At 39.8% G+C, this 115900-nt stretch overlaps 1 protein-coding gene across 6 annotated transcripts; it reads left to right on the forward strand.

The window, feature by feature from the left end:
* The first annotated feature begins 2899 nt into the window (after positions 1 to 2899).
* GAB1 (GRB2 associated binding protein 1) lies at positions 2900 to 106286 on the forward strand. 6 transcript variants are annotated; one of them, XM_082051101.1, is made up of 12 exons: positions 2900 to 3748; positions 62902 to 63196; positions 75038 to 75251; positions 78417 to 78497; positions 82596 to 83200; positions 85346 to 85431; positions 85660 to 85963; positions 98445 to 98534; positions 100654 to 100747; positions 103357 to 103432; positions 104038 to 104160; positions 104414 to 106286. In XM_082051101.1, exons 1-12 carry the CDS (start codon positions 3677 to 3679, stop codon positions 104570 to 104572), a joined length of 2199 nt encoding a protein of 732 aa, XP_081907227.1. In that variant the 5' UTR covers positions 2900 to 3676; the 3' UTR covers positions 104573 to 106286. The 6 variants fall into 6 exon arrangements, with proteins under 6 accessions (XP_081907227.1, XP_081907230.1, XP_081907226.1 ...); XM_082051104.1 differs by lacking the exon at positions 103357 to 103432 and adding an exon at positions 101103 to 101226 and having other exon boundaries at positions 2904 to 3748; positions 85753 to 85963; XM_082051100.1 differs by lacking the exon at positions 103357 to 103432 and adding an exon at positions 101103 to 101226 and having other exon boundaries at positions 2905 to 3748.
* Positions 106287 to 115900: the final 9614 nt, after the last annotated feature.

The raw sequence follows: 115900 nt of genomic DNA on the forward strand, positions 1-115900 counted from the left end.
TTTGGTTTACCCTAATACAGGATGTCTGAATTATGAACTGTGGAGCATTGCTGGTTATGCACAGAAACCCAATGTATTAATATTCCTGGGTTTTCTAGCTGTTCACTTACTTGGGGAGAGAGGTAGAGCTATGTGCAGCCCTCTCTCAGGGTGATTAGTGAGAGCCCTGGTGGAACTGCAAATGGGTGACTCAAATGGCTGAGAGCAGGAAGGGAAATTCATCGTCACGACTAGAAAGGGAGCAGTCCATCAAACATCATCTTAACTAGTCACTTGGAAATCTCTCTTTGCTATATTGCATTTTCTCCAATTCAACAATCCAATAAATCATTTTTATGTCCAGTGTTTGGGCTTGTCACTAGACTCAACAAAAAGGTAAGGTCTAAAAGGCAGTTTTTATTATTTATTGCTATTTTTGACATTAACGCCTTTTCCCTAACCTATGATTTATCGTTATACGGCACATATGAAACCCACACACAAAATTTGTCTCTGGATAGCTATTTTCAAGAAAGTGAATTGACAAACTAATATATGGCAAATATATGACAAACTAATGCTGGACTCCAGGCTAATGCTGTTTTCAACATGTTTCAAACCAGAAATGTGATGTTTTGAAATCTGAACTCAGGAACAATTTTGTGTCTTTGGACCAGATAACTTGTTTGGTTGGTGCCTCCACAGAGTCTGCTTAAGTCAAAAGACTTGTAGTTTCTTTGATTAACCCTCAAGACACGAGTTAATTAATGAGATTTAAACAAGCCATTGGATCATGCTACAACATCCTAATGCCAATGGCATTTTTCGTAAGTTCATACTGATTCCACATGTTGTTGCTCTGATGATACTAAATTTTCTCCAGGATTCTAACGGAAGCTCGAAAATTTTGTGGTCTTATCTGACACTTGGAAATAATCTCAAATGTTGAGATTCTTAAACAATGGCATTAGTGGTTTAAACAAAAGAGCTATACTGAAACCAAGCTTGAAATCTAAACCTAACAGTACAAGTTGAGTTCGTGCTTACCAACTGTGCACATCAAATCACTTTTTTACTCTTCCTAATAGCCCCACTGGGGCAGCTGAAATGATGCTGTAGAGAAATGTACGTGAGGATGGTTTGGATGCTAGATCTGTGCACTTTTCACACTGATAAAACCCAACACTCACCACTTTTCTTTTTTCAGATGTTTCTGGTAAAATATTTTGTTCTTTCATTATCTTTTAATATTTTGTAGTGCTTTACCTGCCATAATACACTAAGAATGAAGATTATTTTGAAAATATTTATGGTGAAATTGATGCACCGATTATAATGCCTTCAGGCTTTCACCTTAAATTTTCCTGTTATTTCTACAAATACCCGTGTTAAGACGCTACAGCCGCTGCTTTATAACGTTTTAATGCAACATACCTTGGTGAACCACAGCAAGTATCGCAGCGCTCCCTTCAACAACGGCACACTAGGGGGACTATATCTCTGCAGTGGAAGAGCACCAGCGCTCACAACCACCACAGCGGTCCCATGCCAGAAGCCTGCAGTTAAATAATCTGTAAAAATAAATATATATGTTTAAAAAATTTGGAGATCTTTTTTGGACGAGTGTAAGAGGCAGAAAGAACCAACAGTGGAATGACTTCTGTCTTTCCTTGGTAATTGAATAGTGTTAAGGGTTGCCCTGCAAATCACTTTCCTTTTTTTCTTTTTCTTTTTTTTTTTTTTTTTTGGTTTTGTTTTTTGGTTTTTTTTCGGTGTGTGTTTATCTGTGCGCAGACAGACCAGTAAGCCCTGCCCCGAGGGGCTCACCGCCCGGCCCTCAGCCAGGAGGGGAGAGAAAAGGCATCGGGAGCCGCGTACGCCCCAGGTGCCGGCCGAGGGCGATCCCCGCCGCCTCCCGGCAGCAGGAGCCGAGGCGGCGCCCGCCGCGCCCCGGGGAGGTGCTGCCGCCGCCGGTGGGGCCCGCTCGGGGGCCACCCCGGCACCGGGGGCTGCGGCTCTTTCCCGGGGAAGCCAGATGGGACCATTCTCGCAGCCCGCAGACCCGCCGCTTAAAAATGGTCATATCATAAATGGCGCATATCAATAAGCAGGCACGAACAGTCGAAACTGGATTTTATATATTTATATATATATATATATATATATGTATATATATTTTTCTTTTTCCTTTTTTTTTTAGGGGTTTTGGTAGGGAGCGGTGCTGTGGAGCTCGGGGTGGGTGGGGGGTGCACCCACGCGGGCAGGCGCTGGTGACTGCAGGGGAGACTTAAAATCCTTCTGATGCTCCCACCCTAATGAATCCATCACGGCTGTCACAGGCCGGCTCCTAATTACAGCTTCTTGCCAGGGAAACGCCATCACCCCCCGGTCCCGGGAGATGACCGCACTCGGCGTTTCGCCTTTTTGCGCTGGTACCCCCACTTTTTAACTTTTTTTTTCGAAGGTACTTTTATTCCCGATAAGAGGAGTTTACTCTTGCCAGTTGTTCTAACACGGTTTTTATAGGGCTGTTTTTTTTTTTTACCACCTCAACAATTTTGCCGTGCCTTTCAAAGAATCAGCGTTTACAGCCGTGATTTTAATATTTGTTATTCAAATCGCCACGCGCTCCGCAGCCCCGTCCTTCAGAACCGAAAACAAAGCCAAAACCCGCCACCGTATGGGTTCGGGGCGGGGGGTCGGGCCCGTCCCTCACCCCTTTTCTCTTCCGCCGGCCACCGCCGGGCCCATCCCCCGCGTCCCCCTCACGGCCGCGCCGCCGCAGTCCCCGCGGCCCGCCGGCCGCCGACTACAGCTCCCAGGATCCCTCTGGGAGGCACCGTCCCCTCCCTCTCTTCCCGGCCCTTGTTGTTTGAAAAGGCTCCGGCGGAGAGTTTGGAGGGGAGCCGCCGCGGTTCCTCCGCTGGGGGCGGGAGCAGGCGGGACGGGGCGCGGAGCGGAGCTGCTGCCGCCCTGGAGAAGAGTGGTCGGGGGTCGGCGAAGGGGACGCCGTGAATGCCGAGATAAACCCCTCCCACGCTAGTCGTGAAGGAGCGGACCCGGCCCCAGCCCCGCGGCGAGACCCGGTCTCGGCCGCCCCGCCTCTCTCCCCCCGGAGGAGAAGGCGAAGGAGGCAGGAGCACTGGCCGATCCCCTCCTCCCGGCGCAGGGGGAGGAGGAAGGGGAAGGAGCGAGCCCGGGCAGCCGTGGCGGCCGGCTCTGAGCTCGGCCCGGCGGCGGGGCGAGGGGAGGGGAAGCCCCCCGCGGCCCTTCCCCGGCGGGAGGGTCCCGGCGGCGCGGGGGGCGGCGCCACTGACGCGGGGCGGCGGCTGGATCCTGATCCTGCCCTGGGACGCCGGAGCTGAAGTTGCGGCGGGGCGGCGGCCGCCCCTGTCGTCTCTCCCGATGTTCGTGTGACTCGGCGGCGGCGAGGAGGAGGAGGAGGAAGGGGGAACCTCCCGCCTCAGCCCCGCTGGCTGCTCCGGCCGGTTGTTGTGCGTGAGAGACACACACACACACACACACACCCCCCGCTCCCCCGTCCCTCCCCTTCCCTCGCCCCGCAGCCCCGGGAGGCCGGAGCGGGCGCGGTGCTGCAGCCGCGTCTCGGGGCTCCCTCGGCTCGGCCCGGCCGGGCGCCGCTGCTGCCGCCGGAGGAGGAGAAGAAGGGCTGCCCCGGCGGGCAGGCGGCTCAGCCATGAGCGGCGGCGAGGTGGTCTGCTCGGGCTGGCTCCGAAAGTCCCCACCGGAGAAGAAGTTGAAACGCTACGTGAGTGCCCTCTCCCTCCCGCGGTCCGCGCTCCCCCTCCCTCCCTTCCCCGCTTCTCCCTCTGCGAGGCTTCCCGCTCCCGCCCGGCCCGGCCTCCCCGCGCGGTCCCTCTCGGCCGGGCCCAGCGGCGGCTCCGCGGCCGCGGACGAGCCGCCCTCTCGGCCGCCTCCCGGTTTCGGCCGGGACTTCTGCCCGGTGCGTCCCGCGGGGATCCGCTACCCCTTCTTTTATTTTTTTTTCCTTCCCTTTTTCAAAAATGTCTTTTATTATTTTTTTTTTCCTCAAAAAAGGGGCGCCGAGCGGTCAGATGTTTCTGCCCTGCCTTTTATCGCCGTTCCAAGGGAGTCGGGAGAGGGAGGGGGGCGGAGTTTTTCCGTCTTCCCTTTGGATCCGGGGCTCGGTATATATGTATTTTCAAACGTAAACACTTGCCGTCCCGGTGCTGGTGCCTGATGGAAGGAAAGGGGGGAGGGGGGGCGCCCCGTAACTCCTCTTGGTGCGGCGGCCCGAAAGCCGCTCTGGCGGGGGAGCGGCCGGAGCTGTTGGCCCGGGGACGGCCGGGAGTCGGCGATGTCCCGGGAGCCCTCCCCGCTGGGGCCGGGGGGCCTGTGCCCTCTGCATCGGGAAAGAGGGAGGGAGGGGTGGAGGAAGGAGTTACCAGAAAAGTGCCTTTTTCTACTTGAACTCCAGCCTGCTGTTGCTCAGAAGTAAGTGTTTTAGCAGAGGCTGTAGCGGAGCTGACACTGAGTTCGCAGGAAAATGGAGCGTGTTTGCTGAGAGGGCAGATTTCGGGACAGGGCAGCAGCGGTGCTGTTGGGCGCTGGGCTCCTCGGTGCTGGCTGGGACGCTGTCAAGTCACGTAGGAGCAATGGGTGATGCCAGGAGTCGTCTCTGCTGAGTCCCTTGCCGTTGGCACCCGGGTCGCTTCGTGGGGTCTGTGCAACGGGTACAGCATGTTGGGCCTTTAAAAAAACAAAAAACAAAAGCAACAACAACAAAACCACCCAGACACTTAGTTAGATGGTTTTTGAATAGAAATGGCCTTTGCAGTTACCAGTTTTTGGGGTTTTTTTTAAGCAGCTAAACCCTCACATTAGTTTGAGAATCTGTGAACGTGTGTCTTAATGTGACCATGTTATTTTCATATGTTAGCAATTAGAAATCGCTTCTCAAAGAACTGTCGTTGCTATGGTCAGGTTTTTTTAAATGCCAGGAAGCTGGTGATATGGGACTCTTTTTAAATTAAAAAATAATATTTGGGATACCCCATTCTCTGGTTCCCAGTGCCAAAAATCCTGTTCTTGTGAAGGACACAGGATCAGACTTGCAGAGGGAATGTCCTGGTGGGTCATGGCAGGGCTGTGCTTCCCTGCTGTGTTGGACATGGGCAGTATTTTTGGCTGATCCACTGTCTGTATGTGTGTATTCAGAGGATGTCACTTTACCAATGTGTAGGAATTAAGAGCAGAATTAATGTTTTTAAAGTTTGAGTAAATTTCCTGCCCAAACTCTAAATCACGCACAGTTATGCTGGACGGAGTTGTAAGCAAGAGTTTGCTCTCCTCAATCAAAACCATAAATCAGTCTCTAAATATGCTAGCTTTTTACCACACAACTGGCCTTTCAGTATATTTATAGCTCTGCTTCCATACTGGAATAACATCAGAACCTTTGAGGTGAAAACCCTGGCTGCAGCTTTGGTCAGGTCATTCCCCATTAAAAAAAAAATAAATTAAAAATTCCTTTTTTTCCACTTGCAAGTGGGATCTGCTTTTTAAGGAGGTGATAGTGTGGCAAGCTGATACAAGCATGACTTGGGTTAGCATATGTGTGCACTGTAGGCCATGAGGTCATAATTTTAAATCTTGCGCATTATCTGCTTGTGTAAGAGAAATATACCGTTTAAAGGAGGACTCCTTAAAATTCCTCCTGCTTGTCTGTGGTGCCTGATCAGTTGTAGGCTAAAGGCTCATGCTCACTTCGAAGACATAAAGTGACCTTGATATCACGATCAGCATCTCCAAGCAAACAAGAAGTTGATGCACTTAAAACAATGAACTTTAACTGAGTGCAGCGACCGAAGTGTTGGCTTATGCGCTCTGTAATTCTGTGCTCACGCAGAGGCACAGAAGAGCTGTGTTTTTAAAGCCCTATTTTATACTGGTGACATTTCAAGGGGCTGCACCAGACAAAAAGATGGGAAAGTGATTTCAGTAGGAAACTGCTTTTCTGCAACGCGTGCTTTTCACATATATATATGGAAAATTGTAACTTCACGCCCTGTTAGTTTTTGCAGGCAAGTGTTGGGGCAAATCCAGGTTACCATCTGGGAAGGAAGATAAAAAGTCTGAAATTGCAGTTAAATCTGGTATCAGTTCTTAGGGTGGGTGAAAAGGAGTGCTTTGAAGCTAGTACATAGACATGTGTTTTGCAGAGACTTCAATTTTTAGTCTGAAACAGTTGGACAGGGTATTAAAGCTAGCTTGCAATCATTTTGAGGGTAAAAAAAGGAAAGAAGATGAACACCCAACCAACGCTGTGCTGCAGGTGGAAAAATCAGATTTCCTTGGATATACGTTTTAATGCCATGGGTGTCTTCGCCCCCTCCCCTTAAAGAGAGTCCTCTTTTCAGGTCTTGTTCATGCATTTTTGATATGGAAGTAACTTTCTGATAACCACTGGCACCTGTTGTTGGATCCCTTGGAGCTGGTGTTCAGAACAGTTTGTTTGCTAGAATAGACTGGTTGTTTCCAGCAGTAGATTTCTAGGAAAAATACAAGTAACTTTTGGTGTTGGCTGGGGGGTCCAAGTTGGGGGTGTGGATTTAGTAGAGAAGAAGAAGAATGGAGCTGGGGCTAAATCCTGCACAGTGGTTATATGAGTACATGAAAGAACTTGTTTGTCCATAGGGATGGAGAACTACTAAATTTCACAGCTTCTGATACCTGTTTTATATATATATATATATATATATATATATATATATATATATAAATTTATTTCCACACTTGTTCTGTTGCAAACTTTTTTGCTCTCACCTTTCACTACTGTACTTTTTCTTCTCAGGTCCCTTTATTTTTGAAGTCCCTTTTTCCCCACTCTGTCCTTTAAAAAGTGATAGCAAACCCTGGCTTTGTGGTTTTCTGCTACACTGCAGTTCTGCTGTGCACGTGCCAGTTAAAATAGCCGATTCTTTGTGGTAGCAGCACAGAGGACTTTTTACTGCCATTATGCTAAGAAACCACCAGATATTTAAACACAGCTGTCCTTAGTAAAGTGAGGGAGAAAAGCGTGAGGGAATGGGAACAGTGTTCTCAATTCTCTCCTGAAACTACTGCACTTGTGCCTGGGTAGTGGCTAGTGCTCGGTATGACAACTGGATATGCCTAAAATCAGGATTTTGGGCATTGATGATGGGTTTATGCAACTGGTTTGTAGAAAGTTGACTAATATGAAGAGCAGATTGGTGTTTTTGTAGTTTTAAAATCAAGTTTGCCGTAATTGAAGCTAAACTTTGTCGTAGCAGCTTAGATTTTTAAGTGAGAAGATGATAATTCTCGGTATTCTAATGTGTCCTCCTGACAGTAAAATATATTTTATTTTATAAAAGGTAAAGCTTAATTAAAAACATCTCATGTAAGCTATATTGGGAAAGAACACTTTATTTGACTGTTCCTGTTGATTATACATTTATTTAAAAATGAGAAATAGGCTTGATCTCCCCAGGACCTAAAGGGCAGTGATATAATTCAGACAAGGCTACACAAAGCATTGTCTTATTTTAATGTTCTCAGTTCTCAGATGGTGACTAAAAAAAGTGCCAAACTATTAAGCTAGTTGTTGATGTTTGAACTATAGGCTAAGACGGCATAGGTACAAAAGGAATAAAGTGGAATATTTTACTGTGGTTTTGTTTGGCAGTAGTCACGTAGGTGCTTCTTCAGTCTTGAGTAATACTTAAATGTGCTAAGCTATGTAATGGTGTTAAGAAATGTTTTATTCAGCAGAATAGTTGTAATCTGGTAAAAGCTGTGATGCCTGACAAAAGCCCTTTTTCTGGAAGGTACCCGTTTGCATTAAAGCTTTTTGTGATCTTGCATCAGCATAGTGAGCACATTTAAGAAGCCAGTTGATTTACAGAAGAAAAACCCAGACAACGAGGTGAGCTTGGTTGACATAATTCAGTGCTGTCCCTGTAAAGCTGGGTCAGGTTAACTCAAATTAACTGAAAACAGATGAGTGTAATCAAGTAATGTTATGTGCCAACTTAATATTCTGAACTTGCTTGTGCTTCTCCAGGAGCTGCTGAGGACTTTGCAGGAATCGGTGTTCGTGCAGAAACCTTTCATTCTGGAAGGAAGCTTCCCTTCTGCTGTGCACTGTGCAGGAAGCAGTATTTTGACTTTTGTTATTTTTCAACATGTGTTAGTAAACTCTAAACCATTAATTTGAAAGCATGAATAAACACAATGCTTTTGTTGATTATAGAAGGAAGTGATGTTGTTTTGTGTGCCAGCTGAAGATGCTGAAATGATCTCGGGTGTGACATTGGGGATGTGCCCATCTACTCAGCTTGCTCTTTGGGTGTAAGTCTCGCTTGCGGAGCATGGAACTCATTGTACGAGTGTTTGTCGTCTTTGACAGGACATTAGCAGCTGGTGTTGACTTTGCGGCCAGCGCTTCAGCGCTGTCAGTGCTTGAGCTCTGGTCTATGCTCTGAGTTAATTACCAGGGGATCGTTTCAGAGGGTAAGAGCAGGTGGCAGTATGTAAAAGAGATTGAGATGTCCAAATACATATGCTAAGTAAGATAAGTCTCTTCCGCTAGTTATTCTGATCTTCATGTAGTGTACCACAGTGATTTCCGTTGTTAATTTAAATGTTTCTGAGCTTGGATGTTCAGACAGTACCTGAACTGCTTGAATGCTGCTTTTCTTGGTGTAGATAGGAAAGCTGGAGATTTGAGTAACAGAAATTGTCCCATTCTTCTTGAAGTGCAGGTGAACTGCTGGACATTGGAAGTAAGCCAGATATTCTAAAGATGTTTCTTGATGTGAACAATTTTTCTTAACAGCTGTTTAATAGTACCCCTTAATGTGTGACCATAATAGATGAGGAAATGGTCAAATTCTGACTCTAGTAATGCTGGAGTTAATTCTGAATTGGATTTACAGCAGCATAGTGCTTTCATGTTTTGGTAGGTGTGTTGGTAAGATTTGGTGCAGGTAGTTGCAGGGGATAACAGTTCCACGAAGAACTAAGAGGGAGCAGGAGCGAGGAGGTGGAAAAACAAGTCAGTGCCACAAATCCAGCTTTGTTGATGCTGCATAGTAGCCGCTCTTTCATGTATGCACAAAATCCTGCAACATTGACTAGTCAGTATAAGCAACAAATGCGCTAACCAAAGGAAATAATGAAATAAAATTAATTTAACTTCCAGTTGTATGCAGATGACCTTGTTTTGTGTTTCTTTTGGTGAATCGTATGCCCAAGTGCTAGGGAAGGTAGCTGTGTGAAGTAGATGTGAGTTGGATGTATTGAGAAGAGGAGGAATTTTTCCAGCATCTTTTTCTTTCTCCTTGAATTTTAAAAATATTGGAATGACGGTTTGGACACTTCTGAGACATGGATTTTTTAATTGTTTTTCTTTAGCCTTTTTTTGACATAACTTTTGGATCAGATGATTAGAATCAACTGTAATATCTTTCAGACATTTAGAACACATGTATTTCTCATTAAATTTGGCTCATGGCTTTGAGAAAAGTCTTGGCAAAATGTGAAAGGAACATCAGTGGTTCAAAATGTAATTTTAAGGGAGAAGGTAATTTTGTGTATTGTAGATAGCCTTGGCGTGGGTATCTCATACTTGTTTAGTCCTGCTGTCACCTTTTTCTAGTCTAAAAATAGATGTCACCAAACTATTCTGGGTGGAATATTTTCATAAATCAAGGAGAGCACACTTGAGGTGCAGGTTCTGTTTCAATATAGAGCAAAAAAACATAAAGCAAAGACATACCTCCTTATTTTTTTTCATCCCAACTTCTTTTGTAGTGTTGAGGTCATAGTCCTCTTGAGACTTTTTCAAATTGACCTTAAATTTTTCCGTGCTTCAATGACTAATCATTTTATTGCCAATAGAAGCAATTTTAACTGTTGTAATTTAATTGCAGTATTTCATTAGGAGGGACAGAAGTTATGCAAATTACTTGAGCAAGGCAGGCGGGAAGATCAGACAGAAAGGGACAATCTTGTCAAGGCAGGTATGTTTTGTGTGCAGGTGAATATTGTTAGTCAAATATAATTTGCTCATTTAGGGACTCTAATGTGAATTCAGCTTTTCATTATACAAAAACGTATTTCTAATGCAATACTACATTTTGCTTTTTTGAGGGGGGAAGGTGTGGGTGGGATTCTGCCATCTCCAGCCCAAAAATGAAGCATTGTTTTTTCTCTATTCCTGCTTTATCAATTCCTGATCAGGCTATCCTCGTTTCACTTTTATGAACTCTCTGTCTTGTTTACTTTAGGAAAAATGTTCATAGCTGTACAAATAGTGTTAGCTTTGTAAATATTGTTTGGTGCAATATGCTAGTTGTATTTTTGATTTTTTTTTTTTTTTTAAAGAAAACCAACCTGGCCTCCCATAAAAGGTTATGTAGTCTGCTTTTTGTGCTTGTGTTTGGTCTTGCTTCCAGCTGTTGATAAAAGTTTTGTTTCTCATGATTAACTTTTGAGGCCTTTTGGATCATGCCACCTTGCTTTTAGTTTAAAAAAATCTTATGTAGTATTTTTTTTTTAACTGAGGAAAAGGAATATATTTACTTGCATTTTTATGCACCAAAATGACACATTAAATTCCCTGAGGTTATGGTGACACATTTTTTTTTTTCTCTTTTTTCAGGTAAATGGCAGTTATTTGACATAAATGACAGCCTGATAGTTGTCTCTCTTGGAACTGGTGATATAATAACTTGTAATTAAAAAAGTCAGGCAGTTACATCCATATGGCTTGTGTATTATTATACATAATATCTGTATGTAATAATACAAATAAGTATGTGTAAAAACATACCTTTAAAAAGAGGTGACACTTGTGCTAGGAGACAGTGCCAAGTTAGTATACCAGCTTGTTACTGCTGAGTTTAGGCCCCACACCGGGAACTGAATTAACTGAAAAAGCGTTTGCTCATTCTTATTTTATACAGTGACTTATTTGCAGAATGATTTAAAAATATAAAACAAAGAAACAACAACAGCAGAAAGCACAAACCAAACTAAAAGCACACAGAAAACCTGATTGCTTTTTCAGGAGCTTTGCTGCTGCTTTTCTCTGAGAATTTCTAGGAAGCCAGAAGAGAGCTTTGCCTTCTCTACTTGTAAAAAGGAGGTAATTTTTGTGCTGTGCCACCCAGGGGTGACCTTCCCCAGCAGGAGAAAAGCAGCCTTGTGTCTTTGTCCCTTTTCCACGTGAGGGTTTTCCAACCGGCGGGTAGTTTTGGTTGTCCTGCTGCTTGGTAAGTGGAAACGAGGGCAGATAACCCGGCGGTGGCGATGGTGGCTGGCACAAGCTCGGATCTGCTTCTCCACCCACTTTGCAGCACGGGCAGCCCTGGGGCAGGGCGGTAGCAGATCTGCTGCCTTCCTCCGGGGTAAGTCTGTCCCCACCCCACCGTGAACGCTGTGGGTTTCGGTGCAGACCAGCACATTCCTCCTTCTTGCTGGGGTTACAGCAGCCGCCAGGTGCTTCGGCACTTCTGCCTCAGAAGAAGAGTTAAAAAAGAAAAACTGGAACACAAGAGGTTCCACTTAAATTTGAGAAGAAACTTCTCAGTGAGGGTGACAGAGCACTGGAACAGGCTGCCTGGGGGGGTTGTGGAGTCTTCTTCTCTGGAGACATTCAAAACCCACCTGGACACATTCCTGTGTAACCTCATGTAGGTGTTCCTGCTCCTGCAGGGGGATTGGACTGGATGATCTTTTGAGGTCCCTTCCAATCCCTGACATTCTGTGATTCTGTGAAAAATAGAGAGACTTTGGGTTGTGTTGTTTTTGTGTTGTTTTTTTTTTTTTCTGTGTTGTCTGGTGCTTGGGAATGAAAAACAACATAAAGCTTCTGTAGGTGTTTATTGCTGACAGTAGGAGTTCATGGAATTAGTTTTGGGGTATGGAATAAGAATACAGGAAGCTGTTCAAACACAGTTAATACCCTTGCCTTCAAATAGACCTTTGATTCAATCAACACACAAGAATTACAGTCTGTTTGGGAGAGTTATTTAAAGGGTAAATATACACATGATATCAGAGGAAAAATGGATTTTGAATTTTAAGTTTTCAAATGGGATGACAGCCATTTATAAAGAAAGAATCAATTCTGAAAATAGTGTGTCAGTTTTTCATTTTTCCCTTTGTATGAAGAATAACCACACTGAGTCATGTAATGTGCTAGACAAATGTATCCATTCACACTTGATACATGTTTCTTTTACAGCTTTTGGAAATTTGTGTTTCTGTGTAGATTCTTAAGCGGGGTCAGCCGTAGTAGAGAAGCTGCACCTGGTTTTTATGGGAATGGTGCACAGGAGGATGAAGTCAAAAATTCATATACAGAATTTAGCAAACAGTTGTGATGATTTAAAAAAAAAAAAGGCATATAGATATTTGTGATCCTTAAAAACATCTTTGATGCTGATAGCAAGTGTGCCCCTTCCCAGCAAATACTGAGAAGTAAGGAGCATATTAGGAAAGAGGTGGTGAGGATAACTTATGTGATGGATATTTTGAGAATTGATATTGTGTTCTTTTTATCAACAAACTACTAGGAGAGAGGATGTCAGAGTAACTCATGGACTTGAGATGAATTGGCTATTTGTTCTTGCATAGTTTAGTTAAAAAGGGGGGGACAGGGTGTGCAGAAGGAGAGGGCATGGAGTGCAGTGTGAAGCAGAAGAGGCTTGCTTGTCCCAGGTCAGATGAGGCAGTGGAGCGCTCTGCCGTGTAGCACCTGCATCAGGGATGTGGGAGATTCCATGGCTTTGGGGAGAATCATAGAATCGTTTTGGTTGGAAGAGACCCTCAGGATCATCGAGTCCAACCATAACCTAACTCTAGCACTAAACCATGTACCTAAGACCCTCGTCTAAATGCCTTTTAAACTCCTCCAGGGATGGCGGCTCCACCACTTCCCTGGGCAGCCTGTTCCAATGCCTGACAACCCTTTCTGGGAAGAATTTTTTCCTAATATCCAATCTAAACCTCCCCTGGCACAACTTGAGGCCATTTTCTCTTGTCCTGTCACTTGCTACTTGGGAGAAGAGACCGACACCCTCCATGCTTTCAGGTAGCTGTAGACAGCAATAAGGTCTCCCCTCAGCCTCCTTTTCTCCAGGCTGAACAGCCCCAGTTCCCTCAGCTGCTCCTCATCAGACTTGTGCTCCAGGCCCCTCACCAGCTTTGTGGCCTCCTCTGCACTCTCTCTAGTAAATCCCTCAGCTGCAAGCTTGAGCACTTGCGGATCTGGAGTGTGACAAAAAGAGACTTTTAAAACGTTGTGTTGTAACCAGTTCTTTGGTTGGACCTCTGCAATACGGTCTTTTCCTAGTTGTACTGAAATGCTGGAAGTGTCGGGGGCAGGCTATTGACAGTTCTGCTTTTGTAGAATGCAGTGATCTGTATGAATTTGATTTGAGGTGTAAGCTACAAACTGAACAAAACTTATCCCTTTTGAATATATAACTTGTTATATAATTCCCTGATATCTTGTGGTGCTCTTCATTAAAGAAATGTTTCTTCCTTTCAATTAGATGTTACACTAGGTGATGCTCTCATGGTGGCATTAGATAAACTTTTTGTTTAAAAAACGTTTCCTGTTGCTAAGTGAGATTAAGAAGTGTAAGAGTAGGTATAAAGTATAACAATAAGTGTATCTTCCTGAATCTTGCATGTTCTGATGCATTCCCATTTACTGTTTCTACACAATTATTGCTGAAATTATTTGCGTCACGCTATGTGGATAACTTTTGTAGTCTAATGACTTGTTACTCAGTGTGAAATAATGCCCTTAAAGCTCAAAGCTGAAGTCATGTCACGCTCTTAGTAATGACCTATCTGATAGAGTTGTCTGTGTGCACAAATGAAGTCAGATTGCATAAGCTGGTCAGCACTATGAAAAATAAACAAGTTACTCTTCACTACTGAAGGTCTGTCAGCAGACAGAACACTTACATGGACTCAGGGGTCAGTCATTACTAGGTTAAAACCTGTTTTCTCTTTTTTGGAGTTTTAGGGAGGTGAAGGAAGAAATGGGGCAGGGGGAAGATATAAAGAGAAGAGTAGCATTCTAATGTCGCATTAGTGTAAACTGGGAAACGTAACCCTGTTTTCATCCCAGGGTAAATTTGTCCCAGGACAAGTAACTACAAAGTTTTCTGCTATGGTGTGTATGTACTTCAGTGCTAAGTTAATTCACACTCCTGTGCGTTTTTCCTTGACCTGAGAGCTCTGTTTATCTGTGCATCTCTGCAGCTCCAGGGTCAGGGATGGGGGAGGGGGAAAAAGGGTAGGAATTTATTGTCTGATTTATAGAGAGAGTGGCAGAAACATCTTCACTGATTATAAAAGTGAGGCACCATCATCATAATTACATAAATTTGATTATTTTTCTTTGGTGACATTTTGTTACAGTGCAGGCATAACTGCCTGTGACTGAAACCTTTTATTTTACTGTTTTAGTCTTGGAATGGGCAGGTGGTCAAATCGCAGTAAGAGTCTGCATAATTACAACTTAAAATTGTTACTAGATACGTGCTGCTGAGAATCGACCAAACAAACGGTCTAGGGGAGGTGCAACGTTGCAAGCAACACAGCTGAGATGCCCAGTTTGCTTCCAGCAACTGCTGGGAAGGCAGTGCTATTCCCATCGGGGCGCTTCTCCCGCTTGCTGCTTACGGGAAGAGGTTTTCCTATCGGTCTCTGCAACCAGCTCTGTCCAACAGAGCTGAAGTGTGTTCCTGCCTCCCCTAGCTGGCACGGAAAATGAGCCGCTTTTCTGTCCGCCTTATGATCCTTTGCTTCTGGTAGCTGTTGCCTGAAAGGAGGGCGGATGGAGTGCTCCTCTCTGAAATCTCGGTCTGCTTAAACAAGATAGGGAGTAAGGAAGACTCTGATTTGTCTTTTTTCAACTGGGAGACTGAACTGGACAGATGTTTCTTACTCAGTGCGAAGAAGGAAAGTCCCTGGCCAGGGGCTCTAGGATGAGGGTTAAAAGGTGAAGAAATGCTATGGGGGCCTCCTTCTGCTCTGATGGCTTCAGCCCTGCACAAGTGAGAGAGATCCAAAACTTCTGTCTCATGTCCTTTCCTCCTCCTCCTTCCTCTCATTGCAACCATTTTTTTTTTGTTGTTTATTTTCCTACTTTTAAATCACATAATTTAGTCCTTCCTGTCACTTCCTAATATCTGAATCATAGGTACCTCTTCCTGCCTGCAGTAAACAAACATTTTACTTGTGGCACCTCTCCAAAGTTGAAAGTGTATTAATGAAGGTGGGGGGGTCCCTCTGGCAATGTGCTTGGGAAGCTAATACACTTGTGTAGGGGCGGGATAAGCTGCTTACTGCACGCTTCTGTGGCCAGCGGAGTTCCTTGTCGTTCCAATCTCCTAAACTGCTGTAGCTGCTCGGCCAATCAGGACAAGCAGGTGAATGGTAGCGGATGATAAAAACAGTATAAACAATGAGCGAGGAGCTTCTGGAGTTAACAACAGTAGCAGCCAGGTTGCCTCAAGTCTTCCTGCTGGTGGTGTTGCCTCTCCTCTCTCTCATATACTGTATGTATGGATGCTGCTGAGATACACAGGCTCTGCCATTTAATCAGTCACTTCTGATAAGCACTGTCTGGTGTAACACTGAAGCTTTGCTCATTTTTTGGATTCTTTCACCACAAGGCAAGATGATAATGCAAGATACTTTGGGATACATGATCTGCCTCCATCAGCCTGCTGGACCTCTTAGGCCATATTTGTAAAAGAGGCAAAATGATGAGTGTCTTCCTAATTTTTCCTATTATTACTATTTTTTCTAAGCTTTGAAAATCCTTTGTGTGGGGTTTTTTTTTGTTTGTTTTGTTTTAGTTGTGTGGTTTTTGTTTTTTGCTTTTTGTTTTTGTTGTTGTTGTTTTAAATTGTCTGTGACTCCAGTGTGATGCAGAGAAGACACAAGCTTACATCCATGAGGACCCCCATCTCTCCTGATGCACACTCTCTCTGCTGGTTTCTGTCCTTCATGGGGAAAATTCATCTTGAATCATGATAGACCAGTCTCACAGTGTGTTGAACGCTACAGCTCCTACTCCGCAACTACAAGTGGAACTGTTAAATGCATGTAACTTGGTAAATGCAGGGGAAGGGTCCAGTCTTTCTGCTGGTGACTTTGCATTTGTACCTTTCTGCCCAGCTGTGCATCCTCACTTCCCTCTCTGATTCCTGCTACTAAGTTGAGAAAGGCGTGAAAATAAGTCAAATTTGTTTAGTACAGACTAGATGAGGTAAGAACAGCCTGATTGTTATGCTGACTTCTTAATTGTTCTTTCTTGTAAAAGAGAGCCTTCTTTTCAGCAGTTACAACTTACCTTGATTTTTTTGACTGCATTTCATATAACATGAGAAGCATATTCTCCATGCCAATGATTGTTTTGTTTTGTTTTCTAACTGTTTTTAAAAAAAAAAACTTCGGCAGGTTGTGCTGATAAAGCGAGGCAATAGAATATTACTCTAGCCTAGTTTAATACCCATTTCAGAAAAGACAGTTGAAGCAAAAGAGCCCTGCTGTTACATGCCATAGGAACGCCTCATGTTCCAGTTTCTCCTGGCTGAGGTTGCACATGCACAAGGTCACGAGGTTTTCCCTTGTGCAGTTTGTTTTTATCTGGTCAGTAAAGGATGGAGTTTCTCAGACAGATAAGTTTGAGAGATTTTTTTTTACCTGATAGCTCATCCTAAAAGGTTTGAATGAGTTGGACACCTGTTCTGCCGTCATTGCCCACTTACACAGTTTCCTTACATGTAATGAAATAATTTCTTTCCACAAAGATGGCTGGGGTTGAAATGAGTTTTCTCTATTTGGGGTATGAAAGTAATTTCCTTGGGCATGTGACTTGGATAATGAACGATGCTAGGGAATTGGGAAGAAAGAAGCGTGATAGGTGACGGTATTTTGTTTATAATTCCAGTCTAAAATGATGGCAGCTTGTTTCTTGAGAACACTATACCGTGCGGGAATGTGGAAACAACTATATGAAAATATTTTATCTGTTTGTTACGTGCATTTTGGAATTCTTGAAACTAATTAGTACATATTCAAACAAATGCCATGTTAAATAACATAGAAAATACTTTTGTGTCCTTTGTACATTGTATGGTGAAAGTTTTGCTGAATCAGAAGCAAAAATGTAAGGGTTGGGTCCTGTAATTATAGTATTACAAGCCTTTTAATTTAAGCCTGTAATATAAAGTATTTCTGTCTAGAATGAAGATAACGCTGACCAAAGTATAATGAAACCAACTTTTTCAATCCTTTGCATTACTTTAAGTTGTCTTTTAATGTTGTACGGTAATATTTTTTTTATCAGTTCTAGTCAATAAATTTCACATTGGTGTACATATCTTTTCATTTGAACTTGAGGTGATAAAATTATTCTCTTGCACTGAATTTCAGTGATTGCATTACTGTAATTCATCTAAGGAGATGACAATCTTGCCTGCTCGAAGAATGTTGGGCTTTTTGTTTCTTTAAGACGACACAAGTAGCGTCAAAGCCAAATCTGGTAGAGGGTTGTGTTACTTTTTGCAAGTAGTTAAGCAGTGCTTCTGTGAGTTGCTTGTGAAATTCCTGTAAGTCTCAATTTAAAATGCAAATATTTATTTAGGCAATTGAACTACACATCCTGAAGTTGCTATAAAACACCTTCTTAGTGGTATGAAAAAGTCATGCTGGACTTTATACCAAAAGTTTTAAGTCTGAGAGCAGACGTAAGCCAAGAAAATGGTTGAGACTGTAGTAGAAACATGCTTTCCCACGAAATAAAATCCAAGGATGTAGCCACTGTAATTGTGCAATAAATTATCATAAATGTGATGTCATAGTCTCTGCAACTTTTTGAAGGGGTAGTCTGATTTTGAAATCAACGGAGCAGTGAATAACAAGTCTCTGAATTGTCCCAGACAGTGGCAGACACGTCTGCATCATTTGGGGAAAGCAGTTATGTCCTTGGAGAATTGAACCCTTTCAAAACAGAAGTTGTTGACTCAATGTGTTAAACTTGGCTTTTCATGAAAAAGTGCAGCATCGCACACAGATTTTTTTTTTTTTATTATTATTTTTTTTTTAAAGATCCCTGAACTGCTGTCTGTGTAGGTAAAAATAAACTGATGGAAGCAAGTTGGTTGAGGCCATTGAATGTAGTTTCTGTGAACTGCAGTTGTTCCCAAGTACCATTCAGACACTTTTTTACTTGCCTGTGGAAAAAGGTCCCCAGATGCAATTGCGGATTGTAGCTTTTGATGTACAAGGGTAACTTCACAGGTTTACCTATGGTTGGGTTCTGCCTGATGATCTCAATACACCCCGTCTTTAAGGTTTCAGTAGCATAGTTCAGAAAGTTTGTTTTGGGTGATTATTTTGTGTGATAATAAGGGCACATTCCTTGAAACCTAGCTCTGTTGGTCTTGTATTGTCTTAACATAAAGAAACAAAATGAGAAAGTCCTTTGAACTTGCTTCAGTTCTAGATTAAAAATTAAGTATTGTTAACGAAATAATTTGAAGTAACATGTTGAACTTTCCCTGAGTGCAGTAAATCTTCATCTCAGTGTCCAAATAAGTATATATCCCAGATACAGTAAACCACAATGTATATTTTTCAGCTTTTACCATAACCTTTTGGGTTGTGTATATTAGTTAAAACAACCTAAACATCTTAGAAATTAGTGATGTGCCAACAAAAGATAATCCCTTTGCCTTCCTAGTAGGAAAAATCTTCATGCCTATCCCTGTATTCTTCAGGCAAAACCTCGGTAAATAAATAAGCCTTGCAGTATGCCCAGAAGGTCATCTGTAAGGGAGAGGCGGGAGCAAAATTCAGAGCCAACATCCTTCCCAGAAAACTATCTCCTGGTACATTTCCCTGTTTGGGAAGCCTTGGCTTCTGCCTGGTTCTGTCTTTCCTCGTGACTCTTGCAGATGCCTGCCGAGATCAGGGAACCTTTTCCAAGCCGATACTTGTGCCAGTAGTTAGTTCATTCTTCAGATTTTTCCCCTTTCATCTTTATTCACTTTAGAAACAATCAATAACTCCTTGCTTGAGCTCTTGTATTTAGCCTCGTGACACTATATCCTGCTACTCTGGTAACTTGATTAATGTCTCTACTAAAAGGTATCAGTCTTTTGCTTCTCTTATGTTTTTGGGGGGTTGCTTTCCCTTGGGAGTCTCTTTGTTTCTCCTTCTTGCCATTGACCTGTCCATGGATGACTTCCCATGCTCTTTTTATGCACGCTTCACATCAATAGCACGTCCTCCAGTCTCTCTGCTCCTAAATGCTGCCTCTTGTCCTCTGAATTGCCTTCTGTATGCTGCTATCATTAACGTTTCCCTGCCAAATAAAGTATATCTTACCTTTTCTTGGAAGCTACCTTTGCAGTTCACATTCTCTATTCCTCTAAAATATACCCACATTTTCCTTATGATAAAGTCTTTTGAGCCCTAGAGTTGCAGTTCCAGGAACCGGTAGGTGACATGGCCCGTGTTTGTGGTTGGGTGGGCATGGAGACTTTTTCCAGACAGAAAAAAGTATAGTTGGTGCCTTTTTTTGGTCAGGCTTGCTGACCATATTCCATATCTCTAAATGCAACAACTATTTTAATTATTTTCTTCATAATTTGTGACTTTTGGACTACTTGAAGTTTGTATTTAAAGCTTTTCATAACTGCACTGTATCTTTATGGAGACTTAAATCTCATTATTTTCCCTATCTGTTCTAATGGATTTCTCTCTTTGTTTTTAAACTCTGTGCTAAATTTGGGGTGAACTGATTAAATTATTTTCTGAACTATTAGAACTCGAGTATTTTTTTCATTCAGTTCTTAATTAAGGCTAATTTCTTCATTACACGAACAAACGTTTGTAGGTTATTCTGTTCACCTTTGTATTTTTGTGAAATGCTCCTACGTCTATAAAAGTAAGGTTTGATTTTAGCCAAGGAGGATGTTTGCATTGAATATACTTGTTACTCTAGGCATGTTATTTTTTGGCATGTTATTATTTGTCAGGTTTAAAAATGACAGTTATAACTTTTTCCCCCACAAGGATGGTAAAGAACACGAACATCTTAAAGAGCAAAATAACAGAAATAACTGTTTTCCCGATTTCTCTTCTGTCTTTCTGAGATTGAAGGTTACTGAGGGAAGGGACTATGGATGATGTCTTCAGGACAGTTGACCCTGAAAAACTGTCCATCTCTCTGTTTGGAAAGCACGTAGCGGCCTTTAACACAATTACACTTTTTTTTTTAGTCTAATCTGGGTAGAGCAAGAGATTATTTTGTAGCTAGAACTTTGCCTATATGGAGGTCCATAAGGCTGAAATGGCTTGAATTTGTGCATAGGAACAACTGACAGAATACAAACTGGAGAGCATGGGAATTATCTGTGCTCTGTTAGGAGTGCTGCCAAGATAAGCTGCTGTCTTCTGTATCAGCTGCAGAGTTGCTTTGTGGTCATCCTTCAGTAAAGCCCCAAATAGCATACATGATTCAAATTCCACTGAGATTGAAAAGCAAACACAAATATGAAAGCCAGCTCCTAAAAGAAAGCAACTTTAACTACAAAGCCAATTTTCCTTTGGTTTGATGATCTCACTACTCTAGTAATAAAATCAATATGTAAAAACAACAATAACAACAAAACAACAACCAAACAAAACCAAACCAACAAAACCCCAAACCCTGAAGCCAGCAGAATCTGCTCATGTGTGTTCCCTCATCTGAGCAGAGTAAAAAGCCTTGCAGTCTTCAAGTGCTTCCTTCAGCATTGGCATTGTCTTCCCAGGACCCAGCCCCTAGCTGGTCCTCTTCTCCCAGCCTGTGTCAGGCAACTCTGAAGGAACTTGGAGCTGGGAGATACCTTCACAGCGGTGATATGACTGCTGGGGCTACCGCTTTCTGGTTTTCAAAATGATCTGACAATGGTGCGTGGAAAACCAGAGTTAATTACTCTGCGCAAGAGGCAACCTCTGTCGCAAATGCCATACTGTGACCTGAGCCTGTTGGGATGGAAGAGGAGGTCATTGCGTGAACCACCTCACCAGGCTCCTGCATGTAGTTCACGGTACCAAGGCTGCTCCTGATGGAGTGAAAACTCATCAGCCTGGATGTTTGAGTTTTGCTGTGACCATGCTTGGGAGGGAAAAGGTAGAAATGTCCGCTTATGGAGGTGGAAGGAACCTGGAAGGAATCCAGAGCTGTCCGTGAGCTCTCGCAGCTCTTCTGCCACATCTCTCTGTGCAAGGTATTCCTGGAACAGGGGCGATGGAGAAGGAGTGAATGTTATTTTCTGATCTTGCTAACCTGCAGTGTTCTTAATGGGAATAACTGGAAATGAAGAGGCTACTCAGGTGTAATGAGGTTTAACTAATGTAACCAATGTTTCAACTTGTTCTGCTGTGTGTTTGCTCTAAGGCTTGTTTACGTATTGTATAAGCCAAACTCGCCTGTCTTGTTGGGTGAGTGTGGTTAAAGTCTGCAGAGCTAAGTGAAGGTGCTGTAATATCTTACATAGCCTTGACAAAATATGCCTCTGTGGTATGACACATTAATGGTATATGAAATCTCTAGGCTTTTGAGACACACCTCATAATGATGATATCACTTTTTTTTCTTGCAGATTGTGGGAAATCAGACATGCTCAAGACATATTGTAAGCATCCTTATGTATTTAAAAATAAATCCAAGATGGGGGGCAGGGACTTGACTTCCTAAGGAAGGTAAATGGAAGTTCAAGGTTTTCTTATCAGTGGTCTTTGGACTTGTTCTGAAATGAATTGAAAATGTTTGTATTGATGGATATTTGTATCAGGTGAGGTGGCTTTTTTCTTAAATGCACATCCTCCCACCCTGGGACTTCCCAAGGTCTCTGCCTTCTTCGTCTTTTGATGAGCTTTTGGTGTTCATCATAGCAATATTTTTTGGTATTTCATATAATATAGCTACTATGAACAACCTCTCTTACTGAGAAGATCTAGTGTGAAAAGAATGTAATAGTCATGCAGCGTAACACTTTCAATGCTAACAATTTTTTTTTTCTTGGACTAAGCTTAATACTAAGCAAAACTTAGTGTCGAGGGTTAAGATTGCGGGGTGACAATAAAACCCTGACAGACGTATTGTTAACCTCCTCTGCCCCCCACTTCCCCCTTCTGCCCCTCTCTCTCCCCCCTTCCCACTAGGGACAGGTGATCGGGAGGGAAAGAAGGACAGAGAGAAGACAGTTGGGAAAATTAACAATGTTTTACTAATGCTACTAATAAGAATAGAGAAAATAATACAAAATATACAAAACCAATCTTGAAAGTCTCAGCAACTGCAGAGCCGGCACCCAAAGTCCTGGATTGGACTCTGCAGCCAACTGGAGCTGGATTCAGTCTCTCACTAGGCCTCAGTTCGCAGGGACAACTAGCAAGGTCCTCTCCTAATGTCGGCCATAAGCAGAAGGGAAAAGGGAAAGGGAAAAGGGACGAGATCCTCGTGATCTCCCACTTTTATATGAAGTATTCATGTGAATGGAATGTTATACGCAGTTGGTCAGTTTCTTGATCACTTGTTTCTTCTTGTCCCTCTCGCGAGATGTCCATCCATGCTTATCAATAAGTTTGCATTCCGTTGCTAGTTTTACCAAAACATGTGTCTGGTTCTCCAGGAAAATGCAGCTAATATGAAGGCTTTAGCTGACAGGCAAAAATCACTAAAAGAGAAACTTGTTTTTAACAAAACCAGGACACTTAGTAAAGATTTTTTTCAAGTAAATCAGTTATTCAGAGCTCCTGTAAGCTGATTGGTGTTCTGTTAAACAGAATAACATGAAATAAGTCTGGTTTTGAACAAAGTTCTGCAGTTAATATATTTTTTGCCAGTTTTTCTCATGAGAACTGCATCAGCTGTAGAACCTTGTCTGTTGTAAAAGTTCTTTTTACGCTTAGAATTACTTTTTGTTGTCCCTTTTGGATATTGGCATGTAACATCTGCACATCTGTAAAAACCTCAAGTTTCTCAAGGAATAGAATAAGTTATAGTTTCCAACAACAGAGTCCTATCAAAAATGCTATCTAGGTGAACTGAAATATTTCATTATAACCCATTGATTTAAGGACCTTTGTAGAAAACTGTATATTTTGATATTTTATTGTTATTTCTGTCATAGTAAAACCCCAAATATTTTAACATGAAACAACAGTAAAACATTTTCGTAAGACTGAAAGTACAGCTCCACTGAAACAAAATATTTCCAGGTTATTTTTTTCACTTCTAGTGTCCCTACTCTTCCAAGAGGGTGGAAGGAAATGCAGCTTCATCATCTTGGGGTTTCCTATTTTTTCTATTTTGATAGCCTTCCTAATGTGCATGTCACGGTTTGGTTAGGATAGATTGTCCAGTTTGTTGAGGGCAACTTAAAACAGAGGTACTAACCATGTACTCATGTATAGCTACCTTGTGGCTTCTATCTCACTTTTTTTCCATGTAGTTATCTGACCTTCTTAATCTGTGTTACTGGAAGAAAAGTTTGTGCAAAACGCTGGCTTTTATAACAGGAGAGGCCATGACCTGTAGTGATTTTTATCTGGAAATAGTGGCTGGAAGGGAAGATGTTCCCTTGTTTGGAACTTGCCAGTAGTGGTGTGGTTTTTGGTGGGGTTGTGTGTGTGTTGTTGTGGTGGGGTTTTTTTTGTTATTTGTTTTTAAATTTCCATTTTCAGTCCAGTTGTTTTAAGTGTCATGTAAGAAACCACAGTCTCCAGACCACACTGATGTTAGCCCAGTGGACTTCACACTTTTTTATTGCACTGTCCGACATTTCAGTGTGTCTCGGGCAGTGAAAGCTTCAGGCAGAACTTTAGTCTTTAAGTAAAGGAGATTTTGTGACTGGTAAACTTTTCTCTGGAGTGGCATAGATTTGTTTATCTGACAAACTGAAAGCAGTAGAGGGATTCCTTGCTGCTCTTACTGCCTTAAGTGGAGATGATGTGGAGAAGAATCGAATAGTGTGGGCCCGTGTGCACTATGGGTGATTGGATGGCCTTGTATATTTACATTTCACTTATTATAGTATAGTCATTCCTCTTGGTCTTCTAAAATTAGCAAAGCACAGCACAATTATAATACTTTCATGCTTCAGGATAAGCTTTGCATTTCATTAGTTCATTGGTTCTTATTTATGCTACGTCAGTTCAGGAGGAAAAATGTTAAACTGGAATAACTTGTTTTGAAAGTTCAGTACAAGTGTGTGCTTTCTTCATCTCTAATTTTGAATCTCCCATCTCTTCTCTTAATGTGAAAGTCTGTTTGCCTCATCCTCTATGTTAAATTGTAGGCTTTACCACGGAGCAGCATCAAAGTGGTTTATTTGCCTTCAAAAACATGTATGTATTTGATTAGAAGTTTTCAGTTGACACCCCACTAAATCCTCCTGTCTTCCTCCTCCCCCCACGCAAATATTTTTTTAGGGCAAGAATTTACTGTTAAAAATAGTAACAGGTTTGAGGCACTTTGCTTTATCTTAGTGATGCTTTTCGTTAGGAACTGGGGTTTGTGGGTCTCTGTGAGGCGCAGTGCCGCGTGTCCCTCCAGTGCCTGATGCTGGGCCAGCAGCAACGTGCTCCAAGTAGCTGCTGGCCAGCCCCCAGCTACCTTGATTGAGGGGGTTTTCAACCTTTTGGGGAGCACATTTGGTTGGAAATCTGAGGGCAGGCTTTCTATTCCCTAAACTCTGCCTGGTGTAGGGCTGAAGGCTGCTCCCCTCTCCTTCTGTCCCCAGCTAAGGGATCTGTGGGGCCCTGTCTCACGGTGGGTGGCACCTTGTGAAGAGACCACTACATAGCTACTGACTGCAGCTGTCTGTCCAGAGCCCGCTTTGTGCTGGCAAGGCCATTGACTTGTGCACCTTGGTGCGTGTCCCTCACCTGTGCTGGACTCGTGCTTTGCTGGTGGGAATGGCGGGTGCTGAAGATGCCGATGTTCCTCCTGGAAGGCAGGCTTTAGTGTTTTATCTTCCTCGAACGCCACTTGAAAGGCAGCCGGCGAGGAATGCACGCTCTTTAAAGATCACAGCCCTGTCGTATTTTATATGGATGCTTTGAAAGGCAAAAGAGCGTTCAGCTGGGTTAGTGTGCAAACAAATGTACGTGGCCCTGGGGCCTCGCACGCTGTTTGAGGATAGCGCTGACGTGCCTGTCAGACCAAACCAGAAGGATGAGATAGTCACATTCCCTTCCTCCTGTGACTTGTTGCAGAGGCTGGAGTGAAAAATGAAACACTTGTGCTTCAGACCACTCTCTGGAGTGCAGACATGCACTTCATCTAAGCGACTCTCCTCGCAGTTGATGTTAATGGAAGTAAACCTTTTTTGCCATGTATTTTTCTTGTTTGCAGCCTTCTGTGTGACCTTGTAGTGAAGTCATAAAAGCTTGAATCTTTGCTATCGCAATCCTCGCCATAGCAACATGCGTCATAGCTGCATAATTATTTATTTAATGGGTTTAATTATGAAAACTGGGAAAGGCACTTAAGAAAAGTGGATCAGGTAGGAGAAAAAAAGCGCACTGGTTTTCAAGTTAAAAAACAAAACAAAGAAAACAAACGTGCGCCCACCCAACCAACAACAACAAACCACTTTCACAATAACCTGAGACAGGAATAAGTTAAGTTTTGCAGCGTTTGTTTTAAACTACTTTCTTCCCTGTTTGCCTTTTCCTCCTTTTTTGATAGTTGTGGTAGTAGGTTTTTTTTTTTTTGTCTACTGTGCAAGAATCATGCAGCTGCTTCAGTGATTTCCCCCCTCCTGTTTGCAGACCTATAAATATACTTCCTTTGTCATGTTGTTTCCTAAGAGCTTTGCTTCCAGATAGCTTTGCCATTTAAAATTTTTCATCTTTGACTTTCATACTGTCCTATTAAAAGTTAGTAGTAGTCCGAAAACCAAATGCTCTTTATTAGGCCTTACGTTTCATATTGTCTACAGCTTTCTCTCCTCATGTTCAGAAATCAATTTTGCTATTGACAAGCTTTCTCAGAAATAAATGTCTGCAGTAATAAAACTTGAAGTATTTAAGAATATATAGATACTAGCACACTCATAGAACAAACTGTGTGTTTTTTTGTAACTGAGAGTGCTATGCTCTGGAAGATTTCTTCAATTATTATCGTCAATGTATACACCAAATGCTACGTGATCAGCAGTGTCTTGCAGTAGAACACTGGTGGGCCAGTGTCTGATTAATAGTTGAAAGCAATTGTTCCTTTCCCTTAATTCACGAGGGGAGAATGAAATGAAACAAATAACTTCATTGATTTCACTTTAGAGTTACTGACATGTTATGAATCTTTCAATTTAAATCGATAGATACCTCAGCAGCTGTAGCCGAAACAGACCCAGGCTCCTGGCAGAGATGCCCTTTCCTGTGTCTCTGCCTTCAGGCTGTGCCGGAGCCTCCAACAAGGGTGGGAGCAAGTGGAGTTGGTGGCACCAGAGCAGGTCTTGGCAGCTTAGGATTTTATAGATGTTCTTGCTACAAGTACATGAAAGGCTGGTTGCGAAAGATGACTTGGTGACAGCGCTGTGAATTGTTAATCCAGGATGGGGCTAGAATTTCAAATTTGTGAACTTTTGGCATGGAGGGGAGGGTGGGGTTTTGGAAGGAATTTCATTAGTTGGATCACGATATAAAATGCAAAGACTTTTAACTGAATAACTCAAAAACTGACTTGGAAGAACTTTCTGTTGAAGTTATTACTTGACTCAGAAGCCTTCGTTAGTGGATGTTCCTTCTCAGGACTGATGCATGGAAGCAGAATTTCCTTTTTTGTTGGGTTTGTTTGGGTTTTTTTGCAATGCTGAAATGTGAAACCTTTCCTGTTGGCATGCTGGTTGGCTTAACTGCTTCTTTGGTAGCCTCTTTATTGCTGTGTATGAAGAGGAGACGTCCACTCTTCTGCTGTGTGCAGAGAGCTTTGTGGGGCATAAGCTTTTTTTCCTTGGAAAACTACGCTTTTTTCGCTTTTTATTCCACAGATGTGGTGCAAGACTGTGTATAGGACCCACAGACTGATAACAGTATGTTGGGAGAAAAAAGTCTTGTGTTAATTGTTCCATCTGTTTCATTCTGGTTGTGTTTTCTTGGCTGCTGATTAAATTTGGCATTTTTGTAACTGCAGTACTTACACGAGAGTCCCTTAGTCTTGGGAGTTGTCTTGTGACATCACTTTTAATGAGAGGAATCAGCAAAACCCTTTGGGGTTAAAAACAGGCTCACTGGTCCAAATGCTGTGTGAGTGTTGTACTGTTTAATGTATGGGTGCAGGCCACCCAGGGACCACTTTGCTTGTCCCCTGGGCTACAACAGTGCAGCCTCAGAAGTTCAGTTCTGGAGCTTTGTGAGGTTCCCAGGTAGAATTGGTGGTGGTCCAGCAATGCGTGTTTTTATATTTCTGATTAATCTTTACTCTTCCTTGAATCCAAGCATAAATCTAACATTCACAATGTGTCGTGGTTTAACCCGAGCTAGCAATCTAACTGCGATAGCTGTTCCCTCACTGCCCCCTCACCTCCCAAACAGGAGAGAGAATCAAAAGGGAGGAGGCAACTTGGATTGAGATAAACACAGTTTAATAAAATAACAAAATACTAATACAGTACTAGTAAGTCTATATAAAAGATAGAATATAAAATAAAAGTTACTTGATGCAATTCCTTATGAGCTCCATCTGCACCAAGCAGCTGGTCCCAAAGCCAATCCCGGAGAGAGAAAAGAGGGAAAAAGGCAGAAAGGCCCACAGGCCTCAGCAAAACAGCAGGATGGCAAAGGCCAAACTAAATGCCCAGAACAGAACTCCCCTGGAACAGGTCTCTGAGAGCAAAGATAAGGGAGAGAGACTGGAAGATCCTGATACTGCTTAAATATGGAGCGTGATGCTAATGGGATGGAACACTCTTATTGATCAGTCTGGATGTCAGTCAAGCTGCCCTTCCTCGGTGCCTCGCACCTGTGGGCAGAGCGCTCAGAGTGTCCTTGGCTCTCAGACCAGAGCAATTAAGTACATTAACTCTGTCCTGGTGTTTTCTTTCTTGTTCTCAAACTGATTCAAACAATGACTTTGCTAGCTGTGAAAAAGAAAGGTTTCTAACTGTATGAAGAAAATTAACTCGTTTTCAGTCAAACCAGCACATAATATTACTCTGTAAGATTCCCTAGGCCTTCAAAGAAAAAGCCATACCAAGTTAAAAGTACTAACACAAAGGTATGCAGAAGTGTGTACAAACTTGTGACGTGTCTTTCTCTCTTTGCAGCTGTTTGGACTTAAACGAATACTGTCTCCCTTAGTCAAGCATCCAAAACTTGGAGGAAACTTGAGGTGGAAAGTCTTTAATGCAAAATAACAGGAGAGCTCCTGTTTGAAATCACTACGCTATATTGTCAAATGGGCTAAGCAGGACCTGTATAAGGTCTCTGCTGCATGTTGTGGATTTTGTCACTGCTGCTGAGGAATTAATGAGATCTTCTTGGTGGCTAGCTGGCATCTCCTGCATATGCTTCTCTATCAGGTTGAACTTACCAGGGTTCAAAAGCTTGTTGTTTGGGTCTAGTGCAGCCTTTGCATTTGGAAAGGCAGGTGAAGTTCTGGTAGTGTCCTTTCTTCATAAGCTTCTCCTCCCTCTTCTGGAGCAAAGCGGTCACCACCCGACATTTGTGGTTGCTATGGAGGAATGCGTGTGTATTTTTTGTCTGCAGCAGAAGTGTAGCACATCCACAATGGAGCTCTTTGCTGTCTCTGTGAATGACATTTTAAGAAAAGTGGTTTTGTAGAACAAGATATGCTGCCTCTTTGCAGACGGACTTCTTTTTCTGCTGTTGCTTATCTCTGCTGGGTTCCTTCTCTCTTGACTTGATGAATGTTTCTCCTTCAGACAGAAGATTTTGCTTTTTTTTTTTTTAATTTTCATCTCTGCATATAGAAAGTTGGAGAGTAGCCGGCCTGCAACAGCAGAAAGGCTGTGCTTGAGAGGAGAGGTGGTTTACTGGGAGCTTTAGAAGTGAACCTACACCTGGTGAGAAGGGAGTGGCGTGAATAACTAGTACCTAAGAAAACAAACAAAAAATGTCCAAAAGGAACAGGAGAACTTTGTAATGTTACAGTCTCTTCTATCTGCCTAAGGCAAGGTCACTAAATTCACCCTTGGCTTCCATAAAGCTTTCATGTGATATGGGAAGCCTTATAATCCAGAAACGACTGAAGAAAAACTGCTTCTTCCATTGCTGTTTGTTTTATTTTTTTGTTTTCTTGCCTGTATCTTGACAATTAAACCTTATTTCTTCTGGGGAAGATCAGATGTTCTTTGCAGCAAAACTGTACCACTTAACCATGTTTTGATGCATAATGTAATCAGCTTGATTGCTCTTTAATATGTCATTCAGACCTACAGTCACTGTCAGCTGGGCTGAATCTGCTCTCTTGGAGAATTTCAGTAACACTTCCTTGGTAGATCACAGCACCTGGTGGTAACAGGGCTTTTTTTTCAGGGCTGTATCTGTGTCCCTGGGTTAAATGGTGACCTTACAGGGGGGAAAGCTGAAGCAAGTTGTGGAAAAGGTGCTGGGATCTTGGTCTCCCCTACTTCTGCGCTGGAGAGGGATGGGCTGAATGGAGTTAAGGCTCTTTGTGCCTTGTGTGCCGGGTGGCACAGCTACACTGGTGTATGAAGGGTGTCAGCAGTGCTGGGTATGGGCCTTTCAGCTTTTCCCAGGTGGAGAAACTGAAGGGGATGGAGTGGCAACCTGGAAGTTGTGCTACTGGCAAGTCGTCTTCTGCAGATATTAGTTGTGCATGGCTTATTTTGGTTTGATCACTGCAAAACTAGTACTGAGCCTGTAACGGCTTTAAATGCTGTTCTGTTTACTTTGCAAATCAGTGCCAGGTTGCATTAAGAGACAGGATTTTCCTTTTCCAGTGTTTTGTTCTTGAAACGCTTTATTGACAGTATGAGGCGTGAAAATAAGGCATGCATGTGGCTGTGCTTTTTTTTCCTTCCCTATCTGTGTATAGTAGCATATCAGCTTTAATATGAATATGATCTCACTAAAATAGCAGCTGGTTGAATTCGGGACCTTTAATGTAATGCATTCTTGATTAGTTATGAAGGTGACAGGTTTGAGTAGTTAGGATTTTCAATTTTCTTATTGGTATGTGCTGGTCCTAGTAGATACAGGTGCTTCCATTTCTCCTTCATTAGAAGGAAGTGTAAAAAAAAAACCCATGTGAGCTCATTAGAAATCTGCAAGTAACTTAGGTACAAAATTACATTTGGCATTTTCTTGTGTTTACTTGCTTAAACATGGTAGTATAACTTAAGCATTTAGAGATCTTTCTCTTAACAGTAATGTGCCTGGTTCTATACTTCTGTGGAAAGATGCCTTGCTGCAACTTGAATGAGTTAAAAATGGCGAGTAGCTGGTTTATATATACTGTGGAAGAAATATTCTGACATAATGAAGTGCTTGTGAACTGTCCTTAAGGAAAAAAGTTCTTTGTGTGGGAGTATGAGGAAAGATTAAAACTGAGACAGTCAGTAATCCCCCTCCCCTCTTTTTAAGGAAAGAAAGCTTTCCAAGTAACACTGCAAAAAAAGAATAAATATAATTAAGTAGAAAGACTTAGAAGAGCATTGGTTAAAACAAGAATAATAATTCACCTCTTCAGGCTGATTCTGAATTGCGTGTGACTTTTATCTTGCATAAAATATAGTTATTGGTTTTTTATTGCCTTGTCTGCTTCTCTGGGCTTTCCTCCTCCCCTCTTTTCTCTGTAGAAAATTTCTTGGCGAGGCTATCAATGCAAATTTGACCTTTAAGTTTTTGACTGAGCAGCTCATGTATCAGGAAATAGTTGAGCATGTGCAGGATAATTTATTGCAGGAATTTAGTGCATTTTATCACTCTTTGGAACTTTCAAGGCCTTTTTTTTTAAAAAAAAAGAAAATTCCTCTCTTTAACCTTACCTTTTACTGTGCAGAAGTCCTGCTTGTCGAGTGTCCGTGCAAGATGCTCAGTCGTGTGGCTGGTGCACTTTGCTGTGCGTACCTTGGTGAGGCCGGGTCCGCTTGCCTTGTTTAATAAATAGGTTGGTGTTTGAACAATGACAACTACCCAGCAAAGCAGGGTAAAATGTCTGTCTGTCTTGGCATGTGCATGCGTGGGTTTTGTGTGTGTGTGTGTGTGTTTGTTTTGAACCAAATCGTGGCCTGCGTTAGGTGGCACAGCAGGTGCGCTGGTCCCACTGGAGCGAGCCGGTTTCTTGCTCGGCTGCCTCCTGGCAGCTGGGGCGGGGGGGAGCTGAGCGCAGGGTCCAGCCCCCTCCATTTTCTCTTGCCGTCCCCTGCCTGTCGCTTCTGTGGCCGTATTAATATGGAGCAGTTGAAGTCACTGAGTTGGCCACGGGCCAGCTTGTGCTGTGTGTGCTGCAAGGACCGCTCTGATGTGCGGCGGTGGTGATGTGAGACAGAGGCAGCGCCGAGGAGAGGTAGGTCTTGTCTTTCTGTCCTGCCCTCCTCAGCGTTTCCAAATCCTGCTCATGCGCTCGGCGTTTTCCTTTCTTCTCCTCACTAGCCTCCCTTTCCATCCCACTGGGATAATTTTAAATCTTTCTGGTTAGACAAACCGACGCTGCTTTGTGAGCTAATGGTCTGTCTCCATTAAGTCATTAAGCAACCGCGTTTTGTTGGTGAAAGTCTCGTTTGACAGACTTGGCGTTTAAGGGCAGCGCACTATCTCTGTGCGTAACTGCAGGTGTGCAGCTCTAAGCATGTCATGCACGCCACATTTTTAAAAATCATAGCAGGAGCTCCATCGCACATGATAACTACCGGTACAATAAATAGAAGCAGCAATTCAGTTCATCCTCAAGGTTTCTGTATTTACTTTATTTTCTTTTGCAAAATTTCAAACTTTGCCATCGATTTTTTTTTGCCTAAAATATTGTAGGGGCTACTGAAGTGTGCTGAAAACATTGTGTGAAAACTGAAATAATCTTGACAGGAATTTTCGATAAACCTGTTTCACAAGCCTGGATCTTGGTATTTCTCTTTGCTTCTAATCTCAGTGACTTTTTACTTGGGTGTAAAGAGATTTAAATGTGTGGTGAAGCACTAACTGGATTTATGATCGTGTTTAATATGCTTTTCCTTTAAACAGTGTTGGTCAACTTTTAGAGAAAGCAGTTGCTCGTAATCTTTTTATAAGCTCTCCTCAATAACTATAATAATAAAAGGGAGAATGTTTGAAAACATGCCACAAAAGCTAATTAGAACTCCAGTGGGTTATGCTTCCTTAGAACATTTAGCTTGGAGGGAAAAAAATCCTGTTGGGGGATTGCTAACCATTTACATTCTCAAAACTATCTGAAAAAGCCTAAAAACAAATTTAAATATAGTCTTTGCTATTAAAGTAACTTTTAAAAACTTCTGTGATACTGCAGTGGTTTGGTTTGTGTTTACATCTGTGACTACTAGTTTAAAAAGACTTGTAAAACATCTTGTTTCTTCCTAGTGTATTAGGTAGATGTATCTGGCAGGTGAGTCACTCCCTGCTTTTAAGAAAAACCCTGTGATAGGCAAAGAGATGAGAGGAAGGAAGGTGTGTTTTGGAGATGTCCTACATGCTTTGTCTCTCTCCCTGTGAAGAATAGACTTTTTCTTTCCTCACGCAGCACCTATGTTAAAGAAACCACTGTCAGATAATGTATTGTCCAGAGATAGCTGGGGTTCACTCCTCAAGTGAGGAAAGGTAAAACTAACCTTGGCTGCTGTCGTGTTCCAGGAAGGGGTATTCTGATACCGAAAATGAACTTAATTATTGCACTGTTTCTGCTTTTAGAAGTAATTGTATTGGTTTTGCTTTGAGGAACTTTGCTCTGACTATGCCTTCTAATTCAGCCAGCAAACTACATAGCAGTAACACCCCTGTGAAAGGTTGTGTGTGGGGTTTGTTGTATGTATTTTTTTTTTTCCTTTCGTTTTTGTTTTTAATTGTAAACTTTTGGATATGTGCTTCTAAGACTTGGGCCTGAGATACTACTTGATTTCTGTAAATCTGTGTCCTATACATGCAGTTTTACCCTCTGCCTTTCTTCTTATAAAGCTTGAACACTTTCTTTGTGTTTAACTAACCAGTTAAAAGCATAGGAGAGTAATTTGAAAAATACATTTTGAATAGCAGGTCTCTGTAATGGCCCATATGAAATATAATGAGGCTTTCTTACGCAGGTGTCAGGATCTCGTAGTAGTATGAAATGGGAATATCTGTAGAGAGAAGTGAAATAGTTTCCAGTCATATATTTCAATGTGACTTCAGCTTTGTGTGGGACTGGGGAGATGGCAAAGCATTTCACCCTCTTAGTATTTCAAACCAGATAGCATAAAACTAGAGTTTGAGCTCTCTTGTGGTTTTGAATATTTTCTGTGTGCATCCTTCTCCTTGTCTATATGTTTTTGATAGTAGTTCTTAGGAGTACCAGGAGTATCCCTTGTGGTTTATTACAAATAGTCTGTGCACTCTTGGCATAAATACCAACCTAATTGCATCACCCCACTATAGATTTGCCATCAACAAAAATTTCTGTTTATGCTCTGCTCTTATCCATAGTTTTTAGGTAAATTATTTTTAGCGCTCAGATCATAATTTCCTGTTAAGGAAACATTTACATAATTCCTATTGCAGTATTTATTCTCATTCTTTCATGATATAAAGACAAAGGAAAAATGATGCATGACAGGAGCTGGCGCTTTCTGTTCAGGAACTGATTCTTTCTGCTCATATTGACTCTTTTGAATCGTTTGATGCAAGAGTTGGAGTTTGAACTACGTGTGACCTGTTGTCATGACTGTGGATATTCCACATGTGCAAACCCAAAGCCAATATGGTAATTGGAGTTTTGCCTGGTGATTTTTTTTTTTTTTAATTATCTCTGACAGGCTCAGAGCTTTGATTGTTCTTGGAGCTACTGCTGGTTCTGCTGAGCTGCTGAATGTCTAAGAATGGATCAGGTTCATAGTAAAAGCAGTAGCCTATAGCCAAACTATTGGAATTTACAGGTGTGGGCAAGATCTCTTTGAAACTGCCATGCTACTTTTGGGCCTGCAGGTGATAGCACGAATAGTCTCATGTTCAGGGGATATTTCAGGAAAATTCCTTTCATGTGACGCAAAAGGGAAAAAGCAGCGTGTAAAACAGTTGCTTGAACGTTTTTGCATATGTGTTGCCCAATGAGGAGCCATCTACATTTTACCACATGTACAAAACTTGTTCAAATTAGCAGAGCTTCTATTTGGATAATCCATTTGTGGAGCTGCTGGTTATGCAGTGCAGAAGGGAAGAGGGGTTCTAAAAACTCAAAGAGCAAAAATGTCTTTTTTTTTTTTCTTTTTTACTTTAAAAGGGGTTGGATTAACTGTGTTTTGTGTGCTTAGTAAAGAGAGGATCCTTAACTTTATATGTGGCTTAATTTTTAACTCCTTGAACTATTCTTGGTTTTGTCCAGACCAAGATTGTAACTGGAAAAAAGGAACACACTGTCACTAGTGCATACTGTAGTAAGACTCAGCAGTGTTGAATCAGTGTAGTTCTGATTGTTTTGATTAGTTCTTCACCATTTTTAGAGGAAACCCCCCAGAGACTATTTCCTTCATTTAAATTCTTTGCCTGTTATCATTTAGTCTGGGGAAAACAGTCGTCTTTGTTAACATGAAACTGAGATTATTTTTATTTCATTCTTCAGAAAGAATTCAAATTTCTTTCTAACAGGACACTACTGTGGAAACTTGTAAAAACAAAGTACTTTTTTGCATGGCAATCTCAGCTGGGCCTTGAGTCAAAGTTCAGTCTACATCAGCTTTATTCTGTGAAACTTGTTCTCATTTTTTCTGAATAGTTGGGACAGTGTGATTGAGAGATATATATATATTATGTATATATATTTTTCCCCCCCTCCCTATGTCTTAGTGTTCTAATAATAATGGTCATAATGAGGGGATGATGAATTGAGGCAGTTGCCAAAAGTAACAGTTGGTTTCTTCTGTAAATGAGAGTCAGTGCTGAAGTACACCAAGAGCAGTCATAGTCCAGAAGAAACACATCAGTAGCACTTTAAAATCACAGTGTCACATCTTCATGGCATCTTTTGTTTTTTAATGGAAGAAGTGTCGTCAGCATATTATTGGACCAATCTTAGTCCCCCATTTTTTGCATATTGGTAGCAGAAGACATCTAAGGTGCCTTTGTAAGCTCTGAGGTATAGGACACAGCTAATTTGAAAGCTTCTTCATTAGAGATAATGCATAATCATGGTTGATGACAGTGTTTATTATAATAGTGTATAGTCTGGAGCTGCATCAAATAGTGATTTGTTACTCAATTGTACTGGAATAATTAGGGTGTTCCAGTAACCACCTCATCCATGGTTATTCCTTGCAAGAAAATCTTGCATTGAAATACTTCTGTCTGGCTTGCCATACGTGCCACTAATGTAGCTATAACTTGATCCTTTCTTGGGCACACAAAATGCCTAAACGAGACGAACCATCACTCCGCTTCCCAACTCCTCCTCTTCCTTGAAACAATTCAACTGATTAATATTTTCTGAACCACGCCAGAAAACAGGACAATTCCTAACAAGTTCAGCTGTTCTGTCTTACAGGATCTGTAAAGTTAAGGCAACGTTTTTTTCTTTATTTTCCTTTACAGAAAATGCATTTTATCTCCAAGCAAGCCTAACCTTAGGCTTGTGTGACTCTAATGACAAAACTTCACTGTACAGAATTTACCACTTCTCTTTCTACACACACCCAAGCATTATTAGTGTTTTGTTCAGTTTACACAATTATTTCATGTAGATAAAACAAATTACTTCTTATAAGCATAATTTAATAAGCATTTACACAATATGGTTTAGCTTAGATGACCCTTAATCACTTGTGATTCAACTTCTTGCATGAGCAAATTTGACAGTACTTATTTTATGGAAAACACAGAAATGAAATTTTAGAAATAGAGCATGTGCTAGCACAAGTGCATAATTCAGACAACTGTGCGTCATATTGAGCAACGCCGGGAGGACAGTTGATTGCAGGAAGTCTAAAAATACTTTGTATAAGTTCGCTGCCTCATGCACACTTGAAGGGGCTGGAAACTCAAATGTATGCTTGTTAATGTCCTGCAGCTTGCAACTCCAGGACTTGGAACAGAGAGCCCGTATAGAAAAAAAGTAGTGAAGCTTTGAATTTGTGTTTAGAGTAATGTGCTTAGGCAGTCAACTGTTTCATCCTCTGCAAAGCCATTACAGTTTCTCCTTCCCCTTATAAACATCTGGGATTGTGATAATTCTCTAGGCCACCTCGGAAAAACAACAGGACGTGACACTTCCAGGAAATCAATTGTTCTGCCTCTCCTTTCAAAGACATGTTTGCAAGTGTGTGTGCACCCAGGCACAGCTGTTGGGGGAGTCTTGAACGGTGAGCAAAAATGATTTTCTTTCTGATCTTAAGAGGTGCCTCTGATCAAGTATAAATGAGAGCAAAAGAAATACAATTGGCTTTCCTTTTTAAGACAGCATCATGAAGTATCAAAGATATAGCTAAAAAACTGCACCCCAGAAGGATGTCGAGTAGCTGGTAAGGTGTTTGTTGCAGCACGTCTCCCTCCAGAGCGGGAGAGTGCACAAAGCTGGTCCTGGGTAGGCAGGGCTTTGCATAAATGCACGTAGTGTGTTACTGTTTGCTAATGCTTAGTTATTTCATCAGGTCTGTCTTGGGGCCGATCAGTTGGTTTTCCCTCTTCTTGCAGGTCTGCTTCTTCCATGGCGCTTTGCACCTGGACCAGCTTACCAATACAGATGTGTGGTCTCTTGTTTCATGCATTCACATCAGTACTTGCCCCTCTTCCACAAAACCCGCTGTACTTCATGAAATATTTCAAACGTGCTTTTAATCAAGTGAAATCAGTAAGGCTGTTTGGTTTGGCTTTTTGACTGTAAATTTATTGCTGTAAAATATTGTGTAATTTCAATTCGTATGTTAACAAATGACTACTTGGTAGTCTTGGAACAATGGTTGAAATTGCTGTCTTACCAAATGTTGGTAATTTATAATTGTAAAATCATGTTGTTTCTGATGTATGCATACCATATCTCTATGTAATAATGTATAACAGAAATTAGGGGCAAGAGGCAGAGCCCAAAAAAAAGATGTTATCCTTTATTTTCAGACCTGAATCCACACTGCAGAGATCAGAAGATATCACAGATCTCTTGTTAGCAACATCTTGGGTCTCGGGTTCATTCTGCTAGAGCTCTGCTGCCTCTGAAGACTTGTCTAGGCCAGCTTTTTATTTTGAATATTAGTAAGACAACGCCCTGGAGCTTGTTACTCTTCAGATGGTCTGTCCCCTAGTAATGATTGTTCACTGCTCACCTGTCTGGGTCGGCCAGGGAATAATATCACTAGAAGTGATGAGGCTTCCTTGCTCTGAGCTGTTCCTATACAGTGTGTTTATCAAACTATGTATATCTGTTTGTGTATCTTGTCTGGTGCTGTTCGTTTAGGTTTTTCTGAATACTAGACAGGAACTGCAAGGGCAGGCTGAGATACGCCTTTTCACAGACGTGGTCTTGGCGGTGCCGTGCAGCGTATATGTTGAGGTTTGTGGTTCTGAACTAAATCCATTGTAAATCCTGTAGGTGAGGTTTGAAAGCATGCTGGCCTAAGGAGCACCTGCACTTTCCCAGGACAGACTCTTTTAAATATGCAAAACTACAAAAACACCCAAACAACCCCAATCCCATACGTAATGTGGTCAAATGTCCATCTCCAGAAGCATTTTCTCATCTTTAAAGTTTTCTGTGGGTGTAAATTCCAGTACAGCTTCACACTCTGCTTCATCATAATGGAGTCAGAAAGAAATTACTGTGAGGTGGGAAGATATTTCTTAAAACCTTCTTTCAACATTTGCGCCTATTGCAATGCCTTGGTTAAGAGTGTGGAGCAATCTGTACATCCTGACCAACAGAAATGTGTCAGAAATGGCATGTTTTTCTGGCCCAAAATGACTTGTCAGACCTGAAACATTATTGTGGTCTTATATGCCAAGCTTGTGATACTTACTTCTTGTGCAGTGTTAGGGAAGAGGTAACAGCAGTGATTGGAAAATTCTTTTGAATTATTTTTAAAACTGCAATTTACAAATCCCTGTTTCCTGGTGCTCAGGTGCTGCAAATCAGTTTCTTCCTGTCGTTCGCTCTTGTCCATTCACTGGTTGCTTACATGTTTGTGCAATGTTAACACGCTTATAGAATACCTTGCGCTGGGAAATGTATTTTAGGAACTAGGAGATCAAGAAAAATAAATGCTTTCAGGAATCACATGAATCTGTTGCTTCATGTCTGTCAAAAAGACAAATATTTCTTAGTTTAGTCTTAGTCTATTCTGAATGACAGGTCACCTGCATGAGTGAATTCTTCCTGTGCATCATTTCAAATCCTTGAGAGAAATGGTCAGAAAGGTGAATAATGACTCCTCACTTGAATTCAACGATATTTGTCTAATTTTTAACAATATCTACATAAATGTAAACGAACAGGAAGAATTGCTAAAGATGCAGTCTAAATGTTGCATATTTGTAGAAAGTGGCAACTTTCTAATAAATAATAGGAAAAATCCACACCCCTGAACTTGATATGCTCAATAAACTTCTTTCAGGGTGACATATTTTTCTTTCCCTTTTTATCCTCTGAGCACCCTTGGTGATTCACTGGTGCTTTACCATTATGAACAAGTACTTGAATTTCTGTATGATGCTCAGGCTGGGTTTAGTCAGCAATGTAGTGTGCTTGTTTGAGAGTGTGAGCCTTTCTGCTGGGAATAACAAAAACGCTTGTGGGAAAATAATGGTACCACTGATAAATGAGTTACAGAAACCCAGTGAAGTCTGCACTCTACTATTAGAAATGAATTCTTGCATCCTAATGCAGCTGTGCTTCCCGACGCTTTACGTGACTCTCCTACCTGAGTTTAGAATTACTTTGATGTTCCATGAAATTGTCATTTAGATTAAACAGAGACATTAAGCAATCTTGGGATGCATGGTAAAACAAGATTTGTATGAAGTTCATCTTTTTGGTATTTTTTTTTTCTACACCAAGAATGCAACTCATACTTTTTCTGGCTTTTCATTTAATTGGCATTTTGAATCCCTATGGAAACTTACATAATAACATCAGGAATCTTATTACAGATAGACCAACCAATGAATTTAATATTTCTAGGTTGCCTAACATCTCCCATTATAGTATTGTCTTAGTTAAATCATGTTTTAACTGGTTGTGCTAATGACTTCTTGTCCTGGATATCTGTCATAAGTTGACTGTGTGTGAGAAAAAGAGTGAAAATGAGGTAATTTTTGGTTTGTTTAAGGAAGATGGCCTTCCCTGTTCTCTCTACACACCCCACCTCCCAAGCCCCCATTAAATTCGTTCAGTAGCAGGGCTGACAGACTCTGAGAGGCATTTCAGTACTTTTTCAATAGGAATTTTTTATTGGGGGTAGAAAAGAACATCTTGGTTTCAGAAGGCTGTTAGCAGACTTTTGGAATATTGTTCAAATTTGGAAACAATATTAAGTTGCTGGGTGGGACAGAATTAAATATTTATGTCTATTAAAGATCCAGAAGTTAAAGCCAGACACTTGTGCATTGCTGGTGTTCCATGCTTTCAGAGACTACATTGCTCTTTCTAGGTAGTTTTCAGTGCTATTCAGAACAATAATGCTGCTTTTAGTGCCAATATTTGATACTCGAGAGAGAGTAAAACATTATTAGAGATGTATATTTTTTCCAACTCTTTTTTGTTTTTGAAGATAAGTCAAGTGCATCTTTCCTCCTCTCCCCTGTCTTGTCTCCTTTTTATCAGTGCGGTTATTTTGACAGAATAGTGGAATAAGCAGTGCTGGTTTGTAGCTATAGTTTTGATTTTATGCCTTTTTTTTTTTAAACTGTATTAGCAGTTTAATCTCTAAATGTGCAGGGATCAGGTTGCGCTGTAGTTTGTCTACCTGTCTTGTTGTTTCAATTGTATATTCCCTGTTTGGCACATCTCACAGACTGTTCAAAATTCCTTTGTAAACACCTAAGTGATTTTATTAGTTTCTAGAAGGCTCTTGCTCAGTAGATGTTTCAAATGGCAAAGGATTCAAAGGCCTTTGTTTATGCAGACTGTTCTTCAGCTTGTGCATTTGTGGTAAAAATAAAACTTCAAAACAGTCAACAAATACAATGTTTGACAGTTTCTTGTTTATTTATATTTATATATTCACAGAATTACTGAGATTGGAAGGAACCCCTGGAGATATGCTCCAGCTACCTTGCTCAGAGCAACAGCAGGTTGCTCAGAGCCATGTCCAGGTTTTGAGCCCCTTCAGGAACGGAGACCTCTCTGGGCAAGCTGCTCCAGTGCTCAGTCATTCTCTCAACAAAAAGGCTTTTCTTATGTCTAAATGGAACTTCTCTTAGGTTGAAATGGAATGTCATGTATTTTAGTTTGTGCCCATTGCATCTTGTCCTTTTACTGGGCACAACTGAGAAAAGTCAGACTCCATTGTCTTTACTTCCACCAGGTATTTATACCCATGGATAAGACCCTTCTCTAAACAATCCCAACTCTCTCAGCCTCTCCTCAAATGAAAGATGCTCCAGGCCCTTGATTATCTAACCACCCTTTCCCTGGACCTTGTCCAGCACGTCCATGTCTCTCTTGTAGAGTCCAGAACTGTAGAGTCTCCTCCAGATGTGTCTCACCAGAGTGAGTAGAGAGGAAGGATCATCTCTGTTGACATGCTGCCTAATTCAGCCCAATAAGCTGTTGGCCTGCTTGGCTGTGAGGCCCCATTGGCAGGCTTATGGTCATCTTCTATACTGTGGCCTTCCCTGCAAAGTTGCTGTCCAGCTGGCTGTCTCCAGCCTGCACTGATATCTGGTGGTGTTCCTCCCAGGTGTAGGACTTTGTATTTCCCTCTGTTGAACTTAATGAAATTCTCATTGGCCCATTTTCCCAGCCTGCTGAGGTCCCCCTGAATGTCAGCACAGCCATCTGGTCTATCAATTGCACCTCTCAGTTTTGTGGCACCTGAAAACTTGCTGAGGGTACCTCCTGTCCTGTCACTAATGAAGATACTCAACAGTACGGGCCCCAGTGTTGATGCCTGAGGTACATCACCTTGGCATGGACTTCATGCTGCTGATGGCAAGCCTCTGACACTGGAAGTTCAGCCACTCTTCGGTCTACTTGTCTAGCCCATATTTTACTGGCTTTGTCTATGAGGGTGCCATAGGAGATGTTGCTAAAGCTTTGCTGAAGTCAAGATAATTAAATTTCACTGCTCGCCCGTAATCCCCTCAGCCAGTAACTTTGCCCGGTTGGTCAGGCATGGTTTTCCTTTCATAAATCTGTGGTGACTACTCCCAATTGTAGTCTTGTCCTTCATTTGTTTGGAAAATTGAGAAATCAAAAGTGTTCACTCAGTGTAAAAGTAATCCAGTCTGGGTGAGAGAACCAGCATCACCCAGTTTTATATTTTATTCTGGAGGGTTAGTATCCGTTTGGGTGGCAGGGTAGGTTATTTGTGAGTCTCTATTTGAAATCCAGAGCTATTTGCCTTCACTTGTGATCTGCAAAGATGATATCCTATAAAAATGTGAAGTTATTGAACTGCTTGGATTGAGTATACATGTGGGAAATCAGGAGGAAATGTAGGTGCTTTTTTCACAATATGATGTGTTTTATCTGGAATGTCAAATGCCACAAGGTTGCTTTTTGGTATCTGTTCCCTAAAAAAAAGGATTGCTCAGCAAGGCAGGAGTCCCAGGTCAGATTCTGGTGTCAGTTGAGCCAACTGAGTCAGCGGCTTATGAGGCACTTAATTTTGGATAAGAAGATCAAAATATTTTTTTCCCTGATGTTGCCATGCTGGTTTTCCCTTTTTACGTTCCGATTTCCAATGAGCAGCCTGGCAGTGGGTCGAGATGCTTGCAGAAGCATTTGGGGATGCTTGGTGTCCCAAAATGAGCAGATACGGAATCATAGAATGTCCTGAGTTGGAAGGGACTCACAAGGATCTTTGAATCCAGAAGTCACACCATGTTTCTGAGGGCATCATAAGGCTGCTTCATGGTAGTTGTGCATTCTGGTTTTGTTTTTTGGCCTTTTTGGTTGGGTTTTCTGTCTTGAGATTCTTGCTTTTTACAGGTTGTGTCAAGTCTTAAGTGGTTCTGTGTATTTCCGACCTAAATATTACAAGGTTTTAGCCTTATATACTAATCTGGTCTCCTTTATTTAATTTCCCTTCAATTTCCTTCAAGTTATTGAAAGCAGCTAATGGTAAAAGGATACACTAGAGAAGGTGTTTTGCGTTAGGAAGACCTGTTTTAGAGTCCCAGTCAAGTCTAGATATACATGTAGCCTTTAAAAAAAAATCATATTGTTAACTATGTGCTAATATCTGTGCTTATGCTTGTGTGTTTTTTCTTGCATTGAATGAAAATGTATTGAAATCCTGGTAACACTAATATTTTCAAGTGCTTTGGGGAAAAAAAAAAGGGGTACAGCTAGTGTGATAAGGTAGTGCTAATTTAGCAAGCATGTCTTAGATTTTTGCCCATGAATCCTGTGCTTCTTTGGGCAAGCTGCTTGATCTCTCTTGTGTAAAATGCTGACACTAGAGGGTTTTTTTTTTTTGTCTTTCTTGCGAGTTGTGTAGCGTGGCCAGCTTTTTTTAACCGTGTGTACAACAACTGGATGCCTGTGTTACCTAGAAAGATATCAGGACTCAAGGCTATTTTTTTACTTGCAACTAAAGAGCAAAATATGGGCCAAGAATAGCTTTAATATTTAGATTTTCTCATTAGCCTCATCTGTCAAATAGAACAAGCCTTATTTGTACATGTGTTATGTTACTTTGAGGCTGGGTGCTTCTTGCTTTGGTAAATGAGTAGCATTAATTACTGTAACATTTTTATATTGGTAGCAATAAAACAGCCAGCGTGCTGTGCTTTGTGAGCTCCATTTGATGGTAACTGAGGAAGCTTGTGTTTCAGAAAAGGCAGCTACTGATGTTCTGTGAAGCTTTATGATTTTCCAGTGTGAAATTTATTAACTGTAAACATTTAAATTGTTGTAAGTAAACTTCATGTTCTTCATAAGGGAGCTGTTGTACTTTGTTACGTACCTGTTGGACACAAGTGATGTTAATTTTAGGTCTGGAGCTATCAGTGTTTTCTGTAGTGTGGCAGTACTTAGTTCACAATTTGATTTTCTTCTTTTTTATTTATCCTGTGAGGTAGAAACTCTTCATGGTTTTGGTTTCTGTGTGTAGCAGTCACCCAGCTGTAGGAGTGATAGCGGGATAAGCCGATTAGTGTGATTGATACCGCATGTCAGGGGACTGGCGTAATGGGCTGTCGTTGAGAATGCATTGTGAAACCGCACAGGGATGAGGTAATCTCATTAGATGATTAAAACCTTCATTGAGTCTACCAGAGTGCAGAGCTTTCAGTTGTATTGCTGTTGGGAACGGATGCTAAAGAAGCGTGGTGCTCTCCTCGGAGCGATGCTGAAATGGAGATCTTCCTGGGGTTTTCTCCTGGATAAAAGTCATGGCAGCTGGAGGCTGAGGAGGGATGTTGCATCTTCCTGTGTTTTAAAGTAAGATACTGGATGATGGTGTTATTTTCTTTTAAAGTCAGTGTCAGGCTTGTGCTAGTTTTGGTTTATCATGCTTCTCTGTTCTTTATGAAATTCAGTAGTATCAGTGTTAAAATGATATGTTTTTATGTAACTTCCCCTGTCCCTACAGCAATGGAGAATATCAATGCATATCACAGTTCTGTTTTTATAAACCATGTTTTTTCCAAAGGTTGGCTTTATCTTCACCTAGGATGAGGTGTAACGTAAGTGGCACTGCTTATCTTCTTGTCTGCCCTGTTTGCAAGTAGTATGGCAGGTACCATGCTGGTACCAGAATTGGTGGTATACAGAAATCCTGTTTCACTTGGGCATATGCTACTTGTTTAAGAGCTCACTGGAAAACACTGAATTTCAAATGACAAGTATTATACTTGACTAGTTGTATACTTCAGCTCTGTTTTTCCTAGCAAGCTAAAACGAAAACCAAATGTTTTTAAGTCTGGGACTCCAGTGCTACAATATTTATAATGCAGGGGTTACTAGAACAGAATTTTGGAAGGTCAAGGCTACTATTCTGAGACTGACAGTAATTACTGTCTTTGTATAGTCATCATATTTTTCTGTATTAAAGAATAGCAGAGTTAATGTCTTTGTCGGGGGGAACAAACAGAAGAAACACTCCTGACTTATATTGCATGGTGTGAGTGGTTGGTCCATTTTTGTTCCTTAGGCAAGGTACTGCATGGCATTAATAAGCATATACACATATCCAGTGAGATAAAAACACAGATACTCTCTTGTTTTGGCAAGGAAAGCCCCAGCAGTGTGATTTCTTCTGAACTCTGCTGTCAAATGTGGACTATTTATTCAGCAGTTCTTCAAGGAAGTGATCTTTGTCTAAGAGCTATTTAGGATCTGGTGTGAAAAACAACAACACTCCAGCCCCTCCTCCCCCAACAACAACAACAAACCACACCCAAAACAACAACAAAACAAACAGATGAACAACAACAAAAACCAACCAAACAAAAATAACAAAAGCCCCCACAACCCAAAACCCGCAACAACCTGTTCCAGTGTGTGAAAAAGTGGGGAAATAATGCACACTGTGAGGAGAATGCTCTTACTTATCTATTTGACAAAAAATAAAAATACGAACTTGTGGAAGTTACTAATGAGTTATGGGCAACAATATTCTGTGAAATATGATGACCAGAGCAAGTACACATGAATTTTTCAGGTTTAGTTTTTTAGTTTAGTAAAATGGCATAACTTGATAATAGGAGACAGCACCCCTTGTATGACTGATTTTAGAAATCAAGGTTATACTGGATATTGGTAAATGCAAATAAGAGGCAGGCCAATAATTTATATGCAAAATCAAGTTGAATTTCATCAACGAATAAATGCTTAAGAAACTAAATGAACCGGTGAGTATTACAGATTAGTTTTTTGTGGGTTTTTTTTCTGATTTTAAACAGTGCACAAAGCAGTATTTTTGTGTAGTTAAGTGTATCTTTCTGTATAGTAGACTGAAATTACTTACTTGACTATTACAATATGTTATGAATAGGTAGGGAAATGTGTTCCATTTCAATTTTATCATGCTCTCCAGGTGCTGGCTGACTTGAAGTACGTCAAGATTTCCTACTTGGAGACCTTGGTCAAGTCCTGACATTGCCTGCGATGTCTGGGGGCGCTCAGTTGACGGCACTTCTTTGCAGTTACTTTTTGTTTGGTGGGCAAAGCAAGGCCTTAGTGTGCAGCTGGATTTTGCTGGCTAAGGACCTATTCCTCTGAATAGAATTTAAGATTAGGGAGTATTTCCAGTGAAACAAGGCAAGTGTTTTGATTAGGAAAATAGAAACCTCCTTTGTTGGTATGTCTGCAACCCACCCTACTCTTTCCAGAGAGTCTGCTGTGAACCGAGAAGATAAAATCATAAATGAGCACTCTCACAAGACCCTTTTCAAAGGGAGTGAGTTACTGGCTTTACTACTTAATGCAATTTTCTCCTTTCTGTGTGTCAGCTCCACTTAAAAAATAAACTTGCAGGGATGATGTCTTGGCCCTTTTGGCTGTTGGAACAGTTAAGTGACTTCAGGTTCACCAAGACAGAGTGTAAGCTAGGGAGAGTAATCCATTACTGTATTTGTTATTCTGCCTTTCTTATGTAAAAGTTGTTAGCTTTTTTTCTGATTACATAGGCTGGTTGTAATATCTGAAAAATCCATAAGCTATGTTGGTTCATATATACCTCCTTCAAGTCGGTATCTGTAGACTGTGTGCCCTGGTAAACAACTGTAAAAAAGAAAAAAAAAACAAAACAATTGTCTCAAAAAATCTCTCTTCTGGTTGAAATGAGGAAAAAAAAAAAAAAAAGTATTATGTCATTTTTAAGAGAGAGGTTGGGTAGAAGGGGGACTTCTTGTCAAGTGCCAGAGCTGTTGCAGAAGAGAGAGGGAGTAAGGCTGAGCCCTGATCATTAGAGACAAAGTGGGAGATCTGGACTACCCAGAAAGTATGTTTTGTCTTTATTCTTTGTTCATAATGAAAACATTTTTCTATGCTGAGTAAAATTTTGCTGCTGATGATTTGTGCTTTGAGCACTACCTTTACTTTCACTGTAAGAAATCTATTAATGATAATATATCCAGTGTTTCTTTTGCCTGGAGTTAAGCATGCTGATTGAAATTGCTTGATGCTGTCCTCGTACAAAATGTTCAGGAGTTATTTTGCTGAGTATGAGCCAACTCTTGAGCCTTTTAAAATTTTATTTTTAAGAGATGTAGACTTCTTAAAATAGCGTGTTCACAACATATTTTGCTCCGCTGTTGTTCTGTGCTGTTTTCTTCCTTCCCACCCCCTGCTCCTTCTCCATAACAGCCCCGTGGGTGAACCCCAGCAGCAGCTCATGTTCTACCTCTTCACTGTTTCTTTTGTGATCTGTTTGCTGAGCAGGCTGGCCCGCCTCCAAAAGTGCAGGAGTGTGTTTATACATCTAGCCTAACAATAGTATCATAACACCAATTTGTTTAACCTGAGCTGGAAATAACAATCTAAATATTGTGACTCAAAGAGAAAGCAGTAGTTTGTATGTGCTTCTTTATGGTGTCAGCTCATTTCTGTTGTGTCTGATGAAATTACTGAGAAGCCTCTTAATGTTCTGTGGGATTTTTATCAATTCGGTTGGTGTGATGCAATGCCGCTTTTAAATGCTTAGAGAAGTTCAGATGTAACTTTTCCTCCAAGCAGCATCACATGCTGTCATCACCTTGCTCAGGCAGAAAGTGTTAGTTTATATGTCTAATTCAATCACGTGATATTGCAGAAAATCATCTCTCCCTGCTGCTGTGGGGAGGGCATTCATAGTATACTGATCTGTTAAATTGTTTGCCTGTGCTTTTATTGGTAGCACCTGAGCAGAGTTATGAGGGGTGGAAAGCACACAACTGAGACTGGTTTGCTTAGTTACTGGTTACGAAGTGAGTAACAAATTGATTGATTTGGTGTATTTTGGTTAAGCTGCCAAGACTTTGGTGTAAGTGTTCTTGTTATTTTGAGTCAGTGGCTTTGATCACCAAAATAACTTTCCTCCGGATTGAAACAATTTGGATGGTGTCCATCAAAAGCTGATGTGAGCTGTTCTAGCAATATTTTCACTCTTAAAGTGCCATGGGGCCGCATGTTTTAAAGTTTATTATAGTTTCTAGAAGCAACAAAAAAAAGGCAATGTAAGTTTTTGAACTAAAATAATACTAAAATGTTCTCACTTTATCATCGCATCCTCAAAATCTTCTGATCTTGATAGTGCAGTGATAATTTTGCTTTAGTAAAGTCTGAGTTGGCTTGCCCAATGTGCTGAAGTCTATTTTATTTTCTGTGAAAAAACTGGTAATGGAGCGTAAGAGTGGATGTTCCTGCCACTCCGGCATGTTAGCATGTTATCAAAAGTGAGAGTGTATTTGTTTCCATATCACTCAGTCATTGGCATCCCTGCCTATCAAGAAAAACGAGTGCTTTCAAATCATGTAGTAGCTTCAGTGAAGTGGCACCTGTCTGATAGGGAGCTGGCTGCAGCACTACAGATAATGTGATATTAGTAGGTGTCTTGTCTTTGCAGTCGGTGACAGTGATGATATAATCATACTATATCGGCAGTTTCTAAAATTATGGTTTGACATTGTTGTAATTGGTCTTACCAGTTCTTCTGTCACAATTAATGTCGTGAATAAGCCGCTCCAGCTCTGCAGGTATCTGGAAGAGGCTTGCAGCAGAGGCAACTGCAATGTGTTCAAACATGAAGGTCAGCTGGGTGTTGCTTAGAGTAGCTATTTACTTCTTTTTTTTTCTGTATTTTTGTTAGACTTTCAGGTCTGGGAGGAAGGGGTAGGTGGTTGGCTGTGGGAGTTGGGGAGCCATCCACTTGCAAACCTCAGTATGTGCCTCACATCTGTTCAGCACTGAGGGTGAGAGCTTAGGAAACCCGTGTGAGACATGATGTTGGGTGTAAAAGAAAACTGCGCTCCTCTACCAAACCTCACCTATTTGAAACAGAGCACAGTGGCCTCTCCTGCACCAGGACCGCTTCTGTGTATCTTACTGGGTTATATAGGTGGTGTTGTGATATCTGTTTTAAGAGTTGGAAAATTTTGTGCAAGATATTACATCTTCTTTTTTTTTTTTTCTGATATTGTGCTGTTGTCCCAAAGTTCTTCAGATTTCAAGGATTAAAAAATTGTCATATTTAGAAAAAGAATACACTTTTTCAGTGTCATTATGAGACAGATATTGAAAAATAATTGGTGTTACAGCAAATCTGGCAGTCATTATTGCTGCTAAGTAGCTCCAGAATGAAAAGGGTTAAGTTACGAGTTCAGTCAAGGAACCTGCTGAGGTAGGTTGTTTTGTCCATTTGAGATTACCAGCTATTAAAAATATTTTCAAACTGGTACATGTGTACCTTGTAATTCTGTTAGGTGACAAACAAAATGTAGAAAAACATGTTTTCCCCTTTCCACAGTTACATTGTTCCTGAAGTGCTGGCAGTAGTAAGAGCTTCCAGTCAGTAAACAAAGTAAATGCTGTTTAGATGTATAGAGAGCCCATAAATAAAGTAACCAGGCATCTAGTTTTAGAGTTCCATTGCTGCCTGCAAGTTAAAAATTAAACATTTTTATAGTAAGTGAAACTAGTTATGAAACTCTCACAAAAAGGTGTAAAAAGCGGTTGGATAATGCAGTGCTTGCTTTTCATGTCAAAGAGCAAACCTTAAAAACGTGAAGTACTTTGCGAGCCAGATAAGGTAAAGGGACTGTAACACTTCAATCTGCTCAACACTACAAAATAAATAAAAATCTGATAGGGTTTAAGTTCTCATAGCAGGGTTGGTGGTTTAAAGATTTTGTTGTTGTTTAATCTATTTTTAATGTTTTTTCTATTCTGTGATCTGATACAAATAAAGAAATGACCAATCTCACTGTACTGAGCAAACAGCAGGCTAATAGTTCACTTTATGTAGTGCACAGAGGAAGGGAATTGTTTGTGATGAGGTCAGAAACTCTAGGCAATTTTTATTTTCCGTCATTCTCTCATTGGAAGGACCCTGTTATTACAAAGAGCAACAGGCAAAAAAAAACCCCAAACCTCTCCAAAAGGAGAAATGCTTGTAAGAAGAAATCTTTCTTAGTGCTAAAAGGTGGGGATGAATGGTGATATTTAAAATGTCTTGAGTTTCTGAGTAATTCCTCGATTACAAAGGTGATCTTTTGCCTAATCTTGTTCTTTATCCAAATAAATGCCTGGCATGAGAAATGCATTTTCAGTGCATTTAATGTTGATATGATGCCATTTAAATGATTTTATCCTTAGATGATACCAAAGGCATTTGCATTCAGCTGTCCAGATGCAGAAAGCATGACTTCTTTTATCGTGCTTAGATGAAGCCTTAGATGTGGGATGCTTTTAACTGAGCTAAATGTGAAACACTGGCCATTTGGTAAACTAAATGCCCTTTGTCTATAAGGTGGTGAGATACAGGGGGCTGCTCAGCTGGAAGCTGTGGCACAGCTGTAGTAGCTGGCCTTGGAAATCAGGGCTGAGAAACAAGTTCCTTTGTTCATGATACAGCCACATAAAGATATTTTTTCTGTGTTTACTTGCTTTTCGTCATGTGATGCTTGCGGCAAAAGACTATTAGTCCAAACGACAAGAGCTGTGAAGTAAGACTTCTCCCAGCAATTGTCGAAATAATTGCTTCATTTATAGACAAAAAGACATAAAGCTTCCTATCTTTTCACTTACTTAAACTAAATGTGCAAACTTAATTCAAGGTGAGTCTGGGAAGAAGCATGATTATATCATCATATAATCATACTACATCGGCAGTTCTAAAATTGTGGTTTGACGTTGTTGTACATCTTACAGTTCTTCTGTCACAATTCACGTCGTGAATAAGCCACTCCACGTGATTATATGTGCCACCTTCTAGTTACTTTGTTTTCTTTTTTCCCCCTCAAATATGCAAACTCCTTAATTTTTTTTTTTTTTTTTTTAAGGAAGGATTCATGGACCCTTGGGGTTGGCCATTAATTTTAGGCCATTGTATGAATCTTAGCTACTTAAAAATAGTCATGGAGCCAACCTTGCTTCCTCTCAGGGTTTATCAGTTGGAAGCATCTTCTTTTTATCCGATGTGTAAGCAAAGACCTCTCTGGATTGATGATTTGATCTGTATAATGGAAAATCTAGGCAGGATATCCTTTCTCTGTTATTCCTTGGTGTGATGGCATCAGGTTGTGTCTTAAAACAGGGGAAGGGAAAAGGAGGATCCTATTAACAGACAAAGTGGTTTCAAGGGACTCTTAAAATGCAGCTTTGCGGAGAACCTCGTGTTTGAACTCTCCTTGTTGAACCGTTTGTGTTTCAAGCTGCCATTCTAACATGCCAGTGGTGGCTTCTGCTGAAGTGCTTGGAAACTCGCACATGTGCAATACGGAGGTCTCGCATTTGGAGGTCATTGTGGATACCATAGTGAAATCCATATCATGAGGGACTTCTCTGTAGTTACTTTGAGCACTTGCAGACCTTAATGAAATATGGCATTGATGGTCTAGACCCAGTCTTACACTGGAGAAATGCAATGCATGAGCTTCTGCTGCAAATAAAAGAATATTTCTAGTGTAATTCCATAATTAAAATGCATCTAAAACCAAGCAGTGCTTAATGTGCAATAGAGGTGCAGTGAATGGCTGATAAAGTGTGTGCATAGGGTAGCAAATATATTCAAAATTATGTTGGAACATTATTACAACCTTGCATTTCAGCATACTTGTAACTATTCTACTGCAGAATTTCCTAGCCTGAAATTTCGCTCTATGATTACAAGGCAGAGGATGTTAGCAACTTTTGTGATTGTGGAAGAACCTTTGATTTATTTGCCTTGTGTTCAGGACAAGTCTGTAAAAATGACACTGACTTGTATTCCCCCTGTTCTCCTCTCTAGAAAATACAGTATAGCTCTTATACAAGAGGTGAGTCCGAGTCAGTTCATTCTGCTTTTATCACTGTGAGCCGTATGTGGTGTGGGGTAACCGCAAAGGAGGAACCTGAGGGCTTTGGGGAGGGATGACAGAGACAGGATGCGATTGTGGCTTTGCAAAATAATAATCAGCTCGTACTTGGGGTGCACCCCCAAAAAAACCATTGAAACTAATGAAAATAAATGCTTTAATTGCCTATCTGGACTTTGGAATCTCTAACTCTCAAGTGTTCATGGCAAGATGTTATTACAATTTAAAGCACAAGAATTTTTCACTGGTAATGAAGATATCTACGGGGTTATTGCTTGGGCTGTTACATGAGGACAGAATAAAGATCCCTCTTTCTACACCACAAAGTGCACCTTGGCTATTTAGAATTAGCAAAGGTTGTTTTCATATTAGCAGGTTGTTCTGTGACTTTCCATCACCACATTTGTTTATAGCTTTAACTGCAGTGTTTAAATTAACGGCTGGTTACGTTTCTTATCAGAATGTCATATCATTCTGTGGGATACATACTGATTATTGATTTAAAAGCTCAGGTGATAAAAATATTTGGGAAAAAAAGATAATGCTGTAAGAAACTTCTACTGTTGTTTGCACTGTTGGAAAATTAAGTTCATTGTATATAATAGCCTGGTGACTGACTTAAATGCAGATTCTCAATATATGCAAGAATTTGTACCTCTGCGCTCTTAATAGCGTGTTTCGCAGTTCAGTCTCGTTGATTTAATATCTAAGAAATGTTTTGAGTCTGTGTTGATAACATGCTTTTTAAGCCACTGTTGAAAAACCAAAGCAAGGGAAGTTTTTCAAATCTTAAGCCCACCCCTCATGTATTAAATCATTCGAAATCTTACAATTGCTGTTATTTTCAGTCCATTGTGTCTGCTTCCTGTTGGTCAAAGGTTACGAGGATAGGGTGGTGTAGAGTGAGGTGGGAAGCCGGCAGGAAAAAGAAAGCTTTGCTTATTTTGGGGTAGACACAACTACAGAAATGGCCAGGACATTGCTTAAATTTTCTGGAGACTTGACGAGGTAAACTAGAAAAAAACCCTGTTCTTGATGTTGTTTACTTTTCTGCTTTGTAGCTTAGGTATATGGTGAATGAATTGGACTAAGTAAACAGAGGCTTCCTTAAAGAATGTTTATCTTTTTGCTTGACAGATGTTTTTTATTCAAAAAGAGGTGTAGCTTTTGTTTTGATTTACAAGCTGACTGGGTGAATTCTGTTTCTGAAACGTCAGTCTAAACCTGTACCTGTTTGTTCAGTTGTATTGCTAACTCAAGAAAAAAAAGAAAAAGAAAATAAAATTATGCCACAGAGTGCAAATAGAAACTCTGTGATGTATCGCTTCAGTACGATACAGGCGTATGTGGGCATGCGTGGGTGTGTTGATACGGCCCTGTAAAACACTTCGTTTATCTTAGTATTTGTATCGTTACTCAAGAACCATCTGTAACTTCTTGGCTGTCAAAGCCCTGGTGTGAGCACTGGGGTTGGTGAGCAGGAGCGCGGTGCTGTGAGCAGCCCCGAGCGGGGCCGGGTCCCTGGAATGCGGATTCCGGCAAAGCCCTTTGGAGGATTTGGTTTCAGAGCAAATATGGGTTCGGGAGGTGGTTCTGTGGTGCGGAGGAAAAAAAAATACATTAGTTTGTTGTGATGGTTAAATTCTACAAAGCTGTCGATCTAATAATATGTGACACAACAGTACTGTTACGGTCCAGGAAACAACAGGAAACTCTTTGTTTTGTGTGAGTTGATGAGAGCGAGAGGAGCATTTTGTAAGCTACTCAAAGTAATTATACTGAAGAATTTTAAATAAGTATGTTGGTGTGAAATTAAATTTGCTATTGGCCTGTGATGTAGCTGGTTTTTAAATTTCTTAACTCCTTTGTTCCTACCATTGAGTTATTTGAATCTGAAAGTATATTGTTTGCAGTATTGGAAAAACAATATTTCTGTTACAGTAGAAGCTCAGTTTAATTACCATAGTAAAAACAATTTCTATATCATAATGTCTTGCAAATAATTTTGACTGTGTGCTTCTTTATATTGAAATTAATTTTTTTCTGGAGTTCTTTAGGTCAGTTTTGTTCAGAAAAAAACTCTGCTGAGCTTAATTGCTAATTATTCTCAGTCTTTGAAAGTAAGAATGTATATGTTGGGCGCAATGCTGACTTTTACCATAGCTTTTACTGTTCTTAGCAAATCTTCCTGCTGTGCCTGCACACTTGGTTCATGCATATTGCAGATCTGATGATTTGTAATGGAAAAGCTAATAATTTTTGTTCCAAAATGTAAACGCTGCACATACCCTTCCTAATTCTTCCCCTTCCATGGACTAAGGAATTCCTTGCAATATCTCACAGCATTTAAAAAGGTCAGTGTTGGTTCTCCCTGTAATACCTTGACAGAACAATAGATTGCCTTTAGCTTTCCCTTTGCAATGCCTGAGTAAAGTGGCTTGAGTAAGTGTTGGTCCTTTCGTTGCTGTAATAGTGGCTGGCTCATTTACAAAACAGGCTCAGGCTCCTGCTTTAGTCTACAGATTTGCAAAAATTTCAGCTAGTGCACAGCCTTGCTCTCCCAAAGAATGAGTAAGGATGGAGTGTCAACGTGTCCCATTTCCTTTAGAGATTTCTATATGCGTGTTAATGGGCGTGTAGGAGCTTTTTTCACTATGCATATAACTAGTAGGCTATTTAGTTTGCAGGTAATTTATAGAAATTATGGGGGTATCCTTGCACTGCCCTCCTTAATTCATTGTTAAATCCCCCTTAATTCATCATTCCCTATTGAAGTTGGAGAAATGGCTGCTTCTGTAGCTCAAATCCCCTGTCTTTTGTGGAGGGTACAAAACACGGTATTTAAGCCTATGAACATTTTGCTGAAGAGTTGATACACAGAATGCCTGGCCTCTGTCATCTATGGAAAACTCTGTTTTGTATGCAGCATGAGCATGCTTGAGTGCCCCAAACATGAAGCCGTGAAGCATGTGTTGTGTGTTTGTTAAAACTGCAGTGTACTTTAGAGGACCTGAAATAGCATCAGAAATTGCATGTTTTTACATAGTTCTGGTCTCTTGCTTTTTCCTTGTATATAAGCCTTTCACAGGTGCTGAAGATAGATATCTATGCAGGCAAGGAAGGAGGGGAGGAAAGAAAAAAAAGAAAACTGAATCTGTACAAAATATTACAAAAAGCACTTGGCTTGTGATCTGGAAAAATGGGGATTTTTCATCCCTTATTACAAAATGTCTGTCCTGCTAGGAATTGAGAAATAAATAGACAAAAATATATGCTGAAATATTTCATCCCTGGCTATTAACGAGAAAGCAACTGTTGATATCGATGGAGTGTAGGCTTGACCTTTCAGCTTTAAATTAATTGTGTCATTACAAATCCTCAGTTTTTTTATTTTTCTGTGCATTGCTCTGATGTGACTTGTCACAAGGTACACGGCGCAGGACAGTGGAACTCAAGTCAAACACAGCACGGCTGGTGTCTTCTCTGGCTTTGTCTTCTTAAGGGGGTCTTGCCAGCACTGCAGGAGTCCTTGTGCTAAGTAATGTTCAGACACTTAAAAAATAGAACCTACCCTGAGTGTTTTGCTTTCTTAGATTAAGACTTGCAGGGGGCGAAGTGGCTTTAATTAAGAACTGATGAAAAGGCTAGAGCAACTCTAAAAAAAAAAAACCAACAAACAAACCTTTGTCTGATGAATACACAAAGCTATTACTTTTAAAATAAATCCATGTGATGCAAAGCTAGATTGTAGTTTGGTTGGGTGATGGTAAATACTATGACAGAGGCTAATCTTTAGGAGGAACCTGAAGGAAGGCGATATCCTGCTCTTTCTTGCTGATTTGGGGAGCCTTCAGAAGTTGAAGAAGGATTAGAGATGCCAGAGAGAAAGAAAAATGCACTAAATGTGATATAGAGTGATATAGGTGGTAGAGCAAAGCAATAGGGGGTGAATTGCAAGAAGGAGGAAGTCAAGTAAGTGCATTGACTTTCCTAAGAAGAAAAAGCCTAAAAATAGGAGAAGAGGCTCAAAACTGCAATAAAGCAAGTCAGTAAATGGAGAACTTTAAAATAGGTGATGTGATTGGAATGAGAGAAGAGAGATTGTCCTGGCAGTATTATTTTAAACAGGAGGGATGTGGGAAAGGCCAGAGAAGGGGGGTGATCAGAATATGCTTATGATTAGAGGGGAAAAGGTTGCTTTTTGGGAACGTTCTGAGAAACAAAGCAGCAAACCAAAGACCATGTAGATGTGTGGGTAAGGGACCTGCAAGAGATACATTTCTTATGGCATAAGGAAAAGTCTTAGGCCATGACAAGAGCTGTGTTTTGATTGCTGGTGTAGCAGTGAGAGGATATGTCAAAGCCAGTATCTGTGGTGTTGCTGGCAAAAGCAGAGTTAGGTCTTAGCCACGCAGGGTGGGGGTTGTGAAGCAGAACAACTAGAAGTGAAAAGGTAAGTTTGCAAGTCATTGGAAATGACAGAATATTTATAGGTATGAGAAGTGGATGCAATGATGTGAAAGATGGAGGGATGGTCTGGTCACTGGTCCTAGTTTGGAGATGGTGAAATGAGGGCTCGGGTCCTGGCTCTGCTGCAGATCTGCCTTATTGCTCTGTATATCTCTCTGAATCGGTTCTCCTTTGGTGAAGGAAGATGGTAATTCTCTGGTGTGCAGGAGTATGGCAGAGAGAAATTTGTGTTTGCCGTTGGAAAACGTCTGACAAAGTGCAGAAAAGTAATGATTTATGGAAGTGACTGGTGCTACCAATCATAATAAGGATCAGTTTAATGTGAATTGGATGATAACAGACCTGGCTGCACAATTACACTGGGAATAGGCATAACACTTTGCAAGGGGAGAGAAGCAAGAACCCACATGTAAAATGGAAAGGACTATGAAAATACTCAGTTTTAGATTCACGAAATGAAGCAGCAGTTAGTGCTGCGTTGTCCGAGTTGTATTTTGCCTCATTTTTGATGCTTTAATTAGGGATATAACACTGGGAGATTAGCTCCCACACTGGACCATCAGTTACAAAGCGGTGCTCACAGTTAATCTGTGTGGAAGGATTGTTCTGCTGTATTTTCAGTGTTTTCTTTTGTTTGTTTAACAAGCTAAAGTTAGAATCGGCAGCACAAGGCTAGAAAACGGTGACAATAGTTTGAAAACAGGAAATTTTGGCCTTGTGTGTATTCGGAACAGATGATCAGGATGATGGCCAGGAGAGTGGAAACTTCCACTGAGACTGTTTTTTCCTTATTTTGCTCAGTGAGAAAAGATGGTGCTTCCTGGAAAACAAGTCTTAAGTATTTAAAGAAAGTTAAAATTTATCCAGTGTTTTCCTTGTATCACATTTGTTTGTTTTGCAGCCATCTGTTTACACATCTTGGTATTTAAAACTACTAGAAGTAGAATGTTTGGACTACTGTCAGATCTTGGAAATGTAATTTCTGCTGTTAGAATTAAGATACTAAACATGCTTTTTTGTATTCGGTTGGGTTGTTCTGTCTTATGTTAAAAAAAAAAAAAAAAAGAAAACAGCACCAAAAGGCATTATTTTTGCAGAGGAGAATGGCAGTTGCCAGTAGGTATTATGAGAGTGATTTTTCAGAAGTAGCTAGTAATTGCGTATCCTTCAGTTCTGGTGCTCATGATGTGGCCTTCAAAAAACAATTACAATATTTCCAAAAAATGCTTTCTAAAAAACACCTCTTAATTTATTTCGATGTAGAAATATGGAAGTGTTAATTTATTGGGAAAAATGTCAGCTGGTATTTTGACATTTCACCGAGTTTGAATTAATTCTGCAGGAGTGAAGAGTAGCAGGTGGAAAAAGTAAAGTTCTCTACTTGAAGTGCCATTACCGAATGTGACCTCTTGTAGCTGCCTGCTGGCAGTTCTCCCAAATCTGTGCTTTGTGGGTTGGAGCTCCTCAGTGACAGCTGTCCCTGCTCTATACCCACCACAAACAGGGTTTATAAAGAAGCACACTGTGAAGGAACACTTAGTTTTATTTCATTTGAACTTCTAATAGGATACAGAGCACAGGTCTACTACATGAGTTGGTGAAACTGCCAGAGATGCTCTGGTGATGAATAGAACACCTGGGCACTAGAAATGCGGAGGCAAAAAGGAGCTTCTCTTTGTGATGCTTCTTCACGATATTTGTCAAAGACATGTAGCAATTTCACTGTTGTTTAACCTTCATACTGGGAAAAAAGTAAGTGGAGAGGGATGGATGAAATGGGAGCAAAAAGCATGAAGAAAATGAAATCTTGTTCCCAGCAGACAAGTGAAAAGACCTCAGCAGTAGGTTCAGGACTTAAAAAAATGTGCAGGAGAGCATTTTGAAGTAATTTGTCTTTCCCCCTACTTCTCCCTGGTTCACAGTCTGCATCTCTTCTTCATACTTTGTAAGTTCTCTTAGAGCAAGGAAATGTTTTGTTGTGTATTTGTAAAATATCATCTATTCTTCTGGATCCTTCTCTGTTGACTTGGATAAGTCACTTCTTTATTCCAAGGCTTAGTTGACTCCTCTAGGAAGGGAGGATGCCAAATACTGCCCTTTTAAAGTAATCTGTGGAGTCCAGAGGTGAAAGCCTGAGCATAAATGTCTGCACACTTGAGTGATGAGGAAGAAGGCCCGAAATTTGTAACTTTATTTCTGGGTCTACTGGTTATATATGAGGGAAGGATGTATTGGTGATATTACCGGAGTGGGATGTGGTACCCTCTTCGGCTTAGCCAGTGCTCAACAATTTTGGAGAGTGTTTTTTTGACTGGATGCTACCCAAGAGAAAAAAGGTGGTAATTGTGCTAGAAGAGGAAAAACAGCTTTAAATGACGTGAGGATTATGTGTAATAATACTTAGCAAACCAAAGAAGGACATTTTACCAGTTTGTCAGTAAGCAGAGTTATTTCACCGCATTATAGCAAATACTGTAAAAAAATTGTTCAGAAAAAGTTGTCTCTGATTTAACATTTGTAAGCTTTTATTTAAACATTTCATGTAATTATTTTGGTCCCTTGAGCAACAGCTTGAGGGGATCCAAATGAAAAGTTAAATCCCTTTTGAAACATACATGTAAGTTATCAACTCTTTCCTGCCCCTTCCTCCTTCCTTTCCCTCTCCATTTACACATACATCCCCTATTTCCTATGTCTTTGAACTACGGCCAGCAGCTGAATGAGGTACATTGCAAGTATATGTGACAGGGGAAAAAAAAGAATCCATAAGCGTAAAGACGAAGGGGGGTATAGCTAAAGTGTGGTTGACAAGTTCTTCAACAGATATACCTCTTGTAAGATTATTTTGCAAATCCTCTTCACTGCATATAGGTTTAGCTACAGTCTTTCAAAAAATAAAACAACCAAGACCAAACACTTCTAAATAACGCTTTCTGCTAATTTCTTAGCTGATTCGCTCACTTTAAATCAGCAGTTTGCATATATGTGAGTGGAAGAAGGAATTGTTGCAATTTCTTGGTTTTGCTTTGTAACCTACTCAAAATGCTCTGTGAAAAATACTGATTTCCACTGTTGCTTTGATCATTTGATGCTCTGTGGGTGAGCAGCTTGTCACATTTTAGACTACTTCAAAAACAAGCAAACAAGCTTGTTTCTATAGTTATGATGGTCTCATGATACGATGGTCTCATGATCCAAACGGGACAATGTTTGGCAGGAGCGGTGATGTCCTGTGTTAGACCAGCTGATACGCTTTGCAGCTCAAAGGAGAAAACAAGCTGAGGGACACACAAGGCCTTTCTTACTCTGAAACAAAAGCAGCAAACCTCGTTAAGCCTTGTTTTGTAGTAGATTATTTTAGAAGTCTGCACAAGCTCTTGGTGAACTCGAGTCCCATGGCGTTTGCCATGCCACACTTTTAAAAGGAACTTCTGAATTAAGTATTTGATCTGCATGCAGTGTTTTGTAACTAGGTGTTAGTACATTTATAAAATATTTTTTTAAACTCTTTAAAAAAATCTTCCATTAAAAAAACCACCTTCTCTTTCTTTGCTAAAATAACTTTTTAGAATTAAACTATATTGGTATTGTGACAAAATGTTTAAATCCTATAACCTACTGGCTGGGTTTTTTTATGACTTTTCAAACTTAGTGCAGTTGGCTCTTAGCACAGAAAACCAGTGTTTGATAAGGTATCGCTGATAACAACAGTAACGTGACAGATAATTAGTACCTATAATGTTCCTGTGCTTTAAACCAGTTGCCTTTTTTTGTGTGATTGTGATAAATAGTTGTATGGTCTGTAACATGCTTTATGAAAGAAAATGCAAAATTTTCAAACAAGAATGTCCAAAGGGGTAAAAATAATAAAAAAAAATAATTTAAAAAAATCATATTTGCATAAATATGGATTTGCACGTGTGCACGCTCTCTTTTAGAGATTTCTTTTTGGAAAGCAATTACTGAAGAAGCTCTTTTCTTAACGCACATAGCACAGTATTATGTACGTCAGTGGGGCAGTGTACAGCTTTCGTTACGACGACAAATACTGAAATGTTAAAAATAGATCAAGCTTTAAGAATCCCAGATATTTTCAAATAACAAAGAGTGATTTATGTGGGCTCATTTTGCACTTTGACAAAATATAGAGGCTCTTTTGTACTATGATTAGCAAGGGTGCTGATGTCAGTTCGCTTGTCTAGCTTTAAGCTTTATTCTGCTGGTAAATTGTGCTTTGTACTGTAATCCAGAGAACCTTTGTATCTGCCTTATTAGTGCATAGTTTATGGAATTGCTTTTGTTTTTGAATATAATCTGTGCCAGTTTCAGTGAGTGTGACTCATTATATGACTGAAATAAACATTCACATATGCACTATGTGAAAACTCTTCAAAAATAGTAGCAGGTGCTGGTAGGCTAAATTCAATGTTTGCAGTACTTTATAGCTGCTATTTTGTAGCCTGGAGGGCTGAAAGAAAATTCTATTTAGCTCATTGATTTTTCCAGATTTTTAAGAGTCCTATTTACTGATTAATGCTCAACAGAGATCGTCAGCATTGCTAAGAGTTTTTCACTCCTTGACACAATCCTAGAAATAAACTTCCAGAAAAGTCACGCTTGGGTTGGTACAGATTTTTTGGGTACATGAATTGTGAGCCGAAATGCATCTTGCTTCTCAATAGCTCTTTTCCTTCTAATCTCTTTCCTTCTGACTTCAGCTTTGAAAATTTCATCTGAATGACTGAAGGCTGAGGTTGAAGATAAAACTGATTTCTGAAGCAACAGGGTCTTGGCAGTTCGGTCGGTAACTGTTATCTGTGATCGACCTTGTCTGGAGAGGGAACCTCTGATACTGAAGTTTCCTGTTATCCCAGCATCAAATTTGTCACTTGATTTGGAAACAGGAAACAAAACAAACTTTGCTGGTGTTTTTGGGTCGCTGTTAAACAGTGCTTATCAGCTGCGCTACTAGCAGACAATCACATTTGAAATCTAAATGGATGGAGTTTCATTTGTTATGTCTTTGGTGTTTTACTGTTCATCCAGTTAAACTTATTGCTACTGTGGAAATAGTTGCCTGACACCTTGGCTTGGTTCACACAGTTCAGCATTTGAAGGGAGATGCTGTATTCACAACTACAATAAATATACTTGTTTTGTAAAGTATGAAAGTTATCTTAAGATCAAATAACTTTTAAAGGCTTGGTAGTTGGAAAATGGATCACAAGCCTTAATTAAGCTGTTTGGTGTTTCTCCCTTTCTGCTGTTTTCTGCATTATCTTTTCATAAGAGCTTCCTAAGCCTGATACCCAAGAAAGGCAGAGCCGCAGGACAATGAGGGTTTTGTGAGGCTCTGGAGCAAAGCTGACAGTGCTGGTTCGAAGCTGGAAGATGGGATGGCAGCGCAGTTCTCGCTCTTTGTCCTTTGTGTCTTCCCTCCGCTAGTTTGTTTGTAGGTAACAGCTCCAGAAAAAATGATATGGAAACTTTCTTGTGCCTCAAGAAACTGGGTCTGAATCTTTTCCTAATATGTAGTAAGAAACTCTTGTTTTCAAAGCTAAGTCCCAGTGTGTAGAGGACGTCGCATGTCTTGAGCTCTTCTGGGACCATGCTTGCTGATTTTGTTCCTATTTGGTTAGCATGCAGCCAGAGCTGACCAAAAGAGTTCATCCGCCTGTTTGGTTTGGTGGTGGGTCTTTTTTATTATTATTTTTTCCTGTTGTTTTATGACTTCGAAAGGACTCGCTTGCAACCTTGTTGAAGTATTCTACAGAAGTTTTAAATAGGACACCTTGGGGCGTGGTGTGAGTCTGGGGTGGCACAGGTGGTGGCGACTGCATTGATTTGTCTTCATCTCCAAGTTTGCTAAAAAGTGTAAAGAAAACTCAAATGAACAAACGAGGGATGGCTCTCCACTGCATCCAGGCTTTCTAACTGTGAACACAGCGCACCTCATCTCGTGGGCCATGGCAGAACGTCTGATTTCTTCTACCGTGCCCACTGTACTGGCATTTGTGCATAGAAGAAAGCCTATAGCGTAGGATGCTGTATTGCTGCGAGAGCTGAGGAACCAAAACACGGCCAAGTGGGGCAGTAAGGTTGCTGTTGGTAACACCAGGGCAGTTGTATGCAAGCCTCTTGGTTTGAGTTAGCATCTTGGGAGGGAGTTACGCCAGGTGGTGGAGGCCCATAGGAGTGAAAGGCCATGCGGGGGTTAGTTGGAAGATGAGGCATTTTGATTGTGCTTTTCTCCCTGACCAGCTTTCTGTCTGCAGCGGCGGGAAGGTTGGTGTAACAAACACAGCGTCCGGCTGGGAAATCTGTTTCTTCTGTGGATGTGCTTTTCACAGAGACTGTTTGCATGCAGTAAAACTAAAACATTTGGTCATTCTACCCATCTCTAACGTTCTCCAAAATAGTAGTGCAGTACTACTTCTGTAAGGAGTGCTATTTTAGAAATATTACGAGGTTCTGAGTGCAGAGTTCCCCTAACATCAGGGTGAGCATATGGTATGAACAATGTCTGTCCTTTAAATGCAGGCCGCTATCAATGAGTATCAGTGCAAAAGTCGGAGTTAAAGTGCATGAGCCCAAAGCAGCAGATATTGGAAACAAGACACTATATTAGTTATATTTTATTAGCTTATTATAGTTTACATACATAGTTTATTAGTTATATTTTATTATGCCTATGTCAGCTTCCTCCAGAAGTTTGTTTTGCGTGTGCATGCTTTTTTTCCCCCTCTCCTGGTCCCCTCCACTCCTTTTCTTCTTTGCTGGATATGTCCGTTCTCATTTTGTAAACAGTGACTTAATTATATGTCCCTTCTTAAAAGCAAAGCTCAAATACAGAAGTAATAAACTTTAAAATACAGATTCACTAATCCTCTAGTCTGCTGCTGTAACAACACATAAATAGATTGTGTCAAATATAGGTAACTGGTGTGTAATCTCTTCGAATTACAATTGAACTACTTATTATTACTGAGTTCAACCAAGGTTGAAACCTTACACAAAAGGTAACAGCCTTAAAGTATTTTTTCCTACTTCTAATTTTTCTCCTTTTTTTCTCTCTCCAATTTTCAGGCGTGGAAGAGGAGATGGTTTGTGCTTCGCAGCGGCCGTTTGACAGGGGATCCAGATGTATTGGAATACTACAAAAATGACCATGCCAAGAAACCAATCCGTATTATTGACTTAAATTTGTGTCAACAAGTGGATGCTGGATTAACGTTCAACAAAAAAGAGTTTGAAAACAGCTATATTTTTGATATCAACACTATAGACAGAGTTTTCTATTTGGTAGCAGACAGCGAGGAGGAGATGAATAAGTGGGTTCGATGTATCTGTGATATCTGTGGGTTCAACCCTACAGATGAGGGTAAGTTCTGTTGTATTTTCTGAGAAAGTGCAATGCCTACACACAAAGAATGTTTCAAAGATGAGGTGGCTATCTTTAGCTGGCATTATGTTTTAAAACTTGTATGCATTGGTTGTGAAACTTCTTGCTACTCTAAAAAAAATAAGCAGAACAGAGGGAGATACTAAGAATTTGTTACAAATTAAGTGAGCTGTAGAACTTAGATGATGCTCTTATGTTTGACATGATGTTAGGTCTTGAGAGTATTGGGAAAAATCTTTTAAGTAAAATCATGCAAAACAGAAGTTCATCATAACCATCAAAGGAATCCTATTTGGTGTAGAAACGTATGGTTATGCAAGCAGGAATCAGTGCAAAATGTCAGGTTTCTAGAATTACCATTTCTCTGTCTGCTTTGCAACTTGAAAAAAAAAAAATCAACCCCCCACTGGCCAGAACAAACAAAAAATAACTCATAGTCCTCCACTATCCAGCTCTAATCCTACCAAAGTAGGTGTTGTATGAAAGCAGCTCGTAGGAAACAGGGTGGTGTGTTTAATTCGTACAAATACCTTGTGGGCATTGCTTTTCCTGAATCCATCCTTGTTTATTTACTTATTATTCCTGCATTCCTTGTGGAGATCAGTGGGTTGCATGACTGGCTGTAGCTCTGTGCACAGTCGCAAGAAAAGATTAAATAGGAGCAATAAGAGGGTTATAAATCATGCCTGACTGAAGGGGCTAGAATTAAATCCCTGGGTTTTTTTATGATTGTGGATTTAGAGAGGTGGGGAAAAAAAGGCTTGCTTTGGTTACTCCAGCCAAATTTTCAAAAATGACTGAAAAATACTGTTGCTGCCAGCAAAGGGGCACTTTTCTTTCTCCTTATTCCAGTTTTGAATTAAAATTCTGTCACAAAAAACTTGTCTACGAATTACCACCCTAATAGCAAATTCAGTGAAGAGTGCTTGTTTTGACAGTTCCAGCATGTTTTTGTGACATCTGGAACACAACCGAGACCACCCACAGCACGTTTTCAAGAGCAATTGCCGTGTGATTCAGCAGTGATTCAGTGTCTGCCAGGCACCCTGTATGTATGGCAGAGAGGGAGGCAGGTGGGCAGGAGATGTTCAGAAATCAGGGGTTCTGGGGACAAACTAGGAATCTGGGGAGTGAGGAGGAAACATGTTTACCTGGCAGCTCTTGTGTCTGTGAGAGTGCAAAGGAGCACGTGTTCATTGAACGGAGAGGTAGGGTTACCCCAAAGCCATGAGACCTTTCCTTGCTGAGAGCTGCTGTGTTGCTCATCCGTACTTTTCTGTTGGTGTTGCATCTTCTGTTAAGCTGAGGATGAAACATGCTATGAATGCAGTGACAACTATCAGTGCCCTCACGGGCTGTTCAGGCCAAAACTGGTTTTTGCTTCGGTCAGTTGTATCAGTAACTTATTGCCATTGTGTTCTCATTGCATCTTCTGTCTTTGGCGTTTTAGCTTTGTCTGAATTACCCTAGCGCTTTTACATAGCTGAGAGCTGACCGTACTGCCTGTTTTATGGGTTTAGTAGTGTCCTGCAATGTGGTGATGAAGAATTAAAAAAGGAAAATCAGTTGCTGAGTGTCTGTGTATCGCCAAGTTCTTGTTTTAATGAGGTAAATCTTCATAATAATGGAAAACCGAGTCATAAACGTACTTTATAAAGTCAGTGTTAGCCTGCAGTTTATTTTGAGAATTTAAAGAATAGGTGAAATGCACTGCAAACAACAAAAAGCACTGTTACTGTAATATGGAACTGAACAGAAAGAGACTGTACGGAGAATAACAGAATGTCTCTTGCCAGACTATTACTAGTCTAGTTATGTGAAGGCTGGCTGTCATTGGCACCCTTTACTTGACTAACGACTGGGGGTACCACTTGCCTATGGCTCCTTCTGCTCTTCATTTGGAAGCCCAGTCCAATTGCCTCCTTGGATTTACAAAGAGAAAAATGATGAGGTGGTGGTGGTTAGTACTACTAGAAAATGAATATGCAGTTCTTGGTTTTGGACTGGGAGGAATGAGGGAGAAAGAGTTCGTCATAACTGTGAAGAGACAGAAGAAATAAAGGTCCCTTCAGACCAGCTCTGAGCTGCTGCTTCTGTACTCTGTGAAGACTCAGAAATTCCTGTGATGATAAGTTTGTGTTTTGTTTTACTTAAAAATGAGTATTGGCAGTAATTTCTAATTATCTAATGCTTCATTGTGACCTTCCAATTAGAAACTGTTTTATGCACATGAAATCCATTCATTCTGGACATCTGTAGTGTTACATCTGTATTTTGACAGAGTAGGTAAATTCATGTTCCTTAGTTATTTTTACAAGCCGTTGAGTCTTCTGCTTTCTGATTGCATCATAGTATAGTGTTATCTGTAATGATTACATCACAATTATATTATATGGCTTTATATAGGGACTTTCTTTTAAGGTGGGGCTTATACTGATTTAGGACTCAACTTAGAAGCATGAAAGAAATAATTTTTTAAAATAAGCTAAATAATCCTTCTACCCCTGTAAAGAAATTTATTGGTACATTGTATGCTTTCATAAGCTAATGTTTTGTGTTTTCAAATGGAAGCTGTAAAATGTTTGTTTCTGTAGCATCTTTCTAAAATGCATGTGCAAAGGTGGGGCAGCTGCACATGAGCATGTGTTTTAGGTTGGCCACTGAGTTTCATACTGCACTTTTAATGTTTGTATTTTCTTTGTAAGATCATAATATAATAGGTCATTTAGAGGTGAAAATATAACTATAAGCAAAAATGTATTGCCAGTGTTTTGTGTGCTTTGAACTCCAGTGAGGCTTTGTAGGATGCTGAGGCTAAATGGACATGGGAGATGACTGTTCTGTGCCTGCAGCTGTGGAGACCTCAGCTGTAATACTGTGGCCTGAGCTTCCAGAAGGATGAGGATAAATGTTTAAAGAACAGTAAAAACAGAGAAAATGGATTTCTTAAAAAGAAATCAATGAGGAAAAAGGTTGAGAGATTTGTCTTTCCCAGAAAGAAAATATTGAGGGAAGAGCTGACTTTCAAAATATAAAAAGCTGTGATAAGCAGGACATGGATCAGTTGTTATCAGAAGAGATAAGTAGTTTGTTTATTTTTTCTGTGAGGGATGTAACTATTAAGGAAAAACCTTCTAAGGATATTTAAGCATAGGCTGTGAAAGCCCTTCCCTCGAATTCAGTAGACACCTGTGATGAATGTTTTATACGTGCTCCAGCTACACGTTCCTGTAATTTAATGAATTGCATGCTTGGCAGGGCAGGGGAAGGAGGAAATAATCCTACTATATGCAAACATTTAACTTGCATGTATTCATTTGAATAAAGATAGCAATAACAAAGTAAACCAGAAGAAATAACCAAGTAAAGCAGAAGAAAAAGAAAAGGGAAGAACAAGACGCTGAAATCTACAGTTACATTTACAAAAATAATTAATGTGGTAGTTTCTGTCATCCTAAGGACCGTGCTTTGCGAGAGCTATGGCTTGCTTTACACATAACTCTTTCAAAGTCTGCAGTATTTCTGTTCAGGCAGATGCTATTTGGTATTTGCCTCTCATGCCCTCTGCATTTTGAACAGTGAAGTTACTTTCAAATAACTTTTTAAATCGTATCCTGATCATGCATGCACTGCAGGTTGGTGATAGCTTGGGTGCGGTATCAGTGACTGGCAGGGTGAATGTAACTCCACCTTCTGATCCTTATTCCTTGTGTGTTCCCTCATACTGGATGGTCAGGCATCACTGCTGCTGCGCTGCAGAGAGGATCTCCATTTCAGATCAGGGTACATCTGTGCCACCTGTAACACAGGGGTGGAACAGAAAACAGGCTTTGCCACTCAGAACTTACTACCTGTAATAAGAGGCGTCAACACAGGAGTGGAGGCATGGGAAGGAGTGAAGGCAAGTAAGGCGGTTTTGACCATTGTGACAGTTAAGCGGTCTTACAGCTTCAGCTGTTGGACTGTTGTTGGACTCTGGGTTTATTGAGAATAAATCTTCAAGAGGTCTTTGGTAGAGGAACAGTGGGCATCGGAGGTAGAATCGTACAATGTCCTGAGTTGGAAGGGACTCACAAGAATCATCAAGTCCAACTCATGTCCCTGCATAGGACAACCCCAAAATTCACGCCATCACTGTGTGTTTAGGGTGACCTTCCTGCATGAAGGGTCTGCCTGTAAGAAAGCAAAAATGTTGTCCCTTGACAGCTTTCAACAAGTGGATAATAAAGCCTAGTGCACTTGGCAAATCAAAATTACCATCTCGATAACCTGTGATGAATATTAGGGACTTTGATCATGAAAAGGCTCCAAAGTGAGGAGAAGTAGCCTGGGCTTTTAGATGAAGGAAGGGAGGCTCTGGAGGAACGTAGAGAGAAGTACAATGATAGAGTAACAAGCTTAAAGTCTTTACAGCAAAGTTCTCAGTGGGTATGAATGAGGCAAGAATGGTATAGCAAAATGGGAATTTGTTACCCTTCTTTCAATATGCAGTGAAAACAGTCTGTTTCAGCAGGTGTCAGATTCATTTTCACAGGGCCACATCAGGCTCACAATTGCCTTTAAAGGGCCAAATGTAATTTTAGTACTGTAGGAGTTTAGACACATTTAGGTCTAGAGGGTTGGCTTGTTTTAATGCATGTGATAATAGGAAGGACTGCACAGTAGAGATGACGTACTTAATTACAAACTGAGATTTTTTGGTATCCCTTTTTGTGGAGGCTTTTCGGGTTGCTTGCTTTGAGGAAGCAAAGGTGGAGAATAATGGCCACTGAGATGTATGTACATATGTGTCGATTGTGTGTGTTTTTTTCATTTTTGCTTGGTTTTGTTTTTTCTCCTTTGAGGGTGGTATCCCCAGGAAGAGGGAGTCAGAATTACAATATTTCATCCGGCAAAATTGCAGAGCAATAATAAAATCAGGCGAAACAGGACCAGGGAAGGACCCAAGACTAGGCATGGTAGGTTTGGTAGAGGTGGTAGCTGGTGCCTAAAAACAAAGTAAAGGGAAGCAAATCTGAGATAATTATTGCTTGTTATGTGAAGGAGAAATAGAAGACAGCAGAGACTAAGATACCTTTGACCTCTGATGATGTGGTTAAAGGCTGGGTGGCTACAAGAGATGATGAGTAGAGCAGAAAATCTGCAACAGTTTGTCTTCCCTTACAAATATGTGAGGAAAAAGGGCATATGTTAAAAATATGTAATTTACTATTGGGAGCACAGTCAGAATCTTAATTTTTCGTTTGGGGTTTTTATCTTAAGTCGCCAGCTGCATGTGACAAAAAATCATATGGAAGGTAATTCTACTCTTTCCTTGAGGAAAAGACTGAGTCTAATATACATCAGTGATTAGCTTAATATTCCCTTGGGTTCCTGCTGGACACCTTTTGTGGCCTTACCATCGCCTGGAGAGTTGCCAGGAGAAAGGGCTTGCAAGAGGGCGGGTTGGAAAGCTGTTCTGCAGATTGCTGGTGATCAAGCAGTGAGATGCTGTGGGGCACGATGTGGAGCATTAAAGCCAGAGGTGCCAGTGGTTCTAGACAGTGTGCTGTGCCACAGCCCTGGCTGGGTATGCTCCCCCTGGGGCTATAGCAGCTGGCTGTGCTGAGGAAAGCTCTGGGCTTCGCTAAAATAGTGAAGAAAAAACCCCAAACTTTATTAACGCGGTGCGTTGCACTGTTTCTCTTCACAAGCAGCTGCAGAATTAGTCTCTAACAGGGTTCCTTGATTTTTATTTTTTATTTCCTGTGTTCACCCAGCCTGCAAACCATCTGAAGATGCAGAGAACGGGCTACATATGTTTCCTTCCCCCACCCCCTGCTTTGAGTGAATAGACATCAAAAGAAATTTGCAGGTGGAGTGGGGGAAGAGATTCTGAGTGGAAATGCTTTTGGTATTTTTGAATTTTAAATGGGTAACCAAAAGCTCATCTTAGAATTATATATGAACTGCAGATAGAAAGTACTAAATTTTAGCTGTGATTTCTGAAAGCTGGGAACTTCAGCATGTGACGTGAACTTAGAACGGTCAGTCATGTTTCTGGTTCAGATGCAGGAGGCAAGGTTGTTCTGAGCCTAATAGACAGTGAGCAACTACTGAATGCTTCATTAGTGTTCTTTAACAGCCTATAATGCTTATCCTCAGAAAAAGAGAGAAGAGGGACTTTGGGGTTTTAGTTTAATATAATCTCAAACTTACAAAATGCACAGGGACTTGTTATTAAAGGGTTTAAAAGGATTTTCTCTGGGTATAGCTGAAACGTTCAGATTTGAGTCTCACTGCATGGACTTCATATTGATTGTAAGCTCATCATTTATGCGGAAAACCTCTTAGCAAAGATTGTTGTGCTGCCAAACCCGGACTAACGTGTCCGTGCATCTTCTGGGCTGGATCTGGCTCGTGTCTCTAGAGTTAAGTGTTCGAACAGAGCTGGTGCTCGTCTGTCTGCGCCCGTCAGCGTACACGCGTTTGCGCTGTGTGCATGCACAGGTACACGTGTGTCCCTTTGGGTTCCAGGCTCTTCCATTTGAGACCGTGTAAAACCTGACACTAGAGGAAACTCCAGCGGTGTCTTTCAGGATATATCTCATCGCATTAAGCAGCATAGACAATGACTCAATTAAAAAAAAAAAAAAGCCCTTTTAAGGATTAAAGTGAAGGTTTTGTTTTTTTTTTTATTATGGCTTCCACTGTTGCATCTGTAAATTTTTGTTCAATATTTTGTTTGCTATTAGTTGTTTTAATGATAACATCTGCATCATAGTAAATGGATTGAATGAAACATCTCGGAAGAATAGTAGAATCATGTGATTGCTTATCTGTTGCTGATTCACTGTTACTATAGGAAAATCCCCTTTCTATTTTAGTCTTTCTACCTATTATCTGCAAATAATGCATTTCCTGACTTTGACTGCAATTTTGACATTGAAAGAAGTGCTTGCTGTAATGCAGTTTCTGCATTTTGTTCACTTTGAGAACGTCAAGTATTTACATAATTAGAATATTAAGAGTCTGTATATCATAACGTGGAAAGCAACGTAATTTTTGCTCTCATTAAAAAAACACAAAAAAAACAACAAAAACAACAACAAAAAATAAAACCCCAACAAAACAAACCCCAAAACAAAAAATCAACAAACCAACAAAGGGCAACAGCAAAAAGTCTCTTCAGAACACAACCAACCCTAAATGCAAACTCCCACACTCAAATCTTCTAGATTGTTCATAAAGCACAAATAGGAACACGTGGAATAAGGAAGCTTTATATAGTTAAGACGGAAGACAGGGAAGCCTTTTATTATTCTTGTTCAAAAAAAAGTTTTCTTTACCTCAATTATGTGATTGTTATTAGCAATGCAAATACAAAAATGGTTATGAGGAAAAAAGTGTGAATTTTAGCAAAGGTAATGCCTGTAACTTCTCTTAAACTAAGAAAAGATAAAACTCTTGTGCTGTTTTGAGAAAGCTGCTTGTTCTGGCTGTACTGAGTGCAGGAATTACAAAAACAAAATGGGATTCTTGTTATGCTCATTTGCATGTTAAATATTCTGGATGTTTTTCGAACTCCCAGTTATTTCAAAGCAGTCTGAGTGTCTGAGCTCTGGGAACAAGCGGAGCGCCTTGGAACGCTCTTTGGTGTGCAGATGACCGACCGCTTCCCTGCGAATCTGCTCGTCCAAAACAGAGCGAGCTGATGATTGCGCTCTTTGAAATCACAGTAGGCTGCTGGGATAAAGCCTTTCCTTCCTATAAGGGTAAAGAAAATGTTTGAGAGGGTACAGATAGGCAAACAGCATTTATTTGCTTAGTGATGAAAGTCGTTAGCGTTTCTGTTTTCTTCATAGTCAATTTTGATATAACTTGGATGTGTAAAGCAGGTAAGAAGTAGCCCAGCAGTGAAGTGCTTTAGACTGAGTTCAGCAGTTCTTTAAATCAGGCATTAGCCTGCACTATTTAATATGTACAAAATGCCTGTATGAGGATGAATTTCAGATCAGAACGTTAGTATTTTAATAGTTTAGTGCTCTATCTCCTCAAATATAAGTCAACCAAAAAACCCCACAACAGATCTGTAGGAAGACTTTGGGATTTTTTCAAATGAAATCTGTGTCAAAATAAATGAGGCAGATTGTCACAAGGAGAGTATCCTTAACGATCCATTAACATTAACAGGCTCCAAATACTTGCTCAGAAAAGAGATCATGAACCTTCTGGGCAGTGTCACCTTTAATAAGAACAATCAAAAGGCAAATGGCTAGAATAGGAACAGAATTAATTACTGTTGTGCCTTTGTAAATCAGTAAGTCTTTCCCAGGTGGGTTTTCTTGTGTGCATTTTATGCAATAGCTGGTTTCCCTTCTCAGGAAGGAATCAGTGGAGCTAGGAAAGGTGAGGGTGAAGGGAGACCAAATCTGCAATTAAATGGCTTTGATAATAAGAAAAAGTAAGCAGTGCCAACTCAGTAAAGTTGTGATAAAGTTGTGTAAAATTGGGAATGGGGGCTATGAATGGGAGATGATTGTTCACTGGTTCTCTGAAGGATGTCAAGACAAACTACCAGGCAGCAGGTTTAAAATGAAGTTTGTTTTGTTTTTTTTTTGTTTTTACTGCCACACACTGCCAAAGGATGCAGTAGAGGTGAGAAATAGAAATGTTCTCAAAAGGGGTAGGATAAATTCAGAGAGAAGTCTGTCAGAGGCTGGTAAGCACAGACTGTGGTTGCAGCTGGAGCTGTACAGCCCCCGAAGCTGGGGGCAGGACGGCAGGCTGGTCTGGTTTGCTTCTGCTCAGGCCACCATCAGAGGTGGCGTGTTGGCCTTCAGAGACTGGAGCTGAGCTGGTATATTTAGCCTAATGGCCTTCACTGCCTTGCTGCCTTTCAACAACTACAAGTTATAGCCAGCCTTTATCTTCTTTTTTCTTAGGGATCTGGGGGTGCTGATTGACCGCCGGCTGAACACGAGCCAGCAGTGTGCCCAGGTGGCCAAAAAGGCCAACAGCATCCTGCCTTGTTTCAGGAATAGTGTGGCCAGCAGGACTAGAGAAGTGATTGTGCCACCGCACTCGGCACTGGTGAGGCCCCACCTTGAATCCTGTGTTCAGTTTTGGGCCCCTCACCATAAGAAGGACATTGAAATACTAGGGAGAGTGCAGAGGAAGCTGGTGAGGGGCCTGGAGCACAAATCTGATGAGGAGCAGCTGAGGGAACTGGGGCTGTTTAGCCTGGAGAAAAGGAGGCTGAGGGGAGACCTTATCGCTGTCTACAGCTACCTGAAAGGAGGTTGTAGCGTGGAGGGTGTTGGTCTCTTCTCCCAAGTAGCAAGTGACAGGACAAGAGGAAATGGCCTCAAGTTGTGCCAGGGGAGGTTTAGATTGGATATTAGGAAAAAAAATTCTTCCCAGAAAGGTTTGTCAGGCATTGGAACAGGCTGCCCAGGGAAGTGGTGGAGTCACCATCCCTGGAGGTGTTTAAAAGGCGTTTAGATGAGTTTCTTAGGGACATGGTTTAATGCTAGAGTTAGGTTATGGTTGGACTCGATGATCCTGAGGGTCTCTTCCAACCAAAATGACTCTATGATTCTTTTTCTCACACACATGCTTTTCCCCCCACACTCCTGCTCACAAAAGTAACTCCTTCCTTTTCCAAACTTAGTGGATATATTGGTCTTCTTTCAAGCTGCTTGATTTTATTTTCCCCTGGAAAGTTACCCTTGCATCTTGTTATTCTTCTTCCTGGGAACGCTGGTGCATGGTTTGCTTAAACACACCAGCCTCACGTAGGCGCACATCTGACTACGTACCTGCTGAGCTCTCCTGACTACCTGCGGTCTGATTGACACACCCGTCTCCCCTGGGAGCTGTGGGGACGTCCCGCTTGATTTCCCCTCGTGTGAACTTGGCACCAAGCACATCTGATGACGGGAAGGTCGTGTGTAGTCAAGGACAAGGAACAGGGGTGGGGGCTGTGGTACACCGAAGCCCTTAAGGATCTTGTCTGCAAGCATGGCAAAAAAAATGATAGTGTATCTGGCAGGAAACCTTTGTTCTCCACTTTTACTTGTGCACAAACTGACTTGCATTCCTCTGTTCTGGTGGGGACAAGACAAAGAGCTACTTGTCCTTTCTCCCACTAGCTTTTTTGAAGGAGCAAGAGATACGTGCCTGGTAGGTCCGTTCAAACACCTCTCTGTTCCTGCTATCAAACCCTGACATTAGAGGAATTAAATCAGTAGGTCCCTTAAATGTGCTCCTTCAAGCTCTTGAAATTCTCTTAAAATTGCTCATATTTTAATATTTTAGCATGTGGTAAAGAAAGCATTTTACTTTTGTGCATGTGTGATCACTGGGTGCAGTCTGGTTTTGCCTTTGTTCTGCTAACTAGTCAGATGGATGGGTCAGGCACAACCTTTTACAAAACCCTTTTTTTAGATGATCCTACCTTTTCAGGTAGGTTGAGTTGAGGAATTTTCATACATCTAGACTTCTTCCACCCACATAGGTGTGGTGGATTTCATTTCTGAGCTGGTGCGCCATGGGAGTTCAAAGCAAGTGCTGCTGGTTCGATTTCCACGTTTAAATCGCTTGTGCCTGGCGCACACGGAGCTGGGAGCGGGAGGGCTGCCTTCTGGTTTGCTCATCTGGTTCTTCCCAGGACGGTGCTGGGAAGCAGAAGCTGGATGAAATTACTTTGTAGTGTATAGCTGGCCTCTAAACCTAATAGGAGCAGCCTGTTCTGGATAATAATAATGTTCATTTAAACAATGCTAATAATCAGCGTCCATTCTTGGGATGTGCAAATCGGAATGTGCAATGAGTTGAAAGTACAAGGGAGCCTTGATAATTGAGGAACAATTTGCTTAATTATGTTATTCTTAGTATCATTAAAACATTGCAAAAGTGAAATGATTTTTTAATGTTTCACAGCGTCAATATTTTTCCAGTCTCCCAGATAATTTAATAGTCAGGTTACATGTATTTAGAGGAAAAAAGAGGTTACTCTAGAATATAGGTGAATAGGAAGTGGATAAGAATAATAAAGATAAGTTTGGGGTTTTTGTTTTGGTTTTTTGTTTTTTTAAACTCCACAACTAAACAAACACAGCCCGCCCCCCCCCCCCCCCCCCCCCAAACAAAACAAAAATAAAACAAAACACCAAAACCAAAGAACAACGACAAACCATAACTACCTTGTTTATTTCACTAAAATAGAAAGCTGGGGTATGTCATGAGGGGGGCTTAATGGAGCAGGGTACCTGTCACACCTCTGCGTTATTATAGTTGTAAGTGATATTCTGTTGCAAAAACTGTGTTTTTCCTCTTGCTTTTTGGGTATTGAGAGAGGCCAGTTCTTGACTGGTGACTAATCTCAAATGCTCAAGTGACCTTGGTCAAAAACAAATAAATACATGCAAGTGCTGACTCAGGTTACCATATTCAAGTAATAACCTTATGGGCCTTTGTCTCCTCTAGATTAAAACAACAGATTTGTGTTCTTAGCTGTCTTACTGCAGCTGTCAGCATCTTTGTTCTTTCTGTGACCAGAGAACCGGTTAAATAAGTAATTAAATAAGGCATAACCTCTGTTTCCAAGGCATATTTAAGAAATTGATTACTGTCCAAAAAAATATAAAGAGATTATAAAGATTTGTATATAAATTGAAAGACTCCAAAGAAAATGTTAATGTTCAGATATTCTGATGTCCACTGATTTTACAATTTTGAATTAATAAAACTGACTTTTCTCATCCTGTGTTAATGATTTTTTTTGGTAGCATATTAAGGCTATTTCTTCATTGCTGTGCTTTTTCTCTATGTTTGCAGATGCTGTGAAGCCACCAGTCAGTTCTTTACAACCATCTGCCGAGTTACCCTTGCCCATCAACACTTCACCACCTTCCATGCAAGCAGAATCTTCCCTACCTCCTCCTTATCAGCTTATTAACATCCCCCCACTGGAGTCTTCCTCTGGTCAAGAAGATCCTCAAGACTACCTATTGCTAATAAACTGTCAGAGTAAAAAACCTGAACCTACGAGGTAAGGGACGTTTTTTTTTCTTAGTAACACTTGTATTACAGGCCAAGAATGTTTGTGCTAAAAGCACGTTTTTTAATTGCTCAGTCATTGAACATTTGGATGCACATAGTATGCAGGGAGCAAGCTGCTTGTAATTTTTGCTTCTTTTCTTTCTATGCTTGAACTTCTTCTAGCAATAGTAAGTTGTTTGATCAGTGCTAGACCCATATTGCATTCTTCAAAAGCAAGGACAGGGATTGCCAATACGAAGTATCAGATAAATGCGGTGATCCAAGCATTTCGTCACAGCCTGGAGTGGTGCATGGCACAGAGCAGGGGGTGCTTGGCATGGCATGTGCCATGGCACAAAGAACAGTGCCCTTTCTCTAGCCACAATCTGGTGTGTTTAGTCCAGTCTAAGACTGGAAAAAGATGGAAAAATTTAACCTTTCTCCGTTCCGGTATTTGGTGCCCTAGTTTTACCAGTTAAAGTTTCCGTGCAAGAGATTCTGTAAAATGTGCTTATGTTCGTTATTGCCTGCCAGGTTATCACATCATTGAATATAGCAATCCTCAAATGGTAGTAGTTGGCTATTAGCAGCATGGTTCAGACTCTCAGGTGAGAGTAAAAGGTCATTATTTTATGATAACTAAGAACACTTAACTTAAACCACTTAATTTCTGTATCCTGAACTTTAGATTTTTTTCCCAAACAAGAGGTATCTAAAACCAAGCTCAAATTAGCCATATTTCTTACCGAATAAGTTGTATACCTACAGTTCTCCAGAGAAGTGTACAGCAGGAAATTTTAAGGAATGAATTTGAGAACAACTACTGAATTAAATGCTAATTTATTTTTCCAACTGCTACTTCCAACTTGAATCCATGTACAGAAACTCTGCATAGGAGGATATGACATTTATGGTAACTACCTGAGAAATACCACAGTGATCTTTCTGAATGGATCGTGGTGGCCAGGCCACCCCTTGCGCAGGCTGCCCGAGGACTTGATCAAGTCTCTGTCCTCCAAGACTTTAAAAAAAAAAAAAAAGAAGAAATCAAACCAGAAAACATAAATGAACTTGACCAGACAAGCTCCTGAGGAGCTTCACCTGACTTTGAAGTTAGCATTGCTTAGAGGTATTGGAAGAGCTGGACCAGATAATCTCTGGAGGTCGCTTCCAACCTTGAGTATTCTGTGGGAGAACCTTATAAATCTCTCTGGCAAGCCTCTTTTCTGCGCTTATTTAAATAAAATTTGCTGGAGTATTTCCAGAAAAAATAAATAAAATGACACATTCTTTTTGTGATTGCAGACAAATACATGGAAGGCTGAGGAAAGCTTGCTTTGAAAGTGTTTTCATGAGTATTTCACATACTCCCTTAGGGCCATACCTTTTAGTGGTGGTGCCTTCTTCATCAACACCTTCATGCCCTGCCAGTTTTACCTGTGCCATGTTCTCTCTGCTCCCTTGGCATTTTTATCTTGCTCTGTTGTGCCTGAGGAGTTTCCTGCTCCCTTTACTGATGATTACATGGTAGAAAAGTATCCACCCTTTACAATCTTTCTTAAAAAATAAACAGAGTTCCCTCAGCGTCTGCTTTCTCAATGTTAAAGGTTTCACTGCTTAGTGACGTTTAGAAGCTGATAGTGCCTGAGAGGTATATCACTGTTCCTGCCAAAAACTGTCCAAAACTTTGGTATCTCTTCCAGAACTGCTTGGCAGAGAAATCTTGATTTTTCATTTAAGTGCCCTTTTGCTCCAGCGAGGGATAGGCATGGCGTGGATTTCTAACTCAATGTTAAGTGTGGCTTTTAGGAATGACCAAGATCAGGATGTGTAATTGACTTTCTGACCTGACTTCTGCAGTTGTGTGATGTGTAGGTTAAGTAGAGGGAGTAAAGTCTGAGGAGACCATAAAAGGTTGCACAAAATGGGGCAAAGTGTAGACTCTGTGAATGGCCTGTGGAATTCCTACAGGAAGACTCTGGTGACACAGGAGAGAAGGTATTTGGGGATTGGGGAAGGCAGAAGGTCCAAATGGAGATTAAATGGTGAGGGGGCTGAGAAAGAACTGAATCGAGTATTTGGGAGCATAGAGATTGTTTAAATAAATGATGTTTTTACAGGAATATTTGAAGACAGTGAAACACTGGCATTGTGATTACCTGGAAATTTTATGGGATTAGTGTGTTATATTTAACTAAATTCAGTAAATAGCTATGTCCTTTTATTAAGAAGGCTGTAATAATGAAAATTCAGAATAATAGGTATGCTGGAGTATCAGTTCCACCTAAAAAAGCTTCTTATGTTTCGTGCCTGGTTCAGTAGGTATTCTGCTGGATATGGACCTGAGTATAGAGGATACAGACCTTTTCTGATGGAATTGGAGCTTTGGATCTGCATAGCATGTTACTAGGATGACGAGTTAGAGGGCACTGCACACTACCCCATGCACATCCTTACAGATGAAGGAAAAATAAATGGCTGCATCATTTTCCTATTAATTTCTAGACTTGGAACAGTTTATTTGTGTTACACATACGTATAAAAAAAGTAGGTTGTATAGGACCTTTTTTCCTTAAAGTGCAAAGCTTAACAGATGTAATTAAATAGGAAGGTATTGTTAGTTGGATGGTTTATTTCTATGATGTTTTCCTTTTAGACTTCAGAGTTGCTGATATGAAGAGGGAACATTTTCTGGTTTAAGTTTGCATATTACTTCATAGGTAATCTGGGAACCATTGAACTTTATTTCAAGGCATTTGGGTTCTTTTCCAGGTGAGGCAGGTAACTGAGAAAGAAGTAGTATCCAAGCTGCCTCTCTGAAATTTTAGAGAATTCTGATGTTTCAGAACTAACAAATAATTTTGAAATGCTTCATTATGGTGTCATGCAATGCACCGTGTACTGTTGTGAGAATGTGTTGGGTGCAGCACTCGCAGCTGTAGTAATCGTGCTGTATTTTGTCTCAAATAGTTTTATGCTCTAATCACTGCTGACTTGAGAAACAGCATTGTTCGACTGCAGCATTTAGTGAGATTTTTAAGGTTTGTATTTGGATCGTGAAGAAGAAAATGCAGCCAAAGACTTTCTCCAAAATTCTTATTGTTCTGGCTCATTCGAGAGGTGTATTGAAATACTAAATGCTGTCTTCCTCATCTTTCCGGTGTTTGTGAACCAGCCAAGGGTCAGCCTTTCTCTCGGAAGAAGGGCAGGAATACCTGCTATTAGAAGATTTTGAAAGTAAAAAGATTCCACTGCAGTGAGTGAACAGTAGCCATTCTTGGAACGCGTGTGAGCAATTAATCACAGAGCCATTAACTTGCCTGAAACTATTTTTTGTTTGAGATGTCTTGCATGGTGTTCTGTGAGTTTTAATAGAAAAACTATGTGACTCTGGCCTTCCATTTTCTGGAAATAGCTGTAATCAAGATAGAGCTGGCTACACTTATTTATCTGTCCACATTTTTACTATGCTTGCTGTTTCTTTCCTGGATTGCTGGCACGGGAGAGCAGTTTTGCTGCCACTTTTTTCCTAGTGATCTGTTTAATAGGTCATATCGATTCCTGCAGATAGGAAAAGAATCGGCTTGAAAGGATGAGTAGGTCAAGCCACACTGAATACAGCATATTCAAAAATAAGATGATTGCTCCTCAGGCTAAAACACCTTAAAAACATTTTTTTCTGGGTCTCTGTCAACAAGTAGTTTTTAGCAAGTGGAGGCAGCATTTTTGTTGGGCTTGCCCTGCCCCCAAGACCTCACCTGTGCTCCATGCATCTTATCCTACAGTCCTTACCTGTACAGACAGCAGGCTGTGCAGGTATCTCTTCTTCACACATGGAAAGCAGTGTCCAGTTTTGCACCGAGGAAGGAATAGATTGGCCACTTAGCATAATTTGCAGTTATGTGATGCCGACATGTGATAACACTCAGTCCATATCACAGTCATCCTCTGCTTATAAATAGGGTGAGGAGTTTTCATTGTGTTATAGCCAGCTTTGGTGTTATTTTAAACTGAGGTGTAAAAAAAAAAAAAACAACCAAACAACAAACACATTAAAACATCTTAATAATAAATTCTTAATGTAATATTTAAGCCAATTCATTATTTTTATTTTCTCTGAGCTGTTCTGAAGTGCATGGGAAGAATTAAAGTTTTCAGATAACTTTCTCAAATACAGAAGTCACCAAGCATCCTGCATCTAAAGTCCTTTCTTTTTTTAAAAAAAAAGCAGGAGTAAAGTCTGTCCCTGAACTCTCATTCTAACCTAAATTTCCTTGAGGTAGTGTGTATCCAATGTACAATTTTGAAAATTTACAATGTATATGTTCTTCTTATAGTCAGTGGTTAATACTGACTTCTGAAAACGATTTACACTTCAGAGGCTGAATTCCCTGTCTTCATTTTGGCATAAACAGCTTTCTTGGCTCATGCTTCAGACTGTCTTCAAACTTTTGGTCTTGCAAAATCAGATTTTGGAATTAATATTTTGAAAATTATTTCAGTAGACTAAGTAGCTGATTCCAAAAGATAACTTTTAAAAACAATGTAAATCAGAAATGCCTTTTTACAATGAGAAATGTCAATTGTTGCCATCAGTTAAGCAAATGACAGGCCTGGCTGCTTCATGGGTCATGGTTTTTGAAAGTCCTCTGTTTTCACAAGTGCTTGTGGTCAAGAAAGAAACAACAGCATTCACATAGACCCAGAAAAAACTCCTAATTTTAAAAATAACATTTGTTGATTATATATGATGTGTAATCCTTAAGCACTGCATTATACGTGTGCCGTTGTTGCATCTTGAGCTTTGGTTACATACTCTTGCATGTTGTGCATCTTTAAAGTCAAATATAATGTGGCATCATTATAATGTGCCCTAATGTCTGTCATGCATGGCCAAGTGGATAAAAGTGATCCTATGTATGAGCTGTGAATTGAAAAATAACATTGAGTGTAGCTGTTTTTATTATGTGCATTTCTGTTCTGGCTTTGTAAGCCTGTTTTTGGAGTTCTAATTTTTTTTTTTTTTTATTCATTTTAAAGTATATCCTAGTGAACTGGAACTAATAATTTGGTTCTACAATTGATGGTCAGTGTCCAGCTTCTCTAGACTGCCCACTTTATTTTTATAGCATATAAAACACAGATCGCAATCCTTGCCATACTTGCTTCTGTAAAACACACGTGACTTTTGCTGGGACTTCGATCCGAATGAATACCACAGAACTAGAAGCATATGTCTAGAAAGTGAGGAACTTCTGCATGAATCCTTCGAGTAAAGAGCGAGGGCTGCAGCTGGGGCTGAGCTCAGAGTGGTACTGGTCACCCAGTATGGTCAGAACTTATTGGGCACTCTGGAACCTCATGTAGTTCCTTCAGTCCTGTGTGATCTATTTTTTGCAGTGAATTTTTGAAGCTCTGAGGCAAAGGAAGCAAACAAGAGATAGGTTTTTAATTGTCAGCATCATAAGGAATATATGAAGTTTCGTTTTCTTGGTTGTGCCAAGGATAAATAGTTAATGAGAACATTAATCTTTGGGGGTGTCTCTTAAAGTAAATGCAGATGAATGGTCATTGTTACCTAGAAACCAAGCCCTATCAGTGTGACAGAACTTAAATCAATGTTTAAAACTGTAACCAGAACAAAATTAGTATGCTTTTTCTAATGAAAAACAAACAAACAAACAAACCCCAAACAAACAAAAAAACCCCAAGCTAATAAAAAAGGTGATATAATTAAAGCTGGAGAAGAACTCTTATAAGCCACTTGGGCTGATGGGAGGTTGTATCTCTGCTGTTCAACAGAACAGAAAGCAGTTGGTTAGGTGAATGACATTTTTCTTGACCGCAGATGTCCGCTCTCAGCTAATCATGCTTGTTCCCTTAAGAGATGGCAGAGAGGCACTTTGGGAGTGATTCACCCGGTTTAGATGGATATCCAAGAAGAACGGATTGTGTTTCACGCATTGTCCATTTCTCCAGTGTCTGTAGAGGAAACCTAAACGAATAGTTAAACTGGATTCCTTTCTCCTCAGGTTACCAGAACCCTGGGAGATAAATCCAGCTGTCTCTTAAGAAAGAAAGTTTTGTGTGTACTTATGAACAAATTGAAATTTGAATAATAAATTCTAGTTGTGATCACTTTGAGGCAGAGAGTCTCTTAAAATAAGAGAAAAAAATGGTTCTTATGATACTCATGCCCTGATTTTAATGTATTTTATTCCTCAAATGTTTTGTAAACTGCATGGTCCAGTTGCTTAATAGAGCTTAGGAAGAGTAGTATAGCAGCTAGTCATTGATACAAGCACATGCTGAGGTATTTACACACATACATTTAAATTAACACAATGGTATGGTAGTGTGGTAATGAAAATAGGAAATATAATGCTATGATGGATCTAAAAGTGTATGGACTGCACTAACTCCACCTGTGTTAGTATTTTGCCACTGTCTTGACTTTCATTTAAGCAAGGGGTCAGGCTGATAAATGCTCTGCCTGGAGCAAGGTAACTGGGGAGGTTTACCAAAAAAACAAGATTGCAATGTGTTTACTTTCATGTAAGTTTACTGGTGCTGGTTAGTATCTGTATTAATGAAGGCTATTCTTATGAAAGATGTAATTTCCAAACAAATCAAAGGTAAACTACTTTGCAGTTTTCTCTAAGAGTACTGCCATCACTGCATTCAGGACAAAAGCACTCTTGCACATACATCCTATGGATTTATTTTTTTTTTAATTTCCCCAGAGAGAATGCTATCTTCCTCCTTTTTCTGTTCATATCTGTTATTTCTCGCTCCTCTATGTATTTTGGACCAGTTTTATGTGATCAGTAGCTAACTTTAGGCATGCACTTCAGGGTGTTAAAAGCAGTCCTGTTTTTTCCTCTTACCATTTTGGGTTGTTTTTTTCGCCGTGATTAGAACTAGCAAGTACTGTACACCCAAGGACTGAGTGTATTATCTTTACCTTTAGGAGTGCCATTGAAGAGCAGCTAGTTTGCAGCATGGGTTAAAAGAAAAAACAACAAATCTGCCAGCCCCCAAACAAACTTTGCTCCAAATTGGCTTCCTGGAAATCACTTGCTTTATGAAACATCAACTTATTGTTTAGCTGCTGCTAAAGCTCCACACTTTTGTTGTCTGTTTCACCTGCATGGATTTGTATGTATGTAATTACTTAGGATGTTTCTTAAGTACTACCATCCATATAAAAATTGAGTTTCTGCATTTTATTTAAAAAAATAAATTGGAAGAGACTGATAGACTTTTTAGTTGCTTACATTTTAAATGGTGTGTTTATTATTTATAGTGTTTGTTTTTCTTTATATGTTCATCAACATTTTAATCTCATGTGTAGATCTCACGCTGACACCGCAAAATTGAGCTGTTCTGAAACAGACTGCAATGATAACGTGCCCTCCCACAAAAATCCCGCTCCGTCAGCGAGCAAGCATGCTGTGAATGGCTTTTTTCAGCAGCAGGGTGTCTATGACTCTCCACCTTCTCGTACCGGACTGACGCTGACAGACTGTGGCCTTTATAACCTGCCCAGGAGTTACTCCCAGGATGTTTTACCGAAGGCGGCGTCTCCGTCTGGGACTGACGCAGAAGGAGAACAACACGTTTTCAATACCCCATCAGCAACATCTTCGTTAGATGCGCAGATGAGACACATCTCCATTAGCTATGACATTCCCCCCACACCTGGAGGTACTTACCAGATTCCACGAACTTTTCCAGAGGGAACGTTGTCTCAGACTTCAAAACTGGAGACTATTCCAGATATTCCTCCACCTCGCCCACCAAAACCTCACCACGCCGCAGATCGCTCTCCTGTGGAAACATGTAGCATTAGTCGCACTGCTTCAGATACTGATAGTAGTTACTGCATCCCTACGGCAGGAATGCCGCCCTCCCGCAGTAATACCATTTCAACTGTAGATCTGAATATCTTTCGGAAAGGTCAGTATGCCGTATTTTATTCAGATTTTTTGTGTAATATGATGTAATCTTGCGATACGAATGATACAAATGGGCTGAATGGTATGAGGGGCATTTGTAGCCTTTAAAAACACGTGTATAACCCTTCGCAAAGCCGTCTGTGATCACAATGCTTAAAATATTATGTGAGGAAGAGAAATAAGAGAACATTATTGAAGGAAACTGTCAGAAGAGCAAAGCACAGAACATCAGTAAGGGATGTATATTGCACTATGGCATTCAGTCTTAGCTAAAAATATTTGAATACCTAGATGTTTATGAAATTATGAGTCTTTAGAAAAACAGCAGTTAATAACTAATAATCTTTGTTTGTTTTAGCTAATAAGCTCATATAGCTGAGTTAAATCCTGCTGTTGTCAGTCTTTCAGAATAACCAAAGTAAGGTTAGCATATAGTGGTCCAAATCTGCAGAAGCTGAAAAGTTTTTCGTGAAGGTCAGTGGGACTTGATGTACAACCAGAGCTTTGAGATCAACCCTGATCTGGTGATCATTGCCACTGAACTTTATTTATCTCCTTGTGGTAGCTATACATACTATTGCAGATGTGCTAGTGCTTTGTTTTTTTAATAACTGTTTTTTCCTTTAGCAGCTGAATGTATTTCAGGTCCTAGCAAATCTACTGGAGCTACTTCTACTTAAAGAAGTTGTTGCTCCTTGAGTTTTTTTCTGTCTGGTTGTGGGGTTTTTTGTGATTCTGTGGTTGGTTGTTTTTTTTTTTTTTTCCCCTGTTCTTATTCTCTCAGACTTAAATTCGAGAAATGCAGTGAGAGGTAGAGATTGGGAAGCTGATATTTATTGTTACACAGAGCAGTTGTTTTAGTCTTGTTAACTGCTCTTGGACTAAAAGTTTCATTTCTTTCAGGTTCCTGAGGGAGGTGAGCATTACAGTGTTATTTTAAGTGTCAGATTTTAAACTGGTTAGTCAATGTCTGAGGGGATTTTAAAGGAGAATTCTTGGAGTTACGCTAGATATGGGATGAGAGGCTGAAACGAGGAAGGGGACAGAGACTGCGCTTTTAGAGGAGGCAATCTACAGAATTAATGTGATCATGCAGTCACCCAGTGTTATCTGGCTCGTCATTTATTTTTTAGGCTAAGTATAATAATAGTGGTGGTCATTAGTTTTTTGAAATGACAAAGGAAAACCCTGGAAGACCCTCATTTGTTTCACTTCACTTACCTTCTCTTGTTTTGCTAAGTTTATAAGTGAGTACTTCGCTAAAGCTGAGATGGCCAGTGTCAGGAAAAGTAGCCTTTCTGAAAATACTACTGTAATTTGGTTGCTTAATAGCAGAGGTGTTTATTTTTCCTGTGAGGTGGAAATCCCCAAAGAACTTTGGAGCTTTTTTTTCAGGGCAATGCAGGGGGTTAAAACCTGGAGTTTGGCCACAGTTTCTGTCTTGGCACCAGAGGATGAGTGTGCCCGTTGCAGGCTGGGGCAGCCCGTCACCCACGTGGGTCAGCAGGACCTGGGAGCCAGGTGTCTCACAAACACCCTTGTCCGCCAGAGAAGAAGCCACAAAGCTGAGGACCTTCTTATTGCAAACTGCCAAGAGCAAGGACCGTGAAACCTGGGAGATCTTGGGTTCTGTAGCCGTTTGCTCAAACTGGAAGCCCCTGGGTAGCTGAGAGTCACCTATTCCCACAACAGATTAAATCCTGTCGAATCAGCCCTTTCCCGGGGAAGGGTGGTCCATCAGAAAACCTCTCTATAAGACCATAGATTACATCTCCTGTTTGTTTATTTTAGAATAGGCTTTTCCTGAGGGCCTGGTATCTCAAAGTCCACCCTTACAATAAATTCTTATGTCTGCTTATTTGAAATTAAGGCTTTGCTGTTTCTTTAAAAGGAAAAATTACTTTTTATTTTCTTGCTGCGGAAAAATGTCACTCTAAGAGCTTCAAGTTGTGACTGATGAGTGCAAAGTTTGTTTGTGAACACGGTCCTGTCAAGTATATAGATAAAATCTATGGGCCGCAGCTTCAGGAGGTGTGTTCGTGTGCTCTCAGAAGCAGACAGTAAATAACAACAGACTCTGGGTGCCTGGTGCCAAGTGACAGGAACAGGGATGATAAATAGCTGCTTTCTCTTCTTGTTTCTTTAGAAATTAGTTCTCAAGACTGTTATGATATTCCACGAACGTTTCCGAATGACAGATCTAATTCATTGGAGGGCTTCCATAACCACTTTGTAAGTATGACTTGATCTGATGAGATGCAGCAGTGACAGTGCTTGAATGTTCTTTGTTCCCGTGTGAAAAAGCAAGCTGTATGGTATTAGTGATTTTTTTTCATTTTATTTTTTTATTTTTCAGTTTCAATAGAATATATTAATCTAAGTAGATTAGGTTAAAAACTCTTATGATTCACAGCTGATTGCATAACTTATTTTGTTAAAGGAAATATATGTTAATTCTAGAAAAACAGAAGCATGTTGACAGTGGCAAGTGTTTCAAGTGAAGATCTAGATGAAAATTATGTCCCAATGAATCCCAACTCTCCTCCACGACAGCATTCCAGCAGCTTCACTGAACCCATCCAGGAAACGAACTATGTACCAATGACACCAGGCACCTTTGATTTTCCGTTGTTTGGAAAGCAAGTCCCTCCTCCCGCTCACATGGGTTTCAGGTCCAGCCCAAAGACCCCTCCCAGACGGTCAGTACCTGCTGCAGAGTGTGAGCCACCACCAGTGGATCGCAACCTCAAACCAGACAGAAAAGGTGAGGAAAACAACATAGCTTTTCCTTCTTCTGATTGGTGGAAAATGATTGTATTTTTAGAAGTTCTAATGAAATAATTTTTATCCTATGAGATATCCTGTAATTCCTTTAAGTTACGGCTTATTTTTCACCATCTTAAAACATCACAATAATAATGCCAAATACAAGCATAGGTTTAAATTTTATTGCTGTAGATACTAATGAAAAAATAACCCAGAATTGTGAGTTATAGTCCTTATACATAGAAGACAGCTAACCACATTATGATGGAGAGAGCACACAAGGCATTGGATAGAATACAAATTTATAGCCATAACAATGCTTGGTACAGGATCAGTACCTATTTTCACTGTATGAAGTAAAAATTAAGAATAACTTCTTTCAATATTTTGGATATTTGCTTTTGATGTAAACGTTGTTAGAAATTAATTATTACAAGAATGAGTTGTACATCATGCTGCTTTATAGTCCTATTGAAAGTATGCATTGGTCTTATAAATTCTTATGTAGAATAATTATTACAAATTGAGGAGTGAAGGAAAAATGAGATTAAAGAGAGTGTTTGCTTCTAAATAGGTTAATGTTAAGGCCTCATTTCAGTCTCTAAAAGCAAGCAGAATCACTTGACATTGGGGCTGCTTAGTGCTTAAGTGTTAGTGGCCACATGGTGCAGTCATGGGAAGATGTTCAACATATGAGTTATGAGGTTACCATATATATTTTCCTTGGGATCCAAATGGGAAGAGGGAACCGCTAATTCAAGCAAGCCCTTAAGGTGTGTTTGCTTTATCACAGGAGCTGGGTGCCATGCTTACATTGAAATTTGTATAAACTGTAGTAGGTGAAAAATTCCTTGCCATTATGGAGTGTGGTAGATTAAACAATATCATAAAGCAAAAGGAAAACTAGCCTTATGTGGAAATATTTTAAACTGCTAAATGTGTGGAAGGTGATTCTTATGAGTCTGAGGAAGCTGCAACAACTTCAGTGACAAAATTGGAAAAAAACCCCACCAATTTAGAGGGCCCCTCCAAAGCTATCCTAAAAATGCCTCTCTTGAATCTGGTGCATACTGGGTTTACTTTTCCTTAAAATAGGGTGGCCAGTGTTCTTAGGAAACAAAGATGATACTGCTGTGATGTGTCTATAAGACATATTTGTATAAAGAATCTCTTTCCAGTTAATCTAAAACGTTTTATCAGCCAGCCTGTCACAAATACAGGTAAATGCTTAAGGAACTGATTTCCCTACTACACAGTTCTTTTTTCAGACAAGATAAATAACTTTTTTGTACAAATGGGAGCTAAAAATCATTAGGTCAACTGTCTGCACTATTTTCTATTCGAGTAAGTCCTATTTTGAAAATCATGTGCTTGAAAAATTAGTATTTACATTGAGAATGACTGACTTCATTTTTGGGAAAAGTCAATGTCAAATATTCAGGTGATCCAAAATATTCACTAACTAAAACTTGAAATTAGTATTTGTACCACTGAGCAAAACCAGCCTGTAATTAAGTGAAGCAGATAAAACTGTTATGATAGAAATTATATCAGTCTGAAATGGGAAGCACCACATCTAGTTCTGGCCGTCCATCTTTAGAAAACACAGCATGGCCTTCTTCATGACCTCTGTGCTTGTGTCTCATTGTTTCCATGTTACCAGACAGCAGTTCTCTTTAGTTCTTAAGAGACACTGGACAGTGACAGATTGATGAAGGCTGATACTGGAAAATATTCTCAAAATAAACACTAAACAGCTTTAAAATAGTTTCCCTGACTGGCCTGTTTGTTTGTTTTACTGATAAAGGTGTTTGCCCTTCCAAAGTAGTAAATTCCTGTGTTGAAAAGCTGCTCACTTTTGCTGTTGGCGATGCCAAGGAGTCACACAGGTGTCTGCTGGGGCAACATCAGTGCTCCTGCATCTTTCCTGTTGAAACTGAATTAGTGGTTTGCTTTCTAAAAGTGACATGTGAGGCTCCTCATTTGCTCCCGTCCGCACATGCTTTACAGCTAGAAAGCCCTAGCTAACGTCAGGGAACAGATTTTTAGATGTACTAAAGTACCTCTTAATTAGTACAGTGTGGCTGTATTTTTTTTCTGTAGACTTTTAGAAGATAAAATAATCACTGTAAAATAATATGATTATTTAATATAATTTAGAAAAATAAAATAAAAACACTTTAAAGCTCTCATTAGAAGTAAATATTCTGTAGTAAATGCTTTCAGGCTGGAAAAAAACTGTAGTAGATCTTGGGCTCCCAGGAATGATAATGATTTTGATTTATCATTGAGGGTTTTATCTCAGTATCATACACACACTGGCTCACTCAAATTTTATCATGCATAGTACAGTGAGTCTTTCATTGTTGTAAAGAGCAGATACAATGACACGTCAGGATGGTAATATGTTGCCATTTCAGGAGTTGAGTTCTCCATGCAAATAACTCGTTCCAGAAGTACCTTTGGGAAAATAAAACTGCAGTTCCTTTTGAATTAAGCAGGACAAAACTCTTGTTTTAGTGTACCCTTACCTAACTAAAACAAGTTTGTGCCTTATGTTCTACAATGTTGCTTTTCCAGCTTTCAAGTTCGTGAAGCAACTTCTATTATCAGATTGTTTCTGCTTATGTAAATGCATTACAATGGTTTTCAGCTATGAATTAGTGCACAGAAAATATCAAGTTGGCTGATATGTTCATTAAAACTTGGGTAGATGTAGAAAGGGAGGAAACAGTACCTAAAATGGTTACCTGGGCAGTGCTCCTTTAAAACTTTTTTTTAATATGCCATTTGTTCAAGAATTTCTATTGGAGACTGCTGCTGCTTCTCAAAAGATGGTATTACTGCACAGATCAGGTGTGTTGGTGATAAGGTCTCCAAGTATACGAGGGCCATATAGTGTTCTGTCTGAAGAAGCTGCTGTATCTTTTTTTATTTGTTACAGATTGCTGGAAAAAAAAAAAAATAGTGTTTGCACTGTCTCCAAGTAGCAATTCCTTTTTGGTAGCTGCCTCAGTAAAGTTTCTGCGTGGGCCAGGAAAGTTTGTTACATTCAGTGCTAAAAATGCATTTGACAAATAACGTGGTGAGACTAGCACATGAAGAATGTGCCGCTTTTTCTTGTCAAATGTTTATGCTTGGCATCTCTTCTATTTCTAATAATTCTAATAATATTCTAATAATGTGTTGGGCAGCAAGGATCTGGCAATCTGTCTTTCAGCAGCAGTGACTCTAATGTGTATGTCTTCACAGGTCTGATATAAGCACCTGAAGCTCTGGATAACTTATTAAATTCTTAAAATTCTTCAAATTTTTAAGAACAGGTACAGTTACATAGAAGTAGTGAGTATGACAGAGGACTGAGTTAGGAAAATCAGTAGCTTGGATGAACTACATGTAGGTAATAAATAGGTCCAAAATTCACTCAAGTATGTGCACATTCTTCTGAGAGGGCACTTGTGCACCCTGGCTATGAGAGCCTGAGGCTCTTCAGTTTTCCCACCCATCAGAACAGCCAGGGTGAGCTATGACGTGTCCTGTGTCTTTTTCCACCCATTTCTAAAATAGCTTTGGTTTAGAAAATGGGTGAAAAAATAACAATAAATTAAAAACAAATCTACTATATATATAAAAATATATGTAGCCTTGAGAGTACCCTACATTTTCATGTAGCTTCATTTTTCTAGCTCACAGTTACTTCTGTAAATGCGATGAGCTTCCAGTATTTTCTGGAAGTCTTGAAAGTAATTACAAAAACATGGTGTTTGTTTCCTGCCTCAATTACTTGAATCAAGTGCTTTATTATTTCTTTAGAGAAGCATACCAAAAGGTAAGTGATATATTGCTTCAACAAAATGGAAAGCATTTGGCCAGGTGCTTTTCTGCATTTACCTGTAACTGAATGACAAAAATAATGTCTTTTGTATTTTTTTTCAAGGTGCTATTTATTTTATTATAAAGAACTATGGTCTATTTGATTTTGTATTTCTGCTTTTTGGCTGCTTGAGCTTGCCATGGTTGCATGTAGTTGTGATGCTAAATTGGAAGCATTGTCGCTAGCAAAAGGCTTCAAGCAGAAGAAATATCCCATCCTACGATGCAGTTAGGTCTTATTCTCTGAGTTGTTAAAAGACTTTGACTGGTTCTGCCACAGAGCGATTCTGTGACATTTGTTTTGACAGTCACACGTTCCTTCTTCAAAATACCATTTATGTAGGAAGGAGCAGCAGAATTAAAGGTGCTGAAATGCAGTGCAGACTCCCCAGGCAGCTAAGGCAGCACAGAACAGCCAGGTTGTCTTCTGCTCCACCTCCTACTTTCCCTGGGGCTCTTCAGAATATGTAGGAAGGGTTGTGGTCTCCATGCTGCCAACAGGATGGAGACCTTGCTGGGCCGCAGGGAATGTCTGGCCATCCACAGGGAAGTTTTAAGGCCTGACAGAGGTTTGTGATCCAGACAATCTTCAGTACAAACATGTTGTAAGTTAGAGATGAAGGAAAGTGCATGGTTGAAAATAAAAGGGATGAGGTGTAAATTGCTTTTTATAGGTCAGGAGGTAGCGTTTGAGAGGTAGGAGGGCATCTGTGGGCCTCTGGGCCTGATAATGGCCCTGGTTGCCCCATGAGTTATTTCTGGGGCAGGAGGGTCAGGGTTGTGATTTTAAAGCAAGTCTTTAAGACCAAACATCTATAAATGAAGTTGTTTGTTTGTTTTTCTTTTTAAAAAATACTTGTTTAGGAGATGTTCAGCAGGACTCCTTACAGCTATATAACATTTGGGTGGGTGTGGGGGGGTGTGCATACATCTCATCTCTAAAGTTCAAAGCTCTTATGAAATAGAGGCTTGCCACCTGGACTGACAAAATGTAGTTTTTCAATATCTGAATGAACCAGTTGAGTCAGTGAAGGAATTGAAGATGGCTGAATTCAGTTCTTCAAAGTCTTGGTTTAATGCCTGACTTAATGTAACTGATAACTTCTCTTTTCTGAGGGGCAGCATGTCTCTGTGCCAAAGTTGATTTTTTTAAGGTTCTGGAAAGAAATGTATGAGCAGTGGGCATATGGCTGAATTAACAATTCATGACCATGATGGAGTGGAAATCAGAAGTTGAATCTCATTTATTTAAGTGTAGTGTAGCACTGCTTTTTTTGTAATGTTTTGATCCATAGTACTTAAAAACACTTTGAGAGTTTGTTTTAGCACAGATCCCAGTGCAGGGTTGTGGGGAGCTGAGATAGAACGATGTACTCAGGATCACCAAGCAGGTTCTTGACAGAGGGAGTAAAGAACTCCGGATTCCCACCTCACTGCCTACAAAATGGTACTGAACTTCGCTCCATTTGTAGCCATTACATTTGTCCGAAGATTGTTAGAGTTGAATTACATTCAAGCTTATTTTAAAGATGATTTTCAGTCCTAGTTTGGGGTTTGGTTCAGTCCTTAGTTTGCTGATGGCAAAAATAACCAATAGCTAAGCATAGTGCATTTTCACCTTTTTTTTTTAATTATTTTTTATTTTATTTTATTTTACAAAAGTCTAATCTTTCAGCAAAAATATGTCAGCATTTCATTTGAGATGTTTCTTACAACTTGAGTCCATATGATTGCATTTAAAAGAGACTGCTGCTTGGCCATGGTAATTTTCAGTCCAGCAAGTGGTAAACTAGGATTTAGAGACTGCTAGTGATCCACGCATTTCTTTTCGTGCCAACAAAAAACCCAAATGCACCTTGAAAACAAGAGAACAAACAACCAAAAGAAACCAGGGGAGAGGAAGAAGAATTCTCGTTGATTTGGGACTTGTGATTGTTTTATAAATGTTAAAATTTTTATCTGGGTGCTTTTCTTATAGATTTTTCTCATTTAAAATGTTACAAGACATAATTTGTATGGTTAAACCACAAGTATGCAGATTCTTTATAAAAAATGTGGCTGTATCTTGCTATGACTACTTATAAGCATCTCTCATCCAGATTAACTTTGTAGAGAATTCCATTATTCTTTATTTAAGAGCATAGGACTTCTTTGAAGAAGTAATTGTGTGCAGAGCTTTTATATGGCAGGAAGCATCTGCCACATTCTGGCCCCCATGGGACCCACTGTGATGCTTCTGGGTGACCAACAAAATGACCCGTTGTTGTAGTGCGATATGATGCTGTAAAAATACCAAACAAATTAGGTAGTTGTTAAGGAAATTAAAGACCCCTCATTAATCACAAAATTAGTTATAAGTAGCCTAGTGAACAGTTTCCTTCTGAAATACTTACATGCTTGAGTGTCTGAGTTGGACACTGTGAACATGTTGCACATCCTGGTGTAGCAGGAGCACCACATCAGCACCCTGAAATAGAACTTCAGAGAAACAGTTAAGACATTTGTGACCACAGGAACTGGCATTTCTTTAAAAATAATGATTAAATCAGAAGTTGGCAACACTGCAGCATTCTGTATTATCATGGTTCTCTTGCATATTCTTAAATAAAGGATCACTCATTTTCTCAGGCTTTAGGACAAGTAGGCATTGAAAAGTTGTGAAAGATGATTTTTAATCAGCAGCAAGAACTGAAGATCTATTGAAAAAGAAACTAATTTTCATGATGCCTTTTTAGAGCAGTAATACTGTTCATTTTTTCTTTAAGAAATCCATGCATTTAATGCTTCCATTTACGCTTGTAGGATACACTTCCTGATCGTTACATTTAGGAATTTAAAAAATAAGATTTTTGGGGATATTTTGGTGCTTCTTCAGAATTCCTAACACAGGCTGAATACAAATTTATTGATTTTTATTTTTTCTTTTTTCCCCCCCCTTGCGAACTTCCATTTAGCTTAAAATTATGCTTCCTTCAGAGCTGTACTAAATTAATTCTACAAGGATAGTTTTTACTTAATAGTTTTAAATGAGATTTATGTAGCTCCTTCCTACAATCCACCCATCCTTAACTTGCAGCTGTGGTTGGTCTTACAAAACTTTGAAACACAAGTAATTTCAAGTAAAGATTTTGTTTGGCTGGCTGCATCACAGCTGCAAATGGAACTGTGGGTTACTGACATCATGGTTTTAACAAAAATTAAACATGAGTTTTCTGAAGACAAATTGCAAGACTTGCTCTGATATTAGTGGTGGAGATGACAGTATTGAACTCCAAAGATACTACGGAGAGCAGGAACATGGGTAATAACACCCTATTTATTCTTCCCTGCATGTGATTTTTCTTTTCTTCCTTGACTGCTTAATGCTGTTACAAGCAAAACTCAGATTTTGATACACATATTGTCATGGTACTCCATTGGCTTTTTTATAGATTTAGTATTAGGTTTGATTTTTCCAGTGAACAAGTTAAACTCCTTTAGTTTTTTGTTTTGTTTAAAACAAACAAAAAGCGAAAGTGATCTCAAGTATTATCCCATGGACTTAATTAATTTTAGTGCAGCTTTAAACTGCTAATCAATAACATCAGAACACTGCACTTTTGTCTTAAGCCACCATCTTTGTTATTGAGTGCTTTTAGTTCATCATGCTTGGGTAGATTTTTAAATACAGACATGTAGCATTACTTGCAAATTAGAGCAGTCAAATAGCATTTGAATGATTAATAGCTTCGGTATTCTCGGAATAGTTTTTATGGCATTTGGCAAATATTTTATGAATACCAGTGAACCTTAGCTGTCAGATGCAGTTGGACTTCTCTGTAATCAGATATTTTCATAGAATCCTAGAATGCTTTGGGTTGGAAGGGACCTTTAAAGTTCATCTAGTCCAACCCCCAGATTTTTTTTCAATTTATTCTTAACTTCTGGAGTATTGAGAGTACCAGTGCTCTGAGAGAAGTTATTCTGAGAAAATTAAAGATGTTTAGGAAAACTGGAGACCATATTTTTAGTTGACTGCTTTTTGTATTTCATAATATTGAAATAATGAGTTGATTTCAATTAGCTTTTACTGTCCTGAAGAGGCTGCAGTTATCACCATCCATGTGGTATCACTGACCAGAACTAAGCACACTATTGATATCTCCGTTTGTTGCTGAGTACTAGTATGGAAATGAATATGAACGTTGTATAACTAAATACATGTTTCTAATTAGAAGTACCTTGGGAGGAAATAGTCTTCATAAAAACAGAGATGAGAAAGCAAATTCAGGATATTTGTAGGGCTCGGTGCTGAAGACCATGTACTCAGGAATCAGAGTTCACTGGGGTGAGGAAGAGGAAGAGAAGGAAAGGGGAAGGTTATTCAGCAGAATTGAAAACCAAATAATAAACCCTGTGGGAGTAAGACCGTGAGCTTCAGCCTTGTTTTTTAAGGAAAAAAACCTACTGAGGTTCTGAGTGCTGGAATTCTTGGACCTCAATGCAAATTTCAGTTGCTTCTGACTACAGAGAAAAGGGGGGAAAGATGCCTTTTTTTTTTTTTTTTAATGGAAGCTGCTGTTAGCTAGGTGTCTTTGAAAGTACTTTTCTTTTATGCAGGGCACTTACGTGGCTGTTTTTGCCTCTTGCTCTCCCCCTCCTATTCCAAGTAAAGCACTGCTCCGGCATTCCTGCGTCTGATCTCCTTGTCTCGTGAGGATTAGTCCCGTTGGCCAGGAAACAACATTAACAGATCACACGTTTCTTAAACTTTGTCACGTTAGTAGTTTTACTTCAAAATTTTAAGCGCTGAATAGCTGCTATTTAAATAGAGCGTTGGCCTCTTTCGTGAGGACGTCTGCAATTTCCTGATGTAAAATCCATTGCCAGCAAGCCATGGAGCGAGCAGGCAGTCGGAAGAGTTCTTAACAGAAATCTGGTTTAGTACTAGTGCTTCCAGGCCTGCAAACAAAATGAGGCTCTTCAATGAGTGGCATACATCCCCGAAACCAAAAATGTTAGGACCCACCTACTCTGAAGTAATTTGCTGCAGTGGTACCTTCCCCCCAAAAAAAAGTTATATTCCAAGTGTTTTATGGAAAACAAGAAAAGAGAATGGATTACCTGATGGAAAAAGCAAATGGGTTTTCAGTTTAAACCATTATTTGAAACAAAATCAGACATGTGAAATGGACTCTTCTCCTGATGACTTCTCAGACAAAGGCAGCATTGACACACACCGAAATGCCGGGAGCAGAATTCATGCCGTCTGAATGCACTCGAGCACTAGATCCATAATCGCTTGTTCTACTTGGCAGTTTTTACAAGCAGCCATTTGTTAGAAAAATAGACTTCATTAGTGATTTTTCAGCTCAGCGTGCCCTTGCACAGCATTTGAATGATAGAACGTGCAGAAGCTGAGCTTCTCTCTCTTGGCCGTAGCCCTTTGCATTTCACAGGTGGTGACATGACTGAACAATGAAAACATCTAATTTTCACTTCTTGTTTGGTTGGTTTCACTTGCCTTAACTCCCCCCGCCCCCTGCTAGGTTTCTATATAGTGTGTTGTAACACAGTTTATTTTGTTTTTAGTTTAAATACATATATATATAAGAACTACATATTTTTTAACCCAGACTTATCTTTCCCAGAATAGGTGCGTAAGCTAAAAGCATTGTCTTATATGAGTGCCTAAACATTAGATGAGATAAATTTGGACGTGTGAGCCTGAAGAAGTATGAGGCACTTTCTTCTCCAGATTATATTCAGCTCATTTCTTCTTGGAGGTACTAGGACACGCTGTCGGAGAAAATTAGTGAGATTACTTGGGAGCAGCACTTGGAATTTCAGTCATGATACTTTAGGTATAAAGTTTTTTAAAAAATGCGTATTTCTGTTCATAGGCCTGGCTAGGGATAGAACAGCCAATTTTTAGATAAAGAATGGCACTTTCAGAATTCGTGATTAATGTATTAAAAATGTCTTTTGAAAGGACTAAGGGATACTATTGAGGGCTTTCGGTGCCCTAGCTCGTGTTACTTTATCTTCTTAAATGGGCAAAAACGGGGTGGAGGAATTCTGCACTACAAACACAAATAAGTAACCTCAGTTTTGTGATTATGATCCCCCTCCCCTTTCCATTGTCTGGTCTCTTCTGCTGCACAGTATAATCTCCTCAACATAGATGAGACCTTTTTGGTTTTTTGTTTTGTAGAGAGGCAAAAAAAAAAAACAAACCCAAAGCCTGTGCTAACATTTTAATTCTCTGTGACACATTAAACCAGAGGAATTGCATTATCCTGGCTGGTTGGTAGCAATAAGCTGTTTTGCCACCAAATTTATTTAGGTTGAACACTCTTTCAGAAGCAAGAGGTGAAAGCTCAGCAGATTTATTTTATGCTGGAACATTTTGTATGTTATTGTCGGTGCAGAAGAGAAGTATTATAGGGACCTGTACTTATTTATATAGCTCTGCTGAAAGTCCCAGGATGGTTTATTAGTGCTAAATTAAGTATGAGGCAGGCTATTGCATAATATTCCCATTGTACAAATGGGGATGTTCATAGTGCAGGAAGGTTAGCTGCACGAGACCACATAGCATCATTAACAGCAGTAGAAATGATGAGTCATAGCCTGGAGTTCCTTGCACTTATCTTCTGTATTATATGTTTGGTTTTAAGTGCAGAGAGGTTATAAAGTACACACTGGTTAAATAATTTCATTAACCCTGGTACCTCTGCTAGATTTCTCATCATACTTACAATCTGTGCTCATATCTTAATGTGCTGATTGGCATTTTGAATTGAGTTGCATTAGGCCAGATTTCTTTTAAATCAGATTAACTTTGTGTTCCACAGTTTTATAGTATGATTAGGTAATTATATTCAGCATCAAATTGTTCTTAATAAAAGGTGTTTGAATTTGAACTTCAATTGATTTTAAGATCTTGGCCTTTTTATATAGATAAGCTTTTATCATAGAGTGGTAGGCAAGGTACTCTGGAATATCAAATCAGCTTAGAATGAACTATGCCAGCATGTTGGGTCATGCTTTTGATTTGGCCCCAGTCAGCAGCACGCTTTACAGAAATGCTTTTTGTACCACTTTACAGTCTGGGTCTTTGGTCAGCATTGCCCAACTGCTTGGTATTTGCATCAGCACTTTGAGCCATTTAAGGGAGCATCTGATTTTGAAATTAGAGAAGAACTGTCTGTGTGAAAATCACTTTGTGTCCTTTTCTTTTTAAGGAAATTGCTACACAGCACTAGTAGTAAATAAATAATTTGTGTCTTACCTGCGTGGTCTCTCACAAGCACTGTGTAGAAGTTAAGATACAGTACAAAACCTTTCTGTTTACCTTGCTTGTTGTTACTTGATTATTTCCAATATTTCAGTGATAACAGTAATAGAGCACTTCATATGCAAAACCCTTGGGGTACAGATTTGCAAGCTTCTGGGATTTGTTGCCAAGTTTATTTTTTACAAGCATTCTCACTCATTGCTGGTAGTACCAGCCCACATCTGACTCCCTGCCAGCCCTTTTCCATTTTGTGCTGTAGGGCAAATGCAAACATTATCAGACTTATACTTTTCATTTGGTTTGTTGTAAAGATTTACGTTTCATATGGTTTCTCAGTGTACCACTTGAAGGCGCTTGCCTTTTCTAATATTACACACTTTGTCAGATAGACTTTCATGACAGGTTAGAGTTATTACGTGTTATTGTTCATATTTATTTAATATAGACAGTGTGACCTGAAATGCTCCTAGGGTTTGGTCAGGGTGGCCAAGAACTTGCTTGCTGAGTGGGGGGTTATGTTGTTGCCTGTAGGGAGCTTATTGACTCCAATATGTTTACTTAGTTCATACTCCTCCACTTGTTACCAGAGTCATCTAAAGTGATAGGTATATACAATTAAAAAAAAATACTTAGAGAATGTAATTTTTTGACAGGGTCATTTGTGGTGGCGGTTGGGTTGTGCCCTGCTGGGGGAACAGTCTGCACACTTGGAGAGAAAGTCACCCTGCTTCTTCTGCAAGCTTGGAGAGGTGGTTTTGATATAGACTGATGTAGGCCTCTGGGGAGCAAGTTTAACAAATACAGTGTGGAAAAAGATTCTTGAGGCTTGTCAAGCAGGAGATGGATGGTAGACAGGAGGCCCTCCAAGAGTATCACTGTTTCCAAAGTAATACTATGACTTAAGAGATTTAATTAAAGATTTAATTTCTTTGAGACTACCTTAGCTTGCATCTGAAACATGGCTATTTTCCTATCATGATAGATATTCCTCAAATATGGATTTTTTTTTTTTTTTAATGTAATGTAAGTTGAAAACAGTTAATACTAATGATCAGTCACACTATTTGTTGATGCACTTTTTAGCTTTTTTGTACACCTTTTATGCTTGCCCCCGACAAGTTGCTTGCATGCAGTGTTTTCTTTGTTTCTGGTTTGGTGCTTAAGCCCTTAGTGAGAGACCTAGTGAGACTGCAAAACCCTGTTTCAGCAGCTTGCTTCTGCTTGTGGCGTTAATCTTTCTGCAGGGGCTCATGCTGTTTACTTACAAAATTCCAGTTTCCAGTTACAAATAGAATATTATTAAGAGAGTCTTCTTTTTACCAATTAGGTCAAAGTCCTAAAATTTTAAGACCTAAACCACATGGTTTAGAGCGAACTGATTCACAAACCATAGGTGACTTTACTACAAGAAGAAAGGGTATGTACTTTAGCACTGTATGTATATAGAGTTTTATAAAAATAAATACAACAAAAAATAAGAAAACTGTTGTTCTAGAATAAATTTAACTCTTGTGTAGTCTTTTTACTTCTATTATAATCTAAGATCATGGCTGCGTTTTCCTTGCCAAGCAAAAAGTTTCCTATATAAGGACTTAAAAGTCTTTCTCTCTTGAACATGGAAACAATCCCTTAATATGGTGTTCTGGTCTCTTTAAGTTTTACCTGTTCATATTTTGCATTTGCTGCTGTCTGTTTATTTAGAAGCAAGTATATGTGACTGACTTGTAAGTTGCTTGAAATAACTTCACTTGGGCAATAACCTGAAATCACTGTTTATGTGGGGTTCCTGCTGTTGGCTAAACACTGAAATACAGCAAAATATTGATCCTCTGGCCATTTACTACTGCAGAGATTTAGTTATGCATCTTAATGCACATTGCAATTAGTCTGATGGGCTTTATCGGAGGTGCTGAGTTGGTGCCTTATATTGGTGCAAGAAGTGGAGGAAATTACAAATCTTGTTAAAAAAAAATCTCACTAAGTGTCCCTGATTGTTACCTTTTGGAGGTTAAAGCCCATGGCAACTGGATGAAACATTCCTGCTGTTCTCAGTGGGCTTTAGACAAAGTCCTTGCCCTTTATCTGCTGGAGCAGTGCCCTTCCCTCTGGTACCTGCCATGGAGTCTCAGGCCTTGCCAGAGGACTCCAGCCAAGCTCAGCATTTTTGTGTCACTCAGGCTTGAGCATCATCTTGCCTACATCAAGTTCTGCCACCCTATCTCATACGGTACCTTATATCTTGAGATAGATGAGTTGTAGTTCCTCTCTGGGTCTGTGGTGACAGCTTTTCATGAGCAAGTGAGTTAAAGTGGCAGAATTATTGGAGTAGGCCTGATGTGCTTTGAGTGCATCATTATGTCTTCTTAACAAAGAAAAGGAGAAACCTGCTTGGGATACTAAAGACTGATACTCATCCAGAAAATCTGAATTGTGAATCCTTGTATTCAATATGTGAGATAGCTGACTTTTCAGTAAATCTCAAGAGTGAGTATCATGAAAGTACGATGAGTACAGTTCTGCTTTTTCCCGTGCGACAGCCATGCCGACGAAACACCTGATTTCTGTCCATTCCTCACATGGTCGCTCAGGACACCTCTGACTCCACGGTAACTAGTGGAGTGCCTGATATTTCATCTTGGTGAACCTGATCATGTGCAGCAAACTGCGAAGGGGACCGAGGGGAGAAAGGAAGGGGTATCATTACAGTGACATTGCATTTTATTTTCTAAAAACCGTTTTAGGGAGAATGAAGTTGAGATTCAAACTGTGACAAGTCCTGTACTTTTTTTTTCTAATGTTTAGGCGGCGTCAAAGAAACCATCTGGAGGCATAAGGTGTTTCTTGCTAATGCTCTATTTGTGGTTCTGTTCTGAAAATGGAATTTAAAAATCGCACCTTTTCCAGAACACTGTTGGCTGTCATTGACTGCACAACCACGTGGCTGCTCTGCTGGTCCGTGGATAACCAGCCAAACACCCCTTGGAGTTGAAGCGAGGTGTTGGCTCATCTCTTGATTTTTGCAAACTTATTCTTAGCTTACAGGTCCTGCCCACTCTTTGGGGTGTGAAACCTAATCAGTAAGGGCAGAGTTTGCTTAGTAGTAATTGTGAGCAAAGGAGAGTGCCCGGAGTTGGCTCTGCTGGCAGTTTAAGCAGAAACAGGCTGTCAGCCCCATCCTGGGCCTGTCAGTTCAACAAGTCATTGTGGCAAACGCAGAACGTGATGCTGCCATTTTCAGAGTCTCTTTTCAAAATAGAATTACTATGTACAAGCATAACTGGCAAAATTCTTAAATTGTGGGGTTTGTTTTGTTTTGTTTTTTTTTCCTAATTGCTGTTGCTTTTCAGTACCTGGAAAGTTTAAAATATAAGTTAATAGATCATGGCTTTCTGAGAACTGAACTGTGACTCCTTTTCCTAACTGGTGTTTACTATTTTAAAAATAGTAATATTTTTGTATTTAGGCTTTGAAAAGCTATTAATTTTAAGTTTGTTTGGGAATGTTCTGTGCTTTAAGATTGTCTGTTTCTTATATAGCAAAACCAGCTCCACTAGAAATTAAACCTCTGCCTGAATGGGAAGAATTACAAGCTCCAGTTAGATCTCCTATCACCAGAAGCTTTGCACGAGAGTAAGTTTCTTAGCTTTTCCTTATTCAGATTGCTTTCCTTGACTAGAGTTAATAAATATTAATAAATGTGTGTATTATATTTTCAGCCTGTGTCATACAATTTGAAGTTTCCTTTGGAAGTGTGTGTATGTGTGTATGTATTTTATATATATGTACATGTGCATTAAAATAAAGTGTGTCCATATGAGTTTTTATTTTGTAATATTAAACATAAAGGACTGTGTATAACCAAGAAATGTGATACTCTAGTAAACTTGAATGAAAATTTCATCTCTAATATGCTTATTTTTGTTGTTTACCAGGAGGTTTAAGATATTCGAGATGTATTGTTTGTAAAATAATTCCTGGTAATTAGCTCCTCCAGGTTTCCCATGTCTCCCAGACCGGATTCAGTTCATAGCACAACTTCCAGCAGTGACTCGCACGACAGTGAAGAGAATTATGTATCCATGAATCCAAATCAGTCCACTGAGGATCCAGTATGTAAAATCTACATCTTAACTACTCTCTTCCTGTGCAGTCCTTACTTTTAAATCATGCAAACACAAATACTTCCACTCAACATCACCTCCTTTATACTTCTAGATCAAAATAATAGTAAATCTCAGCAGAAAAACTGTAATTTTAGTAAAATTTCACTGAGGAAGTTAAGAGCGTAATCACACATATAACATGCATATCTGTTGTACAAAACAGTTCAACACATTACTTCTTTTTTTTTTTCCTCCTTCCCTAGAAACTGTCTCATCTGTAATTGCTAGTCCTGGGCTATGCACCAGTTCATTATTATGTCATCAAGGAAAATAAACTGTATTAGGACCTCTAATAAAACCTTTAATAAAAGGGCATATTCCAAGAAATGTGGAAGGAACAGGGGAAAAAAAAGGATTGCTATTTGTTGCTTACGTTCCATAACAACCGAATGATGTGTCCTTTTATTAGGCTTTTTTCAAAAAAGAGGATAAAAGGGGTGTTTGTGTATTTGATATCTGTATTTTTTTTCCCCTTTGGGGTAGAATTTTCTCAGATAATGAAGTTTCAGATTTGTAGCTTGCAGTGCAGTAAGTGTCGAGCTACTTAGGAACAGTTAATGATGTGTGTTGTGGGTTTTGTTGGGGAGGGGGAGAAAAAGAAGAACCACCAATAACAGTATTTTAAAGTAAAAGAGTGGCAGTAGATCTGAACTAAAGCAGTAGGCCTGAATTAAATGTGGTCCAGAATACCCCTAAAGCACTGGAGGAAAACCTGAGTCTCAGCTTTTTCTTCAGTACAGTTCAAAGCATTCACCACGTCTTTACTGCTTGGGTTCTTAGAAGGCAATAAAGCAGCATTTTTCATCTTCAAAGCATTATGAAAGACCTTCTTTGGGGAGGGCCTGTCTAGCACCTTTTTTTTGTTCTGTTTGTCTGTCCGCCACCTTATCTGGCTTGTGCTGTCGCCTGTTTCACTACTCCTTGGACTCTCCTCTCGCAGTGCTGCTTGCTTCCCCATCCCCTACTGCTCTGGATGCCCTCCCAATTTCCTCCAGTCACCCTCCCCAGTCTCTCCAGGCCCCTGCTGATGCCTCTGGGGCAGCTCTGGCTTGGTGCGAGCCCACCAGCCCGCAGAGCATCCCGGCTTGGGCTCGGTACCATGTCCGACCTGCCGGCAGCAGGGAGCTGATGGTGTAAAAATTTATCCCCCCTCTTGCAAGAGGCTTTGGTAAGTAATTGGTAGCATCCCGTTTTACAGATGTGAAAAATGTCTAGTTTTACACAGAGGTTTGGAATCACCTATACCCACAGTTCTGCCCGCGGTAGAATCACAATTCAAATTGAGGATTTCCGTTAATTCTCACAATGATGTTTCAGGGGTTTAATTTCAGTGCCAAGATGGTATGTTTAATGTCACACCTCAGACAGCCTGTCATTAATATCTTCTGTTTGCTTGCACCGTTCATTCTTTAAGGTTGTTCGACAGATTTCCTTTCATTTTCATTTACGTATATTTAAAGTTTCTGATTGCTAATGCATATGTTCTGCTTTTCTAGTTTGTTTGAAATAACAGATTATTTTCTGCTTGAGTAACAGCTTTTTTATTTATGCTGGGAACATTGATACAGAACCTGATTTTTGCATGTTAAATGTGCAGAAATTTGTTTAGAGAACTTGGACAACAAAAATGAACTTTGTCTCAGTTGTTTGTTTGTCCTTGTTACCAGTTAATATTAAATGAATTGGATGATACAGATGTAATTGATAACCTCAATTTAAAAAGCCCAGTCCATTAAGTTTTAAACCCTAAAATATTTTATTTCCTAGGGAACCTTCACATTTCCAGATATCTCAAGGCCTTTGTTTTAAAACAGCACCAATCACATAGACGTTTCAGAAATTTTCATTTGTTCCAAATACATCTTAGAAAGGAGCACGTACTTTTTCATCTTCTGTCATCAGCTTTGAAGCGTCTCGTTTGGACATGTCATACTTCTGTTTTATTTAATAAAACCAGCATTATTCTGCTTTTTCTTTCAAGTCGCTGTCAGACATACCCTTCTTTCCTTCTGCCTTCCTCTTCATTTTTTGCTGACTGCTGCCCTCTGTCTTCCTTTTTTTTTCTTTATCTTTTAGAGAAGAGTCCTTCTATTGTACTGTTCCTATAACACCTGTTAAGAGGGAGGGATCAGGCTGGGAGAGGACAGAGGAGGTGAGGTTGTAAAAGTCTGGGCTAATTGAAATTTAGCTATATGCAATGCAACTTCAGTTCAGACAGCACTGCACCAATTTTCCAAAGTCTTTTGGACTTAGCAGTTGAATAATCTTTTTCGATTTTCAGCTTAATCATTATTGCTTTTGAATGAAATGCAAATGGCTCATTTGAAGTTTTGCCACTATTGTAAGGTATTTAACAGAAATTTAAGGAAATAAAAAAGTTTGTAATTAATGCCAAATTTGAGATGTAACATCACCGCATTTAAAAAGAAGAAACCACACTCCATTCTTATCTCATGATATGAAAGGGACATTAGGTGGAAGGCACAGATGGATTTGGTGGCAACTTTAAATTTGGGGGGGTTGGTTTGGGGATTTTTTTTTTCTCCCATTCATTGGCTTTCCACTCTGTCCCAGTTTCAATTTAGATAGAATATATCCCCTTGTTATACAATGTCAGTAAAATTTGCATGGTTTAACTGATTGCAAGAGATCTCAGTCAGTTCTTTAATATTTCAGCAGTTTGTAATAAGCATATTTGGTGATGTGGACCATCAACATGTACATTTGTAGCTGAAGTTATTTGTATTCTAATTTCAGAACTTGTTTGGAAGCAACAGTCTTGATGGAGGAAGCAGCCCTATGGTAAAACCTAAAGGAGACAAACAAGTGGAATATTTAGATCTGGACCTAGATTCTGGAAAATCTACCCCACCTCGTAAGGTAAGCAGAGCTTCAACTCCTGCATTTCTGCTATCAAGAGTTTAAAATTTCTTCAGAAGTAGTTGCTGGGAAAGCGGGAACCTCCAGTGAGGTCATCCTAACTAGTTGGTCAAATAGTCAATCAGAGAGCTTATATTGGGCCTTTCAGAGAAACCGGTACTTGTTCTATATCTGTTTGGGACATCTACTTATAATACTTTTTGTTGTTAATTTATTTTAACTTTTCTTTTTCATTCTCCCTTGTTTTTCTCAGAAAAAGAGCAGTGGTTCAGGCAGCAGCGTGGCAGACGAAAGAGTCGATTATGTTGTGGTTGACCAGCAGAAAACGCTAGCGCTGAAGAGCACGCGAGAGGCGTGGACTGATGGGAGGCAATCAACAGAATCCGAAACACCTACGAAAAGCGTGAAATGAAAACGCTGCTTTTTCTTCAGAGAACAGAAAGGAGTGAATTTTGACGAGTTGCAGGACCACAACGGCAGTGTTGTTCAGCTGCCCAGTACCTGGTTCACTGCCGTGTGAATAGGTTCTTGACTGAATAGGATGGAAGCCAAAGGACGTTTGAAATATATCAAAGGAGTTTTTAAGATCGTAAATAAATTGGCTCTGTGGTCTCTGGAAGAATTGTAACCTGTAAATAACATGTAAAATAGCATTGCTCAGCTTTCAGAAAACCTTTTCTGTAGTTAACACGTTTGTAGTATTACTATGTTTATGCACTTTTTCAGTTAAAATGTTGGTTCAGGTATTCCCAGTTAGTGTACCTTAACACCTAGTTCATCTGGAGAAATTTTTTTCCTTACACTACTATTCCTTAAAATTTTAGGTTAATTAAACTACATGTAGATATGGAAATTAATATTTGAACTTCATTTTTAACAACTTAAAATTGATTTTGCAGAAATACTTTCACAATTGAATAATCTACTTGAAATGCCAAGAGACGACCGTTAGTTACATACTTGTTTATATTTAATACATGCAAGATTATTTGTAAGTCTACAGGTTACCTTCCTAACAAAAATTGCTGTGAGTTAATAATAATGAACTATACTGGGTTTCGACCTACAATCCTGGCTTATGTTAGTTGTTAGTGGTGGAACTTCTATTGTATTTTATTAATGACAGTGTTCTGTGTTCAATAGGTGAAGATTCTGCAGGGTGGGATCTTACACTTTTAAAGACTGAATAATTAAATACCAAGTAAGCCTGCAAACCACTGATGGCATGCAGTAATATTGTGATCTCACACTCATTAACAAGAAATAACCTTTATATTATTTACAGAAGGTAGAGTATATAAATCAGGTACGTACCAAGCACTATTGTGCTAATACACTGATCAGGTTTAGACAATGAGCTTTAGTTTTGTACTATTTAGAAGTTCTAATGTCAGTTTTCAGTTCAAGATTAATGGGACAGTTTGACAGTCACTGTTTGTAGTCCTAGCAAAATACTGTGATTTTGAATTAGACATTAATTCAAATGGAAATACTATGTTTTGACACCATAGTGCCCTTCTTATGATCTCTGTTTTACTTTAATCTCCTGCTTGGCCTTATATTTAAATCCCTATGCAACTGGTATTTTATATCTCTGTTTTTAAAAATTAGATAATATACTTAAATGATCCCCTTGTATAAACCACTTGTTGCTCTTTCCTGGTACAGGATTTTAAGCTCTGTATACTGTGATCCTTTATTTTACTATGCCAGTTTCAAATAATAATCTGCCTTGGTTTAGAAACATTTTTTGTTATTTGGAAGAAGATAGAGTTCTTTAAATATGTGAATGAGTTAGGTCTAGATAGAAAACTTACTAACACTGTTTTAACATCCTCAAATAAGCGGTTGGTTTTATTTTCCTACCCAATTGTTTTATTTTATCCAGATGATTTGAAAGTTGAGCATAGAGCTGTGTTGTTTTCCGGCATGTTGGCCTTAGTTCTGTGCCATTGGTTGTTTCTCTCCCCTCACAGCCACAATCTACAGTATGTAAATTATCTTATTCTTAACAAAGGTTCTTTTTAAATTAGTAATATTTTGATGCTTCGAATGTTCATTTTAAAAAAAGAAACTAAACACAATGCATTTTGAGGTGAATTTTAAATAAATCAAGTTGTTCAGTTTTGATGTGTAAACTCTGTCCTGTGAAACCGCAAGCCAATGTAAATGCGCCTGTGAAGGTGTCTAGATACCAACCACACTTCTTCAAAATAGTAGATTACCTCTTAGTACCTCTCAAAAAAAGTACAGCTAAAACTATCTTCAAAATTAATATCTCATTTAAAACCCCACACCAAGCAGCTAAATAATCTGAATTTCAAGCCTTCTGGGAGCCAGAGTAAGTAACGTGATCCGGGGGCCTTTGATCGCTTAATCAAAAGTAGCTCAGATCCGTAAAGATTCTGGAGCTATAGCTCAACTCTGCTTTGATGGTCTTTCTGTCCAGTAGTAAAATCCTCTTCACTGATGTTACAACTGAAGCACCTGTAGGCATGGTGAATACTTGGGAACTAATGTTTTGTTTTAGGGCACCGTCTTTAAACATTTCATTGGTGGAATGGCAGTGGTGCATCTCCACTTACTCAGTAGCAGATGTGGTTAGATAATCACTTTGCTCTTTATCCCACATAATTGTTTTGGTTCTTGCCATTGGGGGTAAGAATCTATACTGTGGACTCACACACTCACGTGTGCATGAGTGATGATCTTGGAATATTTCAAACACTTATTTCTTTATTCTCTCAATAGACAGGAGAATTTGAGGGAGAAGGTTTGGAAGGGCTGCTCATCTTTTATCTATGTGTAACGCATCTGTCCTTGAAACATTTACCAACTACAAAACTATATATTATTTTTAAAACCTTTGGATTTTTGTAATCAAGCAGTGATACTTATATATCTGTACTACTTTTTCAGATGTTTTGAGCATCTCTGGTAGTGAAGTATATATGCCTAAAAGAATCAGTGTCCTAGGCTGGCCTCTCTTGGTACAGCTGGTTGTACAAGGTGGTTTTACTCTAAGTTTGCTGATTTCAGTCCTTGGTTTACAGATTACACTTATTCTTTCTTCATTTCAAATTTGGCAGTATTCACAATGTTAATTATGATTGAGAATCCACTCTTAATTTTGATACTTTTTTCCCCTTCCTTTTGTTACGGAAAACAGCAGATTTCTGCCTGTACAGACAGTTTAATGCTTTCTAAGTAATAGTCTAAAATTTGTATTTAATTTTATTTCTAAGCAGTTTTCTCCCCTAATTCCAGTAATACATTTTCTCACATGTTGTCCAAAGAACATTCAGAATCAGAGACATTATATTAACTGTGGATGATACATCTCATTTTCACCTATAAAACTGGAGTGGGGCTTCATGCTGCAGATCTGAGTCCTTGGACAGTCTAAAGATGTTAATATCAAAAATGTGAATACTAAAAAGTAGTTTGTCAGTGGTGTTTGTCCAGTGTTCCTTTTCTGACAGGTAAGTTCTTTCTTGTTTCACTAAAACAGTATGTTACTAATTGAGGATAGAGTTTTCATTGCTCTATATGTTGTTAATGAGTCATTTTAAGTTACAAATAAAAGTGTGTAATAGGTCTTTTACAAATATGCAAAACCTTGCTCACAAAAATCACAAGGAAATCTTAGTGCCTTGTGCACTAAGATGGGCTCTAAAGATGGTTTGGTATCGCTATGCTATAACCTGAACAACTTGTTATCTGGTAAGTACTAATGGCCAGACTTTTACACACTGTGATATAATCACTATTACCTCATAAAGTGCAGGTGCAAACATGCAGCTCTTCTGTCCTAAAAAAGTGTAAAGTGACACTGAAAAAGATGAAAATATAGAAATGTGATCATTAGTCTTTTTTACTTTACTGAGATTTGTATTTATGTAAAAAACCACAATCCATTCACCTATGGCAGTTGTGACAGTGCCACACATAGAGCATACAAGCAAATTACGGTCTTGCTGTTTTAATTAAGCAATTTAGAATTCATTGCTCCATATAGCTAATTAGGGAGTGACGGGCAACTCTCTGGCTCTCACATTGCACTGTGAGCTAAGCAAGATTTGTATCATGGTGAAATTTAAGCTTAGCTATTACTGATTGCAGCAGTCAATGTATATATATTGCAGTCTTGCAAAACTGCTTTGGAAACTCACCAGCCCTGGATGAACCTTCCATTCTCTCCTTTCTTAACAGGGTTTTGTGTAATGAAAAGTCAAAGGATAGTTATTTGCTCAAGAAGAAGGTTTTGCACCTGTAGCTCTTAAGAAGCTGAGTGCGATACACAGGTGAACTTAAATTTGGAGATAATCCTCTGTATTCCTTGTATTCCTCTGGGTCTCTGTGTATCGCACCAAACGTTGCTTCTTACGGTTCATTTCTTGTTGCTTGTCTTATTACATGGCAATACTAATGTGGTCCATGTCAGCAGTTAGTATACTAAATGTTCCACAAAAACATTGTGTTGATTGGGTGTAGATGAACCAAATACACCAAGTTGTGAGGTTTTTGTTTGGATTTTGTTTTAACTGAACAAGCGATTTGGGTACGGGTGTCAATCTGATGAGGTGCAGAACGGGACAAAAATAAGGTGCTTGAGACAGTTATGAAGAATGTCATTGAATATTTCCCAATATATGTTTATGGTTCAGCATCCTTGATGTTAATTTTCAGTAACAGAAGTGGGAGAGTAGCAGGTATTGGATGTGTGACTAGTTGAAAGGCTTTTATCATCTCATCATTAGATAAACAGAGCTAGACTGTTCTTATACCAGTAGTTTTCTTTTTAATTTTTTTTTTTAAGACAATGACATGTTTTATTTGAAAGGGATGATCTGTATTTGCTTTGATTTATTGAAAGTGTATAGTTGTGTAACCTGCAGTGAACACACATAAATTAAGAAAGACTAAACATTTTGGTAAAACCAACTTGCAAAACAAATATCTCACTGTGATGCAACATTTAGTAAGCCATTAGAATTATTTTTGAGTTTCTAAACCACAAGGTATGGGCCAAAGTATTTTTCTTCTGTGTTTAAAAAGAAAATGTTACAAAAACTTACTAATTTTGAAATATTTTTGTTTAAAAACATGGTAAAATTTAAAAAAATCCATACAGTTTACATGATAAATTAAAAAGCTGTTAAAACAGAGACTCAAAATTTTCTTGCAGTTATAAAATCAGCGTTTGTACTAATCATCATGATTCGTCCTTGAAGATTCATTGTTGCCAAGCCTTTTCCTGGTAAGTTGTATCTGCAGTGAAACAAGAAGAAAATGCCTGTCACAGAAATTTTGGAAAAGGCCAATAAGAATTTTGCTGCTATTTAAATAAGGTTTTATTAAATGCTGCTTGAGGTTTTTTTTGGCTGGTGCTGGCTGCTAGTGTGTGTATGTGGGGCTTCTCCACGGTACCCAGGGGACTTGGTTGTCCTTTGGGAAAGAGTGTGGAAATACATTCCTGGAGATACTCTGAAGGTTCAATACAAAGTAGAAGCAGGCTTAGTACCACTTTTAGAATCAACTGAGTGCTTTTAAGTATGAAATAAAATGCTTTTCATTTAGAAAAACAAAGAGCTCACAGTAGGACATCTCAGTATTTTTTTCAAGTTTAGGTGTAGACATTGCAGGAGAGTGGAGCTGTTCTTGAACTACCTGTGATGAGCTGAACAACCTAACAGGGCCACTGGATGCCCAAGGAACAACACTTAAAGATTCAGGTGAAGTATAGATTTCTGTTCTAAAACACTGTTTACAGAAAATATGTCATTTTCTGGGTAGCTGATCATTTGTGCTGAATGTGAGCGAATACAAATGAGGCAGCTGAAGGCAGATAGAAGTTGCATTTACTACATTTTTAATCAGATGGCCAGAATGGGATGAAAGTATAATTATGCCTTATTTTTCCTGAATTCCTACCAGTCTGTAGAGAAGATTTAATATTTTTATGCTATATTCAGGCAATATACTTCAGAGGAAGTAATTACTACTTGTTTCTGTGTACTTGTGTGGTGGATTTACATGCTTGTAAACTATGCAGATTAATTGAAATGTTCGTTTAGGATTTTTTTTCCCTTACCTATTAATGATGAAGGATGCTGGTCTGGGAGTTTTGGAGATACCTCAGACTGGCCTGCCAGAGTATCTCAATTTGAGTCTGGAGTTAATTGCATCAAAATGGTCATTCAGCCCTCTGCTGACGTTGTCTTCATCATAATACATATAAATCATGGTGTACATATTTAGTTACGTTTTAGAAATTAATCACAGTTGAGACCAAAGTGTTGAAACAAATGGTGTTCAGAGTGAGGCTCCATAATCTAGTTTGGCATGAGGCGGCATTTTTAAAAGGCATTAAATGTAACAGGTTTGCAAGTTGCCCAGGCACACAAATCCATTGTATGATCTTCTGAGTAGCAGACTTTTAACAGTCAGGACACCAGTGTATCCTATTGAAGCAAGTGAAAGTTCCAGCAACTTTTTCAAAATAATCTTATATTTACATACCTGAGTAAAAATAAGTTTAGGAACAAAATTGTAAAAATACTGTTTTAACTCTTCTTTTTTTTTTTTTCTGCATAAATGACGGAGGTGATCATCCTGACAACATTTTTATCATTAGCTCTGCTTGCTGACAGCTCAATATGAGGGAGTACAGAGTAGACTTAGCCCTTAAAGAACTTTTTTAAAAAGAAAAAAAATAAAATAAAGGAGCCAACAACAAGCAGGATTTAACCTCTGATCTGCCTTGCTCCCTTACTCTCTTATGGGGGACTGCAAGTACCTTCACATTTGAGTGCTCAGCTTTGAAGAGGGGGACACAAAGTCTGCAGCCAGTGCCAGAGAAGCACCAACAAGCGCTGGAAAAGCAGTGTGCTTAAAAGCTGCATTAAGAGTCGAAGCAAAAATTTACTTTTGTTTTAGAGAGGTCTGGTGGTTTTGTTTCCCATCTTGGTATAGGATAACATTTGGAATTGGAATGCAAGTATACTTGGTATTAGCCTTCACAGGCTGTGCTGCATCTTGCTGTGAATTAAATTGCTCACCTCCAGTGTTTTACAGTGGTATCTGTGGTCCCTGTTTTTTGTAGGTTATCCTTGCATTTGGTGTACCAGGAGGAGGGCCAGGTTTTAAAGTACAGGACTAAGGATTGGAAAATGTTGGCTCCCAACCTTTCTTGAGCCAGGCATCCAAGCTACCCTGGGACATACTCCCCTTAGAAGATTCTGGTGAGAAGCTGAATAGGTGCTGATGTATGGTCAGGTCTGGTCTTGACCTGCGAGATGGTTTTGTGTAAGGTTATTCCAGATGTAGTTTTGTGGCATGTGCCTCACCACACAGATTCATTAGCAGTTTCCAACTTTTTTTGTCGAGGTGTACTTGCATGAAAGTTTAGGGATAAATTTACAGTTGACAGTTTTAAAATCTTTGAGGTTTTCTTTTAGTAGGATGTATTGTGTAGAAAGATGGAAACTTTAAATTAAACAAGCAGTTACTGTTCTGTAAATGGGAAAAAAATAAAACACAATGAAACATAATCACTCAGCCCTCAAAAGGAGGAAAAAAAAAAAAACAACTTGATTTCAACTGTATATCTTTATTTAGTATCTTCTATTTATAGGTATGACTATCTCCAGGTAAACCGCAACCATGTGGACCTTTTCCGTTTCTTTCTGAAAACATCCCTTCTGAACACCATCAGTTCTGCTGGCTGGGCCTTTCTGCTCAGGGCTGCTGCAGTAACTTTGACTCCTTTCTGGTCAGATACTTCTCTAAAACTCAGTTCTGGGCACACAATCTCTCAGATTTTTCTTTTCTCTTTGTAGTTTTTACATCCCTAGCATCATAATGATTTGAATACATGCTGTTATGTTTTCACTGAGACGCCTAGTTCTTTGGTGAGGTCTTACTTTGATTTCCTGTGTCTTTCTGACGTGACTTTTTTTCCCAAATACTATTTAATTAGAGACTTGAAAAATCATTACTTTTTTAGTAGCTGCTCTGGTTTTCATGACTCAGCAGATTTTCTTTAAACCATATCAAATAATCCCCTCTTATTCAGAATAATGACTAATGCAGAAAGGAGCTCAGATGATATATACAAACCAGTAACTCTAAAGAAGTGAATATAGCCAAATACAAAATGCGTATTCATGTCTAATACCAAGGACCTGGAAAATGCATGTGGCACAAAGCAAGCATAGCCTACAGTACATATGAGTAAAAACTGTGTTGGAAGCGCGTGTGTCTTCTATTTATTCTGAGACTATAGTTACAGGAAAGTAGGGGGCAGATATTTGTCAGTATGAGTTAAGTGTCCAAGTGTTTTTCAAAATCTTTCATGAGTATTTGTTTAAATATCTAAACACTCTGGGGAAAATTTGCCTGGGTCACAACTGAAAAGAAACAAAACAGCATAAGAAAGGCAAGAAAACTATGGAAATCAAATTAAGATGCTGCGAGACGCCTTGATGTAGCAAATTTGGGTGTGCAGGCGGATACTTGTGTATATGTGGAATCCCATTAGAACATTTACTTTCAGGGCTAGAATTGCAGATGTAGTAGTCTACATAGAAAAGTTAAAAGTTTCACTTAATTCTTTTTCAGATTTATCTCTAGCTTTCAGTGAAGTCCTGGTTTATGTCCAACTTCCTAAAATCCTTTTTGCTCTAACAGTGACTGAACCAGAAGGAAGTTGGGTGGCTTAACTGCAGTGCCAGGGTAATAATATTATGTAGGGAGGGACTTGCTGCCAGGGAGCCTCTTTATGTGTGTTGTCTGGCTCTGGGTGCCGTGCCATGTGGTGAGACGAGAACTTCCCGAGTGTGAGAAAACAGGGCCAGGAAGAACCTGACTGCAGAGGGAAGAGAATCTGGAGTTTTGAAAAGGGAAGGATCTGTGTGTATTATTGAAACTGCGCATGTGTGTTAATTTAGATCGAAAAATGTATTTTACACATTTTAAAAAAACACACAATTTTTGTATTTTGGTTGAGCCTTTTCAGTCACAGCAGCATGCAAATAAAACCCAAAAGCCTTTTATCTATTCTGGGTTTCTTCTGTGAGGGTGTTGCTTGTTACAGAATCTCCATTCTTTCGAGGATTTCTATAATGTGTCAGCAGTTGATGCTATATGGTGTTTTTTTTATGGGTAAGTGTTATTGATCAAAGGGCTTGTCTTAAATTGGAGAGAAGCAGAGTCAGATATGCTACATGGATATGTTACTGTTGCCAAATTTTCCCTGGTTTGTAGTTGTGCAAAATTTGAAAGATTTTTGGTCTTCACGTGTCACTATTTTTGTAGTCTGCTTTTTGAAGATAGACCCGGAATATAGTAGGCTTAGAAATGTTCATTACAATTTAAGCACTGCAGCTGAACTCAATGCTCTTTATTTTGTATGAAATATGAATTTTCCTAGGATACACTGTAGTTTGAATAAGTTTAATGTCATCTTCACAGTACTCAATATGGAGGGATAGATATTTATACACATAGACGTGGTAAATACTAAAACATTGTTTACTTTGAACTAAGGAATCTACTGAAATTAATGTATAATATCTTTTGCCTTTTTTTTTTTCTACAGTGAAAATCAATTTGGTATCAGTGATGACAGAGCTGCACCTTTGCTGATGGGCAGAGATATTTTGGTGGCTCAGATGTGAGTGCTGGTGCTGTGTGTATGTGTCACCTGTTAGCTGCAGTACCATTCTTCTGAGACTAGAGTTAAAATGATTGTGACAGGAAAGTGATGGCTTTGAAGCAGGCCTAATTACATTTAGCTTTGGATGGGATAGTCCAGCTCAACATCAGTGTTGTGAGGGGCTAGAAAAACTGGCACTATCTGATCTCTTTTGTAGTATTTTACTTCTGCATTTTAAACTAAACAAAAACCAAACATACCACAACAAAAACAACACCAAAAAACCCCAAGATCTGAATGCAAACCAGCCTCGCTCCCCTCTCCTTCCTTCTTGAATCCAGGTGACTACTGTGTGTCTGATGGTGTGACCACAAACAGTTCTATTTAATTTCCCAAACTTTGGGAAGATTTGGAGTGTTGATACATGTGCAGTAATGCCTGTTAGTGTAATTGCTGTGCAGCTAATAGTATCATTTAGTGGTGCTCTTGTGGTGTTTCAATTTTGTAATTAACAAGAAGCTATCTAAAGAACATCAGTGAAAATTACAATTATACAACTGAGCAACAAAATGGAGAGACATGTCTCCTGAGAGATTTGACAAAAATCTGTAATTCAACTGTTCTTTACCAACTTAATACCCATGTTAGTAATTAGTTGTCTCTACAGTTTAGTACAGGCTGAGGGAACATGTTTTGCCGTGTTGTGCATTTGACCATATGTTGGTGTTCAACACACAAGTAACCCCTGTCATGAGCTGCTTTATGCCAGTGGTTGATTTTAATTTCAGGTCTCTGTAATCGGGCCCTGTATGGACTGCTATGATTTTGTGTGTTCATGAACATCTCCATGTTAGCTTGGAAAGCCCTCTTTCCTTTTTTGGGTGGGTTTTTTTGTGTGTGTAGTCTTCTGCTTTCAGGACTTCAAGAAATTTAGGACCTTTCAATTTTTGACAATTGTTTATATTATTATTAATATTAATAATTATAATGATAGTAATAGTAGTAGTAATAATAATAATATGCCTGCTTCCTGTATTTGTTCAAAGTCTAACAGCTTTATTTTTGCCTCTAGTTGAACATTTTCCTTAGAGCATGGTGGAGATTTCAGTAACTCTTTCTGCTGTTTCACATCATGGTTCTCTTCACTGGGAAAAAGCTTGTCCAAAATTCAGATGTAAGAGTTGACTCCTAGCGATATTACTCTCTTGCAGTGATACAGGGTCCATGGCAACTGACTAGCTCTAACCCATCCATTATTTCATTAGAGTTAGGATTTATGAGAAGCAAATCATCTATTCAGAAGCATTTGGGTCTATAAAACTGTATTTCATTACTCACATGATATTGCAAGTTGTATACAAATGCAAAACTATTTTTTTTTCCCTTTCCCTGACTCTAATGCAGAGAGAAAAAAATCCTGTTTCTGTTGTGGAATTCAGGTTTGGGCTAGGAATATTTTTTATAATGTTTCACCTTTTGTGAATGAAATACTTGGGACTGATATTTTCTTGCATATTAACTCTGAAGGTTGAGTAAAAATTATTCTATCCCTACGATAAAGGCAGAGGTTCTCAGAACTAAGGGGCATGGAGAAGCAGTAGCCTGGAGGAGAAACAATTTTGAAGTACAGATGAATGATACCATATTAACGTTTTCTGTTCCCATCCACAGCTGGTCCTGCAGCCCCAGTGCCTTCAGGCACTCCCGTTTATTCAGTTGGTCTATAAAAAAGTATTTTGTGCCTACAGACTTTGGCTCCTTCAGGTGGATAAAGTGAGGGAAGGTGACAGAGGAGGGGTTAGCTCTGGCACCCCTTGTGAATGTTCAAGCACTTGGTCTTGTGGGGATCTGCTCTTTCACAGCAGTGCTGTCCCCTTTGGATTTTATTTTGGAGAATACCGTGAGGGTACTAATTACACTTCATCCCGGGCATAGCAGTGTTGTGCTGTTAACTTTACCCCAGCTCTTGCTTTTAGCAATAAAAAGCCATAATGAGGAACCTTTTAAGCCGATTTTCAACGACGATGCACTTTAAAGCACAGTGTGGGCACCTGCTTTGATTAATTACAACGAACCGCACCG

Source organism: Streptopelia decaocto (assembly GCF_964273445.1).
Source record: "Streptopelia decaocto genome assembly, chromosome: 4".
NCBI classification, from domain to species: Eukaryota; Metazoa; Chordata; class Aves; order Columbiformes; family Columbidae; genus Streptopelia; species Streptopelia decaocto.

Excerpts from the sequence above, each read along its gene's own strand:
- GAB1 (XM_082051100.1), top strand. The coding sequence starts at position 3,677 with ATGAGCGGCGGCGAGGTGGTCTGCTCGGGCTGGCTCCGAAAGTCCCCA. Across the intron at positions 3,749-62,901 it reads AGAAGAAGTTGAAACGCTAC|GCGTGGAAGAGGAGATGGTT; the intron begins GTGAGTGCCCTC and ends TCCAATTTTCAG. Across the intron at positions 85,964-98,444 it reads CCTCAAACCAGACAGAAAAG|GTCAAAGTCCTAAAATTTTA; the intron begins GTGAGGAAAACA and ends TTTACCAATTAG.